Source organism: Chironomus tepperi, unplaced genomic scaffold (assembly GCF_022539635.2).
Source record: "Chironomus tepperi strain 1889 unplaced genomic scaffold, CSIRO-AGI_Ctep_v1 contig_261, whole genome shotgun sequence".
Classification (NCBI taxonomy): domain Eukaryota; kingdom Metazoa; phylum Arthropoda; class Insecta; order Diptera; family Chironomidae; genus Chironomus; species Chironomus tepperi.
In genome coordinates this window covers 12,077-156,255 of record NW_027226383.1, presented here as the reverse complement: position 1 = coordinate 156,255, position 144,179 = coordinate 12,077, and the positions used below count along the sequence as shown (strand labels likewise).

The following is a 144,179-nucleotide window of genomic DNA, read 5'->3' as shown; positions in this document are numbered from 1 at the left end:
TATATTATGAAAATATCTTTAAAATGAACTTTAAAAATTGCATGAATTTTTCATCTATGAATGAATATTGAAATATCTTATTTTTATTTCATATTTCAATACCACATGTATCGATTGGAAAAAGTGGAACTAATTCATGTCATTTTCAAGTGACTTTTAAAAAAAGTCTCTTTTTTTTGCCAAATTTTATAAATTCATCGATCATCTTCCTTAAAATCTATCAATGTTGAATAAAATTTTTATTTGAAATTTAGATCAAACACTTGAAAATATGTGTATGTACTTGAGAATCTGATTAATAACTTAAGTACACACCTATTGTGATGTCGACAGTACTTGTAAGTCAATGAGATCACTTATTCGTAGACATAAGATGATGATGACGAGATGAAAATTGATGAATATTTGTTTGTTAGATGTATCAATGATCGTTACTAGGAATTTTTTGTGATATTGTCATATCCGCTTGACATGAGTAAATAATTTGGAAAGTGGTTGTGCTTTAAATTATGAATATTATTTAATTTTTGACTATAAATGAATTTGACTGATTTAAAACACAAAATCATCAGAAAATGAAGAGTTCTTACTTGAAAAACACAAAATTCCACATCAAAATCCGCAAACTTTTCATCCAAAAGATCCAATCTGACTCAATCATTTATATTTTCCATAAAAAACTTTTTTTTATTGCCATTTAACAACATTTGACATAAAAAATTCCTTCTGATTTAACTTCAACTCTGTAAATAAAATATATATGCTACGTCAATTAACTGCAGATTCATTCATGCTTGCTTCCTTCTTGTTTTTCTCATTTATTATAACAATTTACTTTTTTTTTTAAATATCAATGCGCACACAAGCTATCCAATTTAAGTTAAATTTCCATTTTATTTTAGTAGTTTTAATGAAATAGGCAATTGCTTATTATTATTGCGTAATTTCCATGCTAGATTGAAATTACCTTTTGTACTTAGTTTGTATCTAGTCAAAGCTATTGCTCGTGTATTCAAATAAGGCATATCGCAATAATGTCACAAATGATGCTGCATTTAAAAGGCTGAAGTGTATCAATAACTTTTTTCATGCTTTAAACTTTTTCTGTTGTGTATTATTATTGCAAATATGAATAAGGTTATGGACGGTTTGAATTGAAGTTTTTACTTTGCATGAAGATATTTGTAATTTAAGAATGTCTATGATACTTTTGCCACTTTTTTAAGCATATTAAGCTTAAGAACTTCAGAAATTAATGAACATTCAGCTTTAAATTTGCAAAAAACTTTTTGAAGTGAGAAAAAATTTGAAGTTTTTAAATTCAAAAAACCGTTAGAAAGTCTCTTACAATTTTGATAATTTTCAAAACTTTTTTATTAATTTCACCTCTAAATCTTCTTCAACAACCACAAAACGCTCTAAAACATCATTTTAAAGACTCATCTTTACTCACTTTACCTCTTCAATATCGCTAGAAGGAATAGACTTATGTACTTGTATAACATTTTTTATTCATAACATGATTCCATCAAAGATAAATTTATAAAATAGCGCAAAATGAGAAAGATCGAACAAAAAATAAAATAGCATTTGAAGGAGGTCCAATAATTTAATTGAATTTATTTGAAATGATATTTTAAATTTTTATATTCATAAAAACTCATCAAATAAATTGAATTAATTTTTTTTTACTTCTTGTGTGTGATGAAATGAAAAAAAAAAAAAGAAATCTGAAGTAAAAAGTCATTCGTCATTGATAGATGAAATAACAATAACATATTTTTTGGAGTACGTTGCTTATTCATTCAGAAAGTTATTTCCATTCAAGTATATTACTTGTATCTTGTTGATAAGCATAAATAATTTTGCATGATTCGTTTGAGTTTTTTTTTGATTCAATGATGAAATTTGTATGTGAATTGAAGAATGAAATTGGGTAGCAGAGGTGGAATTGGAGTTGGTTTTTGGGATGAATTTGGTTGAATTTTAATGAAATTTAATTAAAATGTTAAGAAATTTTGAGCTTTAATTACTTCTGGTCTTGTTTAAATTAAGTGAAATATTAAAAAAATCCAAAAATTTGTTAAAATTTAATTTTTCTGATGAGATTTAAGCTTTAGATCGATGAATGTAAGGATGACAATATTCAATTCAATTGTCAAGCTATCTAGCCACCCAGCCAGGCAAAAAGGACCTCTAAACGCTTCACACAAGAACAAATCTGCAAAAAATCTTATAAAAATTCACATTTCTGCTGATTGTTAAACTCCACAGCCACAAAAAAAATCCACAATCAATTATATTTCAACATGAAATTCGCTCTTTATTAATCCACGAGTCGCATTTTCATCTTCATTAGTTGAAGATTCCATATCGAATTTACAATATGAATGTATTATGATTATTATTATGACTACAATATGGCACAAGCATTATATCCGAATATAGTCAGAAGAATTATTATCGGAGACACTTAATTAATGTTTGAGATCATTAACCCACGTGTATATTCAATTTTCTCTTAAATTTTTTTTATACTTTTACTTCTTTTACTTCATTTCCCATAAAGGTTATCCAACCGATATCGCCGCGTGTCTCATGATTCTTTAATCTTCTTTTATTTGTTCTTCTTTACACTTCTCTTCTTCCTTTTTATTATCTTCCCTTTCTTTCGTCATCTTCTTATTATTACACTTATTTCCGAACTGGAATTCTTGAAGAATGAGTTGTTGGGACATTTGGGCAGTTTTGAAATGTTTCAAAAAAATTCAATTAGGCATTTGATATTTTTAAGAAATTTGACATTTTTAAGAAATAAAATTCGAAATGACATTAAAGTTTATAAATTTTAAAATTGAAGAAAAATATTTTCAAAGTGTGAAAACCTAAAAAATTTTAAAATTTAATATTTAAAAACTCAAATTAAAAACTTTAAAAGTTTAAAATTTAAAAGACTGAAGTTTAGAACACTTAAAAGTTTGAATATTTTATAAATTTGAAAGTTTGAAATTTAAAACGTTTAAAAATTTGAACATTAAATTAATACTGAAATAAAGAAATTTAAAGTTTTAAAATTTAAACAATTTGATAATTTGAAATTTGAACAATTTGAAACTAGCTTTTTAGAACTTAAATTTAAATTTTGAAATAATAAATTTTTAAATTAAATTTCAAATTAAACTTAAGATTTTAAAAGCTTAAAAAAATTTAAATCTCCTAAAAATCAAAAATTTTCAAAAACTTAAATTTCAATAATTTCTGCGCTCCATCGCGAGTCCTCAAGTCTCCAAAATCACTTTCCTCCATCTGCTGTATTACTTTTTCTTTCTTATGAACACAACAAAAAAAACCAGCAAAATCAGAAAGAAATTCTTTTTTAATATGAACATATGAGCCAGTGACTATGAGTATAAGCAAAAAGATACGACACACTAAATAAACCGCCTACGATTCTTTTTTTTGATTCTCTTCAACTTTTTTATTACATTTTCTACATATGTGACTCTCTTTCGTTTTTAACACTCTGCTGTAGATGTTTACTGTTGATGAACAAACGCTGTTTGCGACAATAAAAAATAATGTTCATGAATGATTTCATGTTTTTTGAAAAAGAATTTTGATATTTTTTTATGGTCGAGTTGAAAATTTCTGTTGTTTAAAAAAAAAATAGTTGATTTTTAAGATTGTTAACTTAAAAAGAGATGCAGCTCGATATATAAAATATCTCTTTTATTAAATATAAGGATTTGAACCTTTAGCAACATTTAACATTTTTTATAATTTCAGTTCTTTCACAATTTCTGGAGATAATTTGTGCAATTTTTGATTAAAATTTAAATTTTTTTTTTTATTTCTTAATTCAAAATGATTCGAAACTTGTTGAAATTATCTGATAGTTTCTGACAATTTCTTGACAATTTCTAAAGCTATAAAATTTTTAATATTAATTCATAATAATATTTTCTTGCAATTTGTTCAACCATAAAATCTATAATCATAAATAAATAATCTACACAGACCATCCTTTTACAACTCACTCATTTCATATCCACCAACTCATCTAATTTCATCTCCATTCAATTTTCAATCATCCTCATAAATTTAAAAATAGAAGCCTGAAAGAATAATAAAGGAAATTAAAATCATAAAGTCACCGCATTATAATTAAGAATTGAAAGTGCATTTATACGCATATATATAATATATGCGCGCTGCATGTTACGCCTATAAAAGTCATCATAATAAATTTAATTAAATAGCGTTAAAGTTATAATCTTTAATAATGCACATTTTTATGAAATCAGCAAATTGCAATCGTAATTAAAAGATCGATTTTTTGTGATATCAATTTTATGTGTGTTTTTATATCTATAAATTGTGGCATTATAAGACATGGCATCTTAAAGAAGGCATGAGAGTGATTTCAAATGAAATGAAATGTAATTTAAGCTTTGGTGACTGCAAAAATGAAAAAAAGTGGGTGTTTTTCTGTTAATCATCACAACCATTTCACAGATCACATGATATTATTAACTGATATTATTTTTGCACTACTGCTGTTTTGTGATGCTTGCTGGCTGCTGCTTTTGCTGGTACTGCAACATATAAAAATACATAATTGCATTTAATATAAGTGATAAATCTTGCTGTTTCATTTACAATCGAGTAAGTGAGTGCATTTTTTTTTTATATTTTATACTTTAATAAAAAGAAGAAAATAAAAATTAATAAAGAAGAAGAATGGAATTAAATAAATGTGGGAAAATCTGTAAGAATTTTAGAATTTTAACTAAGAATCTTTTAAATTTTAAATGTTAACTTTAAAAGTTCAAGATTTAGAATTCTAATTTTAAAAGCAAAGTTTTAAATCATATTCACACAAATATTTTAAAAACTATTTTTATTTTTTTAAAATTCAAATTCAATTTTGTAAATAAATTTTAAAATTTAAAAACAAAACTTCAAATTTAAAATCAAAATTTTACATTCTAAAAGGAAATTTTAAACTTTAAAATTAAAATTCTAATTTTAAAAGAAAAGTTTAAAATTTCAAAAGATAATTTTATATTTTAAAGTTCAAATTCAAATTTTGAAACACATTTTATAATTTAAAACAGTTTTTCAAATTTAAAATCAAATTTTCAAATGTTTAAAACTAAAATTTCAAACTTTGAACATAAAAATTCAAGTTTTGAAAACAAATTTTTAAATTTTTTAAATAAAAATTTCAAATTTTAGAAACAAATTTTAAAAAGAAAACTTCAAATTTGAAAAACAAAATTTCAAATTTCAAATGCAAAAAATCCTCAAAAATCTTAAAATTTACTTCTAAATCTCCAAACTTTCCATCTACAGACTCACCCATCCCTAAGAAAATAGATCTTAATAGGAATAAAATGTGAAATGATAATTGGATGAAGTTTCAAATCAGAAGATGTATACATATACATTTACTATGCTACTGCTGCAAAATGTAGTATTAAAAGAGAGAAAAAAAAAGCATTTTTACCGTAAAGTTAAAAACATGGAAAAAACTAGCTGCAGCACAGCATCCGATCCATAATTTATTAATTATTAATAATGAAGCATTTGAAATTTAAAGAAATGAAAAAAAAAAAATCCTCTTAAATTGAATGAATAAATGCAAGAGTCGTTGCTTTATTATGGACATGACTTACTATTGACTTTAAATAGTTGTCTTACATATTTATCATATCTGGCAAATCTTCACGTTCCGCTTTACTGAATTTGTCAGAATATCAACTATCATGTCCCTCTGTTTTATGCGTTCGGTAACCCTAATTAAACCTTTTTCTCATTGTTCTTTGTTTATTATTCCCACTGTACAGCATGTTGTAAGGGGGAACAAAATAATTTGTTGGTTGAACGGTAATCGATTTGCATGGCTTCTTACCTGGCAATTATCATCTAAACGGGCGATAAATTTTAAATTATTCGGTCATTACTTCTCAGTTCAGTCATTCATTGTCAAATTGTTATGCAATTCCGATTCACTTTTTGGGCTTCCTTGCGCGAGGGTTCGAATTATTTTTGTAAATCGATTAAATTATTAAACTTTATTTGAGTAGAAGGAAGTGGAAGTGCTTGTTGCGTGGGAAAGTCATTGAACCATAACCGTTCAGTTACATTCAGTTCTGTTTAATTTGAGGATGAGTACAAGGACATGACCGTCAATGATTGATTTGAGACAGACAAGAAATTAATTTTTTTAGCCTACATTCAACACTTTTGTGATGAAAAATGAAGTAAAAATTGCAGCAGAAGCTCATCATTGCCTTTCAGTCCCACACTCGTGCGTAGTTCAGTTTCAATCATTCATGCTGTTACATGCAATAATTCAACAGCTACCATAGCTATAAAAATGATCATGATTTGAACAAATTTTGTCATTTGTTTTGTTAGTCAATCGACAGCGACAGCAATGGGAAAATAAGAAGTAGAAATTGAGGAAAGAAGCGACTGCATGGATGGATTTTGATGATGTTGATGATGACTGAGTGATTAATTGATGTGCAAAATGGTTTATCTGAGGCTTTTATGGATAGAAAAGTTAGACTAAGTTTAAGATGACAAGGCTCGTCAGAGTTAGAGCCGGAATTGTGAATTTTAAATGAGGTGATTCAAAAATTTCAAGCAAAACTCAAGTTTGAATGCAGTACTGACCCAAATTCCTTGAAAAAGTCATCAAATTTATCAAGAATCAACAGAAAATTCCATTCAAATCAACTTCGAACAAAAGATGAGCAAACTGTCACCGACACTAACTGATGCTGCACATTGACGAGACATTTGAATGAAATTTTTCATCTTTGTCAATTTTTCATTTCCATTTACTTAATTTTTTGCCTATTTCTTCTTTCCCTTTCATCAACAGACGAGTTGGTGTCTTTCTTATGCAAATTTATTGCACAATTTTCTCATCTTTTTCTTTGTCATCGCTTGCAACTTGCAGAAATCTTCATGACAATCCCAAAAACAGACATAATTAATATGTACAGCTAGACTTCATATTCCATTTATCATAAAATTGAGTAGAAAATTGCATTTATGACATTTTCTATGAATTTTAATTCCTGTGACTGCAAAAGCTTTTGTCATCACTTGCTGTGCTGCTCTATGCAGTAATTTGCCTTCATTTTGAATAAATTTAAACAAAAATTTTCATTTGAATGAGCTTGGAAACTTTTTTTTGTGGCACTAGCGATGTGCTGAACAGAAAAGAAGCAACAAAATGAAATAAAATCACAAAAATGAGCAGAAGAAGTTCGTCATGCGCAGTTCAGCGTGTCGAAAAAAAATGAGAAATCAAGTCGTATGGAAATGAACAAGAGAGTTTTAGTTCCATTTGATAAAATCGCGAGCACCATTAAAAATTTGTTGCTGAATATGGAAAATGAATGAAAAATTGAGTGAGAGAAAAGTTGTCAGCGGGTGCAGCCATTTTGAATATTTTCCGGCATTGGAAATTTTTATTGCTGCTGGATTGACGTAATTTGTGTCTTTTAATAGATTTTCTAGATTATAAGTCAATTTTTCAATCAAATCAAATAAAAACTTAGTTTTAAAATTGCAATAATTCAGAAAATCATTTGTAAAATCAAACAAAAAAGCTAGTTCCTTAATGGAAGCACCTCATGCGGCCTAACCATTCAATAAATCTCTTTAATTCCAAATAACATTTACAAAAAAGCAATGAAAATGAACAGAAAAAATTAAAGCTCAATAAATTTTCAAAATGAGACATCAATGTTAGTTTTAATTTATGCTGCACGAGTCTTTTTTGATTCACAATGAGCAACAAATCATGTTAAATGCTTGGCATAATTAGTTTAATTATTTCACTTACTTTTTACCGATTTGATCTTGGATTGGTATGAATTAATGAAGTACTGCAGAGGATTCTGGATGTTGTGCACTATTAGAATGCATTGCTAGTTACAATGCAGCTTCTAATTTATTTGTGGATTTGTGTAAAACATGCTTAAATCATCCATAAATTCAACAAAAACCTATAAAATACTTAACGCGTTGCCAAATCTCATCGGAATCAATGCATCAACACCAAGAGCATCAAACAAAAGCACAGCAATTTCCAAAACAAACATCAACTACGTCTTACTTCTTGTCCATGTGTGGATGCAAAAGTACAGAACTAAAGAACAAAATAAAAATGTTTTCGGAACCATAAAGAGCTGTAAATTGATCAATAATTGATGTATGGATAGAATGTAGGCACTGCGAGGTGTCTGAAATGATTTTCTATTGATTTATTTATTTTCGGTGTTTCTTTCTTTGTTTTATGGCTGACATCGCAAGTCCTTGACCCAATCAGCTCTGCCCTTTGTTGTTGTCGATGAAAAAATGTTGCAAAAACATTCCACTCAGCTGCTGCTGTTGCTCTTGTCATTAAATTCTCTCATTCAAATAATTTGAATTGCTATTCATGTAAATTTAAGTCACACATATGCAGTCATTTAGCTCGATAGAAATAACATTATTATTGAGAGTTGAGGTGAGGTGATGGAGATTTATTGGACGATATTAAAAAACAATTTAAAGAAGGCGATTGAGAGACGGAGATGGAGACATATTGTGGCTTGTTGAGAGAAAATCTTTTGCCAATGACTCAACATGCTGAAGAAAAAATTCTTTTTAATGACTCATTTTCATGATTTGCTGCTGCTCCTGTTATTGGCGTTGATTTTTATACTTCTTAATGATCGAAAATGTTGTCAAAAAACATAAAAATTAATAATTGATTGAAAATGTTTTTTGTATGGATAGGAGATTGACGGAGAGTTAATTAATTAATTGACTTATTTGGGTACATTAAGTAAGAAATGTTGTGACTGACTAAAGCGCATTTTGTGATAATAATGGGGATTTTCAACTGAATATGGATGAATAGAGACTCCAATCAAATTATCTAGTTTCACAAACATAAACTCCTAAACTTAGTGTCAGCTATATCGCCTTCAACTTAATCCCACGGAATAAACTTCATCCAGCCAACCACAAAATGCTTCAATAATCCAACTAACCACTTAATAAATTAAACCTGTCAATTAGCAATAAATCTATTCACATTACTACCTAGTTAATATTTTTTTTTACAAGATATCCAGTTAATAAGCAGGTCATATTAAAGCAAAAATTCATTCACAATCCACAATCCACCTTATCAGCCGTACTTAATTAATTAAACTGAACAAAAAAGCTCATTTGTTGCGATAAATTAAAAAATGTGCTAAAAAGTTCAATGAGGTTAAAATTTCACATGAGATTTTATGTAAAAGATTAGCAAGTCCAATAATTAAAAATATTGTTCCTATATACAATCAGCGATAATTTTATGCAAGACTAGCGTTAAGAGTAATAAAAGCAATAGTTGAATAGTCGAATGGCAGCCAATGGCGATTTAATAGTAATCTACGAGTGTAATTAAAAATTGTATTCGAAGAGAAAATAAAATGACTTCGATAAAAAAGAAGTTTGTGTGTTACTGTATGGCACAAAATTGCACATAAAAATCGTTAATAAACATCATAAATATCACGTGCGTATTAGAGTCCATAAAAAATTCTATTTATGTCATAGATGACTTTATTTGAGTCATTTTTATATCTTGTTGTATATTCCATTTTTATTTCAATCTTTTAATTCTACAATATTAAAAAAATGTGAAAAATTTCGCATTTTACTCGCAATAATTGTATAAAAGAGTTACAGCTCACAACAAACTATTTTTCACTCGACATGAAAAAAAGTCATTTTTTTTTCGTGCATCTATATTATTATTATGTATAAGAAATGAACACCTTAATGGAACATAATGAAAATCGAATTTAGACACGCAATGCTCGTATTTATTTGGTGTTTTATTTCCACACATTTTTATTTTATATACCTTTTTGCTGCCCCGTTATGAAGCACTTTCCATTATTTATGTTATTCCACTCTGGTTTATATGGGTATAGATATAGCTTCAGCTCTTCTTGCGCCTTTTTCATGATAAATGCGATGAATTATTGATTTTTTTTTTCCTTTTCTTCTTTTTGCTGTTCTGTTCTTTATTCTATTTTGTGGACGGTGCTGGACTATGTACATGCAAAATTAGTTTCAGGTGTAAGAGTTGATGGACTGTGTTTTAATTGAGGTATAAGGAAGGTGGACGGGATTTGAAGATGGGGTTGATAGGGGGATATAGTAGACTAGGATAATGATTGATTCTTAGACTGTGCTTGACTTTTGGAGTCATGGAAAAGGACTCGAACTCACACTTTTGAAGGTAGAACCTTAAATTGCAATCTATAACAGAATATCCATTCAATTTTGTAGTTAAGTGAAGTATATTAACTATATATTGACTTTGGTTACACTGTTGCACTTGCAATATCAGCAACAAAGAGAATTCATACCAAAAATCACGTCTAAGTCCATAAAAATACATTGTAGTCCAAAGAAGAACAAAACTGTAAATAGGTACAGTGTAATCCTACTCACATACGATTCACAGGAACTACAATCATTAACAATCACAATAAACATTAAATTCCGAAGAATTTCACATAAAAAAGTCACAAACTATTCAAAAAAGTCGTAAAATAATCAACAGCGAGTATAAATTGACTCGTAATTGGCATTTAATACCAAAACCACCCATTAATACGCTGGATTACCGAAGCCTCATCGCGTATCAATGAATTTGCATATTGATTGTTCAACTAATCAATATCATTAAAGAAGAGAGACAAAATTCAACCATAAACTTCCTTTTGCATTAATCGACTTTATCAAATTCTTAATTTTATTAAACATTTTCTTTTAAAGCGTTCATTCATTTAATTAGTGAAGGAAAGAGAGTCTCTGTAAGTTGTTCAATTAATCTTCACGACATCATTGACAGTAGTTATAACTAATAAGATCAAGACGATTAAATCCAATTAAATGATAAGTGGCTCTTGTAAGTAGCTGTAGTTATAAGGATGATGAAAAAAAAGAGTTAAATTGTTGTGGAAATAAGATTTTTTTTGGCCCTTGCGGGGATTTTGTGGGGAAAATTTAGGATTTGTTCATATTAATTTTGAGATTTAAAATTTTCAGTTCATTTTAAAAAGCGAGATTTCAATTCGAGATTTCGAGTTTCGAAATTTCAATTCGAGATTTCGAGTTTCGAAACTTCAAAAAATTTAAAATCTAAAAAAACTTTTTCAAAAAATTTAATACTTTGAAAGATTTAACAATTTGAATCAATTTAAAATAATTTCAAAAGTCTTTAAAATTGTAAGTTTGGAAATTTGAAATTGGAAAGTGGAAATTGGAAATTGGAAAAAAATGAAACTTTTGAAAACTTTAAGAATTTTGAAAAATTTAGAAATTTGAAAAACAATGAAAATTTAAAAAAAAATCAAAATTCCAAAAAAAAATTGAAAGTATAGAAAAATTTGAAAATTCAAAAATTAGAAGACTAAAACACTTTTAAACTAGATTTTAAATAATTTTTTTTTAAGACATATTTTAGATAATTTAGAAAGATTTGAAAATTTGGAAAATTTTAAGAATTAAGATTTGAAATTCAAATAAACAATGAAATTTTTGAAAAATTTGGAATTTATAAAAATTGAAAATTTAAAAAATTCAGAAGATTTAAAAAAATTTAAAAATTTAAAAAAATTAGGAAATGTAAAACAATTTGAAAACTTAAATAAATTTGAAAATAGAGAAAAATTTAGAAAGAATTAAGAATTTTAAAAATTGAAAATTTAGAAAAATTTTAAAAAATTCAAAAAATTTAAGAAATGTTTCCAAAAAATTCTAACAAAATAACTACAATACAGAATTCATCTTATGAATCAACAATCTTTCCTTTCCATTGCAGTGAATTATAAGAGCTTTTTCTTCTCTCTTTACTGCTTTTTTACACACGAATGTTATTGTTAAGTAAATTGACTTGATAGGAGACATGACATTTTCCTGTTTAACTTTTTTCTCTGTCTCTCCATCTCACTTTTCAGCTCTTTAATGAACTGTAACAGCAACGTGTTTCTCTTTTTTTTTCATCCATGAATGGCCAATTTATATCACATTTATGTATTTAGATAGTGATGCCATGAGGACTGAAGAAGAAATATACATAAAATATATTGTATTAAACTTTTTTTTTGCGGATATTTGAATTCCTGTTTATGTAATTTTATTTTATTTAAATAAATATTTTTTTTTTCTTTTTCTTTCCATTTGTGTGTTTAACATCGCTGATTTGTCGTTTCTCTGATTCTATACACAAAATAATATTTTTATAAAAGAGAACGGAAAGATGATTTTTTGTGGACACAATAAAGAATTTTGGAATGCTGTTGCGACCAACAGGAAGTTTTATGTGTTAAAAATTTAAATTTTATTTGATAATACTATTATTTGTGGGAAATTAGGTGACATTTTGGCATGCTGTCGTGTTCTAAGCAATAATGTTCACGCTGTGTATTAGAATATGAAATTTGAGATGAGATTTGGCGAGTTTTGGTTGTGTTGAATTTATTTTGTGGATTTTTGGCATTTTTACAAATTTAGAATCGATTTGAGTAAGAATTTAAGTAGAATTAGAATAAAATCTGGCAACATGCCAGAATGACACCAACCTGAAGCTGAATTTTTGATCGATTGGCTGACTTGCGCTATTTAGGTTGGCACTGGATGAATATGGGAATTCCAATTTTGTAATTTATGTCATTTGGGAATTTAGGAAGGAATTTAGTCAAAACAAGACTTATCACCTTAAACCTTTCCATCAAATAACTAGAATTTTTGACAATATTCTCGGAATTTCCTCCTTTTTTCCAAAATCCAGTCAAAACGTCATATTAAATTCCCAAAAAAATCCCGAAGAATTCCCAAAAATTTTAATATTCTTTAATAGTCAAAGACAATGACTTGCAGGAGATTCTCATTTTTTTGTCTCTTCTGATTCATCTAAGCCAGTGTCTAAAAAATGTTAAAAATTAAAAAAAAATTCCATAAGCCATCAAATTAAAAATGAATGCTCAATGACAGTTCCGCAAATAAATGGCACTTTTGGTGTTTATTTAGTGATTAAATACTTGATTTTATTATTGAATGAAGCAATTAGCAGCATGTGGTGCGCATCATGAAGATTTTTGTTTGTTTGTAAATTTTCTGCAGGTTGTGGACTTGCCAGAGTGTCCATTTTGATTAAGATTAGAGTTCAAGCTATGGCGTTGTCTTATAATTGATGGTCATGTGGGGTTAAATCAAGGATTATTTATGACTTTGACTGGGGAAATTTATTTTTTTCGTGTGCCTATGTTAGTCAGTGAACGGCATACTTAGCATCAATAGCTACATTGAACTTATTTTATTGAAGTAAAATATTCTTTGTAATTCGAATTCTTGCCTATATTAACTGCATATAACTTAGTAGATTGCAGACAGATGGTGTCTCGGCCTAGCTATAAATTGTCCATCTCTTAACTATTAATAGTCCACATTTCTCGAGGATTAAAGCAGCTTATTAACATCTCATTACAAAAATTATGTATTTTAAGTTCAAAGTAGCAGATTGTAGAGTCTTAAAATGTATTTCTAAAGGATTTTTTTTTCTTTTTAGAATCTTCAATAACTTGCAACAGTTTTAAAAGACGCCAATATAATAAAAGATTCTTTTTTTAATGTCATTTGCGCATCTGAGGAAGTTTTTTTTTTGTTGTGATAAAAATCCAATAAAATGTGAATTTCATTAAAAGAAGCTTATATTTTATGATTATAGCTATAAAATTAATAAATAATCAATTAATTGTTTAAAAAGTATTTGAATAGATTTTTTTTTAATCTTTCAAAGTCTCAAAGCACGACGGTGTTGGGAATTTTGTGGATGATGACTAGTTGGTGATGATGGGAAGTAATGTCATGAGTTTTTGGATAATTTTGTTAAGTTATTGAGTCTTTGATGGAGTATTGAGACTGTATGGACTTAACTTTTGAGTCTCCTTGTAAGTTTCAAATGGATGTCACATGTAGGCGGCTTAGTGAAGCCTTCTTCGCTTGTGCTACTCGGGCATGCCAATTCTTAATTAACCAAACATGCACAAAACTCTATTAGACATCATTGATGGAATTTCAACTTTATAATAAACTTCAAATGCGCAGAAATAATCCAAAACCACACACAATGATCAACTCGACGTCGCAAAAAAGCTAGTCAAAAAATTAATTACAACTAATCCTTAATTTCATAGTCACAATGTATGACTCATGCTCAAAAAAAAAAATCTTTTAGAGATTATTAATTCCATTAAGCCCCTGACTGCATAAATAAAAACATGAAAAGGAATTTAGAAACAAAACAAAACAAAATGAAAAGACCATTATAGACGCGATAAAAAGGCATTAAGTGTTAAATTCAATTAAACATCAAAATGAGATTAATTAATTTATTGACTTTTATATTCGCAAATCCTAATTTGATTTTTTAAACAAAAATCTCGTTTGATTAATTTACTGAAATTATTGCTTGGTTTATGAATTGGCAAGCTATATTGGCAATGAATATGCAAGAAATTACGGTGCTTATTCAAGATAATCAAAAAAGCTGGTTGAATTACAATTTACATGGAAATTAATAGGGTTTGGAGCTTGATTTAAGTCAGTATATTAAATTCAAATTGAGGCTGAAAAGTGATACGAAATTAATGCGAAAAATAAAAATATTTCTTAAGTCTCATAAATATCGATTTGTATGGACATGCCTTAGCCATATATGCCTGAATAACTTGATGATTTACTAATTTTTGATACCTTATTAATTATTATTTGTATATTTTTTGTGGACTTTTCTAACCCTACACATGCTGATAACTAGCATGATTTATTGCACTTAATAACGTCTTAAATATTTTTTAATGTAAATTAGTCTCGATTTCGGATCCACTTGCACATCTCTAGGTTATCAAAGCTTACAAATTTCAAAATCATAAATCCACTCATGACATCTTTTATTGTAAATGGGGCTTTTGTTTGCTTTGTTGGTGTTATTTAGGTGATGAAGGCAAATAGGAATATTTGCTGCTTCTTTTGTCTTCTTGTCTTTAATTTGATTAAGACAAAGTTGATGCATACATCAACTGAGGCGAAAAATTCAAAGTTCGTCATGGAAAGTCAAAGTCAAGGATTTTAAAATGATGCAGAAAACTCGAAAACGATACAAAACATTTAAAAATGATACAAAACATTTAAAAATGATACAAAACATTCAAAAATGATAAAAAATTTTAAAAATTGATTCCAAACATTGAAAAGAGATGCAAAACATTCTGAAACAATGCTTAGTGTTCTAAAATTTTGCAAAACAATCAAATTATGAAGCAAAACATTCAAAAAAGATACAAAACATTCAAAAATGATACAATACATTCAAAATTGATACAAAATTGACGCGAATCAATCAAAAATTATGGAAAATATTTAAAAGTGATGCAAAAACATTCAACTGTGAAATTGCGTTTCATGTCTCCAAATAAGTAATTTTCATTTACTTATTAATTTTCTTAATAACCATCCGAAATAAAAATCTTAAAAATATTTTCAATAAAAAACCAGCAATTTCTTATTCATCTCTGTGTTTTGTCATCTGACGCCAATAAAGCATCTTAAATAACCCGAACAAAAGCCTATCAATGTTCGAATAATCATTTATTTCTCATATATTCCAATACAGCATTCAAATAAAGCAAAAAAGTAACCAAGCGTGTGACAAAAAAAAAGAAACGACAATCGCATTTAAATTCTTTATTTCGGCGAGCATTTTATATACATATATTTTAATTTGTGAGTTTTAAAAATAGACAAATAATTTTTTTTTTCTTGTGATATCTCTTCCATCTCATTCATTCTTGTTGTCAAACGTAGCAACAACATATGCTGTGTGGTCCATTCAAGAGTTGTTTATTTTTATTACATTTTATGACACACAAATTGACCGAAGGTGTTTTTATGATGAATAAATTATTGATTTAGCGATAACAGAATGAGAAATGTTTGGAAGATTAAGGTTCTTTTATTCTCACTTTCTCACTGTGTGTGACATTTTTTTTGTTGTCGGCATGTTCTAGGCATTTTTGGGGTTCAAAAGGAATTTTTTGAATTTCTAGCAATTTATTACGCAAAATTTAGCCTTGATTGATTCAATAATGCAAATAAATCTCAATTTTTACGTCAATTACTCACTGTGCATTAACAAATGACATCCACCCATAATTTATCCAATCTACTTTGCATCAATAACGCATATAAAGCAAATATTTATTGACTTTTTTCAACAAAAAAAAAAAAACGACCATAAACAAAAACTTCTTTTTATTTATAAAGGAACTGACTAAGTCACATAAGCACAAGCTGGTTTTGTCTCTTTTAACTCTTTCCGTCTTCGTCTCTCGCTGATTTAGAAGTTGAAATGAATTTTTATTACGATCAACATGTAAATATAAATAAAATGTATATAAATGGTAATATAAGGAATATTAATATTATTAAGAAAATGAATTATGGTGCTAAAAAATTCAAATTAGGCTGTTTTTAGTATTATTTATTGATGGTTTGGAAATATTTATGCGAAAAAAAAAATATGTGACTCAGCATCTAGCGTGCGGCAATAATATTCAATAAATAGACGAAAAAAAGGGAGTTTAAAAGTTCAATGACAAGAAATTAGTGAGTACACAGCGTCTAATAACATTGAGATGATTTTTTTTTTATATCATTGTAGACTGAAATGGTAACAGTTCAATGTTAAAGCTCTTTTCATTCTTAAATTGAATCGACAAAAGATCCATTTGCTATTTAATTTTTTTCCATCAAATTGAATACAATTGAAAAAAGCTTAATTTAATGAGGCACTGCATCAATGCTTGTGTAGATTTTGATATTTATCGATCTTTTTTTTTCGGAGTGCATTTGTGGATTGACATTGTGCTGTATAAATTGTACGTGGAATGGCTGGCTAACACTTTGATTTTTGAATTCCGCTCTACTTTTGAGCTGAGCTTGAATTTTTAGATCCGCTCAACTCAAGAGTTCCGCTCGACTCAAGAGTTCCGCTCGACTCAAGAGTTCCGCTCGACTCAAGAGTCCCGCTCTACTCAAGAGTCCCATTCGATTCAAGAATCCCGCTCGATTCAAGACTCCCGCTCGACCCAGGTGTCCCGCTCGACTCAAGAGTCTCGCCCGACTCAAAAGTGTTTAACAATTTTAATGCTCTCGAGAGATAAATAGACTTCGGCATCGTGCTTCTAACAACCTCTCAAATAGATGCAATTGTAATAAAGTCTAGTTCGATCAGCCAAAGCCAAACAAAAAAAGAATTCATATAAATTATCCAATTTCAATTAAAATAAGAGAGAACTAATTTTTATTGCTCCATTGTGCTGAGTTTTAAAATATACGATTTAGGAAGCGAAAGCAATTACATTGTAAATCGTGGCTGATCTTATTGACTTTATATCATGTTTTAACGTCTTTCTAAAAAATAAGAATAAGAGTTACTATAGTGTGTCCGTTGATGTAGTTAGGCAACAGAAGTCATGTTTTAATGTAAATAAATTAATCAATTTGAGCTACCAAAACACAGAATTTGTTACTTTGTGGCATGAATGATAAGAAAAGTCAACAAATTTCGAAGCACGGTTAAAAAAGTAATGAGGAAAAGTGAGAAATTGAGGGGAATTTTGAACTTCCGTGCTGGAATTTAAATTCAATGCACAAAAGCTGATCCAGGATCAAAATCATTAAATTAATTTCAATAAATCACTCTGAAAAATCATTAAAAATCTCTAAAGTCCTCCTTGAAAAATGATAATCCATTTCCACACGGAAGTTAATCCCCCATCACAAAACAGAAATCTCCTTAAAGTCAATTAAGAGGCTCTATCATGAAATAGAGTCAGGCGTACGGTGAGCATTACTAATGGAAGCGATGAATGGTATCGCTAACAAGCCTAGCCAAACAATAGCAGCTACAAATTGTTCAATTATCTTACTGCCATGTCTCGATCTCTCTTCTCATTGACTGCGCATGCTATTTTATTTTTTTATACATTGCCAACTTCAGTGAGTCTCTTTTTTTTATTATTATTAAGGCTCATATAATAATAATAGCAATAATAATAACAATATTGAAATATCTACATAACTCTTTTTCTTCTCTTACACAAGAGCGGACCTTACTTTTTGTGGTATATACGGAGTGTGCTTATCTGATATAATTCACAATCAGTGTTCTTCCTTGTTTTTATATATTGTGGAAAATATCTTTAAAGGTATTTTAAAATGAATAAAACTGGATAAATTTATTTGAAATATTTAAAAGTTAAATTAAACTTGAAAAAAAATCAATTTAATTATTAAATTTAAAATTTTATTATAAAAATTTGAAATTATAAAAGTTAAAAATATTGAAACTTTAATCATTAATTTAAAAAATTAACTCAAAATTTAATTCTAAATTAAATTTAATTTTAAATCAAATTTAAATTTAACTTTAAATCAAATTTAAATTTTGATTTTTGATTAAAAGAATTTGAAAATTAAAAATAAATTTATAAAAATTTAAAAGTTGATTCAAAATTTAACAAAATTAAGAAATTTAAGAAATCTTAGAAATTTAAGAAATTTAAGAAATTAGAAAAATTTAAAAAGTTTATAAATTTTAAAAAAATTATTTTAAAATTCTTAAAATCTAGTTTTTTAATAAAAAATATTAAATTTTCAAAAAATCTACAATTTTCAAACCTTTTATTAATAAATTCAGATTAATTTTCAACAATCCATTCACCACACCGCACCATAAATTCTAGTATTATTATGATATTCGTGTATAAAGTCGTGAGAAATATGACCCAATGAACTATCGTCCATAACTCGAGCTATATTTGCACTAAAGAGAGTAAATGAAAGAGAAATGAAAAAATAAATCTTTTTACTTCTCGTGCCTTTTTTTTTTCGTAAAATGATGACGGCGGTATATTGCAATTTGAGTTAAATTATAATTTTGCTTTGTAAGTAAGAAGTCTAAATGGAATTGAATTGAATTGAATGTGAAAAGAATAAATTCAGAAGTTAAAGACTTATTTTTTTTGAGTCAGCTGACGGCTTTGAAGTTATGAAATTTTTACCATTTTTGTTGACTTAAAATGGATGAATGGAACAGATAGTTTATGGATGCTGGTCGTGCTTTATGGTTAATTGGTGCAGGATTGTTGTTGTATGCTGAGAAAATTGCGATTATGGTATGGGATTTGTCATGAGAATATTTATGGATACAGTTAGAATGGTTGGTGTCTATGAAGAATTTTAGGAAGGCATACACAGCAAATTAGACTCAAAAATCAAGTCAGACATCAAATACCCCGGAATGACTCACTCTACTAATCCAAATTCCATAAATCAATTACAAAAACAATTTCAAACTCTGCACTTAATTTGAACCATATTCACATCAGCAGCCTGCATCAATAATTATCCTTAGTCATTAAATCATGAATTTTTAAATTACATTGAAATTCCTTTAAAATAATGAATTATATATTTTTTTTTCCTCTGCTGGCTGGAGCATTTTTTACGTTAAATTATTGACTGTAAATAACAAAATACTTTGTAGCTTGTCGCTGATTTTTTATTTCTATTAAGGAGGGCATCGCTGATTGACTGTGAAGTTGTGTATGGATTGATTTTGATTGAAATAAACTTTTTTTGTTTCCTTTTTCGATGTTGAGTTTGGATAATTTGAAGTTTTATGCAGAATTCTTGAGATAATTAGTTTTGATGCTTATGAAGTTTAGTTTGAGGTATTTGTGGATTGTTTCAACACATTCAGGTTTAAACAAGCTTAAAATTGATTTTTAATATTGCAGTTGTAAAATTTAAAATAATTCAATAATTCTCAAATTAACCTCAAAATTGTGTTACATAACCTCAAAATTATTCACCAAATCTTGACATATTAACCTCAAAATTAGACCAAATTCGTACATTCTAAACTCAAATTTAAGTTACTTCTAATTTCTAAATTAAAAATAAAACTTAAAACCACAACATTGTATTCCATACCAAAGCCACAACCATTCCAATCCATAAATAAAAGTGATCAGATCAAAAAAGGATAAATTAGCATGAAACTGTCCATTAAAAGAATTTAAATTAATTACAAAGTAGCAATGATATCTGAAAAATATGATCAATATTTTTTTATAATTTATGAATTATTTCTGTTGTTCTCAAAGAAATTCTCGTCCAACAATGTTGCATAGACGGTCGCATTGACCATCGCCGATTCAATTACAATCAACAATTTAATTAATATTTGCAAGTAATTAATATAAAGCTATTGGACATACAGAACATGTAGCATATGCGCACTGAATTCTTAAAAAAATATATTTATCCATAAACTCACTGCATGGATGGCATAGAACGCGAGGAGAGAGAATTCCTACCGTAATTTATATATTTTTTATGCCTTATGTCGTTGAATATTGCCTCATTTAATTAAAATAATTAATTAATGTAAATGGATTGTTGTCATGAATAAACGACATCGTGTATGAAGAATGCATGTAGATACATTATAGGCATACTGTCTGTTCTGTGCTCTAGAATGTGTCATATGTGTACTTTTCTCATTTTTTATTAGAATAAATACAGTATGTACGTACAATATACATTACATGCGATGATGCAAATAAGGTACTAAAATTGAATATGAATTTAATAATGTAAGGAGTACGGGTGATTTATGGGTGGATGCATTCAAGCGCATTCAAATGGGGAGGATTGAAAAAAAAATAAAAGGAAGCTTACAAAATAAAAAAAATTACAAAGGTCCTCGAGTTATTGATCGAGGGACTAAAGCGCATTTTTGTTCCAGCGATTAGTAATTGATTAGTAAGTCACTCCCAGACCTAAATAACAAGATCCAGTAGGATCCAAATCACTCCCAAACCTAAAAAAACAAGATCCAGTAGGATCCAAATCACGAAAAAAAAGTTTCATATAAGATATTAATAATTATAAACTAATATTTTTGAGATTTGAACTCACGACTTAGCAGTTCTTAATTTGTTCTTCATTTCTACTTGATTCGTATGGAAATAAACTGTAGCAAAACGAATATTTAAGTTTCTGGATTCTTTTGAGGGCTGGACAGATCAATCTGTAACATTCATTTCCCTAAAATACAAAGAGAATGCATTCAAGATACAGAAAGACCACTGAGGTACCTAAAAGCGGTTACTTTGTCTGTAGGATTTGCTATAATTTAGTTGGGGATTATAACAAATGCTACAGACACTGAGATCACTTTTAGATCCCTCAATGGTCTTGCAACTCAAATTATCAATTTCTAAAATCACCAGAAATATTCATTCAATCTTCCTGTACACTATGATTTTAAATACAACATCTAATTCTAACCACACAACCGTTTTTAAAGGACATACATAAACATTTTCCTATTCCATACCTAATCAATCATACCTTGTTCATTCTTACAACAATAAAAAACTCTAAATCAAATTAATTTTAATCGAAAGCTTTCCAAAATACCTAAAAAGCACACCTCAACAAAAGAAAATTCCACAACATATTGATACATGGTCTCTAATTCCATATGATCCAAGCTAATCAATTTTCAACGAAACAATTCACATGTGCTCCACACCTTCCGTTCGAAAAAATAAAAATATTGAATGAAAATATTCTAAAAATGGTGTGAATTATGATCCAATAGAACATTTATCCTCAGTCTTTGAAGTCTGAAAGTTTCTAATCCATATTAAATGTTATTTGTATGCATTCTTAACATTAATTTTTATTTTTTTGTCGAGCTAATCTATGACAATAATAAAAGGCAATCATGCAGTCAGTCAAGCATGCAGATAGAGAAAATTGATTTGTGATTTACAATTAAATATATCGTGAGTGTTAAAGGTATTATGCGATAGATCTTTATAATAAAAAATAAAATGAAACGAGTTTAAATTTATCTCAAAAAGTTTTGACATTGAAGTTTAATAAAGCACAGAAACAGAGAGAAGTGAAATCATTAATTCAATAGATTCTATGCTATTATTTCTATTATTCTTTATTATTATTATTGTGAGTATGCGCACAACTTGAGTCATTCCAAACAAGCAAAAATATGAAATTAAATATTTTTAATAAATTAATCTAGAACATTCTTATCTCAATTACGATTTGGTCGCGACTACACAATTTGTGAGGCATTTAGAATAGTGAGCATTAAAGAAAATAATAAATTATTCTACACACTCCAAGGATTTATTTGCTTTTGAGTCCGTGTTTAAGGCACACTTTACATGCATACATCACACTCCCGAAAGCTAAATGCTTACCGACTGTGATTCGAAAATGAGAATTGAGAATAATATGTCCAATGAGTAAGGAATTAAATGGAAAAAAATATAAAGTTGTGACTAGCATAGAAAAGAATTTTTTAGCATTTAAGCTCCATCAAGGTTTAGAATTGGAGCTGCTTTGTCTTTGCAACTGTTCTGGACATAGGACGACCAAAAATGGTTGTTTTGAGGCTTGCTACAGGGTTTAGATTGAGGATATAAAGAGTTTAGGTAGACAAAACATGCAAAAATCGTTGAAAATCGAATTTACATCATAAAATTGGTACTGAGTGGAATTTGGATTCACTTTATTGAATTACTTACTTCCTTGGCTGGGACGCACATGGAATAATTTATGTTGCTTTATTTTCTCTCTTCTATCAAGTCGTACAAGGTCAGGAACCTTCAAAATACATTATTAATCAAACCTGCAACATACTTACTTCCTTCGATGACCGTACAGATCAGCTGCGATCCATGGTTTCTCTCAGTTAACGTCTAAAACTAGCTCTATCAATGACTACCCTTTGCAAATTGCCAATACCAACCTCCAGCATATCCAACAGCATATGCGCTTTAATGCTTCATTCTACCAGAACAATTACCTCACAAAACTCCAATATATCTCCTATTATAAGTAATAGTTTGCATGATTCGCATTTTACAAGCTGTGAATAACAACAAGTAATGTTCACATTTTGCGAAGCAAAAAAACAACAGAGTTATAAATTATTTTTGCACTCCTTTGAGTTCCTCGCCATCAATAATGTTATATTGTATATAGTAACATGCATCTATCTATCTATCGATACCAATATGTAATGTTCATAACATGAATGAATGGGAGAAGAAATGTAAAGAAACAAAATCAGTTATTGATATTTAATTAAATGTATGGATTTGTATTTCTACATCTATTAGACTTCTGTTAACAAATAGCACTTAAACATGACATTTCCATTAAATGATTTTTATTTTTCCTTCTACTCTTTGCCTGTATTTAATACATTTTATATAAAGCAACTTTAAAGAGATAAATTCATGCATCACTCGTGAAATGGAAATGAAATTGGAAATAATAAAGTAAAAGTGCTGGAAAAAATTATGATTGAAATGCATTTTCTATTAAATAAATTCAATTCGATTGATTTCTTTCAATTTCTATTTTATTTAAATGGATTTTCATCTCTGTGTCTGGCGCTACTGGAATTTATTCGTGAGAATTTATGCAGACTTTGTTGAATTGGTTCGAAGAATTTGTTGAGAGCTTAATGAGTTTTCATATAATCAAATTTAAGATCCAGGAAAGGTGTTTTGAGGCTTTCTTGAGAGACTTACCCGACAGACACAAATGAAGAAGTCTCTGGTATGGAGCTGACTCATTTCGACAGCCATATGGACGTCAAAGTAAGCGGTTTCTATTTGGAATTGATAAAAGAGGTTTGGCGGAACCTTTGAGGCTCCTTGGCAAAGCCTTCTTTATTTGTGCCGCTTGGGATAACATTTATTGATTTAAAAATGAATTTGGTCTCTTCAAGCAACGCTCCTTCTTATATTAATGCTCAAAACTAGTGTTCAAGACATATTTTGACCTGATATTCATCCTAAAACTTCCTCAAGCACCAATAAATTTAAAATCTTATTTTGTTTCAAATTTAAAGCCTTTAATTAACAAGATTCGCAATTTATTTCATATATCTCCTCTTCCTACTCTTAAAGCATGTCATTAAAATTTACTGAAGTAAACAAATACTGCAATTTGCCATTATTATTTCTTTAAGACAATGAAGTTTGAAGTCTAAATTAAAATTGAAGACATAATTTTAGATTTAATGCAAAAAAGACCTGCTTCTATATTTGGTAGTCAAATTATATAGTTTGCTTGACATCTTAATGAGAATTTAAATTGTAATTTGTAATAAGATCATCAAAAAAATATATTTAATGATGACTTTATGCTTGTGATGAAGGATTTGAAGCTTTGTGATCATTTACAGTTTCTATAAAATTTTACTTGCTGGACTAATTTGGAATTTTCAACAATTTAGCAAATTTATAAATTTTTTCAATACTAAAATGTCAAAAAATTGTCAGATTTGAGGTCAATGGCAACTGCTTTCAAAACTATGACATAAAAATCAGTCAATAAACGCACAAATGCTAAAACATCAGAAAAATTCAATCAAATCAAAATAACTTGTCAATTTAAATTTTCATCAAAATCCAGCAAATTCTAAATTGACATATTTGATTCAATATTTATCATAAATATTAAATATTCTACATCCGCATACTCTCAAACATACGAATCGTTAGCCAATCAGATAAAAGCAAATGCCTTCATGTCTATTGATTTAATAGTTCTAACAAATTGAGAGAATTAAAAATTAATTAATTATTTAATAGGAAAGATTGAAATCTAGACAAAATAAATGAAAATCGTGAGTGAATGTTTACGAATGTCTGGGCTATCTGGTGATCTAGAACAGTTGTTTTGCTCAAAGGGACCTATCACCTTTAAATTAAATTCTGACAAATTTTCATGGAAATGTTTTGCATATTTTGTAATGATATAAGTTGTGGAAATGGGCGGAAATTGAGGAATTGTGGGTTTACTGTTGGAAATTTGATAGAATTTTTGGAAATTAGTGGCTTGATTTGTTGAAGATTTACAATTTTGATGGAAATTGAGTTTGGCATCTTATAATTTTTGTTTGACAAATTACCTGAGTATTTTTGTGTATAGCAAGCATGTTAAACCTAATCTCAGGACCTAGTCAGTCATAAGTACGCAGCTAGTAGCTCTCAAGTCCATAACTGCATCAATAGACCACGATTCAATTACAATTGAGGGTTACCACACAGTGAAAGGATCTTGACAGCTTAATTTGCTCCAATTTTAATTTGATAATTAAAAAACCCACAAAAAAAATCTCAAAATTGCAGCAAAAAATCATAAATCTCCAAATAAGCACATAAGGAACAGCAAAATTCGTTAATTAAAATCTCAAACATAAAAATTTATTCCATCAAACTTTTACGCCTCTCATTTAAATCCTTGAATCTTTCGTAATTAGAAATGACAAGTCTTGTGAAACATGAGATTTTTATATATTTTTTTTTGTTACATTCATACATGAAATGCTTCTGGCAATTCCGATGATTTTTAAATTGCCACCTTTCAAAACACAAACAAGCCTGAAACATTATTAATTGCAAATAAAATTCATATTTTTCAAAAATACAAAAAAATTGGCATAAAAAGCCTCAAATTCAATATCATGACATGAACTTTTCAGTCTCGCACTCTCTCGGGCTATTTGCTACAATTGTGATAGAGATTATATAAAAAAAATCTGCTAACTGTTACTCGTTCATTATAAAATGAAAATTTTGCCATGGAATGTCGTCGTAAAAATGCTTAAATTGAATTTATAATTTACTTCTGTTATATTATCGCGGTTCACATTTCTATGTATATTATTTTATTTTTTTAAATTAAGAGTATCTCCACTTCGATATTATTGCAGCAATAAGTATGGTATAAGCATATAGCATAAGTTCACTATTAGTGATGCTGATGATGTAACAGTTGAACTTTTTCCAATCTGCATCACACAAAAATATTTAATATTGTAATATTTGTGTACTGTAATAGCACAAATGTTATAGCAGTAGCAGAAATGATAATGTAATGATCGCCTAAACAATATTTTAATATACACATGCATGCATATCTTTGATTCGGAGGCATACTTTGTGCTGTATTGGATGGTGAAAGAGTTGATGCTGTTGGTTTGTCTGGTGGATGATGTTGAGTTGCTTTTGTGTCTTATGAGACTCCTGTAAGCCTTGACAGACTCCTGAGAGCCTTGACAGACTCCTTAGAGCCTTGACAGACTCCTGAGAGCCTTGACAGACTCCTTAGAGCCTTGACAGACTCCTTAGAGCCTTGACAGACTCCTTAGAGCCTTGACAGACTCCTTAGAGCCTTGACAGACTCCTTAGAGCCTTGACAGACTCCTTAGAGCCTTGACAGACTCCTTAGAGCCTTGACAGACTCCTTAGAGCCTTGACAGACTCCTTAGAGCCTTGACAGACTCCTTAGAGCCTTGACAAACTCCTTAGAGCCTTGACAGACTCCTTAGAGCCTTGACAGACTCCTGAGAGCCTTGACAGACTCCTCAGAGCCTTGACAGACCCCAGAGAGCCTTGGCAGACTCCTGAGAGCCTTGTCAGACTCCTGAGAGCTTTGACAGACTCCTGAGAGCCTAGACAGACTCCTGAGAGCCTTGAAGTCTTCAGAAACGCCTAATCCATCACATAAATTTAAACCTTATTTCCTTACTTCCCTCAATTTTTGTGCAACATTTATTTCTTCTCTAAATTACAATTTGCCCTCGCGATGCAACCGCATTTTGCTGCTGATTATTATTTTTTTCTCCTTCAATACCAGATGGCTGAAAAAAAGCAACAAAAAATGTAAATTTAAGAAGCAATGAAGAAAAAATGCTTCATTCAAATTGAAAATGTTGTAGGTAATTTAGAGGAGGCACAAAGTGAATCGAAAAATATCAAAATCGTGACCACAATTTTTTGCACTAAAGACAAGTCAAGTTTCACTTACAAATTTTTGTTAAATATGTTTTTTAAAGAAAAAGATTTTGTTTAAAACCGATTAAATTGAAAAGAAGTGAATATAAAGTTAAATAGAAATGAGGGAATTGGTTAACATGACAGAATCAATTTTAAATGTGTAAACAAATAAAAATTTGAAAAAAGTTTAAAATTTGATTGAAAATTAAAATTTAAGAATTATTTAAAATTAATTCAAATTTAAAATTTAATGCAAACTTAAAAATTAATTCAAGTTAAAATATGAATTCAACTTTAAAATTTCATTCAACTTTAAAATTTGATTAAAATTTTAAATTTATATGAATTTAAAAAAAAAATTAAAAAGTGTTTTAAACTTTAATTTCTTTCAAAAAACTGTAAATGTTTAAAAAATTTAAATTTCAAAATTCAAAAACTTCAAAAATTAAAACAAAAAATTCAAAATTAAAAAAAATTTAAAATTTAAAAATCATCGACATGAGAACTTTAAAACTCCATACTTATCCACATATATGTATCATCTAATGAACAAGCACATGCAGTCAGCACAAGTTATATTGCACCAATCAACATGTTATTTAAAATGTGAAAATTAAACTCATTTATAAGCCACAGTAGCAAAAAAATCAAATGGAGATGAAAATTAAGTTTTACCATGGGTAACTAACACATCATAAAACAATAAAATTAAGCATTTAAGTGTTAAATTATTCATGAGATGCCAAACAGAAGAGAAAAAAAAAACAGTAGCTAGTTCTAATTTTCATCTCAATGAGATGTCAGTGTTTAAGAAGATTAGGAACAAAGTGGAATGTCATGAAAATTATTTAAAGCTGTTAAAGTTGATTTTTGTTTTTTTTTCGGATGGCTAATGTACCGTAAAATTAGACATGACTGATAATTACTCATTTGAACCTTTTAATAAATTAAGTAAAAATTCAAACTCTTTAACAATTTTTAACAATTTCTAAACTAATTATATTTCAATTAATAAAATTCAAATTTTTTGCTCTATTTCCACAGTCAACTGACATTGAATTTCGGCATGAACTGATGAATCGATTGAACAAACTGGATACGGATGTTGAATTGGAAATTCTTCCAAGTCAGCAAGACACATCGGTATCACCATCAACAGCTGTTTATGGAGGAAGTTACGAAAGTTACGGAAATGTCAAAGAGTATTATTGCGGTAATAAACATTTTTAATTGATGATTTAATTAAGAAATTGGAATTTTTGAGACATAAGGAGTCGGTTGGTGATGATGTCATGCATTAGCTGTGCGATACCTCAAACACAGCACTAAAACTCTCAAATTCTGATGCACAATCATTGCCAAATGTCTTCTTAATCTTCAAATATCCTCAAAATTCCATTTTATATCACAAATCCCATGCAAATTCCAGTTACGATCAATAAAATCTAATATCCATTTATTATTGCAGGTGCGAAGAGAGAGCCGTCATCATGTTCGACGGAAAATGAAATCGATCCATTTTTAAGGCCGCCACTGTGGGAAGATATAACGAGTTCAATACAGAATATAGATCCGGAGAATGCCATAATGTTAAGTGCATTGACTGGTGCAACACAAGTGAAACTTGAATCTTCTGATGATACATTTCTTGAGTCTCTATCATCTCCTCTCCTTAGTCCGTTAGAGATTAAGACCGAGAAGGGATATTATAATCATCATCATCATCATCAACATCAGCTGCAGGCCCATAATAACAATAATAGTAATATAAATAATAATAATGTTAATGTAATTCAACTGAGTCATCTAGGTCATAATCATAGTAGTAATAATAATAATAATAATAATAATAATAATATTAGCAACAACAACAACAACAATTCATATTCAGTACAATCACATTATAACAATCCACAAGCTCATCCGAACCATCAACAGTTAAACGGCTATCATCATCAAGATTTTAACATACATCATGGACACGTGCCGCAACAGCAGTATTCAAACAACTACTATAATTGGCAGCAAAACAATCATCATCATCATCATCATGCAACAGTGCCTGTAAATCAGCAAGCGACTGTATATGGAAATAACAAATATTCGTCTGCATCTCAAAGCAATTTATGTGCTCCAATTAGTCGATTGATGTATGTACCGCCCTTGACGCCGCCAAGTTCGGATCCTGGTAGTCCTGGTAATTCCATTCAAGTGAGTATTATGTGATGAATTACTATTGTAATGAGATATAATAATGGGAGGTGATTATGACTTGTTATGTGTGTGATTTATAAGGAAATTGATACTTTGGATAAAATTATTGAATTATTTTTAACAGCTTTTTGAGATGCAATTTAGGTTAAGATCAAAATTTGAACGATTAGATCAAAAATTGAGAATTTTGATCAAAGTTTGAACTTCAGGATCAAAATTTGAGCTATAGAATTAAAATTTGAACTTTAGAATCGAAATTTGAACTTTAGAATCAAAATTTGAACATTAGAATCAGAATTTGAACACGAAAAATCAAATGAACTACTCAAAATCCGTATTAACTTCTTTTTAATGAAATTACATCACACAATTAACAGTTTCTCAATGCATCAATCCCTAAATGATTAATTGTTCATTCACGTCAATCTCTTTTTGTTTTATTCGATTTCTCAGGGTCCCCTAAGACGAACACCACCTCCGCCTTATCACATTCAACAACAACAGCAACATCTCATGCAAAATTTAGCTATAAATAATAATAATAACAATCAATCATCACCTCAGCTCTCTTCACATCATTTACATCATCAACATAATCCAAATCAACAGCCTTCGAATGCTCCAAGTCTTACAATATTAAACAATGGTAATTCGAATGACAACAACAATAACTTGAGCAGCATAAAAAGTGAAAATACAAATAACAACAGCAATGTCAATAGTAACAATAGGAATAATAGTAATAATAAGATAATTATAAAGAAAACATCAACTACAACTATTACCACAAATCATTCATCAATAATATTAACTAGTTCGGGTGTAAAGACAATTGTTGGAAAATATAATCGAAGAAATAATCCTGAATTGGAAAAGAGACGCATTCATCATTGTGATTTTATGGGTAAGTTGATTATTAATAAATACTTTTCACTTTATGTAAGACTTCTTTTTTTGAGGTTATGTAATGGGGATCGAGGTTATGTGGGCTTTGTTAATGGATGGATCTCAATATTAAGTTGGATTTGTTAATTCTTAAGATATAACATGGAGATATAAGTTTTTAAAATTTGTTTGCAAATTAAAACTTAAAGTTCAAATTGAAAATCTATATTTGAACTTAAAATTCAAAATATGAAGTCAAATCTGAATTAAAAGCTTAGAATTTGAACAAAACGATTAAAATTTGAACTAAATGATCAAAATTTGAACTAAACGATCAAATCTTAAACTCAAATTTGAACTAAAATCTGAGAATTTGAACTAAATGATCAAAATTTGAACTAAATGATCAAATCTTGAACTAAAATCTTAGAATTTGAACTAAATGATCAAAATTTGAACTAAATGATCAAAATTTGAACTCAAATGTGAATTTAATGATCAAAATTTGAACATAAAGGTCAAAAACTGAACTTAAATTCAAACTAAAAGCTCAAAATATGAACTTAAAGTTCAATAATTGAATTATTGCATTTAAATCTATATTTCCAATTCAAAACAACATTGAACTGCACATTTAATTTATAAAATCAATACTTTTTGACTTCGATTTAAAATCACCCATAATCTTCAACAAACATTTCAATTATCTCCCCAAACCAATTTTAAATTCAATTCCACAAATCTCACAAATCGCCTCAATTATTTTAATCTCCATTTACATTATCTTCAGCTTTAAAATTCATTACATTCATACATAATACACAATAAGACATTTCTACACATGTTTTATCAGCTCAAGCTCTAAGATATGCAGCATATCTCCCCATTCAACCTGCCATCCTTTGCGTAATACGAGAATGAATTATATTGCAATTAATTGCAATGCACATGAATGAATGCATCTCGTGCTGTGCTAAGGCACAAAAGCAGAATTAAAGAGTGAGAGATAAAGGAGAAATAAAAAAAAAGAAAATTTTCACACAATTAAATGCCATACAAGCTAATAGCTGACATTAATACAGCGGCACATACACACAATTATTACGAGATGCTATCGAATTGCAATTATATCGATAAAATTATCGAAATATTTTTGTGTTACTTATTGCCATTTATGTATCGTGAGGAGATTTTTTATACTCTTTACTATGTAATGTTTGTTTGGTATTTTAAAAACTGTATGTGACTAAATGTGACACAACGATCCGTGCTAAAAAGGCCATTTTAACATGGGAAAAAATTGCAATGTAATGTGCATTAAATATCTTAATATCAAGTCTATTCTTTTAGTCTTATTCACAACCTAACTCAATCATATAAGTAGTTAATTTATTGGTAAAAAATAAAAGATCGAAGGAGATTTTTTTATGCAGCATCACGCTATATATCTTGAAAGAATATTGTTGCAATGAGGCTATGAATGGCAGATTGAATGGATTTGAGAGGATTTAAGTAGAATTGAAGCAAAAAGATACTTAACTGAAGCTCATAGAGCTAAATTGAAGCTCATAGTGCTGAATTGAAGCTCATAGTACTGAATAAGATGCTAAAAGTTTTGGATTGAATCAAAAAATGCTAAATTGAAACAAAAAATGCTATATTAAAGCTCATTGCGCTGAATTGAAGCTCATAAAGCTGAATTGAAACTCATAGAGCTGAATTGAAGCTCATAGAGCTGAATTCAAGCTCAGAGAGCTGAATTAAAGCTCATATAGCTAAATTGAAGCTCATAGAGTTGAAATGAAGCTCATTAAGCTGAATTGAACCTGATAAAGCTGCATTGAAACTGATAGAGCTGAATTAGAGCAAAAAACTGCCAAATTGACCCAATAAAAACCAATTTTCGCTAATATCCCTCAATATAATCCAAAAATTAATCCGATTATCGCGATCAGCCAGATCACTATTTCATCATTAAAGCTTATAACTCATAATATCCTCTAAAGGCCTCACGTCAACTTTCAAATCAGACATTAATGAGAAAAATTACTTCTTTTCATCGAATAAATTCTCTTCATCTGCTTTATAACAAGCACCTTACATATATGATATGCCGCAGTCAGTCAAAGACAGTAATGAGAACTGATTTGTTTCGTATATTTAATTTAAGCTTTTTTCACATTTACAATTGTCTAATCATAAAAATAAATATTTAGTTAAACGAAAGCGCCAAAGAGAAACAAAAAAAAAAGCTAAATTAAGCATACGTTAAAAGGTATATAATGCGTTTCCATTCATACATAGCCAAGGAATACTTATTGTATAGATGTAATACTTACTGTACTATAGAAGTTAAGTATAGAAAAATGAGAAGAAAAGAAAGAGAAATGTTTAGTAGCAATAAACATAAAACGTGCTCAGCATTTTGTGGCTGATTATTTTTTCAGCATTTTTTTTTTCTGTTTTGTTTCAATATTCAATAATCATATGTGAGGCTCTTTTTAGTTCTGCTTTTGAAAATAGATTTTTATGATCATTTATTTTATTTCTCATGAGTTTTTGCTTAGAGATTTTGTTTTTAAAAAGGCCTTTTATCGCTAGATATATGTAACGAATTGTGGATTTACAGGAAATAATATTTGAATGATATTATTGTTACTTATGTAAAAGCTTGTGGGACTTATGGGAAATTGAATGGAATTTTATGCAAATTTTTGATGAAAAAAAATGAATGAAATACATACCCTAAGGACCTAGTCAATATATCCTTCCAGATCCTTCCTGATACTCCCTAATAACCACATTTCAAAACTTCCTCAAACTATCCATTCCTGACTTAATATATCAAGCTTGAAAAAATTCCTTCACATATCGCAATAATAAATGCTCATGTCTTATTTTTATCTCCTTATTTTTATCGACAACGTTCATTAAAATTTTTATTTGCAAATTATCCATACTTAATTTCATACCTCTAACCCCAAAATTAATATTCCATACATACAAGAAATAAATATTCCTGGACCAGCCCAATAAAATAAAACTAATAAATGTTAACATGTAATTCTAACTGTGAATAAAAACACCAACTGGATTATTAGCTGTGTCAGAATAAGGAAAAAATAATAAAAATATTTGAGATTATTTCTTGAAGATTAGAAGATCAACAGGTCTTATGACTAATTTTTGGACTCTAATAAAAATTCATTTTCTCATATTTCTGACATATATTTATCATATTTGATTTGATTTGGGACCTAACGCGTAAAACTATACACAGCTGTGTATCAATTGTAATTACATTTATGTCAATCAATTAAATCGAACAATTTTTTTTCCGCATTTGTAATTTTGGATTTTGTTTATATATTATTTATAGGGCAATTGTTTGTATATTAATCAAATCAGATTAATCCAATGTAATAGCAGGAATCGATTGTGTAAGCGGAATTTAAATTGAAATCATTTTGTTTTTTTTTGATGATTCATAAAAAAGTTGAGTGGATTTTAATGCGGATTTAATAATTTGAAGTAAAGTTGCAAGCCCTGGATGCGCAGAACAGCAATTTTTGGCTCAACAGTACTTGCTTGCTATCCAAAAACGGCTCTCGAACCTAAAATCATCAATTTCATATCAATAACCTTGCCTCAATTCATTCAAATCTATTTTAAAATCTGCATCTGCAATTGACCTCAAACTGGTAGTTTTTCAGTAGTCTGCATCCATTATTCTGATTACTCCCCTTCTTGAAAAATGCAGTAATTTACATTGATTTAATAATAATTTTAATCATCATGCCAATCACAATTTTTTCAATGTTTCAAAGGAATTGAATGCGCTTTTGTGTGTTATGTGACCTATGGCATTGCGAAAAGATAATAAGGCAGTAAGCTCGAAGAGAAAAAAATTTACGAGAGCAATCATTAATCCAAAATTAAATCCCATTACAGAACGATTTATCAAACCTGACCTCGACTGTAATATTCAGTCGTTTGTTTGAGATATTTTTCAACTTTTTTTTTTTTGAAAGCATAATAGAGAATAAGAAGTAAATGAGAGACACAAAAGCCCTTTCTATTCAAAAAAAATTGAGTCAAATTTATATGTCACAGATGTGTGTATGACTTTACATTGTTGAAGAAAACTGGAATTTTTTTTTATTTTATTCACTTCACTTCTGACTGAATCATAAACAACATTGCGCACGGCCGATTAGTCACAGTCAATGTTAATTAAAATTGAGTCTCTTTTTGCCTTTACCTTTGTGTTCGGATTTGTGTGTGCATTACTGTATGTTTGTGATACAGATTATGTCAGGGGTGGATGGATAAAAATGAGGTTATGGTTGGGAATATTCAGCAATGTGACTTAATGTAGGTGCTTGGAGATTCCCAAGTAATGATGCAATAATGCTAAGGTTAAGCTCGGAAGGAAGAAATTGAAAATGACGAGTTAAATTGCCCTGGTCTGTCCAAAATAGCAGATCTGCAGCATGCAACCGAAAACTGGAGGTCTGCGCATCAAAACCTAGAAAATACAGGCCTGTAGTTTTTGGTCGAGCCCCATTTAACATACTCCCTAACCTCATTTCCCCTAAACAAACCTAATCCACTCCAAATCCCCTAATCTACCATATAACCTCTCCATAACCCCCTTAAACTGCTCCAGTTTATCCATTCTAATTGAACAAATTTACAACTCACATTTCCATGTTATCCATCATTAAAAGCATAGCGATATGATAGTAGCTTTAGGCTAATAAGTGACATGACATTCAATGTGATTAATTTCATTGAACATAATTTTTTTTTAAACTGCTGAGAAATTAACAGCAGATTATTTCATTATAAATTACTTACTTTGCGGCTGATCATTTGCTTACTTGCTGTAACTTCTTATTAAAACCAAAACGCGTGTCTCTTTTTTGCCTTCTTTCTCTCCTTTACGATCATTTTCATTTCGTTAATTTCGTCAGTGTCTCGGTCAACTTATATTATTTTTGGTGGATATCCAATGCATATTTAGGCTCATATGTGGAGTACATAAAATTGATCACTTGGGAACATAAGCGATTATTAACTTCTTATTTAATGACTGACTTACATGTGTCATGTCTTCGACTTTATAATCCATTTACTCGATGACAAATGAACTGGTCGATTAATTTTGAATTGATTTTTGGTGGTCAGTTTCGGTGGACGGTTTTTGATGTGTGGGAATATTTTGGTTGATGGAGATTTATGGCGTTTAAGCAGCAAGTAGGTCAAAAATTGACAAAAATACATGAAAATTTTCAAAGCTAATTCGATCCAAAAATCCACTTTCAATTTCAGTCATTCATTAATTTTTATCAAACTTCATCTAATTCATCTCAATTTCTTCTTCCAATCTCATTACAGGTTGTAACAAAGTCTACACAAAGAGCTCTCATTTGAAAGCACATCAAAGAATTCATACTGGTAAGTTCGCAATAATTTTATTAAATTAAGATCGCATGCACATGCTTCATGACAAATTTCGATCATAACTGATATTAATCTATGGCAATATACATGAGAAGTCTTGTGCTGTGTCTATTGTGAATTATTATTTCTCAATCAATTTATGTCTTTTTTGCGATCTTTTTATCGCATTTTGTTCCATTTTATAAAAAAAGTCTATTTGAAAATAGTTTAAATAATGGCAAGAAATGAAATCAGGCAGCAGTGCCAGCAGGTCGGTTTGGAACGAGTCTATTATACATGAAGACAGATACTAGCAGCAACAGCAACAACAACAATTGAGTTATGAAATTGTTTCTCTTAAAATTTACGGCTCATTTTAAGTATGGCACACGCATTTCATTCTCTTTTGTTCAGGCACAAATTCAATGGAATGGAAATAAGATATGAACGATATGAGCATATTCAGCCACTGCCGTTCAGATCTCAATTGCGATTGTTTCATTTAATAAAATTCCAACATCAAATTGTGCTCGTATCGTGCTGACCATTAAGCGCCTCACATTCCGTGTACAAGTCATGCCTTTTAGCAGTTTGCTGCTTATTTTATTTTTTCGTTCATTCAGTTGGCTCGCTTAACTCTTGACATGATATTTAACTTCCTCATCTCATTCACTTTCAATTTCGCTGTTTCTTTTCTCGTTTTTATCTTCAGCTGTGCTTCTTTTTCATGCTTAACAAAAAAAATACTTTTTTGAATCTCGATATTCAGTGCATAGACATTCATTACATTGAGATTTATTTGCGGTACAATTTTATATCAATTTTGATATCACATTTGACTTTATGTATTACTGAATGGACTCTGTAATGGAACTAAAATGAACGGCAAAATGTGCAGCAAGTTGAATTAAAAATTGCATTTGAACTCGGATTTTTAATTAGGTTTTGAAGTTGTTTGTGTTGATAATTTTAGATGCAGTTTGACTGCTGGATTAAACTAGAGTTATCAACTGTGAGTATTAACCACAAGTATGCGCTCTATCCGTTCCCAACTCAACCAAAAATTCAATTTCTTCTTTTCCTTTTTAAATTTCTTCAAGTTGATTTGTGATAATTAATTAATATTGTTAAATGTCAAATGTGAACTATTGCCAGAGCATTTTCATGTTGTTTTCCTTGCACAATCACAACATTAATTAAAAATAAATCTCGAATTTACTTTTTCTTCTCTCTCTTTCTTCCTCATTCTCGTTATGTCCAACAAGCAAATGAAATTTGAAATCGAACTGAATTGCTTGCTGCTGATTTTAATTTGATTTTTGTCATAAATTAATTCAATCATTCAAATCAATCATGTTATTCGTGTACTTATGTCACTATGATTTCTTTCATCTATTTCTCTTGATCATTGCTTCTTATTAGTTCTGTGAGACTGGAAAGCTATTTGGTTCAGTAGCAGCGGTAATGGTTGAAATATGAAAGGAATTTTTCATTAGTTTTATGAGCTTTTTGGAATTTTGAGACTCGATTTTGAATGATTTTAGTAGAATTGACGGAAATTGAAGGTTTGGAAGATGACATGCACTTGGAGAAGACTAACTGACAAGGGTAGCTTGTTATAAGCTACTCACTGATTAATCTCACAATTCGCACCTCAAATCCATTTATTCAACATATAAAATCCAGCAATTTGATCCAATTTCCAATAATATGTTCAACATCTCACAACATGAAGATAAAGAGCAACAGAAAGTGAACATAATTATGTCTTTATTTGAACATGAAAAGTCTTTCAAATGGATTAAAATGTTCATAGACAAAAACAGCCAATTATTAGTCAGCAAAAGTGTACAAAGCCTAATAATAATTAATAGTTCTTGGCAAATACAGCTTGTTTGAGTGATAAAAATCACTCGTACGCCTTATTGAGAGATAAATTTGCAGCTTTTTTTGCTTCCTTTTTATTTGCAATTTTTCTTGCACTTTTCATGACTTTTTATCAATGCCGGCTGACTTGAGTTGACTTGGTTCGGTTGTTGATTGGGTGCGAGAAGAAAATATCAAAGGAATAATTAGTATTCTGTTAATGTTTTACACTTTGCAGCTACAGATTAAAATTCATTTCTTATTTTTTATTTAATTTCTACTCTGATAATAATTAATTTTATTTTTAATTCGAGTACTAGAGATGAGGATCCTTACTGCATTTTTCTTAATTTTGGGATGTTCCTTCATTGTTTATGTATTTGACAAAATGTTGATTTCTTTGAATTTAAAGGATTTTTTCCTGGATTTTTTGAGACATTCTTGAAATTAATTTTTCTAATTTTAATCAAAACTCAAACTCATTTTCATGAAAAAATACAACCCTTAGTAATGTCTACAATCAACAAATGATGAAAATTCTATAAAGTTAATGCTCTGAATTCAAGCTACATGAATAGTTATGGAACAACTTTTATCACTTTTAATTGCAAATAATAAAATAAATGAAAAGTAATAAAAATTTTAAAGTCGATTTTAACGCATGTAAAATGATAAGCGAATGAATTAATTATCGCGACTTATGTCTTAGTTTCTCACTGAGCTGCTCATAGATTCATTTTGTCTTTAAAATTCTCTGGCAGTTTTTCAATAATTCTATTGAAATTCCGATCTAAAATGCACTCAAGTCACAATTTCCAATACCTTTCCAACTTGATTCCATATTTTTATAACTGAATAATTCAAAGCAGCGTCAATAAAAAGGCATTTAACATCACTTGGTGTAAACAAACATTGCAGTCACTTCAGCATCTCTTGAGACATCAAATTATGTCCATAAGTGTGAAAATCTTGTCCATTAAATCGAAAAGCAAACGTAAGTCATAAGAAGGAAATGGCAGAAGCAGAAGCAAGCAGTAGAAAATGAGCTTAATTAGATTGGACATTGATGATAATTTAAATTAAGAAATTTGCATATTTTAACACCTCTGCAATGACGATAAACATAAAGCCGATAACTAATTAAGTTCCAACTTGCCATCAAAATGAGACAAAATATTGACTTGACTAATTTGTTGACTATCGAGCATGTCCAAAAATATTTAAATTAATTCCATTTCAAATTAGATGAGAATCTAAATAAGATGAGAAATGGAAATGAAGAAATGACCACAAAAAAATTTGTGAATGAATTTCGATGAATGAACTTGTGCCTGAATATTTCAAACCTAACAATGGTCATAGAAAAAAATATATTTTGACATTTTTATCGCATTCAAAAAATAAATAACAAAAAAATAAAGAATTTTTAATGCTGATTAAAAGCCAATCGAAAAAGTAAATGAGAATGAGACACACAGAGAATTCGATGACGGTGACACTGTCCATCCATTGAACAAACACACCGAAATGGAATGAGAGAGAGAGAAAAAATTATCCCAAAATTTACGATCTTTTCATTCACACTTGTTCTTCTTTGTTGTTTGGTTTATATTAGGAAATGTGGTCATAACTTGTGGACTTAATAAGGTTGAATATTGAGGATATGGAATATTAAAGAATATTTTAAAGGAATTTTTGGGAATTTATTTTTTTAATTAATTAGATTCAATAATATAGCGCTGTTTGATCTAATTTCTGTTTCTTATGCCAGTTCTAGTCAAAATTCAAAAGAATGTTCCAAAAAATCAATTTTTAAGCTTCAAAAAATTCTTAACTCTTGAGTTCAAAATGCCACTCATCCTTAACACCACTCAAACCTTCTTCATTACATCTCATCTCATTAACTACTCTTAAATTCAAAAGTGTGCTGCACAGCATCGCGTACAGGTTAAGTGGAATTTCATTTACACTTAATAATGTTCGACAGTCTCGCACATGCTATACATCTATACTCATTATTAATACTCGACACTTGACTTGTTGGATAAAAAAAACTCGATCAATATAGAAACAAGACAGTGAGAAGAATAAGAAGCAAAAAGAGGCATTAAGCGAATCTCAAATGAGCTCAAAAGAAATTCACATAAAGGAAGTCATAAAAATACTAAAAAGTTAATAAATTTTCAGTTTCAATCATAAACATTTTCATTTAAATGTGCAAAAATTGATGACACTTGAGGACACCCAAAGCGTTTTTTTGCTACTAAAGTAAAAGAAAGGCGTTTACGTTAAAAAAAATAACATTAATTCAGTAGCGCAAAAACCGCAAATATTAAATGAAGTTTTTTTTCACATTGTTCGTTACGATTTGATGAAGATGAGTAAATGAAAGGCAAATAATGAATGGATGAGATTAGTAATGAATGACAAAAATGATGAAAGAAAAGAAGAAAAGAAGCTTCATTCATAAAAAGTTGAAGTAACGGAACACTAATGTGTAAAAAATAGTTGTGGATTGTTAGGCTAATGAGAGGTATTAGACGCAGAATATTTTTGTAATTTAGGGATTTATTTTGGATTGATGGGTGAGTGGCTTACGACTGTAAATATGGAAATTGAGGGATATCTGCTTGATGGTGATCTATTGACTGATATCTTACTTACTTACTTACTGGCACCATGCTCCGACTTGGAGCCTAGATTGCTACAAAATGCCTTCCATCTGACTCTGTTGCTGGCTGTATCACAAAGCTTGTACAAATTCTCAGTTTTGACATCTAACTGGCATTCCTTCATTACCGTCCTAAGCCATGTTGCTAGACTGATATCTTGGTATAGTTCAATTAATATGGTCCATATGTACAGCATAAAGATTGCAGTTGCTCAAAGATTGCATTTAAAAAAACATATTCAAGTCATTAGTCAACTCAGCTGCCGTTTGCATCACATCAGAAGATTTCATAATCCTCTCTAGCTGCGCCTCAAATTGATAAGATCTCAGCTGACGCTAAATTCCATAGCTCCATACTTGAGCATCCCTACCATCTCACTCAGTCCGACAAAACTCCATACAACCCAATCACCTCAATTGCCACCTAGAAATCACCATAAAAAAAATTGAATGAGACATTCCTGTGGTTTTGTGTATTAAAATATTTACTTCTATTGCCATTTATTCATTTGTAGGCTACAAATTTTAGTTGAATACACACAATCGAGTCATATGAAGTTGATTTTGTCATGAAACTTAAAAATATATATTATTTACATTGTTGCCGTCTTGATGACTACAAATAAATTATTTATTTTCTTATATTTTACAGGTGAAAAGCCGTATTCTTGTCAATGGCCGGAATGTGAATGGAGATTTGCACGTAGCGATGAATTAACACGCCATTATCGAAAACATACGGGTGCAAAGCCATTCAAGTGCGTCGTATGTGAGAGATCATTTGCCCGTAGTGATCATTTAGCACTGCACATGAAACGTCATCTGCCGAAAAATAAATGAGATCGAATTAAAAGGAAAAACTTGATGAGTTAATAATATAAAAAAAAGATTACTTTGTGAAAGAGACACGACACAAGAGTCAATAAACCTTAATGAAGAAGAAAATTCCAAAGCATAAATATATAAATAAAAAAATACATATTTAAATTCCCATCATATTGCCGCGCTTGAATATGTGCCCGAAATATAAATTATCATATAAGAGCAGAGTCAGCCTACATAACTGTTTGTATTACCAAATGCATATCCAATAATATTCCAATTGATGTTTATTTTTATCATTCAATCACAAATGCATACCAAATGAATCTGTATTACTGCCTCTGTAAAAATAATAAAAGATTTTTTTTTTTAATATTAAAGTTTGAGAATTATCAAGAAGCATAAATGCAAAATGTACACATCCAATCGAGTAGTTTCTCTTGAGTAAATATATAATGAACTGCACAACAGTAGCTAGAGCTGCTGCAGCACTAGAAAAAAAATTAATTTCATGCGCATTATATTGTTTCAGTTATGGAGTGTATTTTTACGGAGTGCGGTAGAATGCGATGAATTTAATGGAAAATATGTTGAAGTGCTTAAGTTTGGTCACTTTGGGGTGAACTGGAGATGAAGTCTGAATGCTATATCATTCAAGAGGATGAATCTTTCCTTGAAGAAGTCGTGGCAAAGGTCAAAAAACTGAACTCAGAATCAACTGCCTGCAGCCGACTGCAACACTAAATTAGACTCACATTAGATGTACCAGCCCAGTTTTTATAATGTCTTTAGTGACACTTACACAAATTATTCCCATAATTTACAGTAAAAATGCACTTCATGTCCACCATATAATGCCAACTCAACCATCTCACCAAACTCGTTTCCATATTAATTTTTTTTTTCTTTTTAAATGCAGGTAGCAATATATCTTGAATGTGTCAATATTTGTGTTAAATAAAACTTTTTTTTATGTTTCTCATTTGAATTTTTAATTTAAAAACTATGAAGAAAAAAAATTATTTTGCTCATGGAAAAAATTGAAGAAGTTAAAAAAATTTATAGAAATAAATTAATGATGATGATGACGTTGTTGACGTGTCTTATTAGAGTAGATGAGACAAATATTTTGTGCTTAGAACAAAAAAATTTAATAAAATTAAAAAATGTTTTTTGTGTAGAAAATGGAAATCACCAAAGAATTAAATGTTCAATCTTAAAAGGAGACTTTTCTTCGGTTTGTGAAAAAATATAATGAATTTTTATAAAAAATAAATTGGAATTTTGGGGAAAATTTGGTTGAGAATTTGAAAATCTTTATTTAAAAAATTAAATTTAAATTTTTAAAAATGTCAAATTTCAACAAAATTTTCCCAAACAATCCAACAATTAAAACTGCTTCATGAACTTAAAAACTACATAACTTAACTTATAAACAAATAAATTGATGTTAGTTAATGTTTATAATGTGTGTGATGAACTTTTTCAATTTCATTCTTTTACAAATTAAATTTTAAATCATCCATAAATTCTGAAAATTTATCAATTTTAAAGAATTTTACAATCAAACCTAAATATTTACTTCCTGGTGACCAAAAAAAAGTCAAACTAATTAATTTCATGTTTTTAAATTCATTGACAAGTTGAAAGCAAGGAAGAAGCCAAAATTAAAGCGCAAAAATTGCAAAAATCTTCGACTCAGCACGACTCGACTAGCTTTGACGTAATCCTGTTTAGTTAATGAGCTAAGCTGCATGAATATGCTTTGAATGTCAAAATATTTGAATTCCTATCACTCAATAAACGAATGAGGGTCAATTAGTATCGAAATTAGCAAATTAATGCAGTATAAAATCAAAATTGTTTATGTTTAGAAAATTTAATAAAATAATTTGATCCCTTGAAATGATTTTGAGAGAATTTGATGCTAAATTTGAAAATTTTAAAGTTTTTCGTCAAATTTCACAATTTTGAATTTGAACTTTTAATTGAATTTTAATTAAAATATTCAAAAAAATTAAAAACTGAAATTAATTCTCACAAAATCATCATAAGGATTTTGATTCCAAAGATAAATTTTGATGCCTTCATGTTGATCATGATACAATTAACAATTAAATTTGTTTGAAAAGTTCAAACATTTCAAATATATTTTAATGGTAATTAAAATCTAAACAGACTTCAGACATGATTTTGAACTTATTAATGAGCTTTTCATGATTTACAAAATGCAATGAGTTTTGATACATTAATAAAATTGGTTGTTTTTTTCGGGACTAGGAAGTAAATTGCTAATGTGTGATTGAATATTTTAAATGAAGTTTTGAGTTTGATGTTAAATGGTCATGTGAGTTGTGAATAAGATTAAATGAATTTTAGTTAATCATGATCTAAAAATGAGCAGGTACTTGATGAACTTTATTGGATATTTTTATTGCTGCTTAATACTACTACATGACTCATTTGATTAAATCAATGACTTAAAAACCATAAAATTCTATAAAATTGATGAATTCTTCAGCTACTTATTTTTTATTGCTACATAAATAACTCAATGTAAAATGCACAAACATTTAAAATTAATAATGGACTATGCGAGATTTTGATAATTTTTTGAATTTTTAAACTTATTTAATTTTCAAAATTTGTTAACAATTTAGTTTTGAAATTTGAACTTTCATAATTCTTAAAATTTAAATTTTCAAATTTTTAAAACAAAAATCTCAAAAGAAACAATAATTCTTGATTAAGAATTCAAATTAAATTTTATTTCTGTTCAAAATTATTAATTTGAACATTAATAAAAATATTAAGAAATCTTTAAAAATTCAAAAAATTTATCAAACCCCCAGAAGTCCCATTAAAGCATTAAAAAAGACACCACAAACAAAAAAATAAAACAATGATTCATTCCAAATCACTCTCCAAACATATATCCATTAATGTAATTGATAAAATTTAAATATAGCAACAAAAAAACAAAAAATAGAAAATGTTCATGAAAAAAAATGATGTTACCATGTGTTGTGTAAAGAATTTTTTTTAATTAATTAAGTTTTAATTTTAGGTTTTACAAACATCTCGCACCTATTGCAAAATTTATGAAAAAAAAGTTTAAAAATAATTTTTGTGTCTATTATTTAAAAAATTAATATTTAAATTTAGAGCAAATTAAGAATAATCGTGTTCTTTAGTTGCCATGAAAATCATATACGTACTTCCTATTTTTTTGCACATATTTCTACTGTTATTGATTTTTTAATTCGAAAATAGTTTAAAATACAATTTAAAAAGAATTTTAATGTGAAGAATCTTGATGTTCTGACTACTTTAAATATTCTGTTTAGTCAATATGAAAGCATTCAGAATAATAAGGACTAGATAATTGAGGCAGCACCTAAGGGGGACCTCAAATCCACTCCAACATACAAGAATTCAACGTTAGGTCACCTTAAATTATGAGTTATGATTAAATGATCTCTATAAAATATAGAAAATCGGTTTCAAGTACAAAAAAAATGGAATTAAACTATTTCAACAATGTCTCTATTCAGAAAATTTACTTCAAATTTTAAAGATCCTTCAAATAATTATGAATCCTTAAAAAGTAAAGAAAATTAGATGAAAGGGCTCTAAAAATTCACTTTTGAATCTGAAAAAAACTTAATTTGAAAAATTTTAATTCACAGAAATCAAATTTAATTTAAATGATATATTCGTTATTTTATGTTCCTTCCTTATGTCTTCTAAATCGAACAAAATTTATTTAATTTTAAAAAAATTATTTTTACATAAATTTTTATTTTTATATTTTCTTAGTCGTTTATAAATCAATCACGGATTTTACACAGTTTTTTTAATTTTTTAAATAAATTTACTTTTTATTTCCATAAAGATTAAGCTTTAGAAATTTATGAATAATTCGCACATTAAAATAAATAAAAAAATATATTCACAAAAAATAAATGAAAAAAAAGCCATGAGTGTGCGAATCAAAAAAAAAAGTTCTTAGTGGACAAACTTGATAGTAGAATTAGTGAAAAAAAAAATATTTTGAATTAAGCTCTCCTCAGATTTTTCTTAAATAAATTCATTTTCGTGTAATTTTAAAAAGCTTTTTTAATTATAATTATGTATTTTTTTTTCTTTTTTGTATTAAATAGACATGTAATGAATGAAAAAGGAATTCGAAAGAATTTGCTTTTTTGATAATTAATAAAAAATTTATTCAATGAAAAATTAATGTTTTATTTAAAATTTAAATTAATGACTTTTTTAAGATTTTCAGGTTTTAATGAATTTGAATTCAATAAATATAATAAAAATTATTTTAAATTAAAAAATTGTAATTTTAAAATTTCACAACTAAACTCGATTCATAACCAATAAACTGCAAATATTTCCTGTTCTTCTGAATGGATTTAGCTTGTTTCTTAAATTTAAAAGTAAGTCAAATCAAATCGATTTCCGTGTTATGATGATTATGTTAATTATGACTAACAATTCTAAATTTTGATTAATTTTTATTTCTGCAAAATAAGCAAAAAGGTCGAAAGTTTGCATAATTAAGCAATTCTTTATCAGAAATTAATTTTCTAAAATATTTGTTAAATAAATATTTTTTGGAAATTAATTATCATTTTAAAAATAGATTTTTGAATTTGAATTTCAAATTGTTTAAGAATTGAATTTCAATTTAAAACGTCAATTCATTTAAAAATTAATTTTCAATCAAAAATTTTTAAATTTTAATTTTTAATTTTTATTAACAGTTTAAAGAATTTATCAAAACTGAAAAAAAAATTTGTTTAAATTTTTAAAAAATTTAAATGAATTTTGAAAATTTCTGATTCAAAACTGTAAAAATCAGTTTTTAAAAATCCATTAAATCAACATCACAAGAAAACCAGATGCTTAAGCTCAAAATTATAACAAATGTGACCTTTATGACCATCCAATATCCAATTCATTGATAAATTCCATCTAATCCAACAATAGACTCACTCCATCTCATTCACACATGTCATTTTTAGAGAATAGATTTATGAAATTTTTTAAAAGTTACAACAAATGTTGATTTTTATGCAAATCGTCTCTTGTATAACAAATTTATTGAACACGATATGCCGATTTTATCGTTTTCTAATTTATTTAAATGGACGCCATAAGATTAAATTTAATCTTTATAAATTGCTGTTGATAAAAATTCTTGCCATAAAGATAATATTTTTTTTTTTTATTTTTTTTTTTGTGCGCATCAATCTTTCTCTCTCACTCAATACTCGAGACACTTGAATGAAACCAATACTTATCATGTTTGAGAGTCCTCAACTTCTTCTTTATCTGTCACCTTTGTAGATGAGTCTATTGGTATTGAAATTTTATATTATAAATCTGTAAATATTGAAAACTCAAAAAAATAGATAAAGAATGCGATTAACGATTTTGAATTAAAAACTTCTTGGTGGAATTAAATTTGAAAATTTAAAAGCGATGCATTTTTGAGAAATTTAAGAAAATTAAAAATTTAAAACAAAAATTTACAAAATTTCGATATTTAATTTTTAAAAAATTAGATTTTTCAATCAAAAAATTTGAATTTTTATGTCAAAATTTCAAAAAAATATTCAAAAAAATATTCAAAATCAACCATCAATTCCCACCACGAAGTTCAACCACAAAAAATCTCGATGAATCACCAAAATTTGATTATGATAATTCTTCCTCTTGATGATGTTCCATTTTAATACACAACAAGAAAACCAACACGCACGTAGACGCGAGAAACGAATTAATAAAATAAATCATAAGCTGATAAATAAATAAATAATAATTACTATAAATCGATTCAGGAGTTAAAGCAATAAAAATATTTTTATTGGAAAATTTTCATCTTAAAATGTAAATCAGGTGTGGATTATTGAGGGGGGCTAAATAGATTAATTTTGGGGGGAATTAGAGCGCATTTTGGGTTGGATGTTGAATTATTTGATTTAGTTGTGCTTTGAAATTATTTTAATTAACAAAAAGTCGGTTAATACATTCAAAATACAGCACTAGGACAAATTTAAACCGAATCCGTCACCAAGTCAGAATCATTCTGGGGCCAGCAATTTGGTGAATTAAAATATTTGCTCTATTCGGATATGTTAGTCAAAATATTCATTCAATTCCACGATTTCCATCATTTAACTCCCGATAGAGACAGTATCGCACCTGGCATTGGTAATTGGCAGATAGGCTGTACAAGCAAGCGACAGATGCAACTGTAGGCACCATCTGAGAGTATCCATGAATCATAATTGGTCAGTAGAGCCAACTAAGTGAGTAGCACAGACAAACTGCTCATAATATTACATCTCCCTATCATAACATCCACAAACTAAAGCTCCAAATTAATTCAATCACATATTTTGATGATAAATATGAATTTTATGACCAAACAGCATGCATCAATTGAAAGAAATTAAAATAAAATGTTCTTATTGCCTTTATGCTCGAATAACAAAACTCGTCTTAAACCTGACACAAAAAAATGCGATTCTTGTACCTTTCATGTTGCTTACACGCTACGTCAAAATACTGTCAATTCATCTTTATATCCACCATACATATTTTAATTTCGATTTAAATTAACTAAAGATAAAGAAGAAATTTTCATTTTAATGTCAAACAAAGAAACAAGAAAAAAATGAAGGAAGAAGTTTTAAAGTAAAAAAATCTGCTATCGTGTAAAATTTCCATAAATTTAAATAATTTCGACATGTGTTAAAAATGGAATTCATTCATTTCATTTCTCTTTCTGTTTCACACTTTGGTTGCTTGTATACATAATACCATTCGTGTTTGCTTTCAAAAAATAACAGAGACTCTCTGGAGAGATCTATCTATTTCTATTACTATAACTAATTTAAATTTTTTGGACGCGTTAGGTATGACAGGAGTGAGGATTGACTTACTTAAAGTGTTCATTTTGAGGGAAACAGGCTACGAACAGTCGGTCTTGTATTTAATTATATACAGGACATTTATGGTTATGTTCGATCCGAATTCCGGTACCAAACTGACTTGACTAAGACATGGTATTGGATTTGAACCGTATTTAGTGCCAAATGAAAAAGCTGAGCTAAGCAACAGTCAATGACAGCTCTAACAGTAATTGCACGTAATCCACATTTAATAACCAATCTTATTGTTGGGATAATCATCAAATCACAATAAAAGAGGATAAATAGGATAAAAAGCCAGACATACCACCAACCAAAACTATAAAATCACCAATAACTCACTTCTTAATCGACCCATATGGAAATCTCAATCAATAAATTATAACGAAATATTGATTTAACATTAATTTGTTAACTGTCATATTTATTTTTTTCTATTTTATTACTAAATATTAAAGATATTCTTTCCATTCTTTTCTCCTACTTTTATTTGGCGTAAGTTTAGCACACGCGCTTACTCATCATCTAGCACCTGAGTTGATGAACTTTTACGGATGAAATAAAAGGACTTGTTCCTTATTGCAAAGTGCTAATTTTATCGTTGTAAATTTTATAGATGAATAAATTATTTGTTATTAAAAATTGTTGATTCTTGATGATATTCTTGGAAAAATTAAAGGATTTGACCAAGAATCGCAAGTTTGCAGTTTTCTGCTGTACCTTCTGCAGTTCATCCATATCAGGATCCATAGTTACAGTAAAATATGCTAAACTATCAACGTATATGTAAATTATCGAATTGTATCCTCATAATCTTATCTTCTAATTCGATCAGGTATGACATCGAAAACCACTTTATCTCAATCTTGTTCAAAAAAATCTCAAAAAGCCAATAAAATTAGCAAATCAAAATCTCGTTGAAAAAAATATGATAGGTCATTAATCATCACAACACTTGGAATCAATAATGATAATCTTAATTGTTCGTATAAAATAGCTTCTTATCTTTATTGTTTATTATAATGTGCAATATTATAGCATAGAAGTAGTTAGGTGATATGACTGAGAATTGAATTCTAGAATGTAAGTATTTCATCAGATATTGCTGTTTCTGGAATTTTAGCAATTTAAAAAGGAACTTAGAATGATTATTGGGCTAGATTGTACCAAATATTGCATCAAAATTTACTAATGTGTTACTAACTCAACAATATACAGTGCGATTCCAAAATAAACGTAATTTGATATCAACACAGTAATCATGGTTGATTATATGGCTTAATGCTATCTTTCTATAGATTATAAAATTAAGACTCGTTCATATTCCTCAAAACTTGTTAAAAATCTGATAAAATTCTCTCAAAACGGACCTCACAACCACTTCAATCTATATATAACACGATATCTCAGCAAATCTGTTGATTATATTAAGAAGCATTCTATAAAATCGGTATGATTGGCTGATATATGCAATTTATTGTATATATTCAAATTAAAATATCAATATCTACGTGCAAACAGCAACACACATATCTGTGTTCATTTCTAGTTTTAGTCAGCAACAAAATATTATTGGGCAATCCCCAGGCACACTTGATTCTGTTTAGCATTTTATTTTCATAATCATAAATCACATGGTTGTCTCATGTCGTATCGCATGTAGTCTTTTCGAAAATTTAAAAATAATTTCAGAGTTAAATATCAAAATTTCAGGAATGTTGTGACAAATTGATGTCAAACAACGCCGCAAAACAGACATAATGAACTACGTGCATCGTAAATGAAGTAATTTTATTCCCTAAATCTTCAGTATCCATGCGGTATTAACAACTTAATTTATTGCAATTCGATGCGGTATGAATTGTTCTTGAGTGCTTAAATTGTCGTAATCATTATTGCATCTCTATTATGGCTTTCTAGTCCTAGCCACATAAATGAATTGACTATGATGGAAAGGAGAAAATGAAGGAGAAAGATTGAGATGAAATGTGACAGGTTGAATGGATTGAAAGAAAGAAATTTTGAAAAGATTCTAGCAAAGTTGCTCAATTATTTAAGAAAGTTGCTAAATGTCTAACCAAATATCTCGGATTTATTGTAAAATTGCTCAATTCCTCAACCTAGTTGCTCATTTTTCTAGTAAAATTGCTCAAATTTTTAAGAAAGTTGCTGAAATTCCTAGCAAAATTGTTCAAACTTTTAATTAAGTTGCAGAGTTGTTCATTTATCTTGAAAAGTTGCTCAATTTTCTAGTAAAGTTGCTCATTTTTCTAGAAAAATTGCTTATTTTCTGAGCAAAATTGCTCAATTTTCTAGGAAGTTTGCTAAATTTTTAAAATAAGTTGGTAAATTTTCCAGCATAGTTGCTCAATTTTTCAGTGAAATTGCTGGACAATATTGCAATATTTTTACAATTTCACTCAATTTTCTAGCAAAGTTTCTGAATCTAGAAGCAAAATTTGATTATGTTTCTCATTTAAATCTATCAATCGATACCATCTACCTCAAAATCAAGCATAAATACTCATTGTAAATAACCACACATTAAAAAATAATTTTTTTTCTCATTCATTTCTCTCCTTACATTAGAATAGAACCATAAAAAATGTATATAAAATATAAATATATAGCAATAACAATTTTCGTTGTTTAGCAAGAACTTTAACATGCAATTATAATAGGCATGAAGAGAATGAAAATTGATCGACTCTCATCAGTGCCGTATTTGAATTGCCTTTCTTCCATCTACATCTCTTTCTCGTGGGCGATTCAATTCATTGTTCTTCATTTTCTCCTCTCGTCTTGTCTTAAAACAAAACACATACAAAATTATTGTACAAAAAAAAATTTAATTCTGCATGAAAAGAAAGAAAGGAAATCAATTGTTTTTGATGCTTCATGCGTGTATGATTGCAGATATTTTCACATTTATTTATTATTAAAGTAGAAAATGAGGTAAAATAAATAATGAGTTAATGTTGATTTCTTAGCCACAGTATGACGATGAAATAGACATTAAATGACGATCATGATGATCAAGATGAGGAATTATGGTTGAAAGGTTTGTGAATTGGATGGAGAATTAGGAAATTTATGAGAATTTAGTGGCTTCTAGCTGTGAAAAAGGGCTATGACATCGTAAAAGAGGGTTTAGGGGTCAATAATCGAAAATATTCAAGAAAAAATCCAAAATTGCTTCAAAATTGTCCATTTAATTGCAAATACCTTCCAATCCTTTCAAGGTATGAGTATATTAATCCCCCTGACCCTAGTACAGCAATTATAAATTACTAGAAATTAAACAGATCACTTATAGTCTGCTCTATTTACTCTATAGCCCATTTACTTTATATCTTAATACACCATGCACTTTAATCATTATCAACAGCATCAATCTACAAATACCATATCAATTAAAGTAATTATTTATCAGCAACATAATCATCCAAAAAAATTTCATTATCAATCATGATGAACCTCAACAATGACTTTCAATTTAAAATAAAATGAAATATGTTTAAAAAAAAAAGTTTATTTTGATATAAATTTTAATGTAAATTCACTCCATCAGTCATTAAATCGTCCATGCCTTGAAAAGCGATCATACCAAAGTCATTAATGTGATGTATATGATCGCGATGACGAAGATCACCTCATTGTCTGTTTTATGTTTGTTATTCATGTGCATGTAAATATGAAGAAAATATTTTAATATATCGGACAAAAGGAGAACTACAATGAATAATGATGATAATTACATCTCTTATGCATTTATGTCGCAATTTTGAAGACAGCAGAAAGAAGAAAAAAAAAATAAAAACATCAACATAATATAAATAAAGCATAAGCATAAGAGGATGAGGAGGGAGAATGTCTATATGACAGGTAATATCTTTATTTAACAGAGAGAAAAAAAAGATAAATTTATGCCAATATTCAATATTTATATCATGTAGTTTGTGTATGCATTATATTGCTAAACGGACATGTGGGTGACATATAAGTATGACATTAATCTTTTCACATTATTCACTTACTATTTTTTAAAAGTCTAGTTATGGCCACTTTAATGTTTTAGTTAACTTTTGCATCATACTTTATATACCCGAATAGACACCTTGTTAATGTCTGGTTAATAACTAGATCTGGAAAGACCTGGAGGTCTAGTCAACCGTAATTTCGTGGACATCCAAAGAACTCTTGGAAGATAGAGATTGTATTGTGCTTGATATCGGAAATTGAAAGGTGGAAGCCAGCGATAGAGCAAGCTTCAGGCGACTCCTGTGGAAGGTCATGGATCACAACTGATCTGTACAACCAGCTAAGTAAGTAAGTAAATTATGTCAAGTTGTCCATCCCATTCTTAGTGAATTTACATTAGAGTCACCTCTCAAATCTTTGATGACATTACTATACTTACTCTATAAAGGAAGGCTGATGAGTCTCAAACCGAAAGATGCAGAGTCGGTCTTGTAGTCATGCTTTAGATACCGAAGTCCTGAACTGTTCTACCAGAAGTTCGACGATTGTATGCAAGTGTGCGCATTATGTTCTCAAGTCTTGCAAACTTACAAGTGCTAGAATTTAAATGAAATTAAATCAAATGCTAGAATCATTTGCATTTATTATCCTTAAATTTCAAAATAAGTTACTATAAAAGGTAACCAACAAATCTGTTCATCAAGTCTCCACCCCTTGCATTTTAACATCTCAATAGATGCATTAACAAGTCAAAATGTGGCGGTGGAGCTAAAAAAAAAAAAAAACAACCATGTGCGTTAAAATTCAATGCAAATTTTATTCACAATTAAAGGACGTCTCTCATAGAAACTTTAGAGATACATTTTAAAGCGTTGTAATTAACAATGCAAGAAAAATTCATTAAATATGAAATTTTTAATTATATTGTCACGACACTAAACACATTCTATAGTTTTAAAAGTAGGCAGTTTTGCGTTTTTTCAAGTAATGCGACTATGCTAATTTTTATTTTTCTCCTCAGCTCTCATTAAAAAAAATTGAAATGCTAAAAATAAGAAGGAATTTGCAACGCGTTGAATGCTTTTTAAAGATATACAAACTGAATTATTGCATTTTCATGAGCGTTAAAAAGGAAAGTAGAAAAAAAAGTCTGTATTAATTAATTTGCTTCCTATTTCAGTAACTTATTGTTGTGTTGTACGTACAATAACAAAACAAACCAGTGCTTCGAAATGTCTGTATTTAGAGCTGAAGCTTGTTTGGCACATGCTATAGTAAAAGATTTATATCTCACCTGTCAGGCCTGTCAATCGCCCGCTTTTCTTACCTGTCTTGCCGTATCTATCTCTTTCTTTCTCACTCAATTCTTTTACTTCATGAAAAATCATAATCACAAATCACATTAATGTGATCAACAAGTCAAAATATATGTTTTCTTTCAATTTAATAAATATTGAAAAAGTGCAAGTTTGAAAGGCATGGGGGAATGGTGTTTAAGGCGCATTTTTGGTGAGCTGATTTTTCAAATTTCAATTAAATGTAAAAGTTTTTACCTTGAAATACATTTTTAAGATAAATTGCATTGAACATCCAAAATTCAACGATTTTCCCAAATTTGAAAAAAATATTGAATTTTTCCTCCACTTCAAAAAGTTTTTTAGTTTTTTAGTCTTAAAATTAAGTAATTTATTAAATTTACTAATAATATTGCAGAAAAAAATGGCAAGATCCATCTTGATGAGTTATCTTGTGGAGAAAATATTCAAAATTAAATTTTTTGAACAATTTTCAAAATTTAACCTACAAATTTTTGAAAACAAAACCAATCTGTATAGAATTGACAACATTACCTTTAAAATCACCAATCCGTCAATCCCAAACCGCCTCATTCTTCTCAAAAACTCTGCTAATAGAAGAAAAATAAAATGCACAATCAACTTTAAGTTTAATATTTATAAAGATACAAGTCAAGAAATCATCGAATGTTAATTGGCTCGTTGAAGCGCATACTTTTGCTGTCAATGCTCTTTTATGGCTAAATAAATTCACTCTTTATACGAACAGAGTGTGGAATTTTTCAAGCAATAAAATCAACCTGATATTTAGTTCACTACTGTTTAAGAAAAAAAGTTAAGGAACTGATCAAAGACAAGTGAGTTAGTTAGTTGAAAAGTGTGTCTGAAATGTTAGGTATGAGTTTGAAGATTTTGAGAGTTTTTGGACAAGATTTATAAAAAATCAATTTAAATTTACAACAAAAATATGAAAAAAGACAACTTCTGAGAAAACTGTTGAACTAAAACATTTAAAATCCATGCACAAAGTCAAAATCATGTACCGTACAGTAATTTTACATGCATATCCATGTTCATTCATCTACACTTAAAACGCACAATCAGTATTCCACGTAAAAAATCATCGAATTAAATTTATTTTTAATCGTTTGTTGAATCAGAAGTCAAATGGCTGTCAAACCTGAATTGGTAATGAATCATGGTATTAAAAAAATTATTTGATTCTTACTTAAGAACAGTAAAGTCGTGATTCTTATTTGTCTATGATGATTGTTGGTGATCTTATGTGCTTATGAGATTTATTTGATGAAAATCTACTTGAAAATGTCAAAATATGAAATTAAGTCTAAGAGGATTCGGATGGTTTGTGACTCTAAGGTTATTAATTTTGTGAATTTTGTTGGAATAAATTTGAAATTTTCCAAAAGTTGGACTCAATTTTTCAAATTAATTGCAATAAATTTCTACAATTTCGCACTTAACTTTACAAATTAAATTCAATATTTTATCATTTAAATCTATTAAATAAGAATAAATTGTCGACAACATCATAAATATTCGCGCACATTTATTTATTCAGTCAACCCATGAGATGTAATAATTCATCCAAGCGGTTATGTGTGGCAATGCGTAAATAATTTAATTATAAATTCATATTAATAACATTGATTCTGGAGATTGATCATGTGATTTATTAATATAAATTGTAATGGAGAATTTATAGATGTTGAATTGAAGCTGCTTGAGAGTTTTTAGATAGAATTTAGAATTTATTTTGAAATTTAATGTTTTTGTTTAATTTTTGCTTCAATATTTGTTGATTTTTGAGTTTTAATTTGAACAATTTGAAGATTTTTTAGCAATTTAATCAATTTTTGAACTATTTTTCTAAGTTTTAGAACAATTTCAATAATTTTCGATGATTTTGTAAAGTTTTAAACTTTTGAACATCAATACAATTCAAGTCAAAATGTATTTTTAACTATATTCAATTCCAGCCTCTTCGTTCATTCAAAAAAGCTCAAATCTTCATTTAAAATCACGAATAAAGAATGAAAATAATCATCCTTTGTCTTCATTGAGAGGAACATCTTCTCTGATTTTATTAATTAAATTAATAGCATTAAAAAGTAACAACAATGTTGTATAAAAGAAAGAATTATGAATGAAAAAAAAAAAATAAGAGGAGAATTAAACGAGTAAGAATAAAAAAAATTCATTGTTATTGGGCAGATACGAGAGGTGTCTAGACATCGAGAATATACACACGATACAACAAGTACAATAGAAAGAGCAAACGAGGAACTTTCAATGAACTTCATGGGAGATCATTCTGTTTTACAAGTTACATTCTTCTTATTCTTTTTACACTGATTTTTTTCCCTTTCTTTTACATTATACATTACATTTACGGGATAAATTTTGTTGTTTTTTTGTGCTCTGTGTGCTCAAAACAATTATTAATAAATCTCAATGAATGAAAATGAATGAATAATAAATAATAATAAATAAAAATAAATACATAGTAATAATGATTCACTTATTGTTGACTTGTTTTTATTGTTTTCGGGAGAAGAATAGCTAAAGTATGGTTCATAATCCTTTAAATAGTTGTAATGTGGTGTTGGCGCATATGGTTTTAAATTTAAAGTTGTTAAGTCGAAATTGAACATAAAATTCATCGTTAAAATTCAAAAAATTCAAAGCTCAGATGCAAAAGTCAAAAGAGAACCAAAAAAATCAAAATTTAAGCAAAATGACTGAAAAATAAGCTTAAGTTCAAAAACTGAGCAACATCATTCAAAAACTGAAAAACAAGATTCAATAACTGAGCAAAAAAGGCAAAAACTGAACAAAAAACTCAAAACCTAAATTCAAAATTTTTGAAAGGCGTCAAAACTCACTGAAAGCTCAGTCAAAACTGAGCAACAAAGATCAAAACTGAGCAACAAAGATCAAAACTGAGCAACGAAGTTCAAAAACTGAACAAAAGAGCAAAAAAACTTAAAACTGAAACTTAAAAGTACCAAAAACTGAAAAAAAATCAAAAAACTGAGCAAAAAATCAAAACTGAAGCTCAAAATGATTGCCTTTGTCAATAATGTAAAATTGAGCAACAAAATTCAAAATTTTAATCCAAAGATTAGCTAAAAATACTCTAATCTTTAAGAATAAAACCGTTAAGCCCAAACCTGCCATTTCATCTACAATATAACTTCAACTCATCAATTCCAGCTCACCAGAAGAGCTTTGAATCTTGTTCTCTCTCTTGTGAATTATGAATAAATCATTTGATGTTAATCTTCAATATTTTCTTACTCTTCTCCTCCATACAATTGATCATCATCATCGTCCTGATCTCCATACTTCTCTTTTTTTTTGTTTAAAAATAACAACTATCTTTCTGAAAGTCATTTCCGCTCGACTTTAGCTTATGTCTTATTGTACGAATGAAAAGATAGATAATGAATTATTAAAGTTTTTTTATTTCTTTGGATTTTGTTGACTTCTATGTTGATTTATTATAATCACGATAAATTGTAAACTTGTTCAATTGTAAAAGTTTTGAGCGTATCTCTCACTTCTTCATCAACATAGAAGAAAAATCATTCAATTTCTTAGTAAGAAGTTGATCGAATTCATAGAGTATCAATTAAATACAGCAGGTGCGTTTGGAGTTTGAAATGAAAATGTGTATCATGGGATGGAATTGGGAGGAGAAATTTAGATTGAATGTGGACAGATGTGAAATTTAATTATATATTGAGAGAGGTTGTATGGTTTTGTGATTTATTGAAAAAGTGTCAGATGATAAAGTCTCAAATATTATAATAGAATCCGGATTTGAGGTTTTAAAAAGACTAAAAAAACCACAGGTTTGTTGATCGATCCAAAATCAGGCACCAGGCCATTGTGACTCGAAAATGGTGCCAAATTTAAACTGGATCCGTCGCTAAGTCAGAGTCACGTTGGTCAATGGTCGAATTTTTGATCGATTAACCAACTTTTAAGCAAAGGTTTTAGTTTGCAATATTTAGGGAATCATATCCTTCAAAATGAGACAGTTGACACACTCAGCCTCATACTCATAATCATCGTACTCATTCTTAAAGACCTTTGTCCCAATAACCAATATCCTAACAATAAGAATATAGGCAAATCACTCATCCATCGAGACACATGTCTTGTTTTAAATTTCATAATCACTCCTCAATTCAACTTGACCCATAAATCAATAAAATTCAAAAAATCTCAAATTTTGATATTCATGTGATGGGATTTTCAAATTCTGTATTATTTACGATTGTTTTGACAAACATTGCAGGTAATTGAGACTGTCCTCACCCTACTTATAAAAAATCCACAGATCATAAGTCATGTGATGCAATAGAATTACGGAATTTGAGCCTTGTTATGATTGATTTATTATGTGCTATAACATATCAATGGAAAATCCTGATTATTGAAAAATAAATCAATAAATCCTTTAAAGAACTACCAAAGCTTATGTCATATATTAAAAATAATAATGTTTAGAAAACAGCCATAAATAATATTTTAAGCACCCTGAAATTAACTCCCGGATCTTTTGACCTATTGTCAAATTTTCTTCATAATATTGAGTCATTTGAACAACCGCATTGAACCATCAACCCACCTCAACTCTCACATCTATTTCCATTAAAAAGCAATCAGAAAATACTCTACATACTTCATCTCTAAATGCTTCAAATCTCATTTATTTTTCAGCTTTTCAGAAAGGTTCATTATTGTTATTATTTCAACAGTTCATTATTACATATTGATGCAATAATTGAAACATTACTTACTAACTCTATAAAGATACAATTGTAAACATGTCTAAGCTTTTGACTCTTGTTCCAATATCGAAAAAAAAATGAATTCAGATAGTGAAATACTTCTGTGTGTGCTTTGTTATGTTGTGAAAACAAAAAAATAAAATCATGAAAACAAAAACAAAAAAATCACAACGAAATGAGTTGGGTGATGACTTAAAGGTTGGACTTGTTAGAGCGAATTTGGTAAATAATTTGAAAAATTTTAAAAATTTAAAATCTTAAATTTTGAAAAAATTTTGAAAATAAAATTTAATTTTTGCTAAAAAGCTAAAAAGCAATTACAAAACTTTGATTTTTAATGGAAATTTAAAAAATTTCAAATTTACATTTTGAGATGAAATTTTGAAAAATACAAAATATTCTAGATTTTAAAAATTAAAATTTTAAAAGTTTTTAGAAATACAATTTCATACTGTTTAAAAATGAAAATTTGAAAACTTTAAATTAAAAATTAATTTTGCAAAATTTCACAACTTAAAGTAAAAAGGATTTAAATCATGAATAAAAACTTAAAAAGCGCAAATTTATAAAATTGAAATATGAAAAATTAATAAATTGTAAATCTTGTAAACCAGCCAAAAGACCCCCAAAGCATCTCACCAACCTTCAAAATTAATGCTTAGCAGCAAAAAATAAAAATGTAACTTTTATTGCTCAACATATTGCGCCCAAATAAAGACTCTTAATATAGTGGTCAAAGTATATGATTTATTTTCTGCATTCTGTATATTAATGGACTTATAGATACCCTCTAAGCCTAGTTCAATAGGTCATATGCCTCACGATTTTTAATGCACATTTTACTTTTCTGAGTCGTTCTTTTATTATTTTTCGTGTGCATGGCATGCAATGAAAATGAAAATATAATGGCTGTAATGAATCTATAAACGTCTACCGAATGAATGAATGAAGTCACCAACATAAAAATAAAAATGCAGCAAGAGATGGATAAAGTCAGGCATTGTGAACTAAATTTAGTGACTAACTACTAAATTACAATTCAGTTTATTGATGTAATAATTGAAAAATTGAAGGAGAAGCAGAATGGAAGTACAAAATAGCAATTAAAATATCGTTTGCAAGCTTAAATAAAATGTTGGCATGCAATGAGCATTAAAGACAGCTAATGAGATGAGCACGATTATTGTCAAGCTGAATTTATGGCGCACACGTCAAGCATGATGGGTAAAAATGGCAAAAAAAACTTTTTTACGGGTTTTTGAATTTATTTAATAGTTTTGAGAAGAAATTAAATTTTACAATTTTTTAAAATACTTAAATTTTTTAATATTCTAAAATTTTCAAAAAAATTCTAAAATTTTTTAAAATTCTAAAATTTAAAAAAAAAATTTAAAATTCTAAAATTCTAAAAAAAATTTTAAAATTTTTTAACTTTTAAAATATTTTAAATTTTTAAGTTTTAGAATTTTAAATTTTTTTAAAATTTGAAAAATTCTAAAAATTTCTGAAAAAAAATATGTTTAAAAATACTAAATTAAAATAAATTTGTTTTTTAAATAAAATTTTATCAAACTTTTTAAATTTTAATTTTCAACATTTAATCAAAATTCTCAACAAATTCCAGTCTTTTTTATCTTCTGTAATGTAGCTGTAAATGTCAGAAAACCCTATTTGACTTTGATTGAACTTTTTACTATAGATTTTGTTTTTTTTTGTGTCGTGAATCGTCTGAAAAATTATTGAATTTAATGTTTAAAAAATTATTTTTTTATGGTACAATTATGAATTTGAATTTAATGGATTTGTCATGATGATTGAATTAATGGTTAGGCATTATATTTCATTGAAGATTTGTTAATAATTTGTGAGGATAAGATTTAAAATTTAATATACTGAACTACAATTAGTTAAAAAAATTAAAAATGTGAAGAGTTCGATTCTCTAAATTTAAAATAGTCACAAAGTGTTAACGGGTTCGGATTCGGATGGAATATTTTTCAATAATTTTTTTGTAGCATTATTAATCTTTTTTTTTTAACAACCATTAACAGTAAATTTTAAAAACTCAAAAATATTTTCCCATACTCAACAATCCATTTCTTTCCACAATTTATATACACTTTGTTTTATCAACCTTCATATTTCATTGAATCACTCTAAAAGATATCATCGACAAAAGAAAATTGAATATCAAGAGTGAAAAAAAGCCTCTAAAAATAATGAATAGATATTTGTCATCAGAGTGCTGCAGTTGAGAAAAATCATTTGAATATAGAAGTTTGAAATTTATGGTAGATGAATAAAAGCGCATTTTTTAAAAATATTATAATTGACTATAGAAATTTAATTTATTTTGGTAGTTTAAATTATTTAAAATCAAGTTTATTTTTATTTTTAAATTTTTAAAATATTAAAAAAGTTTTTAAATTTTAAAAATATTAAATATTTTAATGAAAATATATTTTTAAAAAAGAAAAGTTATAAATTTTGAAATATCGTTTAAAAAATTTTAAAAGTTAATTTTAGTTTTTTTAACAATTGAAGTTTAATCATTTTAAATTGTGATTTTTAATATTTTTAAATTTTAAAATAAAAACTTTTAATATTTTAAATGTTAATTTATTTTTTAATTTAAAAAAATTGTTATAAAATAGTTTAAAATCAATCAATTTGTAGCAAATGTGTCCAAAATGCTCATTAACACCAAATAATATTTTATAAAATCTACCAAAAAAAGCTCAATCGTTGACATTCAACCTTTTAGTTTCAATCAAAAGAAGTGAAATAAAAAACCCCGTAGTGAATATCATTCGCCATTTCTCATTCTATTATCGCTTAAATATCAATAAATTATTTATCATAAAAACACATTTGGTCAATTTAAATATATATCTTGTGCATATATATAAAAAGAATCAAAGTAATAAACATAAACAAAACTTACCATGGACCACACACGCGCGAAAAAAAAATGTCGATTGTGTGTATTAATAAAAATAATAAGAATTGAGAGAAACAATTTTAGATAAAGCGAAATAAACATGGTCACAAACAGAAAGCTCACACACGAATGGATACTTATTGATGACAAAAAAATACAATAAAAATAAATTAAATGAAATGTTTCGTGGAATTTCGATAAATCAACACTGCATAACTCGCTATTCATTTTCTCATATCTTATATCTCTTGTGTCTCATTCCCTGACTCTATCCGTATAAAAATGGTCTTATCGACGTGTATATCATATTTAATTATAACTCTTCAGCTTAATGTTTATTAAAATAAGAGAATTGTTATAAATTGGATGAATATTTTTCTTTGACAAGGGTGGGAAACTAAGCGGACTTATTTCAAAATTTAGTGTATAACCTCAAAATTCAGATCATAACCTCAAAATTTTATCTCAAATTTCAAAAACTAACCTCAAAATCAAAAACTAACCTCAAAGTTTAGAATCTAACCTGAAAAACTTACTTGAAAGTTAAAAACACAACCTTAACATTTTGAATCTTATCTTATTGTTCAAGAACTGACCTCAAACTTCACTGTTTAACCTCAAATTTCAGTGTTTAACCTCAAAATTAAAGATTTAATTTTAATACTTAAAATAAGATTACTAAGATTCTAAAACTAACCCCCAAATTCAAAAAATTACTAATAAACTTAATAACTAACCTAATCATTTAAAAAATATCTTAAAATTTTGAAAACTAACCTCAAAATTCAAAAACTACATAGAATATTCAAGAACTTGAATCAAAAAATTTCAGCTTTAACTCAAAATGTTCCAACTAACCTCAAAATTTTTTCACTTAACCACAAAATTCTAAACTTAACCTCAAAAATTCTCAACATAACCTCAAAATCAGAACTTCTTATCAAACCTCCTTAACTAATACACACTAAATAACTTAATTAAACAAACAAATACCCATCATCACACAAATCCACCCCCTGAAATACCAAATATTCATCGCAATATTGCGTGTCAAAAGTCAATTTTCATTATTATCCATTAAAGAGTGTTAAACTTTTTGCTGTACATGAAGGGAAACAATAACAACAACAGCACCATCAACGTAATTATGAAGGGAAGAAATGAAGCAGATTGAAATGAAATTCCAAAAAATTTTTTACCTCGCAGATGGTTATTTTTTTAAGGTTAATGAACGTCCGCATGAAAAAATTAAATGAATTGAGTATCGTCTTCTTTTGGGAAGAATGTAAAAAGGATTTACATGGAGAACTATATGTGTGCATGGTATGGTGAGTCATCCCTTTGTGAAAAGGTGGTTTTTGAGGTTATATTGGTTAAAATTGGGGAGATTTTAAGGTGATTGATATTTTTTAAAACATAATAGTCCCTAATTGAAGTTTAAATTGAGGTGATGATGGCTATTTTTGGAATTGAAGAGTCTAGTTCAGTGGTGGACAATATGGGTGCCGCGGTTCTCTAGTGTGTCGTCAAAAATGTTAGAAAATGCCATGAACCTTATGTAATGTAGGGCTTCGATTGAGGCTTACCACGAAGGTATGTGGTCCCCTTCACTAGTCTAGTTGCAGCTCTTATTCCTTACTATTGTTCAAACAATATCAAAAATTCGTTCCTTTATTCCAACATTGCAAACTCAAATAGGTATCAAACCTCACTAATTTATTAAACTACATGTTAAAAAAACTGATGGGTCATCAGCTGTTTGTTCTAAATGCATACATAATGTCTACATGACACGCTCACATTTTCAAATAATAAAAAAATAATTCTAAGGTAAACATGACTTCATGAAATATTAAAATAAAGCATAATAGTATCGACAGATCCTTAAAATAAGCAAATATGCCACGTGCCTTACAGCTAAATGTATTCAATAAAATGAGATACATTGACAGCTTGGAAGGAGGAAAGATAATTAAATTGTTGGAATGTAAAAAAAAAACTACAAACTAAATAAAAATAAATTCAATGACTTTAATCTACATGAAAATGTTTATATATCGAAATGATTGGCGGCAGCAACTCATAAATTAATAGACAGAAATTACGCATGGAATATTTATGATATTTGCTTACAATTTTTATATTTTATGACTCTTTACATGTTATAGTCGCATATAGGCACACATATACCCTCACTTCATTTTTAATTACGTTCATAGATTATTAAATCGCCATTGGCTGCCACTCTAGTCGACTATTTGAATATTGTTTTAATTACTTTTTTTTTCTTTTCTTCACTCAATGCATACAATTATCGCAGATAATAATAGTAAATAGGAATGAAAATGAATATAAAATTAAATTACTGCAATGTTAATCTGAGACATAAAATCTCATGTGAAATTCAACCTCATTGATCTTATTTTATCTAATTTAATTCTGCAGAAATTAAAGCATTTTGACTGACAATTTCAATCCAATAAAATTATTTAAAATCCGCCTATAGCCATGTATAGCTGATTACTAAAATCATTCATTTTCATAATCCGAAATTAAGCAATTAATTAATTAATTAAGTCTCAGCCAATCTCCGTCTATAAAAAAAAAACAATTTCAATCAATTATTAATTTTTATGATTTTTACATTTTCGATCATTAAGAAGTAAAAGAAATCAACGCCAATAACAGGAGCAGCAGCAAATCATGAAAATGAGTCATTAAAAAGAATTTTTCTTCAGCATGTTGAGTCATTGGCAAAAGATTTTCTCTCAACAAGCCACAATATGTCTCCATCTCCGTCTCTCAATCGCCTTCTTTAAATTGTTTTTTAATATCGTCCAATAAATCTCCATCACCTCACCTCAACTCTCAATAATAATGTTATTTCTATCGAGTTAAATGACTGCATATGTGTGACTTAAATTTACATGAATAGCAATTCAAATAATTTGAATGAGAGAATTTAATGACAAGAGCAGCAACAACAGCAGCAGCAGCAGCTGAGTGGAATGTTTTTGCAACATTTTTTTCATCGACAACAACAAAAGGCAGAGCTGATTGGGTCAAGGACTTGCCATGTCAGCCATAAAACAAAGAAAGAAACACCGAAAATAAATAAATCAATAGAAAATCATTTCAGACACCTCGCAGTGCCTACATTCTATCCATACATCAATTATTGATCAATTTACAGCTCTTTATGGTTCCGAAAACATTTTTATTTTGTTCATTAGTTCTGTACTTTTGCATCCACACATGGACAAGACGTAAGACGTAGTTGATGTTTGTTTAGGAAATTGCTGTGCTTTTGTTTGATGCTCTTGGTGTTGATGCATTGATTCCGATGAGATTTGGAATCGCGTGAAGTATTTTAAAGGTTTTGTTGAATTTATGGACGATGTAATGATTTATTTTTGAAGCAATTGTATTTAAATATCTTCCATACAGTTCCATAGAGAAATTAGAAACTGCACTGTAACTAGCAATGCATTCTAATAGTGCACAACATCCAGAATCCTCTGCAGTACTTCATTCAATTTCCAAATCCAAGATCAAATCGGCAAAAGCTAAGTGAAATAATTAAACTAATTATGCCAAGCATTTAACATGATTTGTTGCTCATTGTGAGTCAAAAAAGACTCGTGCAGCATAAATTAAAACTGACATTGATGTCTCATTTTGAAAATTTATTGAGCTTTAATTTTTTCTGTTCATTTTCATTGCTTTTTGTAAATGTTATTTGGAATTAAAGAGATTTATTGAATGTTTAGGCCGCATGGGGTGCTTCCATTAAGGAACTAGCTTTTTGTTTGATTTTTAAATGATTTTCTGAATTATTGCAATTTTAAAACTAAGTTTTTATTTGATTTGATTGAAAAATTGACTTATAATCTAGAAAATCTTTAAAAGACACAAATTACGTCAATCCGAGTGTAATAAAAATTTCCAATGCCGGAAAATATTCAAAATGGCTGCACCCGCTGACAACTTTTCTCTCACACAATTTTTCATTCATTTTCCATATTCAGCAACAAATTTTTAGTGGTGCTCGCGATTTTATCAAATGGAACTAAAACTCTCTTGTTCATTTCCATGCGAGTTGATTTCTCATTTTTTTCGACACGCTGAACTGCGCATGACGAAATTCTTCTGCTCATTTTTGTGATTTTATTTCATTTTGTTGCTTCTTTTCTGTTCAGCACATCGCGAGTGGCACAAAAAAAAGTTTCCGAGCTCATTCAAATGAAAATTTTTGTTTAAATTTATTCAAAATAAGGCAAATTACTGCATAGAGCAGCACATCAAGTGATGACAGTCACAGAAATTAAAATTCATAGAAAATGTCATAAATGCAATTTTCTACTCAATTTTATGATAAATGGAATATGAAGTCTAGCTGTACATATTAATTATGTCTGTTTTTGGGATTGTCATGAAGATTTCTGCAAAGTTGCAAGCGATGACAAAGAAAAAGATGAGAAAATTGTGCAATAAATTTGCATAAGAAAGACACCAACTCGGTGTTTTGATGAAAGGGAAAGAAGAAATAGGCAAAAATAAAGTAAATGGAAATGAAAAATTGACAAAGATGAAAAATTTCATTCAAATGTCTCGTCAATGTGCAGCATCAGTTAGTGTCGGTGACAGTTTGCTCATCTTTTGTTTGAAGTTGGTTTGAATGGACTTTTTTGTTGATTCTTGATAAATTTGATGAATTTTTCAAAGAATTTGAGTCAATACAGCATTCAAATTTGAGTTTTTCTTGAAATTTTCGAATCTACTCATAAGAAATTGACAATTCCGACTCTAACTCTTATGAGCCTTGTTGCCCTAACCTTAGTCTAACTTTTATATCCATAAAAGCCTCAGATAAACCATTTTGCACATCAATTAATCACTCAGTCATCACCAACATCATCAAAATCCATCCATGCAGTCGCTTCTTTCCTCAATTTCTTCTTCTTATTTTCTCATTGCTGTCGCTGTCGATTGACTAACAAAACAAATGACTAAATTTGTTCAAATCATGATCATTTTTATAGCTATGGTAGCTGTTGAATTATTGCATGTAACAGCATGAATGATTGAAACTGAACTACGCACGAGTGTGGGACTGAAAGGCAATGATGAGCTTCTGCTGCAATTTTTACTTCATTTTTCATCACAAAAGTGTTGAATGTAGGCTAAAAAAATTAATTTCTTGTCTGTCTTAAATCAATCATTGACGGTCATGTCCTTGTACTCATCCTTAAATAAAAAAGAACTGAATGTAACTGAACATAATAAAAACGGTTATGGTTCAATGACTTTCCCACGCAACAAGCACTTCCACTTCCTTCTACTCAAATAAAATTTAATAATTTAATCGATTTCCAAAAAAATATAATTCGAACCCTCGCGCAAGGAAGCCCAAAAAGTGAATCGGAATTGCATAACATTTGACAATGAATGACTGAGTTGAGAAGTAATGACCGAATAATTTAAAATTTATCGCCCGTTTAGACGATAATTACCGGGTAAGGAGCACTGTCGATTATTCCGAATTGGGCATGTAAATCGATTGCCGTTCAGCCAACAAATTAGTTCTCATTTTCGTCTCCCTTTTATGAACTTTCATAATTTTTTATGTTGTTAATGTTAGGTTCAACGCAATAATCGTATATTAGAAATTTCTCAAGTATTTTGTGACTGTTTGAATTATTGAAGCAAGGTTAAGAGTTTAAGTTGATTTTAGTTTGAGTATGTAGGCTTTGTTGATGATATTGATTTAATTTAGCTGAGTTTTGGATCAATTTAGCACAAAAACGCTTCAATATAGCTCGATTTTGCATCAAATCAGCACAATTTAGCTCAGTTTTGATACAAACAGGACAAATTTGAGTAAATTCAGGTCTAACTTGATACATTGTATGCGCCTTATCCACAATCTCCCCTCGAAATTCCATCGTTTTTTTTTAATTAGGGTCGCAAATAGCAACAAATTAAACAGAGACACACAAGAGGGATATTTGAGTACTGTAAATGCTCATGCATTGTGTTTATATGTCTACATCAAAAGGTTAAAATATTACGTTCGAATATTCTGATGATCAGTAAAGCATGAAAAAGATCATTTAACAAACAATCGAAGCATCGAGTCGTGAATTTAAAAAATAAAATAAAACTCGATCAAGGCACTTCCGTTGCTAGATTTATTGCTATTGAAATGAAAAAAAACTCTGTAATTTATAGATCGAATTTAAATGCTACAAAAATGTTTTTTTTTTCTAATATTCGTGATAAAAAATTTTTCTGCTTCTTTTCTGTTATTAGAATTTCTTTTTCGAAATGAATTTCTGCTTTAATTAATTGAAATTAAATCGCCCCAGCAATGCCGTCTCACAACTTTTACTTTTATTAAGTGATTTTTATAAAGAGATTTTATACTTTTCTCATTAAAATCCAGAGCTACCTGAAAAATTTATTTAATGCATGATTTGACAAGGGATGGTAATGTTGGGTCAATTTTTTCAGTAACGCTCAGCTTTTGAGATGAGCTCGATTCTCTAATTCAGCTCGATTCACTAGTTCAGCTCGATTCACTAGTAACTTTTGAGTTACGCTTAACATTTGTGTTGCGCTCAACTTTTGAATTCTGCTCAACTTTTGGCATTTGAGTAACGCTCAACTTTTGAATTCCGTACAACTTTTGCGTTACGTTCAACTTTTTAATTACGCTCAATTATTGAGTAACGGTCAACATTTGAGTTACGCTCAACTTTTGAGTTACGCTCAACTTTTGAGTTACGCTCAACTTTTGAGTTACGCTCAACTTTTGAGTTACGCTCAACTTTTAAGCTACCACTAAAATCATGATTAGAACCCAACCTAGTTACTCCACAAAGTATCCATCACTTGAACATTTTTCCTTCTCATTCACTTTGCTCATTTGAAATATCAAGTGATTATCATTTCTCATTTTTTTTTCTCATTTCTTATTTTTTCTGCCTTAACTCTTCATGTATATCCACAATGCTCTCGTATATAAAACGACTACTTTTAATGCACTTTTATTATTGTATACTTACTTTAATGCTGAAATGTGACGATGAAATTGCCGAGATTTATCGCAATGAGGAAAAAAAAATAAGCAGAATTAAATGCAATATTTTCAACTTTATTTTTCACTTCATCCAACTTACATCTTATTCTCATATCAATTGAATGTCATGTGTAGTGAGCCAGTGTGTGCACACATTGGTTGCTGATCGACTTGGGATGAAAAAGTAAAGAAAATTGCTTAAAACACCTACTGACGAATGACGGTAAATTACATTAAATCGCACTGCACAAAATGTTTCAATCGTTGAAAATTAATCTTGCTGGTTGAGGATAGAAGCGTGTTGGATTGAAGTTAGCGCGGATTTTATGGAAAGTTTATCAGCAATGTTGAGTCGAGTTAGAATAAATTTTAGAACTTTAATTAAATTTATGGACATTTTTGCATTTTTCTATTACTTTTTTGGATCAAAATGTGCAATTTTCAATGACTTTTCCTTAATTCAACCTCAAGTCAATCCCAACTCCCCAACTCTTATCATAAAATTCCATTCCAATTATCCCCCATATACCACCACGACTACCACTTCCTCCATCATCATCAATGAAAGATTTTTAATGTCTGATGAAATATCATAGATGATTTGTTGAGCATTAAAGTCACATGAGTGAGCTATACACCATGATGGTGTGTCTTATATGTTTATTGTGTAAATTGTTGAATTTATGTGTCGTATAATATATCATATTAATAATGTTAAGATTGCTAATAGATTATATCCATCGCTTATTTGACTTTAATTTTTTTTAAAAGCGATAGTTTTGTAGAGATTAGTTTTGGCAGAGTTGGAATTTTGGGGATTTTGGATTGTAATTTTTGAAGAGAATTTTTGAACAGATTAGGATACCTTAATCAACAATTGTCATCAACAGGCCTGTCAGGAACTAGATTTTGAGACTTGAGGTTCTTAAATTTTGAAATTGCAAATAGGAATCGAACTTTCGTTCCTACAAAATCAAGCTTCATTTTGCCACAAATCGTCTATCTTAAGAATACCAAAAACATTAACAGAATCTCTAATTAAACTGTAAATCTACTCCAAATCCTACACATTACCTTATCATAGATCCAAATTTATTTAAGTGCATCCATTAAGACCACCAACTCTTCATCCACCACTTCCAACCAATTGCAGTTTATTAAGGAAGGTAAGCGCAATTTTATTTCATTTTAATCTCTTCTTATTAATCATCATGCATCATCATTAGAGGAAGTTGGTAGGTGGGTGGAAATTACTATTTTTTTCTCATTCTCGCAGCTATTGTCACATAATAATAGTAATAGTCATGAAGATTATATTGTTTTATACGGTTACTTAATGCAATTATTCTTCTAGCAATTGCAGAATTTCTTTTATGTCTGCTTTTTTCAAAAAGAAATTAATGGAAAGTCTTCAATTACAGAAATTAAGGTTTTTTATTTTTCAATTAAATTTAAATTGCTTCAAGACATTTTTTTTCGTTGGTTGTGTCAATAAATTCAGTAGCTTTCAATATGCATGTTCGTTAATTGAAATCCTAGCCAATTATAAACAATTTTTTCTTTATTTTTGTGGGTGTTAAATTACTTATAATAATACCTGTTGACGCACATAATGACATATTGTGACTAAAATATTAATTGATTTGAATGTTGAAAATATGAAAATATTTATTTATGACTACTGTAATTGGATGCAGTTTCTATATTCTTAATATGCTATTAATTTTTAAATAATTAACTAAATGGTTATAATTGGGTGCTATTTCTTGTTAATTTTATTGTTTTAACATTATTGATGTAATTATTTTATTATTTAAAAAGCTTTAAAACTATTAAAATTTAACATACTTCACTGATCATTATGCACAGTAATTAGGTATTTATTACTATTGGAGGTCAAACCTTCAATTTGCTTGAGAAATTACGGTTAAATAGGACATATACTTAGAAAGAAGAATGCCAGTGAAAATGTCATTGCTTAGACAGAATCACAAGTTTGTTACATGACCCTTGGTTGAATTCTGCAAGAGGAACCATGACCAAGAGCTTCAAAAGCTACTTGACGCAGTACAATGATTTAAGAAGGTCTGTCCAACATGCAGACAGAGAATTTACACAAACAAAGTGACCTAGCCAGCAACCGAGTCGGATAGAAAGCCATTTGTTGTTACCAAAGCTCTACATGGTTACAGTAAGTAAGAAAGGGGTCAAACCTATCCTTTTGGACATAAAAAACATTATTTGAATAACATTCTTAGCAAGGAGAAGAAATAGAACTAAGAATAGCCTTGGATAACTCATGCACTCAAGGATGTAGTCTAATTGACAGTTCTTGCTTTAATAAGGTTTGAAAATTGAACAATTTTTGCAATTTTAGATGAATGCCTAAGTCTTGAGTAATCCCCAACTAAATCTATCCACAACATTAACCATCCAAATTTTCACAGAGTTAACCTTAATAATTCAATCATATATTATGATTTAAAGATATTATGAAAGCTTAAATATGATGAAATTGATTAACAAAGTAACATTCAACTGGATTATCTACATATCAAAGCGCCTCACCTCTTCGAACTTACAATGTTGTAGTTTTATTTTTTTGTTCAAAAATATGATCTATGATATAGCTTTCTATCGTTTGCAAATTATGAAATATCACTGATTTCTGGGATTATGTAAAGTAGGTATCCCATGTTAGACTAATCAGGCACGCCAAAAAAAATGGTATATCTACACTTTAGGGTGGGCCAATATATTAATTTTCATATGTACCAAAATCACTCCAAAATCACTTAATATAACGTTTAATCGTAGTTTTAGTAGTTTTTAGGTAAGTTTTAACAATTTTGGCGAGTTTTGGGTCAAAAAATTTGATTTTAAAATTTCAATATTTTTTGTCGTTTTGGGCTAAATATTTTGAGCATATTACAAATAATAAAAATTTCAGTTTATGGATCTATTAATTTTTAAATAAAATGAAAACTGATCTGGCCAGATAAACCTAAACCAGATCAGTATTCACGGACTTTTGTAAAAGGGATCAGTATTACCCTATGCTGGATCAGTATTCACGGACATTTTGTAAAAGGGATCATTATTACCCTATGCTGGATCAGTATTACCCTATGCTGGATCATTATTACGGACATTTTGTAAAAGGGATCATTATTACCCTATGCTGGATCAGTATTACCCTATGCTGGATCATTATTACGGACATTTTGTAAAAGGGATCATTATTACCCTATGCTGGATCAGTAATTACGGACATTTTGTAAAAGGGATCATTATTTCCCTATGCTGGATCAGTATTACCCTATGCTGGATCAGTATTACGGACATTTTGTAAAAGGGATCATTATTACCCTATGCTGGATCAGTATTACCCTATGCTGGATCAGTATTACGGACATTTTGTAAAAGGGATCATTATTACCCTATGCTGGATCAGTAATTACGGACATTTTGTAAAAAATGATCATTGTTATCAATTATGTTACAAAAAATATTAAAACCATACCAAAAATAAGGAAAAAAGTTTAAATTAAAATTAAATTTTTTGACTCAAAACTACCCAAAACTGTTAAAACTTACCTAAAAACTACTAAAACTACGATTAAACGTTATATTAAGTGTTTTTGGAGTGATTTTGGTACATATGAAAATTAATATATTGGCCCACCCTAAAGTGTAGTTTAGCCAAAAAAATTACCTATGATTAAAAATTTTGATGAAAAAAGTTGAGTTTATTAAAAAAGTTGTTTTAATAAATTTAATCATTTAATAACAAATTAACTCAAGACACACTTTAACTAATAATGTGGCAAAAATCACACCTTTTAACACTTATAAAATTACTTAATATTCTGTCGGTACTGTGAAATTGATGTCTCTGATTGATTTCTCGACTAATTTAAATGCACATATCATAAATCTCTCAAAAAATTCCAGACAATCCTAGAGAAAGCATTTAAAGATATTTATACCAACTACTAAAGTTTAATAGCTGCAATGTCGTTATCAAGTTTCAGTCATTAAAAATCGCAATTAGTTACATAGTAATACAAAGAAATTTCTCGCATAAAGTCTACAATTTTTTCCATCTTAATATTATTCTATCGTGTAACTTACTGCTATAATTATTTGATTATGAAATGTTCAGCTTGTAAATCTGATTTTGATTCTATTTAATGAGCATATTTTTCACAACAAAAACACGTGGTGTTAAAAAGTTCATTTTTATGCTTCATGATCTACTATTATTCAATTATTAAAGCAACATGATTTTACTTCTTATCCTGATCTTGCAGCTTAAAGTCATGTAAGCAGATAAAGGATCAGTAAGCAATAATTCTATTGTGTTCGTGATTTAACATCGATTAAGCAAATTCAGAACATAAAAAACAATCTCAATTAAAAAAGTTATTTTTTTTAAATCTTATTTGAATAATAAATAAAAAAGCTATAAGCATAAAGTAATTATTCACAATTTTATATTTAGTTTTCTAATGTACAGGGCTTTTAATGACACGAGGTAATAAAAAGAGTCGAGAGTCTGCTTTGAAAAGAAATCGAGCAAATTGAAGGCTACATTAATTAAAATAAAGACGATGATTTTACATTAATACATTAAATTTATTTACTATTTTGAACTTAACATGTAACTTATTTTATTTTACAATAGCTGTGAGCATTTAGAGAGGTTGATATTGAAATTAAAGCTGAAGCGCATATTAATAGATTTGGTGAAGGATGCAATAAAAGATTTAACGGACTTTATGATTTTAAATTGAATAATTCTCATAAAGATTCGAAAATGAACTTCAAAATGGCATGCAAAATTAAATTGATGCAAAAATACAGAAGCAGTGCAATAGAAGCAAAGGAATTGAGGCAGAGAAATCGATGAGACAAGCAAAAGCATAAAAATTGATGCAAAAATGGCAAAGAAAATAAAATGAAGCAAAAACATTTGAAGCAGAGCAACTAAAATTAAGAAACTGAAGAAGAAAAATCGAGGCAAAAAGCTGAAGCATCAAATTGGATGCAAATATCATGAAGAAGAGCAAGTGAAGCAAAAATGATTGAACCATAGCAATTGAAGCTAAGAAAGTGAAGCAGAGAGCTCGATGCGAAAAGCTGAAGCTTGAAAATTGATGCAAAAATGCTGAAGAAGAAGAAATGAAGCAAAAATTATTGAAACAGCAAAATTGAAGCAAAAAAATCTAAAGCAAATTGAACGAACCACAAAACTCTAAAACTAAAACTCCAAATAAACATTTAAAGCGGAAATCAAAACAAAAATATAAAATCTTCAAATATAAATTAAATAAATCTACAATAGTCATCAATCTAAACTGAATCAGTCGACTCATTCTTCTCACAAAAACTGCAATTTAAAGACGTAAAAAAAGCTTAAATGACTTAGATTCATGTAAAATGATACAATAACATTTTTACAGCACTTCATCAATATTGAACTTAAAGAATAGGAAAATCTCGACTCGTAAAGTGCTTTTTAAAAGTCATGAGAGCCCTTGACTTTTTTTTGGCAAAAGACTATATATTTTTAAAAGGCACTTGAAATTGAATTCAAAATGACATGCATTAGTTCCACTTTTTCCAATCGATACATGTGGTATTGAAATATGAAATAAAAATAAGATATTTCAATATTCATTCATAGATGAAAAATTCATGCAATTTTTAAAGTTCATTTTAAAGATATTTTCATAATATATGATGACTGTATTCAGCATGAAATATGAATAGTAAAATTTCTACAGGAAAAAAAAATAAAAAACCAATGCGAATTGAACCTCACGATTTGAGTTGTTCAGTTGTCTGTAAGCCAAATGCATTATTATTTCATTGAACATTAATGTTTCATCACTTTGATCGCTTTCATATGATTATTCAATCAGTCAGTCTCCTGCCGCTATGCTAAATAATTTTAATACCTATCTCATAAGACCTAATCATATAGATGTGAGTCTATTACGATCAATATTCCAAATGATAATTACAAACTCCTTGCTATTATTGCTACTGCTTTTAATACATCCCATGAGGCATAAGAATATGTAAAAATATTCAAGTTTACCTCCGTCCATGAATCCATAAAGTCAATGAATTCATTAAAATAAAATTAAATACAAGAAGTTCACCTAAAATTCTATTCCAAACCCTCAACTTATTTCCTTCTGCAGAAAATAGCTCGCGAGAAAAAATAAAAAATATGAAAAATGTTGTAAGTGATTAACTATAAATGGCTACACATGTAAGCTCATTCGATATGAATTGTCGTCATTAAGAAAAATTTAAATATTTCACATGAACAAAACAAAAAAAAAAAAATATGGAAATAAATTCAATAAGTATGCAAAAATGTTGCAACAATCGTATTATATCAATGAAAGCTGTAAAAAGGATTAACTGTTAACAAGTCTCAAGTTCTACTTCACATTTATATTTTTTTTTATTTTTTCGTCTGTTTGTAAATGAACAAATGAATCACATTATTTACGATGGTATTCAATTGCGCTTAAGATATATGCATGATAAAATACTTTAATTAATATTTTTCGTTTTGCTTGTCCTTGCTGGGATTTTGTCTGAATTTGTGAGCATATTGATCGATTTTGTGATGGATCCTCACTTAATATAGAACAATTTTTAAAGTAATTTCCTAAAACATCCCAAAAAAGCCTCCAAATTCCACACAAGGGACCCTCACCATCAAAAGCCTTTTATTTCAAGCGCAACAAAATTGAAAATTCCTTATTTTTTCTCTTTAATAAAAAGGCGCAAAATCCATTAGTGAGAATACATAATTATTGAAATGTCTGTTATTAAATGGGTGAAACTGCTTGCTTGATATATTTTTCCTCATTCATCAATTTCTAATGCATGTGTATGGAATTGTAATTGCATTAATTGAAATTGTTTGAATAGAATCATCTATCTCAATTTTTAATTCCTTTTCTTTAACGTTTTTTTTTTGCCTCCACGTGAATAACATAAATAAATTTATTTTCAATTAACCTAAACGTCATATATTGAATGAGTGTCATTGCCGAGATTGGAAGGATTTGAGGGGGATTTTGGAGGCGCATAAAATTAGTTTTTAATTTTTTTTTTGCATTTTTGAGGTAGAAATCTAGCTTTTTTGCATCCTAATGGCCATCGTTTGAGTTATTCTAACGATTGAGGCAATCATCTGGCTCCTTTGCATCTCCTAGGCCATAATTAGAAATATTTCGCATCTGTGTGCATCTTTGTGTCAGGTCATATTTAAGATTTGTTGCATCTCTGAGGCTATAGTTAGAGTTGTATGCATCTTTGAAGCAATAATTTGGCTGATTTGCATCTTTAAAGCAATATTTTGCCTCTTTTGCATCACTAAGACATTGCCTTGGCTTCTTTGCATTAATAAGGCAACGATTTAGCTTCTTTGCATCTCTGAGGCAATAAACTAGCATGTTTGCATCTCTCAAACATGAAATCCTTCTTCTAGACCCCAAAATGTCACTTTATTCCTAATCTTTACTGTTTTCTGTATGCAAATAAGTCAAATCAAAGCAACACTAAACCTAAAAGAAACAGCAAGACGAAAAAAAATCTAATAAAGGCTTTAATTCATGTTTAATAATTTGTCATGAAAAAATAGCGAGCAGAAAAGCCACAACAACAACAAAAAAATCATGAATCATCAATATTTTTTTTTTTTTTCATTTCAAATCGACAAATTATTTATTAGAAAAAGCATAAAAATGTCATCGAAATTTATGTGCATAATATGGCACTGTAGTGCAAATATTATCTGTCATTGTCTAACATGCTAAATTGCATAATAATATAATAGCATATAGCAGCATTTGCAATGGTTATTGGTGTTAATATTTTCGCGCGCATGCACATTGTGCCTGTGCCATTTTACAAATGTTTAACATAATTTTCCTACAAGAGCCATTAAAATTGTTATTTGAGTTGTTATTTATGGCAATTATACATGTAAATTTAAATTTATGTGAAAAAGGATTCCCTTTATAACTTTCTTGTTCTCTTTTTTTATGCATTTCTTTTATTTTTTTTCTTTTCTTTGGCTTTAAAGCCATTTAAATAATCGATATATAATTGAGCAGCGAGCATCCAATGAATATTTACATTTCGACACTCGCCGTTGAGCATAGAAAGTGGCTCGCTTCAATTTAACTATCAGATTTCACAGTTAAAGACTGAGGTGGAATGGATTGAGGGACGGGAATGAATGACAAAGTTGCTATTTGCATGAATCAATTTTTAGGAACATAAAATCGAAAAACTCAGTCAATTAAGGAGTAAAAATCCGAAACCAGCAACATTTTAAGCTTAATCCCCCAAAACAAAATCCACAGCCAGACAATCTTTCACTCACACAATAATGAGCACAGATAGGAGATAGCATGTCTCCGCACCATTCATTCATGAATGAATAAGGTTTTAAAAGCCTAAACGTGCAATATGTGCGTAAATTACATTGAGGTTAAATTCTTTTCGTTCTTTTTTAGCACACAATCTGCATGCCTTCATTTGGATTACTCACTTTTTGACCTCGTATATATGAAATAAGAAAATAACCAGCCGTGGCATTCTAGGTATCATTTTTATTTTATTTTGTGAAGGCAATATGTGGAATTATTCTATGTTGTAGGTTTGAGTGTTGTATGAACATTCAATTAGCATATTAATGGATTGAAAATATATGTAATAAAAGCTTGCAGGATATCAGATAGTGCAATAAGTTTTTTTTACATATTTATAGGGAAGTAAGCGGCCTTTTTTGTGTATTTGAAGTTGAGTTATGGGCTGTACTTAATTAGATTAATAACTTGTTGGCATTTGTAATTAGTTATAGTTTAACTTTGTAATTTGTACTTTGAAGTAGTAAAAAAAATTCTTTAAGTATGTTTATGCTATTCTGATTTTGTGTAAATTGATTTATTGCTTATTAATATTTGATTGATGGATTTTGAGTTTGATTACAGTGATAAAAATATGATTTATGATAGGTTAGGCTTCTAGATATCTGGACTAGTTGGATTTGTGATAAATAGCTAATCATCAAACTTCAATTATCGTTTAGAATTTTTTACAATATTTTACTTTTTGGGATATAGTTTTGGATTACTTAGGCAATTTACATACCATTTAAGCTAGTGGTTCTCAACTTTCTTAGCAGATTACACAACAAACAATACTTAATCGATTCAAAAACTGACATCAGTCAAGCGTGACTTTGACTTTAACTTGCAGCCGGATTAAATAAACAAATCATGACAACCTAGAACCGGATTTTCGCTTGGTTAACAGATGTGTGGTATTCGGGATGATGACCTTTTAATGTTTCGTATGTTTAGGACATCGATAAGCCATTTTGTGACACATTTGAGGTTGTACCGCAACATTGTACTATGACCAACACTAAAAGACGGCGTTAGATGCTGTCTGGACTTTGAAAATCTGAACAATTGCTCTAATTTAGTCCAACCTAGACTTCCCTACATTCTGAAATATCAAACTTGAACTTAACACCCGGAAAAGCCATTAAAAAGAATTTTTACAAAGTAACTGAATTTTTCAGAAAAATTACACGACAATTTAATGGTTTTTCATAAATTCCCAGTAACATCCTCCACACGGTTGACATCTCACGAACAACTCAAACTCAAGAGAACAAAAAACCTGTTTAAAAATACAATATTTATACATTCATCCCTATATAATTTTCAAAATGTGTGATAAAAATTTTATTTTACGATTTTTATAATACTTTATATTATCTTACGAGATAAAATGAGTTGATCTTTTTCGTATAAAAAATATGTGTTCATAAAGAATGCACTAAAGTGGTGTCAAAAGACTATTATCCGCAACACTTTGTGATATTGGTGGCATACTGAATTCTCATGAACGTCAATGCAATTAAAGATTTTTTTTTTATTTTATTTTAAACTTCCTCCTTATCTTTATGGACGGGTGATTCTGGTTAAGAAGAAAAAATTGGAAATAAAATGTTTAACAAAAGTCTTTCTAGGTTGAATTAGAGTTGGTAATTTAGTCAATGAGTTGATGGTTTTATAGCTGATAGGACTGTCATTTTGGTGACGATTTGATTTATGTGAATTGATGTCAAATGGTGGTTTAGTGTCGGATAAGCTTTGGAGTTTATGGATTTTTTTAGAAAATGTTTTAAAAATTTGATAAAATTCCTTTCAATTTCACATAAATCAAATCTATCCAAATATAGAAAATACTCCAAAAAACAGCACATTTGTCACCATGCATCCAACCCTGGATCAATAATATCTACTCTTAGAACAATTACCACAAAGCCGCAAATTCCAATAATTCTTAAACAATAAAAATAATAGTTATATTGCAAAAGAATAAAAAATCATCTTATTAATTGACATTCTAGCTTGACGATATAAAAATTACATTTTAAAGAGATTCTTAATTTAAAAAACCTCAACGGATAGCTTGCGCGAGAATTTTTTCTTATGGAATATTGCAATAAGTGTACATAATAATTAATGTACCATTGACGACATGGCGTTAATATTGGCATTTATTGACTTCACTCCATCAGATTGTTTATCTTTATGTAGTCATGGTGTGATGTTTGATAGTGTGAGACGACGTATGTGCAAGAAATGTGGATTTAAATTGGTACAGATTGTCCATTTAGTTGAAAATTCTGGAATTTATTTGAAAATTATGCAATTCTTGAGATATTTTGGAACGAGGTTGTTGATAGAGACAAAGTAGCACTTGATATTGGTCATTGGCAAAGGACAGCCAGCTAAAGAACCAGTTTCAGATGCCAGCTGAGAGGGACCATGACTCAGAGTTCATCTATACGGCTAGCGAAGCAATTTACTAAGCAATAACTCTCAAGAAGTAGGAATCAGACTTCTGTTATGTAAGAAGCACATCTTCGTAACATCACACCCCAATTATGCGCTTCCAATCACTAAAACCAACAACTTCTCTTACTCCCTTCTTCTTATTTTTCTACATTTCTTATATTGTCACCCAGTATGAAAGTAAGTAACGTTGGATATTCGATGAATGTCATAAAATGAAGTTTTTATTGCGCAATGTCAAAAGGTCATTATTTGCAGTAGTAACAGAAACAATAAAAATAATAATGGCAGCAAGTTTGGTCAGCTGAATGAATGAATGAGTTGTGTACTTTTTGGAAATATTTTTAAAAAGAGGAATTTATCATGAAACTTGATAATGACATGCATCAACGACATCAATATTTGGACATGCATCGAAAAATCTTGATTGCAGCAACTTTCTTTCAGACATTTCCAATCTTAATAATTAATTCGTTAATTTTCAAATTAATTTCAACAATTTTTAATCATCATAAAAATTCATTGAATTATTTTGAGCTTTGATGGTCGTAAAAAAGAAGATCAAATAACACAAAACAAGTCACAAAAGAACAAGAATCACAAATGCCGCAATTTTTATAGCTTTTTCAATAGAATCTAGTCATAAAACCGTCGGAAAATTTATTTCACGCGAGCATTAGAACAAAAAATAAATCGAATTTGATTATTTTTCGTTTTAGATTATGTAAGGTGTTGAGTTGGGTGACTTGATATGTAACAATATGAATAAATTACAATTTGACTGTCCGGGAAGTTAAAAATTAAATTTTTTGAAATTTGAAATTTGATTTTTCTGACTAATTCTCAAAATCTGCGCTGTCACTCAAACTGAAATCTAGTCACTCAAACTTCATATTTTACATTTCTTATCACAAACGACGCTATATTTTGTAAGTCTTTAATGACAAAATTTTTGTTTAAAGACGATATCGGAAATGATTTATGTATTCATAAATTAAAATGACTTTTATTTATTGTCTTTTAAGATATGAGACATGAAGACACCACGAAAATTCGTCATCAAAAAAATAAACTTTATTATTCATTAAATAAATTGCAATAAAAATTCTTTTATTTTTGGAAGATAAAGCAGCGACACAAGCACGACTAGTGTCAAACTATCTCATGTACATGTGAATTCTGTATTATTCATTGTTGCTTGCTTTCTTGTTTATTTTAACTCTATTTTATCTCAAAATAATAAAAAAGTTGTGCTTTACTTTTTTAAAGTTTCCACGGAAGTGACATGGATTGACATGTTCAAAGCGAATGTGCCGAGAAGTAAACAGATATAAAATAAAATTGTAATATATACAAAAAAAAGAATCGAGCTTTGACGTGAAATTCAATAGAAATAGAAATTCCTGATATATGGAACTGAGAATGTTGAAATGATTTTGTCAGTGATTGTTGAAAGGTTGGCTGGAAAGGTCATTGGATATGGTTAATATTTTGTTGATATGGAATTTGTTTTGGGATTGTTTTAGGATTGGAGGCGTAGGGTGCATGTTGAGTCATGCAAAAATATTATTGACATTAATTAGTAGCTGTACACAAATGACATCTATGATTAATGGGGTTTCGATGTATAAATTGAGGTATTACCCTTAAAAAGATGCCGAAAGACAAAAATTTGCAACAGACACGGAATCGACTCAGATTTTGTAATGGAAAATCACTCAACTTCATAAAAAATTTAAGTCAATTTCGAGCTCTGATTTCCAAAATCAATAATCTGCTGACTTTCAGAATACATCAACAAAACTAGAGATACCACCTCAAAGACTGTTACCATGATTTTTGCATACCAATTTCCTATCCTATCAACAAGAACTTAAACCAATTTTCAAACCCAAAAATCCAACTCTATTCCTCTTCCCAACTCTAAACTGCCTCATAAAGTCAAGCAAACTTTCCTTCTAAATTCATTTTCATTCATCTCAGTTCACTTCTGTGTGACTTATCATTTTTCGTTCCGTCGTTTCTCTTTGAGCGCGCACACGTTTGAAATTTATTCCTGCTGTGCTTCTAAAATCGTATAAAAATTTATTTTACCTTTATAACTCACTCTCTTTGTTGATTTTGTTTTCGTTTCTCATTCGTTTTTCGTAGTTGAGTTTTTAGTCAAGTTGACGATTGTTTGCTGTGGCTGGACACTGACTTGATGTGAGCAATTTTAATTATTTTACTTTGAAGAAGTAAATAATATTGAGATTTTTATTGAAATCGATGATTAATTTGCGAAAAAAAAGGATTCGGTTTCAAATTCGAAAGGGATACGACAAATAAAAGGCGAAAAAGTGTTTACTCAGCCCAACGCGACTCTAGTATGTAGCCGAATTCAAGTGGATCCAACTTCAAGTTAAAGTCATGCCGGCACAGGAAAACAATTTTTCACATTTTCTTAGTTGTGTCAAATCTTAAGACTGGTCTAGACCTTTAAGTCCACATCCTTACAAATATTTAAGTCCAAAATATTTAATTTTCTCCAAAATTTTTTAATTTTTTTTTCAGAAGACCGTGAGGATTTACAAGTATAAGGCAATTGTCTATATGATTTAAAGTTCATATTAAAAGTATTATTACAGACAACATTTTTCAATCAAGCTGTTAAAAATGAAATATATTCAAACAAAAGTTTCTCTTCAAACTACATTAGATGGAGTTACTTGCTAATCAGCATGTATGCAACCAGAAGTACTTTAAAATTTTATTTTGAATTTTCATAAATAATTTTTAATGTCAATTCACGTGTTTCAAAATTACGGAAGGAAATGTCACAAAAATATGTTTTACAATTTTACTACATCCAGTTTTGTGTATAAACATTTCAATAAAGTCAAAAACTCGATAATAATTTTAGTGAAAATTTCAAGTTTATCAAATTCACACCAAAAATGCTGCTAGTTCTATTAATAATTCAACTCTTCAACCCAATATTAAGTCAAAGAAATGTGAATTTTAATCAAACCGCAAATGCATTTGTTCAACAATTTTATGCACAGTTTGACTTGCCGTATTTACGGTCGAGTCTCAAAGTCTACTATGATATAAATGATTCAACTTATTCGCTTAATGGAGAAGTTACTTATGGTTCAAACAGCATCTTTGACAAGCTCAATTTCATACCAAAAATCAACAATCGAACAATCATGATAATCGATAATCAGCCAAAAGTTGACGGCGGTACAATTTCACAAATTCAAGGAAGATTTCAATATGACAATGGAACAGTTGTTTGGTTCACAGAAATGATTGTGATTGGATTAAAAGGAACAACATTTTATATACAAAATCAAATTATGAGGTTATCAACAGGAAATCCAATTCAAGGATCATCAGGTTCAGGAGGTTCATTTGTGTTTTCAAATGTTGCAAGCACGCCAACTGCTGCACCAACAATTGCTGGAAATACTGCTGCACCTGCTCCTGGATTGAAGTTTTCTGGTTAAAATATTCAGTTAAATAATAAAATATTTTTTTAAAAAAATTAAATTGTTGTTTTGATGAATTTAAGTATTGTCTGAATATTCCCCTGTGGATAAATATACGGTAGAACTAGACATGGACCAGTATCACTTATTTTTGTCGAATTGAGTTCTATTTTAAGAGATCATAGCCTAACCTAAGTTCTAATTTAAATCCAAATTTTCATATATTATTTTGTTATAAATTAGCACAAATTAATACAATCAAGACGAATTAATAACAATATTGTAAATACATGAGCAATCACACAACTCCAAAGATGTGTCTGACAAGAAAATTTGAGTGTTAAAAATATGTGAGTTAGTTTGCATCATGATGTTCGTTGCTTAAGACTGTTTTTGCGTTTATTCTTAGAATAATTAAATTCTATAATTTAAATTGTGATTTTCGGTGTTAAATGGTAAGTAAAATTTTAAGTTTTCAAACTTTTTAAGTGATTTAAAACAAACTTTAATAAAAGTAAAGTAAATTCAAACAAATTCAGTTTTGTTGACAATTTCATTTGAATTTTCAAATAGTAAACAAAATCATTCAATATTTTATTCGAATGTCTTAGTAAAATTTTAACTTGTCAATATTGTTTATCATTCTGATTGTCAACAAATTTTATTATTTTTCCTTTTATCTCTTTTAAAACTTTATAGAAAAATGGAAACAAATCATCGTGAAATCACAAATCTTTTAAATTCCCAATTAAGCAATATCAGCACAGCTAGTAATACAGCCAATGAAAATAATGTTATCGAGCATCATGTTATAGAGCTTAATGAATCATCTAAAAATAATGACATCATAAAAACCGAAGATATTCTATTGAATTTGAGACTATTTGAAGCTGAATCCAATAAAGTCAGACATGAAGATGGTCAAAATAAAATTTTGACATTTTTAATGCATCAAAATAATGAAAAATTTCCTAGAGAAAAATTCTTGAATGAATTGTTTGGATACACTGGAAATTCTTACAAAATCCAACCAGAATTATTTCAAAAATTATTCAACATATTAAACGATAATTCAAAGACAGAATACCATGAAATCTGTTTAGAAGCTGTTTATCTTCATTTTCATGATATAAACATTGATTTTGATAACGAAGATATCGAAAATTTGATTGAACGAGCATTAAGGATTAAAAATCAGGAATATGGAATAGAAATCCTCAAAATTTTGTTTGTCTTTCTTAGAGCTTCAAACAGCCAAAGCTATAAGGACTTGAAACAAAAAACATTAGCAAATATCAAACGCAGCATCTTCTCTGCATCCTCAGATTCATGCGGATCCGGATCAACATGCAAATCGTCCTACAAAGAAATGAAAAAAGTTTGCAACCATCAATTTTTCAATCTTCTTTTCCTTTTAAAGGAAAATTATGTACAGAAATTCAAAGTTGAATATAAAAAGTTTGTAAAATATTACAAGCAATGTTTTGGTGAATATTGGATATACGAAATCAAGAGAAATGGACAAATTCTTTGTTTGGTAGCCGACTTCCAGAACTTATATGAGTCGAAAGAATTTTTAATCTTAAAAACTAAGGAATCTGATTTGAAAGCCAGCATTATGTCATCTTTTACACGAGTCGCTGAATTTCAGGCTGTGTTTAGAAGACCATTAAAGAATAATGACAAAAAGTTATTGGTAAGTAAATTTTATTTGGCCCTAAAAGCTACCCCTGACGCCTTCACATTAGCTTAGCGCATTACACAGGTTGCCAACCACTATTCTCGAGTATAAACTAGTAATGAAGCGGATCACGCTTCATGAGAATATTCACACAATACGAAGATCAGAAACTGTACAGAAAAGTAAAAAATAAAAATAAAACAACTTGAACAAAATAAGAGATTTATGAAATAAAAAATGATAATGTGCAAGTAATTAACTAAAATTATTTACATGGAGAATAACATGTACAGTTACTACTTTCAAACTTTTAAAGTTCGAGCTTCGCTCGAACTGTTTTTCTCCTCACGGCAACATATTTTCATAGATATGCAGTTTCTAATGTTTGAGAAAATTTTCACGCCTTCACTCGCTTCGCTCCGTTCAGGTCGCAAAAATTTGTGAGCTTCGCTCAACCAAGTCCGAACTGCGTTCGAACTATTAATGTTCAAGCTTCGCTCGAACTGTTTTTCTTCTCACGGCGACTTATTTTCATAGGTATGCAGTTTTTAGTGTTTGAGAAAATTTTCACGCCTTCACTCGCTTCGCTCCGTTCAGGTCGCAAAAATTTGTGAGCTTCGCTCAACCAAGTCCGAACTGCGTTCGAACTATTAATGTTCGAGCTTCGCTCGAACTGTTTTTCTTCTCACGGCAACATATTTTCATAGATATGCAGTTTCTAATGTTTGAGAAAATTTTCACGCCTTCACTCGCTTCGCTCCGTTCAGGTCGCAAAAATTTGTGAGCTTCGCTCGAACTGTTTCTCTTCTCACGGCGACTTATTTTCATAGATATGCAGTTTTTAATGTTTGAGAAAATTTTCACGCCTTCACTCGCTTCGCTCCGTTCAGGTCGCAAAAATTTGTGAGCTTCGCTCAACCAAGTCCGAACTGCGTTCGAACTATTAATGTTCGAGCTTCGCTCGAACTGTTTTTCTTCTCACGGCAACATATTTTCATAGATATGCAGTTTCTAATGTTTGAGAAAATACAGTATTTATATAGATCACTATACGAGCCGGGCTGAGCTTCGCTCGCCCGACTTGGGTAGATTACAGTACTTATATAGATCACTATATGAGCCGGGCTGAGCTTCGCTCGCCCGACTTGGGTAGATTACAGTACTTATATAGATCACTATACGAGCCGGGCTGAGCTTCGCTCGCCCGACTTGGGTAGATTACAGTATTTATATAGATCACTATACGAGCCGGGCTGAGCTTCGCTCGCCCGACTTGGGTAGATTACAGTACTTATATAGATCACTATATGAGCCGGGCTGAGCTTCGCTCGCCCGACTTGGGTAGATTACAGTACTTATATAGATCACTATACGAGCCGGGCTGAGCTTCGCTCGCCCGACTTGGGTAGATTACAGTACTTATATAGATCACTATACGAGCCGGGCTGAGCTTCGCTCGCCCGACTTGGGTAGATTACAGTACTTATATAGATCACTATACGAGCCGGGCTGAGCTTCGCTCGCCCGACTTGGGTAGATTACAGTGCTTATATAGATCACTATACGAGCTCGGCTGAGTACTTATATTCGTATTGTGTATATACGAACTAGGCTAAATGTATTGATTCTTAAGAAGTATTTTGATTTAACCTTGTTAACTTCGCTTTTGTTTTCTAAAAATTAAGCACATTAATGGATAGATATTTCTAATATCTACATTTAATATTTACATTTTTTTTTTGTATACTTCAAGTATTCAAAAAAAAACTCAAAAAAAATGGAAAAAAAAATTTCACAATTTCATAGGATTCGATCTAACGACCTGAAGATTTCAATTATTTGTAACCAAATGCAATCAGCCAAATCTCTATAAAAATTATTATGAATAATTTGGATAAAACATGTATATAAATTAATTAATTTTAGATCATGAAAAATATAGAAGAAATACTTTTAATTGTCTGCGGCCGAGCGAAGCGAGGCCAGCATTATTTTAAAACACGTGTTTTGGAATAAGCGGCTAATATTTAGGGAAAAAATTTCAGTTTTTTGCATTTTGTGCCTCAGTGGATGCATCTCATGACCCCAAAAACTATACAGCTCGTGTGATAACCAATATCTATCGATAGAAAAAACCGGAAGTCTTAACTTTGTGTTAAAATTGAGTTTTCGCGGAAACTAACTAACTTGCTAAAGGACAGAACGTGATTTTTTGCGATTTCTCGGCACTGGAAGCACCAATCATGAAGGAGTTTTTACCATTTGATAGGTAATACGAAGCACAAACTTTGAATGACCGAACTTTTTTTATAATTCGGCAAGGCTGAGGCAGTAAATCGAAAAAAGTAGATTTCTGTAAAACAAAAAACAATATATTCACACAATTTTGTGTGAATATGATACCTAGAAACTAACCCTAAAAACATTTAAATTCCATTTCATTTTAGGATAAAATATCAAATATCGTGGAATCTAATTTTTCCGGTGAAGGAAATGACATCGATTCTGATAATTTCAAGAATATTTTTAGAAACACTCCAGAAATAAGAAAACTTCTCTTTGGTCGACCAAATCTCAAGGCTAAAAGTCTTTTTGAAGAAATCTTATCAAAATTTGATTCTAAGCAGAGTTTTTGGAATGAAAACTTTTTTGCAGTTTTAAATTACATTTGGAATGAATTTAGATTGTGGATAGTACCTGAAATATGGACAATGGTATGTAAATAGTGGATATGTAAATCATAGTTGGAGGGACTTCATTGTGGAGTCCTGCCAACTCTTGGTCTACACACTGGATTCTGAAATGTCAGTCAGTAGCCAGAGCTCAATTTTAATGCCTAAAACTTGTTTTTTTTTTTTTTAATTGTAGAAAAATCCAAGCCAAAAACGTCTTCTTGATTATGTTCTTGATACAGATAATGACTCTTATATCATTGCTTTCTTAATGTTAAAAGAATCAGATAAATATGAAGAACTTCATGAGCCAAATCACTTTATGATGCTCAAAAACTCATTACTTCGTGAATACCAAAACGATAATTCATCGAATAGCGTCAGAAAAGGCTTGATAGAGTATCATTTGAGTTTGATTGACAAAAATGAAAGAAATGACTACGAAAATACAAAAAATTTATTTTATTTCTTTGAGGAAATTAATCAATTTTCCAAAAATCAAAATGGAAATGCTGATTTTTTCATTGGTGTATTTAAGAGAATCTTAACAGAAGAACCTGAAATATTTGATGGTGATCATGAGCCTAAACTACCTCGAAAACATTTCTGGATAGGTATATTGATGATATATTTAGGATATTTTGTAGAGTTTGAATCCATTGATGAAAATGGTACAAAAAACACATTAATTGTTCTCAAAAATTTGAAAAATCAAGAAGAAGTTCTAAAATTTGAAGCTGAATTCATTCCGTATTTGCATCTTTTATCATTAATTCTAAACAAAAAGGTAAAAGAATTCGCAAAGCAGTTCCCGAAAGAGATCGTCCAGATGGAAGAATCATACAAAAATATATATCAGCTACCAAATACATACGATAATCAGCATCAAAAATATAATGAAATTGAAATTTTTAATTTTTATGAAAAATATTCAACAAATTTTTCATTCATCCTTCTCTATGCAGCTATAAAAACCGACCAGAAGAAGATTGTGAATATTATTTTTGACTACAACAATTTCCTAATTTGTTGTCCAGAATTTCCACAAAATATGATTGTTAGTGACATTCATCATTATACAGCCCAAATGTTTCTTGAAAATAAGTACGAATTAGGCAGAGGAGAACTACCAAAAAATTGGATGAATCGTAAAACATTAGAAGACTTTTTGGACTCCAGAATTACATGCCAAAACAACTTTTACAAAATTGATTGTCAATTTATGCTTCCATACTTCAATCATGATGAAAAACCAGAAGTTATTGATGATGGTGTGATTGCCAATGAAGATTATGAGACAATGGATTACATCCTTAATGATCATGACTTAAGATCACTTGTGACACATCCGGTAATGGAAACGATCATAAGAACAAAGATACAAAAATATGCGAGAATTTTCTTTTGGAATTTAATTGGATTTATTTTATTTTATGTCATTCCAACAATTTGGTTGGTATCGTTAATCCATTCTAAGGATAATTCAGAATCAAAATCTGAAGATGAGATTGACAGGCAGACAGATCTGGAGTTACTCCGAGATAATTTACTTGTTGGCTCTGGAGATTTTTCAGAAAAGTTAAGCGACGCATCTTCATATGAATATTCGACAGAATATCTTGATGAAAATGTATTCAATAACGAAAGAAAAGATGCCGTACTTCCAACTAACATATCTGGAAAGAATGACATACCAAAAAATTGGGATTGGATAGTTATGATAACCGTAGTTAGACTTTTATTCCTAGTACCTAGAGAATGGATACAATTTGCTAAAGTATATAAACAAAAGTATTATTCAAAATTATCAAATTGGCTAGAAACTGGATTAATAATTTTACCTCTTATACTACTGATGTTGATCTGGATTTTCAAGCTGTATAAAGATGTTGATCCTGATTTGATGACAAAAACAAATAATAATACGACAGACACTGATGAAGAAGATAATTTAAAATATTTAAACTTTACAATTATTCTTGTAGAGGCACTGAATGTCCTGCTTATGATAATCGCATCATTTTCTTTGTATCCAGCATTAAAATTTTCAATTTACATGAAGTGCTTGCAGACTATATTTTGCACTTATTTAATGGCATTTATTTTATTCCTACCATTATTTTTCGGATGTATTGCATTAGCTTACATTCTTTTTGACCAAAATGTTGGTGGACAAATTGACGAGTTTCGTGACTTTGGGAATGCATCAACAAAATACTTAATAATGTATGCTGGTGAAATTGATATGAAATCGGAAAATTTATCAGGAATTATTCAAGTCTTTGCAATGACAATCATCATCATTCTTATTATCAATAAAGCAAATTTGATTCTATCAGTGGTAGTGAATGATGTGCAAAATATCATGGATAAATCTAAGGAATATAGCTTGAGATTGTATGCTGCTAGATATGTTGAGTTTGCTGAGAAAATATTTTATGCAACAGAAATTGAGTAAGTTTATAAGAGCCACTGGCCTGCAATTCTAGCATTTTAGATACGCTGGCCTGCAGTTCTGTGCTGTTGTCTAGTTCATCCAAGGTTGCAAAAAATTTAATTTCAATCTTTACAGAAGTCAAAATAACATCAGTTGGATGACAAGATTTTTATTTGAAATTGTAAAATTATTCACCAAAAAATATCCTCATTTACATCAAGTCCATAAGCTGTATGTTGACAAAAAATTTGGATATGTTCACATTGATGATCGAAGACCTCTTTTTGAAGCAAGCGTCTTTTGTCCAAATTTCATACGAAAAAGTCGAAATTCAGTTGTAAGATTTTTCCTAAAATATTGGGATCAATTTTTTTCACATTTAGAATTAGACAGCGATACTATGGAAAAGATACAAAAAATAATAAAGAAGAGATATGAGAATAAAAGTCGTGATGATGATGCTAGTGGTCAAGAAGATGATGATGATGATGAATGAATGAAGGAAGGAAGGAAATTTATGATAAAAATGCCTTTCTACAATCTGTTTTAAAATACTGAACTCTTAAGTTTTAACTGATTAATTTAAATATCAACTAAAACTAGATAAATAAAAAATTATTTGTCATACTTTATATCTGACTAATTTATCACTCATATTTAATAAAAATTTTGATTTCAGTAAATTTGTAATTTTTTTTTCAATTGAAATATTATAAAAATCATCCAGATAGAGCAAAGTTTTTATATCTCTCAAAATATTTTCTCTCTTTATTCAAATTTTTCATTTGACAGGAATTTTTCTAAGTAACAGACAGCAAAAGCAAAACAGTGAAAATATTAAAATTCATCTAAGCTTCTAAATTGAATTTATTTCGATATTAAATGGTTTTTAAATTCAAGTTTGATTTTGAAAAGTCAAAAATAATTATTTAACAAAAATTTGACAAAATTCTTATCAAGATTCTAATTTTTATCTCAAATCTTTGACTCAATTCACTATGGAAAAAATGGATTCAGAAAAAGACATCCCAAAAGATCAGGCTGATCAAGAACAAGAGAACATTAGGTATGAAAACAATAAAATATCAAACTAGTTTGAATCAATTCGTAAAAAAATGTTAATTTTATCATGATTTTCAGATATTCGCGTTGTAACACACAGACAAGTTGTCAAAAAAAGAATGAGTTACTCAGAAATCAAACTCATCCACAGAATCAACCACGAACATCACTTATTTCAAAGATTTCTCAAAATTCAAATCATTGATTCTATTTTGATTTTATAAATGATGAAATAAATATAAATGTTTATTCACATTAATTCTGCAAAATGACTAATTATTTTAATTTCAGATAAAAATAATAATATATAAACGATGCAATTGTAAGGCGATAAAAATTTCGTAAATCATGAACGAATTAATATTGTCAAATATTCACACACGAATACAAAAAAATCATGTTATGATGATGAAAATCTATTTAAGAATATGTGCGTATAAATTTGTCTAATACGAAAAATTTCGTAACAAGATTAGCAATACTAATATACTTTTCCGCTCAATTTATTCTCTCACAAATTTTTTTCTATTTTTTGTCTGTAATATTTTGAAATTTTAGTCAGAATTTGTTTCTACCAAATAAATTATTAATTGTGCAATTTAAAAAGGTTTACTTAACTTAATTATTTGTTAACATCAATCTTATTGTTCAGTATTAGTAAAATAAATTGAAATTTTCTTTAGTTTTGTGAAAATTGTTATAAAGCTTAGTAAAATTTCATCAAATATATTAAAATCTTATCAAAAATATATTAACATTCTTTCTTTGTTTCAATTTCTCAGCACAATTAAAAACACGACAGAAAAATGGATAAAAAACCAAAACCTAATGAAAGAAGAAATTCAACAGATGAACAACAACAAAATATAAGGTAAACCTAAATAATATAAATAATTAAAAAATTAACCGGCATTGTATTTTGACATTAAATTCATTTTGACAATTAAGCTCATCTGGCCGAAAGGTTTAATATATCATTAAAATTCTGGCAAGAAAGCCGAAAATCAATTTTTTTGATTAATTTAATGTTTACTTTTAGACAAGCCAAAGGTTGTCCTTCTAAACCATGCGACGAATGGAAAAATAATACATGCACAAATCCAAGCGCTAAGAATCAAAGTCTTGTAGACAAAGCTTCTCAAGAAAAGCCAAGACCATCAAAACCACCATCTAAAAACTAAGACAAATAATAATTAAACTTTTAAATCAAAATTTTACATTTCAAAAGTTTTAAAAAAATTTTAACGCAAATGATCAAAATTAATGTTAAATTAATAATCATTTTTAAATTTTTACTTCAATTAAGTATTTTCTGGATCATTTGAGGATTAATAGTTCAGACGGCGTCTGCACTAGATGAGGAATAATTTCTGGATTTAAGAGCTGCTTAAAATGTATAGCTGTAAATAAATTCAGTTTTTAATTGAAAAATTCAATAATGAAATTTGGTTATTCAATTAAATATTCCGAAATACTCAAAATTTCAATGTTTAATAATTTGTACATTCTAATAAAATAATTTCTCTCAAACAAACATCATCAAAAAAATATTTATTAGTATTTGTTATTGAGCTTATTTTGCTATAACATAGTTATACATTTATATGAAATTTTAAGTTTGTTCAATTTTTTAATTTTTATTTTTAAGTTTTTTTTTTTTTGATTTATATTTTTATTCAAGACGATGCATTGTAAGAGTGAACTTGGTTCAGTTATTTAATCAGTTAGGTTCAATTTGAACTATGTTATATCAAGATCAGTATAACATTGGTTATATCAAGAAGAAATTGAAAAAGAGAATATTTGCATACATTCTCATATATAAGTTGTATTTATTGCGGTGTATCAAAATTTTATTGCTCATTTCTTTAGTTCCTGTCCACTAGCAAGGTAAAAATAATTTAGTTAACATTTTAAAATTTGAAAAAATCCATTTAGAGTTTAAGGCATAGCAATTTAATTTACTAAAAAAAGTGAAAAATTTTGATTCTTAAAAATTTTGTAACTAAATAAGAATTTATTTTTCCTGTTCTGAATTAATTTAGCATTACAAAAAAAGAACATGAACGATCCAAAGTTGCCTGAACCGAAGACCCCTGAACTAAAGGAAGAAGAGGAGATTGATAAAATAAGGTTAACAGCAAAATTTAATAGAAACTAGTAATGAAGCGGATCACGCTTCATGGGAATATTCACACCATACATAGATCAAAAAACTGTACAGAAAAGTAAGAACTAAAAACACAACTTGAACAAAATAATTGATTTATGAGATAAATGTGATAAAAAATGATTATTTACACGTTAACTAAAATTATTTAAATGAATGAAATGCATCCGAACAATTAAAGTTCGAGCTTCGCTCGAACCATTTTTCTACTCACAGCAACATATTTTCATAGATATGCAGCTTCTAGTGCTTGCCGTTCAAGTCGCAAAAATTTGTGAGCTTTGCTCGCCCGACTTGGGCAGATTACAGTACTTTTATAGATCACTATACGAGCCGGGCTGAGCTTCGCTCGCCCGACTTGGGCAGATTACAGTACTTTTATAGAACACTATACGAGCCGGGCTGAGCTTCGCTCGCCCGACTTGGGTAGATTACAGTACTTTTATAAATCACTAAGCCTTATAGTCCAGTAGGATCCGTATAATTTCCAGAAACATAAAAACAAGATTCAGTTGGATCCAGTTCAATTCTAGACCATTAAAATAAGATCCAGTAGGATCCATACAACTTCCAGATGCATAAAAACAAGATCCAGTAGGATCCAGTTCACTTCTAGACTATTAAAATGAGATCCAGTAGGATCCATATAACTCCAAGACACATAAAAACAAGATCCAGTAGGATCCAGTTCACTTCTAGACCATTAAAACAAGATCCAGTAGGATCCAGTTCACTTCTAGACCATTCAAATAAGATCCAGTAAGATCCAGTTCACTTCTAGACCATTAAAATGAGATCCAGTAGGATCCATATAACTCCCAGACACATAAAAACAAGATCCAGTAGGATCCATACAACTTCCAGATGCATAAAAACAAGATCCAGTAAGATCCAGTTCACTTCTAGACCATTAAAATAAGATCCAGTAGAATCCATATAACTCCCAGACACATAAAAACAAGATCCAGTTGGATCCATATAACTCCCAAACACATAAAAACAAGATCCAGTAGGATCCAGTTTACTTCTAGACCATTAAAATAAGATCCAGTAGGATCCATACAACTTTCAGATGCATAAAAACAAGATCCAGTAGGATCCAGTTCACTTCTAGACCATTAGAACGAGATCCAGTAGGATCCATATAACTCCCAGACACATAAAAACAAGATCCAGTAGGATCCAGTTCACTTCTAGACCATTAAAATAAGATCCAGTAGGATCCATACAACGTCCAGATGCATAAAAACAAGATCATGTAGGATCCAGTTCACTTCTAGACCATTTTAATGAGATCCAGTAAGATTCAGTTCAATTTATTTTTTTGTTTGTTTACAAAAATGTATTTTGCAATAATCGACTATAATTTGGACCAAAAAAAGACAGTTTTTTACATCTTGTGCCTTAATGGAAGCATCTTATGGCTCCAAAAACAATACAGTTCTTGCCATACCCATTCCCTACCAGAAGCAAAAAACCCGAAGTCTTAGTATTGAGTTTGAAGAGAGATATCGTGCTGATTAACTAACTAACTAACTAACTAACTAACTAACTAACTAACTAACTAACTAACTAACTAACTAACTAAATAACAGAAAGTGTTTTTTTGCGATTTCTCTGCACTGGAAGCACCAATCAAGATGCGGTTTTCACTGTTGGATTGGTATTTTCAGGCACAGACTTTCCACCATTGGAAATATTTGTCAATTCTGTAAGTCTGATGCAGGAAATTAAAAAAACTGAAATTTCAAAATACCAAAAGCAATATATTCACCCAAATTGAAAATTTGGTGTGAATATGATTAATACAAATTAAATTAATTTGCTTTATGTTTATAAAATGATTGCAGGGAAACTAAGAATAACAATATTATTGATGCCGCTGCAAAACTCGAAGAGATTAAAAAGAAACATTTAAGAAATCATCCAGAGGATAGGATAAAGAAAAAGAAAACTCCCCAAAATGGTGCAGAGAGTGCTATAAATAACCAATCAAATAATCCTCATAGAAACGCTCCAATTCAAGGAACAAACAATCCTGGTGGATCAGCTAATTATGGATTAAATTATAATAGTAATCGAACAAAACAAGTTAAAAAATAGAACAATAAATAATTCTAGAGGCTCTGGAATTACAAATTTAAGAATTTTGTGAATAAAGACAATTTTTAAAAAAGAAACAAAAAATTCTGTGTAAAATTATTTTTAGGAGATTAAAAAGCAATAAATTGTATTAAATTTAGAATATAAAAGAAATACAATAACAAAAATGAAAATTGCAGAGATAAAGTATAATATTCGTTGATTTTCTTCACTTGTACACGCAAGCATTTGACAATACTTCTTTTTGGAAACTTAGTCATAGATTATTTATAAATATTTTAATCACAATATAGACTGTATTTCACCATCATTGCATAAAACTAAAATATGTTCCTATTTTCAATGCAATCACCTCTTTTGGTATTTTTGAGTTTTTGTCGGAAATTAAATGACTCAAAAAATAGTTTTCTTCAGTCCATCCTACTTATGCAGGAATGCTTTGTAGTAACAACTATGTCCGCCGTTTTTGTGCAATGTAATGTTTTTTATGTATATCTTTAAGTTGCAAAGATAATCACTGTGCATTTCATTAAATAACGATAAGACTCCGATAAGACATGAAAGATTTAATCCTTAAATTCCGCGTAAATCGTGATAATTCACCAAAAATATCCAACATTGAAAATAAATAAATAAAATATTTAAAAAAAAAATAGCATTCAAAATATTACAATTTAAAATTCTACAAGAATTAACCAAGTTATCGCAATATCTCAGTAATTAGATCTACACCCAAACCAGCTCTATTGAATAATTGTAAAAATATTATCACAAAATTTTATCAGTTCTATATCAGTTCTATGTGACATCAACGAAACAGTTGCGACGGTTATAAAAACAGAAAACAGATGTTATCGCAAGTCAGTATAAATTTTATATTTCGATCAAGTATTTAAAGCTTTTAAGGTAAACTTAAGTGTTGGAATGCCATTAATTGGCAGTGCTTCTTTGAAAAATTGACTATCTGAAAAATTGATAGTTAAAGAAAAATTTATCAATAGTTAAATCCCAAAATTAAAGTCAAATTAATGTCCACTAGTTGTAGTGACACTAGTGCACTGATTGTGGTACTATGACTGGCACACTATTGAATTAAGAATTATTTCTGTCATATTTTTGTCCGTTTTTGAATAATATTTAATTTGGTAGATATATCTATTGACTAATAACGCTAAAAAAATTAATTTTACAGTTAAATAAAATCATAATTCAAAAATGGATCCAGGTAATAACAAGAAATTTAAAAATTAAATCTAAACACCTAATCTAATAAACTAATTTATCAATAATTTAGAGCCAGTAACAGCAACAACTGAAGTTGAAGCAACCACTGAAGTTGAGGCTACAGAGTAAGTAATGAAATAATCAAAATTTTATTGATATTTACACGACATTTTTTATTTTAAAACATTTAAGACCAGAAAATCCAGGTAAGAAATTAATCATACATACGAACATATATTATAATTAAATTCTAATGTCAAAATAATTATTTTTATAGAGCCAATTCAGCCAATCATGGGAATTGAACCAGCAATTATGTAAGTTCAAATAATGCACTAAGAATTTGTTTTTACTAAGAAATTGATCATTAATTCATTAATACCTTAAGGATTATAAATTTTTAATATAATTCTAAAATTATTCTAATTTGATATTTCAGAACTGAGGAGAACACCGAAGCTAGTTCATAAACAATTAAATAATCATCAAATTCATTGAAAAATGAACACACATAAATGAAGCGGAAAGATCAAGTTTGAAATTTTTTCAATTTTTATGTGATTTTAAAATAAAGTTTTCTAAGAAAAATTTGAGCTGTTCTTAATCATGTCAGCGAGCTATGATCACACTAAATTCCTTCAAGAAAAAAATGTGACATCCAAAAATTAATCACGCCACTTTTAAATTTAATGCAATGATAAGATTTCTTCCAAATAACTATATTTTATCTATGCATTAGCCACAACGGGAAATTGATAAACATTCTTTTTTAATTAGTCACAAACATATCTTTCAATGAGAAAGTAAAAATAAAACGCAAAAAAATTGCAAGATATGAAATTAATACGACGTAGATATAAATTTATAACATACCACATGAAGGATAGGCTGAGATGCAGAAAGATAAGAATGTAGAATCCTTATCAACTAATGAGATCATAAATTGATTAAAAATTTTCTTCTTTCCATGTCAATATTTTTGGTGGTCTTGAAAAAGACCGTTCAATTGTAAATAATTCCTTGCTATGAGAATTTAAGCACGTTCACCACGGATACGACGGGCAAGTTGGATGTCCTTTGGCATGATTGTGACACGCTTGGCATGGATGGCGCACAAGTTTGTGTCTTCGAATAATCCGACGAGATAAGCTTCAGATGCTTCTTGTAAAGCCATGACTGCTGATGATTGGAAACGCAAGTCAGTCTTGAAATCTTGAGCGATTTCACGGACAAGACGTTGGAATGGCAATTTGCGGATCAACAATTCAGTCGATTTCTGATAACGACGGATTTCACGAAGAGCAACTGTACCTGGACGATAACGATGTGGCTTCTTAACTCCTCCGGTTGCTGGTGCTGATTTACGGGCAGCTTTTGTTGCCAATTGTTTACGTGGTGCTTTTCCACCAGTTGATTTACGAGCTGTTTGCTTTGTACGGGCCATTTTTTTAGTTTTGAGTTTTCGATTTGAAATTCAAATGAGAAATAATACAAAAGTAAGAAATGCGTCCCCTATTTATATTATTTTTATGGCGCGAAGATATGAATGTGTGGTAGGGAGAGTAAGAATGAGGGGAAATGAGAGAATTTCGATGAATTCTTGAAATTTCTTTAATTAACTTAGGTAAAAGTTTCTGAATTATTTTCAAAATTATTAATTCTCTTCCAAAGTATGGATTTAGGTAAATTAATTGTAAGCAACTTTACGGAATCGACAGAAATTCAAATCGAAATTATAAGAGAGGGGAAGGTGAGAGAATGTATATAAAGAGAGTGAATTTCATGAATCAGCATCATTCAAGTTTTACATTTTCTCGTGTAAAGAAGTAAAAAATAAATTGAAAATACAAAATGACTGGACGAGGTAAAGGAGGCAAAGGTTTAGGAAAAGGAGGCGCAAAGCGTCATCGTAAAGTTCTTCGTGATAACATCCAAGGAATCACAAAGCCAGCAATCCGTCGTTTGGCTCGTCGTGGTGGTGTCAAGCGTATCTCAGGCTTGATCTACGAAGAAACTCGTGGTGTCTTGAAAGTTTTCTTGGAAAATGTCATCCGTGATGCAGTCACATACACTGAACACGCCAAGAGAAAGACAGTCACAGCTATGGATGTCGTCTATGCATTGAAACGCCAAGGACGTACTCTCTACGGTTTCGGAGGTTAAATTTCTTTCTACATCATCATCAACTTACATTAAATGGTCTTTTTCAAGACCGCAAATTTATTTATGAAGAAAATTATTTTTGATTATTATTCTTAATTTCTTAAAATCTCTTAAAATTTCGTATACTTGAAGTAAAATAATAAAATGAATCAATAAAGCATATTAATTTTAGTAAATTCTAAGCTATTCTCTTTGTTCTCAAACAACTACGAAAATTATGTACCCAAGAGGACAAAAATTACGTTAAAAATTGTTAAAGGCAAATAGGCCCAAGTTGAGTTAAAATCCACTCGGAGTGTATGTGTGATATGAAATAGAGATGTTATATTCATTTTCAAGTATTTCAGCCCAGTTTGGCTACAAATACAACGCACTAAAATCTCCCTAATAGAAAAGGAACATGATTTTATTGAACAGTAATAAATGGTATAAGGTTGTTTGTTAGGTCTCTGAATGGTGATTTTAAATCTATTTCATTCAAATTCAAGAATTTCCAAAATAATAATGTTTTCAATAAAATGGAGTTTTTGAACAGGAAAGCATAATTTTCATTTGGCAAATCTAATATTGGATGAAATTTCATAAAAATATCTGAAATTTTAACCAAGTTTGCATTAATTCTAAAGCATAGGGTAGACCAAATAAGACAAAAATCAGACGAATCTAAACCTAAAATAAGTTTAACTAAAATATAATCATTAATAAGAATTGTTTAGGTAATTTAATAAAATAAAAATTAGTTTTTCTTTAAGAATTTAAATTTGTCGCCCTGAAAAGGACGGTTTTAGGATGTTTGAAGTCACATTATTGATGAATTTATGCTTTCGTTTTTGATTCTGTCTTCTTTGGCAACAAGACAGCTTGGATGTTTGGTAAGACACCACCTTGTGCAATTGTGACTCCAGATAAAAGTTTGTTCAATTCTTCGTCATTACGGATGGCCAATTGCAAGTGACGTGGAATGATTCTTGTCTTTTTGTTGTCACGAGCTGCATTTCCTGCCAATTCAAGAACTTCAGCAGCCAAGTATTCCATAACGGCAGCTAAATATACTGGAGCTCCAGCACCAACACGTTCACCATAGTTTCCTTTACGGAGAAGACGATGGATACGACCGACTGGGAATTGTAATCCAGCACGGCTTGAACGTGACTTTGCTTTTGCCTTAACTTTGCCTCCTTTACCACGGCCTGACATTTTTCAATATGTTATTTGATTTGACTTGTAGGAGAAAGTTTACAAACGAATGATGATTCGATACTGAGTTGAATGTTCACAAATGTTCAGGTATATATACTAAAATTGAAAGCGGGAAAAAGAGAGAGGCGTGGTCTATGCTACATGGAGAGAGAAATTGTATATAAAGAGAGCGAAAAGTGTGTAGAGACAACAGTTGTATTCTGAACTTTATTCAAAACACATCATAAAAAATGGCACCACCAAAAACAAGCGGAAAAGCAGCAAAGAAAGCCGGTAAGGCACAAAAAGCAATCTCAAAGGATGACAAGAAGAAGAGACGTCATAAGCGTAAGGAATCATACGCAATCTACATCTTCAAAGTCTTGAAACAAGTTCACCCAGACACTGGTGTTTCATCAAAGGCAATGAGCATCATGAACAGTTTCGTCAATGATATCTTCGAACGTATTGCTGCTGAAGCCTCACGATTGGCTCACTACAATAAACGATCAACAATCACAAGTCGCGAGATCCAAACTGCTGTTCGTTTACTCTTGCCTGGTGAATTGGCTAAGCACGCTGTCTCAGAAGGTACAAAAGCTGTCACCAAATACACATCATCCAAGTAAATTGCTATTTTTATGCTGCATCGCAAAACTCAAATGATCTTTTTCAAGACCGCAAAATGATTTTATGAAAAGAGAAAGATTTTAATCAAATGAGTCATATAATATCATTCCCATAGTACAAATGAATCTATCTACATTAATAATTATTATATAGTTAGTCATATTAAAGTAAAATATTTAAGATAAAATTACATTAAAAATAAATTTGTATTATTGTTAATAATTTTAAACACTTAAATTTAGTTTATTTAAAATGAAATAAACAAAATTTTCGAAAATAAAATATAATTCTGAATCTTATTCTATTCTTTTCTTGAAACTCTTGAGTGAGACGATTTTTCTTGTTTTTGGCATTTCTGATAACACATTTTGATAACCTAGATAAGTCTTAAAGTTGTCAAATGTAAAAAATATTTGTGATAATATAGTTATATTAATAAAAATGTTCTTTTCTGGTATTAAACTATAAACTCAGTCTTACTCCATATAATTTCATTTACAGTTATCTTATAGTCTATATACTGAGTCATTGAAAGTGGCTTTCGGTATGAAGAATTTTAAAAATTAATTTAACTTAAATTGAATTATTAATTTGGCAAAATTTAACACAATTGAACTTTAATGACAAATTTCTGCATTTTACCACTTAATTGAGTTCCATGAGACATGAGAAAGTTAAAGTAAATTTCATTAAAATTTATTTACAAAATTTTCAAGCACTGAGTATCAAACATTATTTTTTGAGCACGTCCCTGTAGTTAAGTTAATTAATATTTTGAGAATTTTTCCTTCATTTCGTGATTTTATATTAAATTAACTATCTTTAGATGTGAAGATTTCAACAAATTATTCCATTCGGTTCAAAAGTTATTCAAATTTAATTAAGATAATTTCAATATTTTTTCATAAATTTCAACTTTAACTTAATTTTTTTGCAATTTGCAAATTAAATTTAATATTTTCAAATTAAAATCTCAATTAACATTTCAATTTAAAACAACATTCAAAAACTATTTTGAATCACACAATTAAAGTTCATGCAATAATTAACAAAATTTGAGATTGACACCGAAGTTTATGAAGGAAATTTTTACAACAAAAATTGAGTGCGAGGCTTCGTTTCCATTCACATCTCATAGTTAAGGGACCCACAAAACTTGTAATTTCTCATAATATTTTCAATTTGAAAATTCTTTTAATACAAGAAAAATTAAGAAATAAATCAAAAATGTCTGATCCAGCAGTAGAAGTCGCACCATCACCAGTTGCCTCACCAGCAAAGGCCAAGAAAGAGAAGAAACCAAAATCTGACAAGCCAAAGAAACCAAAGGCACCAAGAACTCATCCACCAGTCAGTGAAATGGTTGTCAATGCAGTTAAGACATTAAAGGAACGAGGTGGTTCATCATTACAAGCCATCAAGAAGTTCCTTGTAGCTCAATACAAAGTTGATGTTGATAAGTTGGCTCCATTTATCAAGAAATTCTTGAAATCAGCAGTTGAAAAGGGACAATTGTTACAAGTTAAAGGTAAAGGAGCATCAGGATCATTCAAATTGCCAGCAGCAGCCAAGAAAGAAAAGGTTGTAAAGAAGGCTGTTGAAAAGAAGCCAAAGAAGGCCGCTGCTGCTAAGCCAATGAAGGCTGGTGAGAAAAAAGTCAAGAAAACAATTGCCAAGAAGCCAAAAGCAGCTGCAGCCACAAAAGTAAAGAAGCCAGTTGCAAAGACCACAAAGAAACCAGCAGCAGCAAAGCCAGCCGTCAAAAAGGCAGCACCAAAACCAAAAGCTGCAGCAAAACCAAAAGCAGCACCAAAAGCTATAGTTGCTGCCAAACCAAAAAAGGCAGCAGCACCAAAAGCAAAGAAGCCAGCTGCAGAGAAGAAGCCAAAAGCCGCCAAAAAACCAGCAGCAAAGAAAGCTTAAATCAGACAAGCAAACACAATTGATATTCTAAACTAAGAAACTTATCGTATAAGCACAATTCATGGCTGATAATCAGCAACCATTACAAATAGTCCTTTTCAGGACTACAAAATTCATTCGAAAAAGAAAAACTAATTTTTGATTACAATTTGAGTCTATTTTATATAAAATTAATAAAAATTCTGTGATATTTACAACATATGTACATTTTGTACAGGTTTTATACTAAATAATATGGATATCTATCGTTTAGTGACTAGAATTGCAAGAACCATTCAATCGCCGGCTTTTCAAATCAATTGTGATTCATAGTCTCTCGCAGATATCATCAGAAACTTTTCCTATCACTGAATAAAACTTGACAATGTCTCATACCAAATGCCCGTTCAATCATTAATACTATACAACAAAAGTATTAAATATTCTATAATAATATCTCTTATGAATAATCATATTATTAAACTTATATTCTTAGTTCTCCTGTAAAAAGATATATCCTAGTATGTTTATTTATCAATGTCCTAATAATAAATTGAAAATGTCCTAACTTTAAATTGAGATCATAAAATTGATTAAAATTTTCTTCTTTTCATGTCAATATTTTTGGTGGTCTTGAAAAAGACCGTTCAATTGTAAATAATTCTTTGCTATGAGAATTTAAGCACGTTCACCACGGATACGACGGGCAAGTTGGATGTCCTTTGGCATGATTGTGACACGCTTGGCATGGATGGCGCACAAGTTTGTGTCTTCGAATAATCCGACGAGATAAGCTTCAGATGCTTCTTGTAAAGCCATGACTGCTGATGATTGGAAACGCAAGTCAGTCTTGAAATCTTGAGCGATTTCACGGACAAGACGTTGGAATGGCAATTTGCGGATCAACAATTCAGTCGATTTCTGATAACGACGGATTTCACGAAGAGCAACTGTACCTGGACGATAACGATGTGGCTTCTTAACTCCTCCGGTTGCTGGTGCTGATTTACGGGCAGCTTTTGTTGCCAATTGTTTACGTGGTGCTTTTCCACCAGTTGATTTACGAGCGGTTTGCTTTGTACGGGCCATTTTTTTAGTTTTGAGTTTTCGATTTGAAATTCAAATGAGAAATAATACAAAAGTAAGAAATGCGTCCCCTATTTATATTATTTTTATGGCGCGAAGATATGAATGTGTGGTAGGGAGAGTAAGAATGAGGGGAAATGAGAGACTTTTGATAATTTCTTGAAAATTCTTTAATTAATTTAGGTAAAAGTTTCCAAAATATTTTGAAAATTATTAATTCTCATCCAGAGTATGGATTTAGTTAAATTAATTTTAGGTAACTTTTCGGAATCGACAGAAATTCAAATCGAAATTGAGAGAGAGGGGAAGGTGAGAGAATGTATATAAAGAGAGTGAATTTCATGAATCAGCATCATTCAAGTTTTACATTTTCTTGTGTAAAGAAGTAAAAAATAATTGAAAATACAAAATGACTGGACGAGGTAAAGGAGGCAAAGGTTTAGGAAAAGGAGGCGCAAAGCGTCATCGTAAAGTTCTTCGTGATAACATCCAAGGAATCACAAAGCCAGCAATCCGTCGTTTGGCTCGTCGTGGTGGTGTCAAGCGTATCTCAGGCTTGATCTACGAAGAAACTCGTGGTGTCTTGAAAGTTTTCTTGGAAAATGTCATCCGTGATGCAGTCACATACACTGAACACGCCAAGAGAAAGACAGTCACAGCTATGGATGTCGTCTATGCATTGAAACGCCAAGGACGTACTCTCTACGGTTTCGGAGGTTAAATTACTTTCTACATCATCAGCAACTTACATTAAATGGTCTTTTTCAAGACCGCAAATTTATTTATGAAGAAAATTATTTTTGATTTTTATTCTTAATTCCATAAAGTACCTTAAATACTCGTGTACCTGAAGTAAAAGAATCAATAAAGTATATTAAATATACTATATTTATGTTTGTAAATCCTAAGCACCTCTCTTTTGTGCTCAAACTACGAAAATTATGTGCATAAGAGATCAAAAATTAAGTTGGTCACAAGCTGTTGATTAGTTTTAACAGATTTCAATCCATTCGTAGTGTGTATGTGATCTTTCATAATATTTCAGCCCAGTTTGGTTACAAATACAACGCACTAAAATCTCCCCAACAGATAAAGAACATAAATTCATGATACAGTATACACATATTACTAAGGATAAATGTTAATCTGAATACTAATTTTAAATCTATTTCATTAGCTCAAGAATTTTAAAAGAAAGACTGTTTTTTATAAAATGGGGTTTTTGTTAACAGGATAGCATAATGTTTAAATGGCAAAATATATGTTGGATGCAAATATCATAAAAATATCTGAAACTAACTGACTTTTCATTAATTTTAGCATCGCCATTAAACTTAATCCAAATGTAAAAAGCGTATAACGAATGAGAACTATTAAGGAAATTTAATAAAATAAAAATTTGTTTTTCTTTGTGAATTTAAATTTGTCGCCCTGAAAAGGACGGTTTTAAGATGCTTGAAGGCATATTATTGATGAATTTATGCTTTCGTTTTTGATTCTGTCTTCTTTGGCAACAAGACGGCTTGGATGTTTGGTAAGACACCACCTTGTGCAATTGTGACTCCAGATAAAAGTTTGTTCAATTCTTCGTCATTACGGATGGCCAATTGCAAGTGACGTGGAATGATTCTTGTCTTTTTGTTGTCACGAGCAGCATTTCCTGCCAATTCAAGAACTTCAGCAGCCAAGTATTCCATGACGGCAGCTAAATATACTGGAGCTCCAGCACCAACACGTTCACCATAGTTTCCTTTACGGAGAAGACGATGGATACGACCGACTGGGAATTGTAATCCAGCACGGCTTGAACGTGACTTTGCCTTTGCCTTAACTTTGCCTCCTTTACCACGGCCTGACATTTTTCAATATGTTATTTGATTTGACTTGTACGAGAAAGTTTACAAACGAATGATGATTCGATACTGAGTTGAATGTTCACAAATGTTCAGGTATTTATACTAAAATTGAGAGCGGGAAAAAGAGAGAGGCGTGGTCTATGCTACATGGTGAGAGAAATTGTATATAAAGAGAGCGAAAAGTGTGAATAGACAACAGTTGTATTCTGAACTTTATTCAAAACACATCATAAAAAATGGCACCACCAAAAACAAGCGGAAAAGCTGCAAAGAAAGCCGGTAAGGCACAAAAAGCAATCTCAAAGGATGACAAGAAGAAGAGACGTCATAAGCGTAAGGAATCATACGCAATCTACATCTTCAAAGTCTTGAAACAAGTTCACCCAGACACTGGTGTTTCATCAAAGGCAATGAGCATCATGAACAGTTTCGTCAATGATATCTTCGAACGTATTGCTGCTGAAGCCTCACGATTGGCTCACTACAATAAACGATCAACAATCACAAGTCGCGAGATCCAAACTGCTGTTCGTTTACTCTTGCCTGGTGAATTGGCTAAGCACGCTGTCTCAGAAGGAACAAAGGCTGTCACCAAATACACGTCATCCAAGTAAATTGCTATTACTGTGCTGCATCGCAAATCTCAAATGGTCTTTTTCAAGACCGCAAAATGATTTTATGAAAAAGAGAAAAATTTTAATTAAATGAGTCATATAATATCATTCCCATAGTACAAATGAAGGCTACATTAATAATAATTCTATAGTTAGTCATATTAAAGTAAAATATTTATGATAAAATTACTTTAAAAATGAATTTATATTTTTGTAAATAATTTTAACAATTTAAATTAGTTTAATTAAAATTAATAAAATAAACAAAATTTTGCAAATGAAATATAATTCTGAATCTTATTCAATTTTTTCTGCTCTTAAAAATTCTGAATGAGTCAATTTTTCTTGTTTTTAGCATTTCTAATAACACACAATGATAACCTAGAAAAGTCTTAAATTTGTCAAATGTAAAAAATATTTGTGATAAAATAGTTATATTAATAAAAAATGATATGTTTCGGCCATACAATTTCTAAACTCAGTCTTACTATACATTTCATTTACAGTTATCATATAGTCTATATACTGAGTCATTGAAGGCTACATTCAGTATGAAGAATTTTAAAAATTAATTTAACTTAGATTATAATTATTAATTTGGCAAAATTTATCTAAATTGAACATTTTTACAAATTTCTGCATTTTTACACTTAATTGAGTTTCATGAGACACGAATAAGTTAAAGTTAATTTCATTAAAATTTATTTACAAAATTTTCAAGCACTGAGTATCAAACATTATTTTTTGAGTACGTCCCTGTAGTTAAGTTAATTAATATTTTAAAAATTTTTATTTCATTTCTTGATTTTATATTAAATTAACTATCTTTAGATGTAAATTTCTTCACATTATCTCATTCGGTTCAAAAGTTATTCAAATTTAATTAAGATAATTTCAATATTTTTTCATAAATTTCAACTTTAACTTAATTTTTTTGCAATTTGCAAATTAAATTTAATATTTTCAAATTAAAACCTCAATTAACATTTCAATTTAAAATAACATTCAAAAACTATTTTGAATCACACAATTAAAGTTCATGCAATAATTAACAAAATTTGAGATTGACACCGAAGTTTATGAAGGAAATTTTTACAACAAAAATTGAGTGCGAGGCTTCGTTTCCATTCACATCTCATAGTTAAGGGACCCACAAAACTTGTAATTTCTCATAATATTTTCAATTTGAAAATTCTTTTAATACAAGAAAAATTAAGAAATAAATCAAAAATGTCTGATCCAGCAGTAGAAGTCGCACCATCACCAGTTGCCTCACCAGCAAAAGCCAAGAAAGAGAAGAAACCAAAATCTGACAAGCCAAAGAAACCAAAGGCACCAAGAACTCATCCACCAGTCAGTGAAATGGTTGTCAATGCAGTTAAGACATTAAAGGAACGAGGTGGTTCATCATTACAAGCCATCAAGAAGTTCCTTGTAGCTCAATACAAAGTTGATGTTGATAAGTTGGCTCCATTTATCAAGAAATTCTTGAAATCAGCTGTTGAAAAGGGACAATTGTTACAAGTTAAAGGTAAAGGAGCATCAGGATCATTCAAATTGCCAGCAGCAGCCAAGAAAGAAAAGGTTGTAAAGAAGGCTGCTGAAAAGAAGCCAAAGAAAGCCGCTGCTGCTAAGCCAAAGAAAACTGGTGAGAAAAAAGTCAAGAAAACAATTGCCAAGAAGCCAAAAGCAGCTGCAGCCACAAAAGTAAAGAAGCCAGTTGCAAAGACCACAAAGAAACCAGCAGCAGCAAAGCCAGCCGCCAAAAAGGCAGCACCAAAACCAAAAGCTGCAGCAAAACCAAAAGCAGCACCAAAAGCTAAAGTTGCCGCTAAGCCAAAAAAAGCAGCAGCACCAAAAGCAAAGAAGCCAGCTGCAGAGAAGAAGCCAAAAGCCGCCAAAAAACCAGCAGCAAAGAAAGCTTAAATCAGACAAGCAAAAAAATTGATATTCTAAACTAAGAAACTTATCGTATAAGCACAAATCATAGCTGATAATCAGCTATCATTACAAATAGTCTTTTTCAAGACTACAAAATCTCATTCGAAAAAGAAAAATTAATTTTTGATTATAAGTTGAGTCTATTTTATATAAAATTAATAAAAATTCTGTGATATTTACAATATTTGAACATTTTATACTAAATAATATAGATGTCAATCGTTTAGTGACTAGAACCAAAATCCAGTTATTCGCTGGACTTGCAGATCAATTGTGATCCATAGCCTCTCCTAGATATCATCAGAAATTTTTTCTATCGCTTGCTACCACTTGTCAATCTCCAATACCAAATGCGATATACCTTCTATCAACAGCTTCCTTCCATTAGTTATTTCGCCATCCTCGTGACTAACTGATACAACAAACTTTTCAGTTCAATCATTGATACTATACACAAAATTGTTGAATATTATATGAAAATAAGCTAAACTCATATTAAAAATCATAATATAAGAATATTTTTAGTTCTTTTGTAAATAATATATCCTAGACCAATTTTCCAATAATAAATTAATAACGTCCTAAATTAAATTGAGATCATAAAATTGATTAAAATTTTCTTCTTTTCATGTTAATATTTTTGGTGGTCTTGAAAAAGACCGTTAAATTTGGAAATAATTCTTTGCTATGAGAATTTAAGCACGTTCACCACGGATACGACGGGCAAGTTGGATGTCCTTTGGCATGATTGTGACACGCTTGGCATGGATGGCGCACAAGTTTGTGTCTTCGAATAATCCGACGAGATAAGCTTCAGATGCTTCTTGTAAAGCCATGACTGCTGATGATTGGAAACGCAAGTCAGTCTTGAAATCTTGAGCGATTTCACGGACAAGACGTTGGAATGGCAATTTGCGGATCAACAATTCAGTCGATTTCTGATAACGACGGATTTCACGAAGAGCAACTGTACCTGGACGATAACGATGTGGCTTCTTAACTCCTCCGGTTGCTGGTGCTGATTTACGGGCAGCTTTTGTTGCCAATTGTTTACGTGGTGCTTTTCCACCAGTTGATTTACGAGCTGTTTGCTTTGTACGGGCCATTTTGTTTTTTAGTTTTAAGTTTTCGATTTGAAATTCAAATGAGAAATAATGCTAAAGTAAGAAATGCGTCCCCTATTTATATTATTTTTATGGCGCGAAGATACGAATGTGTGGTAGGGAGAGTAAAAATGAGGGGAAATGAGAGAATTTCTGATAATTTCTTGAAAATTCTTTAATTAACTACCTCAAAAGTTTCAGAAATCTTTTCAAAATTATTAATTCTCTTCCAGAGTATGAATTTAGTCAGTTCACATCGGTCCGCCAAAGGGAACAGACGTGTTTTTAATTCGCTCCGCAATTAATTCAAAATTCTCAAAAGCTCCAGATAACAACAACAGAGATTAAAGTTTCGAATCTCAGTTCAACTTGTTCAAACGTGTTTTGACTTGTTCGGCAAAATGGTAGAAACGAACGAGGAAAGTAACCAAAAACTTTCGGAAAAACAACCTGAATCTCAACAACATTGCACCCGTGACAACTCTCATCACCGAGGATATAAACAACGAAAAGCAACATGACATTGAGATGAAAATCTCAAAACAAAACAGACATTAATGGATAATTCGTCCAACCATTAAGGGCAGAAAAACGTCGCAGCCAACTTGATGAGCCAAAAAGAATCTAGTGCTAGCAAAAAGAAAGATGATACTTCTCAAATGCCAGGATGAATCTGTACGATGACAGATTTTTCAACTTCAGCGGAGATAACAGCAAAGCACCAGAACAACCAAAACAAAGTTAATCATTCATCGAAAGACAACAACGTAACATCACAGCAGAAACCAAAACCACCACCGATCCATATAACTAGTGGTGGAGGACAGGAGATCAGAAGGTTGATAACAACCAACCCAGGAGTTTTATGATCAATTAAACTCAAAACAAAAGTTGTATCAACGGAGAGTTGGGACGACTACGACAATTCATCAAACTCCTCAGAGAAAAACAACACCACTTTCACACCTATGCAAACCAGGAATTAATTTGCTCTACGGACTTCCAATGATGGAGATCGTTGACTTGGAAAAGGAGTTGAAAACGGAAAACATATCACCAGTTAAAATTGTCAAAATGACAGGAGAACGAAAACGACGACGACCAGAACTACCTTCTGTATTTTAATAAAGTACAGGAAGGTAACATTTTGGAAAACCTTCGAAAGGTTAACTGTGTCTACGGCTTCAAAGTAAAATGGGCTAAATACAACAACAGGCGTAACGGACCTTCTTTCTGTTCGAAATGTTTGCAGTTTGGTCATGGAGTGGTTGTAACAAACCACTAATCTGTTTCAGATGCTCTGAACAGCATGATTCAAAAACCTGTCCTTACATTTCGATTGAAACCAACAAGGTCCCAATCGAAAAACTAAAGTGTCACTTCTGCGGCGAGAAACATACAGCAATCTCACAAGAATGCAACATCAGGAAACAAATAATCGAGAAGTGGAAAGCTAAATCAACGAACGACAACAACCGAAATCAAAACAGACTATCAGGTGAACAACGAAGGATTCCACGAAATCCTGCTGGACAAAGGAATGCTCCACCAACATCAAAAGCAGGTGAACGATCAGGCGGATCTGATCAATTTACATCACAAAGACCAGCTAGGAGTATCCCAGAACCGGTACCAACAACATCTAGAAAACCAGCTTCTGAAACCTCCGCACCAGTCACCATAAAATCGCAAAATAATCATCCACAACAGAAACCCTCAAATCAGGAAATCAAAACAAAACACGAAGAAACAGGAGAAGGGGAAGGAATGGAAATAACAACAGGTCAAAGCCAAAGACCAATAACAATCTAGAAATTATGGACCTAGACTTCAATTCACTAACCTTGGAAACAAACAAGGTCGATCCTGAACCTTCATCCAGTGGTAATACAAAGGAACCAATTTCACCAGCCCAAGGCACAATCGATGAAATGAGCACAGAGACAGATTTATCAAAATGCACGTACTGCCTCAACACATTCATCGAAATCACCACCAAAAATCCAGAGTGCCTAAAACAGGTACAACAAACCATCGGCCCAAAAGTTGCCAAAATCCTCATGAGTCAACATGGATTGTAATCATCAAAAAATCAACGTAATTTACTGGAATGCTAACAGCCTTGCAGATAAGATGTTAGCGTTTCTCGACTACCTCAGCATGCAAAACGTTGATGTTGCGTGCATATCGGAAACATTCCTAAAACCAAACTCCAAAGTAGACTCGCATCCTGACTACGTAATTCATCGATTTGATCGCATTGATAGACCAAAAGGTGGTGTTGCGATCATTGTCAAAAGAAATCTAAAACATCAGCTTCAACCAAGTTACAACACAAAGCTAATAGAATGCATCGGAATAAAAGTCTTCATCAACGAATCAATAAGCTGCCACATCCTCTCCGTCTATCTTCCAGGAGGAAGCAAAGGAAGGAAATAGACGATCATCTAAGAGATGACATCAACAAAATAACAAACATCAGAGGAGACTACTACATCTGCGGAGACTTCAATGCAAAACATCGAGAGTGGAATTGCAACGTAGCAAACAAAGCCGGGACAATACTACAGGATATGTCCGGGGAGTTCATGATCTACTACCCCGATTCACCAACGTATTATCCAGAAGATCCGACGAAATCTGTATCAACAATCGACCTGATGCTCTCAAATTCCAGTCTGAACACTACAGAACTAAAATGCACAGAGGCAATGAGTGACCATTGCGCTGTGTATTTTCAAATCAGGACATCCAAAGTTGACAGAACAGACAACACAGTTTACAGATATGACTACAGAAATGCCAACTGGAAAAAATTCAAATCGTATATAACTCGTCGCATCGAAGACAGCACTCTGGAAAACCCATGCAACACCGTAGAGGAGATAGAACATCATATCGAAGTATTCTCAGAACTCATCATGGATTCCAGAAACAAAACTGTGAAGAAGAAAAGATCAACTTTGAATCGACAAAGCTCACACCAGAAATCAAAGACTTAATCAGGACGAAAAGAAGTCTTCGACGAAGATGGCAACGTAGCAGAGATAATCAAATCAAAACTGAATTAAACATTCTACAGAAAGTCATCAAAGACAAAATTAAGGAACTCAAAAATACAAACTGGAATAAGCGGCTTTCAGAAATCCAACCATCAAACCAAACAGTCTGGAGGATTGCAAAGCATTGCAAGAAAGGTTCAAAATCGATGCCACCGTTGATTGATGCAGATAGAACGTTCATCACTAATAAGGAAAAAGCCAGCGTTCTCAGTGACTATTTTCGTAAAGCACACGAAAATCCACTTGAGGACAACAACCCAGTACATACCCAGGAAGTAGACAACGCAGTGAAGGAAACATTGGAAGGAGAAAATAGTGACTGCACAGAACTTACAAATGTAGAGGAAATCTCATACATTGTAAGAATCTGAAAAATCCTAAAGCACCAGGATTAGACGATGTCAACAACATACTCCTCAAAAATCTTCCACCAAAAGGCTTCGAATATTTGAAGTTCATCATCAACACGTGTCTCAAACTTAACTATTTTCCGAAAGTTTGGAAAAAAGCTAAAGTAATCCCGATCCCAAAACCTGGCAAACCAGCAAACGAAGTGAGCAGCTATAGGCCAATAAGCTTGCTTAGTTCCCTAAGCAAAATATTGGAGAGAGTTTTGCTGAATAGAATAAACGAGCATCTGGAGGATAACAACATCATTCCGACTCAGCAGTGTGGCTTTCGCACAGGACGATCAACATCTCACCAACTCATCAAAGTAATGTTTATAAGCAGGAAGAAATCAACAGGAATGATCTTCCTAGATGTGGAGAAAGCATTTGACAGAGTCTGGCATAACGGACTCTTGTTTAAAATGATCAAATTAGGGTTTCCACTACCACTTATAAAAACTGTAAGATCTTTCCTAAGTGAAAGAACTTTCTCAGTTTTTATTAAAGGTCAGTTCTCAGAAACCAATGAAATCAAATTCGAGTACCACAAGGAGCAGTGCTTTCACCAACTCTCTACAACATCTACACATATGATATTGTAAGAGAAACAACCAACAATATCGCACTCTTCGCAGATGATTGCATTGTATCATTCTGCAGAAAACTCAGCCGATATTGTAACACATACAACACACTGGAAGAAAAGTACAACAATACATGAACAAATGGAAAATAAATCTCAACAAACAGAAGACTAAGCCTTATTCATCACAAGTAGGTACTCCAGGCAACTTCCTAGAGACAACATCAAATTCCTCAACGAAAACATCAAATGGGAAACCGAAGCTAAATATCTGGGAATGATAATCGACAAGAGAGTGACATTAAAGCAGCATGTAGAATATGTGACCAACAGAGCTCACACTGCACTAAGACTACTTTATCCCCTCATCAGCAGGAACTCAATCTCGACGTTCGAAACAAACTTCTCATCTACAAGTTAGCCGTGAGACCCATCTTCACATCCGGCTGTCCAGCATTTGAACGGATGGCAAAAACACATCTACAAAAACTACAAGTACTACAAAACAAATAGAATTGTTCTCAACAAAACAAGATATGAAAGGATATCAGATCTACATACTGAAGCAAAAATACCCTCTATTGAGGACTACGTCGGAAAGTTGCAAGCGAATTTCAACACTCGTCTTGCGTCGCGAAACACCGAATAAACCACAACATAAATTAAAGCAAAACAATTTCAAAATAAAATCAAAAACTTTTGATGAATGCGATAAGAGAATCCTTTAAAAATTTAAATACAAATAAAATGTATCCAAACTTTGTACATAATTAAGTTAAAAATTTAATGAATAAAAAGTTTATTTTAAAAAAAAAAAAAAGTATGAATTTAGGTAAATTAATTTCAGGTAACTTTACGGAATCGACAGAAATTCAAATCGAAATTGTGAGAGAGGGTAAGGTGAGAGAATGTATATAAAGAGAGTGAATTTCATGAATCAGAATCATTCAAGTTTTACATTTTCTTGTGTAAAGAAGTAAAAAATAAATTGAAAATACAAAATGACTGGACGAGGTAAAGGAGGCAAAGGTTTAGGAAAAGGAGGCGCAAAGCGTCATCGTAAAGTTCTTCGTGATAACATCCAAGGAATCACAAAGCCAGCAATCCGTCGTTTGGCTCGTCGTGGTGGTGTCAAGCGTATCTCAGGCTTGATCTACGAAGAAACTCGTGGTGTCTTGAAAGTTTTCTTGGAAAATGTCATCCGTGATGCAGTCACATACACTGAACACGCCAAGAGAAAGACAGTCACAGCTATGGATGTCGTCTATGCATTGAAACGCCAAGGACGTACTCTCTACGGTTTCGGAGGTTAAATTTCTTTCTACATCATCATCAACTTACATCAAATGGTCTTTTTCAAGACCGCAAATTTATTTATGAAGAAAATTATTTTCAATTATTATTCTTAATAATTCTTCTCAGAAATCTTAAAGTATCTTGTACCTGAAATAAAAGAATCAATAAAGTATGTTTATGTTTGTAAATCCTAAGATAATGTCTTTTGTGCTCAAACTACGAAAATTATGCGCCCAAGAGATCAAAAAATACGTTAAAAATTGTTAAACGCAGATTGGTTTCAAGCTAATGACTAGTTCTAACAGATTTTTGATCCACTCGGAGTGTATATGTGATGTAAAATAGAGATGTTATACTCATTCGCTAGTTTTTCAGCCTTTCTAGTTTAATTTTGAATACTACGCACTAAAATCTTCCTAATTGAGCATAAGTAAAAATGTTAATCGCTAGGTCTTTAAATCTACTTAATTCAAATTCAAGAATTTTAAAGGAAAAACTGTTCAATAAAATGGAGTTATTGTTAACAGGAGAGCATAATGTTTAAATGGCAAAATATATGTTGGATGCGAATATCATAAAAACATCTAAAAATAAATGACTTTTCATTAATTTTAGCATAGCTTAGATCATATGAAATAGAAATCAGACTGGCTTATGACTAAAAAAAACTTAATTCAAATATAAAATCGTGTAACGAATGAGAATTATTTTGGTAATTTAATAAAATAAAAATTAGTTTTTCTTTGTGAATTTAAATTTGTCGCCCTGAAAAGGACGGTTTTTAAGATGTTTGAAGGCATATTATTGATGAATTTATGCTTTCGTTTTTGATTCTGTCTTCTTTGGCAACAAGACGGCTTGGATGTTTGGTAAGACACCACCTTGTGCAATTGTGACTCCTGATAAGAGTTTGTTCAATTCTTCGTCATTACGGATGGCCAATTGCAAGTGACGGGGAATGATTCTTGTCTTTTTGTTGTCACGAGCAGCATTTCCTGCCAATTCAAGAACTTCAGCAGCCAAGTATTCCATGACGGCAGCTAAATATACTGGAGCTCCAGCACCAACACGTTCACCATAGTTTCCTTTACGGAGAAGACGATGGATACGACCGACTGGGAATTGTAATCCAGCACGGCTTGAACGTGACTTTGCCTTTGCCTTAACTTTGCCTCCTTTACCACGGCCTGACATTTTTCAATATGTTATTTGATTTGACTTGTACGAGAAAGTTTACAAACGAATGATTATTCGATACTGAGTTGAATGTTCACAAATGTTCAGGTATTTATACTAAAATTGAGAGCGGGAAAAAGAGAGAGGCGTGGCCTATGCTAGATGGTGAGAGAAATTGTATATAAAGAGAGCGAAAAGTGTGAACAGACAACAGTTGTATTCTGAACTTTATTCATAACACATCATAAAAAATGGCACCACCAAAAACAAGCGGAAAAGCTGCAAAGAAAGCCGGTAAGGCACAAAAAGCAATCTCAAAGGATGACAAGAAGAAGAGACGTCATAAGCGTAAGGAATCATACGCAATCTACATCTTCAAAGTCTTGAAACAAGTTCACCCAGACACTGGTGTTTCATCAAAGGCAATGAGCATCATGAACAGTTTCGTCAATGATATCTTCGAACGTATTGCTGCTGAAGCCTCACGATTGGCTCACTACAATAAACGATCAACAATCACAAGTCGCGAGATCCAAACTGCTGTTCGTTTACTCTTGCCTGGTGAATTGGCTAAGCACGCTGTCTCAGAAGGTACAAAGGCTGTCACCAAATACACATCATCCAAGTAAATTGCTATTTCTGTGCTGCATCGCAAAACTCAAATGGTCTTTTTCAAGACCGCAAAATATTTTAAGAAAAAGAGAAAGATTTTAATTAAACAAGACTGAATTTAGGTATTAACATTGTATGTTTTAGTTTTATTAGAGATTGTTCTGAATACATATAAGCTCATAATTTTTATGAACATAAAAACTAAAAATTATTAATTATTTTAGTTATTTATATCACTATGGCTGTGACATGTGGTGTCCATTTAATATTTTCAGCACTTTTTGATATCACTTGAGTAAGGCACATGTGATTATTTGCTCCAAATTTTTCAAAATATTCACTAATATCCCATTCGGTAGGTTTTATTTTCTCTTTTAAAAAAGAGTCCAGTAAATTTTCATTTGAAGCAAAAATATTTCTAAGATACATTAGAAACTGATTACAAGTTAGCTCATCAGTATATTGCACAACATAGAGCATGAAGTCAACAGAATTCAGAAGGATTTTTTTCATTTCAATTTCATTAAAATATTTGCTGTATAATTCTCGTGCAAAATTAAATGAATTAAGCTTTGTTTTGTAAGAATAAATCAGACTTAAATGAAAAATATTAAGTTTAGGCGAGTCATAGATGAAGCTTAAATATCCTTTTTCATTATAGAAATGAAACAGACCAGATTGGTCATATATCAATAATAAATCCTTTTGTTGGTCAAATGTTGAATGGTTTTTGAAGAAATTCCACATATTTTCTAATGTAAATTTATGAAATGCAGCACGATGAAGTAGATTTTCATTTATTATCATGTAATGAATTTCAGAACTATTTAAAAAATTCTCCGATATTTTAATCAAATTAATTAAAAAGTTTTCAATTTCAATTGAATGAGAAAAATAATAAGAATTTAAATATTTTGCAAATGCATTTCCTAGAGCTTTTGTTGCATTTTCTTTTGATAACAAATGTTTATATTTTGTCCAAATAATCTCATAGTTTTGGGTAGACAATGAATAAAGTTCAGGATTTGTTAGTGTAATTAAGAGTTCAGTTTTTTCAAGTTTTGTCAAAATACTTCCATTTTCTTTTAAAAATTCAGATACAAATGTTTCATTGAACTGTAAGTTTTTAATTGAATATTCATCGTGTGGCTTTGAAATATTCAATTGACTGTAGTAAATCATGCCAAAATAAATGACTCCTTTTTGATTCGTGCCTTTGACAAATCCTTTAAATTCCTGGTCTGAAAGATATTCTTTAACTGCTTTACTAATTTGATCACAATGAATATAATTTGAATGATAAAAAGGATTGAAAGTAGCTGTACAGACAGTTTCAGATTCATTTACATGAAGCATTTCAGTAAAGACTTCGTGATCCTTACTAAAGAATTTCAAAAGAAATTCAAAAATTTCTGGATTTTGTGAATTTAAGAAATGAAAGAAAATTTTCTTAAATTTTGTTCTTAAAAGATCAGAAAATAGCGGATGGAATTTGCTTGTTTTGGAACTACTTGGGTCATCTATGTACTCAATTATAAAATTCGAAACATTTTCCATATTTTTACCATTCAAAAATGCATTGAAAAATGTCTGAAGTCTCAAAACTGCTTCATCATAATTTAATTCTTTATTTACTTCGTAAATATTGTCAATAAAATATTTTGCAAGGAAGTAATCCATAAAAATTCTATGAGTAAATTTGATTTTGTTATCCTTTTTACTTTTATAAACTATATTATTTTTGAGAATTGTTTCATACTCAGCAGGACTTAATGGTGTTTCTCGCATTATACTCAATTTTGGGATATTAATGAAATTAAGAGCAATTATTGCACTTTTCTGATAAAATTTTAAACTATTTTTATTCCTATCCCAATCATAGATTCTTAAATTAACTAATTCGTCATTATATTTATACGAGGTAGATAAGTTGGAGTTGAATGAAATAATATCGGCTGTTGTGTTCAATTTTTGAGGAGATATAGTGTCAATTAAAACTTTACCGAATTGTGACTTTAAAATTGGAAATTTAGAACCAATAAAACTTAAAGATAAAATAATAATAATGATATTCAAAATAGTCAAATATTTTTTTGGCTTTTGTTTTTTATGACAATTTTCAGTGTTTTCTAAATAATTCTTCATATTTTCAATCATTTTTCCAAAATAATCAAATAATTCTGGAAAATGATTCTGTATTTCTTTAAGCTTATCTGGCTGATGTGAATACATTCCAATTAAATGTGGTGGACGAACAATCACCTCACTGTGATGTTGACTAACTGGATATTTCTTAAAAACTACATCTATAATATTTTCTTTTCCATTAGAAGCTTTGCATTTTTGAACGATTTGTTCAAATTCTTGCATTGCCTTTTTATCTTTGCTTGTGTACGGTTTTGATTGGTTGGAATAGACTAAGTACACTGCATAATGACAAAGCTCATGTATTAAAGTTCCAATTGCAAAATGTTTTCTTGATTCATCAAGAAGCTGCTTTGCTCCAATGTAAATAGTTCCTTCGAAATAAAATACACCTAATGTACTGTCTGATGATGTAGGATCGGTTATATTAACAGCATTACGATTAAAGTCAAAAATGATTGTAAAATTCTTCTTTGATGCGACAATTTTGAGAATTATATTAAGCTGTGGATCTCGAGATAAATATTTGTAAGCTTCAGCTACAAGCTTTTGCTTCTCCTGTATCCCAGTTACGTCATGAGCGATTGATGAGTTTTGCATAAGGGTGTAGATGTGCTTGTCAACCAGTTCTTTTGAGTGCTTTTTATGGATTTGTCTGATCACTTCTTGCTCCATATAACTTAATTCATCAAAAACTCCTTTTTGGCATTCATGTGGAGCTAGGTAAATCTCATTCATCAAAAGAATTTCATAAATATTGAAAGCTTTTGCTTCCACTGCGGCATTTGCTGCTGACTTGTTAGTCAAATCAAAGTAAAACTCTAAACGATTTGAACAATTTAGAATTTTTTTCACTTTTTCTTCATTTTTGTCAGTAATCGCTGCATGTAGTTGACTAGTTGTATTGTAAAATCTCTTGAAGTTATCTGAAAGCTCATTAATGTCAATTCCTTTAGGATACGTCAAGTTCGCTTGAGCTAAGATGAGAAGAACCTCAGAATGGTGATTTTTCCAAGCTAAATCTTGAGCGCTAACTCCATCATAAGCTGTGGATTTAGTGCCAAAATTCAAAAATGTTTTGACCATCTCCGCATTTCCAGCTTCAGCAGCAATCATCAGTAAATTATGATCTTGTGAGTCAGCAATTAAATCAACCCAAATTACATTATCACTCGAATATAATTTCCAATTTTTGCATAATCCTGCGTGAAAAAATGTTATATTATCATCCGTTTTTAGTGTAACTTATGACTTACGTACCTAACCTTCCTTTACTTAAAGATTTTGCCAGAAAATCGACAAGAAAATTAAAAATATTTTCATTTATGTCATTTGAAATCTCGTAAAAGTAGAAATCAAGAAATAAGAAATTTGGAATGTCTTTTGACTTCCAGTAAATTAAAAAATTGTTATTTCTCTTGGATGCCAAAAATATAATAACACTTGTGTCAACAAATTTGCTGCTTAGTTTTTCAAGGTTGTCTGCATCGAAAGCTTCAAAAGAATTCTCAATTCTAATTTTGATGACTAAAACTGTTTCTTTATTCTGAATTTCTTTGTTGATTTCTTGTAGGTTCAACAATGCCATAAAGGTCTGAATATTATTAATGCTGAATTCAGTTTGTTTGATCTCCTTTGGTACCTCCTCCATTTCAATAGTTACATGATTGTTGTCTAGCTTTGACTGCTGTTCTTGTCGAAATTCTAAGAATTAATTAATTTAAATTTGAGTAATTTTGATTTTTTTGCGAATCTACAAAATTTTACAATTTTTCATGTCTAATGTCTAATATAATAAGCAACTCATTAGTATTCTAAATGCTCTCCACAGACCCAAAACTCCAAGAAAATCGAAATTACATTACTGGCCAGACCAATGTCCAATACAGTATCTTTAGATAAAAACATTCAAATCAGAAGAAATAAGAACAATTACCGGAAACAAGTGAGAGAATTCGCAGCTTAAAATTATCATGTGCTGCCGAAGAAGCACAGACACAATTTCCGGAAATACCTATTGAATAAGTCAACATGAATAATAAACTTTTTCTGCCGTGGTATCGACATGAGAATTAAGATGAAAAGAAAATCAGCAAACAAAAGAAGTGAAACCGGTTTTTGAAGACGAATTTTCGCAAAATAAATATTCGTCATAGCTTTACGTCGTCATATTATCAGTATGACGCTAAGTTACCCTGATAACACCTCGAGGACTGAATTAGAATCATTTTTACAGCCAAAAAGTCAGTTTGCTGCATTGAGCCACTCAGAATTTTGAATAAATGTTTCCCAAAGAAATTGATTTGCATTAAATGAATGCTTAATTTCTTATGAACCTTACCATCATTTAAATCACCTTCATTACGACAATATGGTAATTTTAAAATTTTTTCAATTATTTTTTGAAAATTTCCTTTGTTTAAGAACATTGCACAAAACAATTAACACTGATCTTGACAATTTGAAAGATAAACCAAGACTAATAAAAAATTGGGGAAGCATATAAAAATGATTCTCAATGTATCTTTAAAAGTAATAAGAAGCAAGAAGGTAGGAACGAAAACGGAAAAAATAAAATCTGCAAACAAAGTTTGTGTGATTCTATGGATTTTAAAGCGCATTTCTGGTGCACAAAAGACAACTTCAGTGAATCCCGCTAAAATGGTTACTTTTGAATGATCACCTAATGATAAGGATTGAAACTGAGTACAAGATAGTTGTGAATTTAACTAAAAATTCCAACAGTTCAAAGCAGCAACCATAAAGTTAGTGACAAACAGACAATTGTAAATTAATAAAACAATGACGCTGTTAATTTAAACGCGGTCTGCAAAAAACGTGAACAACACAGGAAAGAATAGGAAATGTTTATATGTGTTTTGAACTCTCTCCAAAATATATGACCTGAAAGCATAATATGTATTTTACTTAAATATTTTAAGCACGTTAATATACAAATTGCTTCGCAAAATGTTAACACAAGCGCATGATAAATAAATATTAATGAAATATTAATGCTCAGCATAACTTGATGAATATTTGAATAATTTAATTGAATATTATTTAATTTTGAACATAGCTTTTGCTTAAATCTATATAAAACCCTGTAAAACAATAAATAAAAATAATTTTCTTCATAAATAAATTGGCGGTCTTGAAAAAGACCATTTAATGTAAGTTGATGATGATGTAGAAAGAAATTTAACCTCCGAAACCGTAGAGAGTACGTCCTTGGCGTTTCAATGCATAGACGACATCCATAGCTGTGACTGTCTTTCTCTTGGCGTGTTCAGTGTATGTGACTGCATCACGGATGACATTTTCCAAGAAAACTTTCAAGACACCACGAGTTTCTTCATAGATCAAGCCTGAGATACGCTTGACACCACCACGACGAGCCAAACGACGGATTGCTGGCTTTGTGATTCCTTGGATGTTATCACGAAGAACTTTACGATGACGCTTTGCGCCTCCTTTTCCTAAACCTTTGCCTCCTTTACCTCGTCCAGTCATTTTGTATTTTCAATATATTTTTTACTTCTTAACACGAGAAAATGTAAAACTTGAATGATGCTGATTCTTGAAATTCACTCTCTTTATATACATTCTCTCACATTCCCCTCTCTCACAATTTTGATTTGAATTTCTGTTGATTTAATAAAGTTACCTGAAATTAATTTACCTAAATTCATACTCTGGAAGAGAATTAATAATTTTGAAAATATTTTAGAAACTTTTACCTAAATTAATTAAAATTTTTTAAGAAATTATCAAAAGTCTCTCATTTCCCCTCATTCTTGCTCTCCCTACCACACATTCTTCTCTTCGCGCCATAAACATAATATAAATAGGGGACGCATTTCTTACTTTAGCATTATTTCTCATTTGTATTTCAAATCGAATACTCGAAAACTAAAAAATGGCCCGTACAAAGCAAACAGCTCGTAAATCAACTGGTGGAAAAGCACCACGTAAACAATTGGCAACAAAAGCTGCCCGTAAATCAGCACCAGCAACTGGAGGAGTTAAGAAGCCACATCGTTATCGTCCAGGTACAGTTGCTCTTCGTGAAATCCGTCGTTATCAGAAATCGACTGAATTGTTGATCCGCAAATTGCCATTCCAACGTCTTGTCCGTGAAATCGCTCAAGATTTCAAGACTGACTTGCGTTTCCAATCATCAGCAGTCATGGCTTTACAAGAAGCATCTGAAGCTTATCTCGTCGGATTATTCGAAGACACAAACTTGTGCGCCATCCATGCCAAGCGTGTCACAATCATGCCAAAGGACATCCAACTTGCTCGTCGTATCCGTGGTGAACGTGCTTAAATTCTCATAGCAAAGAAATATTTACAACTGAACGGTCTTTTTCAAGACCACCAAAAATATTAACATGAAAAGAAGAAAATTTTAATCAATATTATGATCTCAATTTAAAATTAGGACATTTAATTTATTAAGGACATTGGGCATACTTTTTACAGTAGATTTATATTTTTACATGATTTTCATAAGAGTTTAGGTTATTATTAATAGAATATTCAACATTTTTGTGTTTTGTATCAATGATTGAACGGGTATGTGAGTAGTAACAATCACGATGACGACAAAATAACTAATGGAAGAAAGCTGTTGATATAAGATACATTGCATTTGGTATTGGTAGGTAGCAAGCGATAGAAAAAGTTAAGGGATATCTGAGAGAGGCTATGAATTACAATCGTTCTGTACAGCCAGCGAATAACTGGATTTTGGTTCTAATTACTTAACCATATATGTATATCCATATTATTTAGTATAAAATGTACATATGTTGTAAATATCACAGAATTTTTATTAATTTTATATAAAATAGACTAAAATTGTAATCAAAAATTTAATTTTTCTTTCTCGAATGAGATTTTGTAGTCTTGAAAAAGACTATTTATAATGATTGCTGATTATCAGCCATGATTTGTGCTTATACGATAAGTTTCTTAGCTTAGAATATTAATTTTGGTTGCTTGTCTGATTTAAGCTTTCTTTGCTGCTGGCTTCTTTGCGGCTTTTGGCTTCTTGTCCGCAGCTGGCTTCTTTGCTTTTGGTGCTGCTGCCTTTTTTGGTTTGGCAGCAACTATAGCTTTTGGTGCTGCTTTTGGTTTTGCTGCAGCTTTTGGTTTTGGTGCTGCCTTTTTGGCGGCTGGCTTTGCTGCTGCTGGTTTCTTTGTGGTCTTTGCAACTGGCTTCTTTACTTTTGTGGCTGCAGCTGCTTTTGGCTTCTTGGCAATTGTTTTCTTGACTTTTTTCTCACCAGCTTTCTTTGGCTTAGCGGCAGCGGCCTTCTTTGGCTTCTTTTCAACAGCCTTCTTTACAACTTTTTCTTTCTTGGCTGATGCTTTCAATTTGAATGATCCTGATGCTCCTTTACCTTTAACTTGTAACAATTGTCCCTTTTCAACAGCTGATTTCAAGAATTTCTTGATAAATGGAGCCAACTTATCAACATCAACTTTGTATTGAGCTACAAGGAACTTCTTGATGGCTTGTAATGATGAACCACCTCGTTCCTTTAATGTCTTAACTGCATTGACAACCATTTCACTGACTGGTGGATGAGTTCTTGGTGCCTTTGGTTTCTTTGGCTTGTCAGATTTTGGTTTCTTCTCTTTCTTGGCTTTTGCTGGTGAGGCAACTGGTGATGGTGCGACTTCTACTGCTGGATCAGACATTTTTGATTTATTTCTTAATTTTTCTTGTATTAAAAGAATTTTCAAATTGAAAATATTATGAGAAATTACAAGTTTTGTGGGTCCCTTAACTATGAGATGTGAATGGAAACGAAGCCTCGCACTCAATTTTTGTTGTAAAAATTTCCTTCATAAACTTCGGTGTCAATCTCAAAATTTGTTAATTATTGCAGAAACTTTAATTGTGCGATTCAAAATAGTTTTGCAATCTTATTTTAAATTGAAATGTTAATTCAGATTTTAATTTAAAAATATTAAATTAAATCTGCAAATTGCAAAAAAATTAAGTTAAAGTTGAAATTTATGAAAAAATATTGAAATTATCTTAATTAAATTTGAATAACTTTTGAACCGATTGACATAATTTGGTCAAATTTTCACTTAAGGATAGTTAATTTAATATAAAATTAGAAAATATAAGAGAAATTCTCAAATTATTAGTTAACTTAACTACAGGGACGTCCTCAAAAAATAATGTTTGACTCTCAGTGCTTGAAAATTTTGTAAATAAATTTTAATGAAATTAACTTTAACTTTCTCATGTCTCATGAAACTCAATTAAGTGGTAAAATGCAGAAATTTGTAAAAATGTTCAATTAAGTTAAATGTTGCCAAATTAATAATTATAATTTAAGTTAAATTAATTTTAAAAATTCTTCATATCGAAAACAACTTTCAATGACTCAGTACATAGACTATAAGATAACTGTAAATGAAATTATATGGAGTGAGACTGAGTTTATAGTTTAATGCCAGAAAAGAACATTTTTGTTAATTTAACTATTTTATCACAAATATTTTTTATTTGACATGCATTATTTAAGATTTTTCTAGGTAAAGTTAATGGCAAATAATGCAAACTGTGTTATCATTTGAAACAACGTAATAGTAATCGTGCTCATAAAGAGTTTTCAGTGAACAGAAAAGAATAAGTTTTATTCAGAATTATTTTATATTTTATTTTCAAAATTTTGTTGTATTTTACTTATTATTGTTTAACTAATTTAAGTGTTTAAAATGCCAGAAAAGAACATTTTTGTTAATTTAACTATTTTATCACAAATATTTTTTTGATTTGACTTATTTAAGATTTTTCTAGGTTATCAATGCGTGTTATCAGAATTGCCAAAAACAAGAAAAATCGTCTCATATAGAGTTTTCAGTCAAGAAAAGAATAATATTCAGAATTATATTTTATTTTCGAAGATTTTGTTTAATTTACTAAACTAATTTAGTGTTTAATTATTTACAATAATATTTAATATAATTTGTTATCAATATTTTATTAAGTGACTAAATATAGAATAATTATTAGTGAGATAGATTCATTTGTACTATGGGAATGATAATATATGACTCATTTGATTATTAAATCTTTCTCTTTTTCATAAAATCATTTTGCGGTCTTGAAAAAGACCATTTGAGATTTGCGATGCAGCACAGAAATAGCAATTTACTTGGATGATGTGTATTTGGTCACAGCTTTTGTTCCTTCTGAGACAGCGTGCTTAGCCAATTCACCAGGCAAGAGTAAACGAACAGCAGTTTGGATCTCGCGACTTGTGATTGTTGATCGTTTATTGTAGTGAGCCAATCGTGAGGCTTCAGCAGCAATACGTTCGAAGATATCATTGACGAAACTGTTCATGATGCTCATTGCCTTTGATGAAACACCAGTGTCTGGGTGAACTTGTTTCAAGACTTTGAAGATGTAGATTGCGTATGATTCCTTACGCTTATGACGTCTCTTCTTCTTGTCATCCTTTGAGATTGCTTTTTGTGCCTTACCGGCTTTCTTTGCAGCTTTTCCGCTTGTTTTTGGTGGTGCCATTTTTTATGATGTGTTTTGAATGATTTTCAGAATACAACTGTTGTCTCTTCACACTTTTCGTTCTCTTTATATACGTTTTCTCTCACCATGTAGCATAAGTCACGCCTCTCTCTTTTCCCGCTCTCAATTTTAGTATAAATACCTGAACATTTGTGAACATTCAACTCAGTATCGAATCATCATTCGTTTGTAAACTTTCTCGTACAAGTCAAATCAAATAACATATTGAAAAATGTCAGGCCGTGGTAAAGGAGGCAAAGTTAAGGCAAAGGCAAAGTCACGTTCAAGCCGTGCTGGATTACAATTCCCAGTCGGTCGTATCCATCGTCTTCTCCGTAAAGGAAACTATGGTGAACGTGTTGGTGCTGGAGCTCCAGTATATTTAGCTGCCGTCATGGAATACTTGGCTGCTGAAGTTCTTGAATTGGCAGGAAATGCAGCTCGTGACAACAAAAAGACAAGAATCATTCCACGTCACTTGCAATTGGCCATCCGTAATGACGAAGAATTGAACAAACTTTTATCAGGAGTCACAATTGCACAAGGTGGTGTCTTACCAAACATCCAAGCCGTCTTGTTGCCAAAGAAGACAGAATCAAAAACGAAAGCATAAATTCATCAATAATGTGCCTTCAAACATCTTAAAACCGTCCTTTTCAGGGCGACAAATTTAAATTCACAAAGAAAAACTAATTTTTACTTTATTAAATAACTCAAAATAATTCTTATTCGTTACACGCTTTTTACATTTGGATTAAGTTTAATTTTGCCATAATTCTGCCTGATTTCTACCTCATATGAACTAAGCTATGCTAAAATTAATGAAAAATCAGTTAGTACCAGATATTTTTATGATATTCGCATCCAACATATATTTTGTCATTTAAACATTATGCTCCCCTGTTAACAAAAACTCCATTTTATTGAACCTTTAAAATTCTTGAATTTAAATGAAATAGATTTAAAACAACATTTAGAGACCTAGCGATTAACCTTATTACACATATTACTATACCATAAAATTAAACTAGAAAGGCTGAAATCCTAGCGAATCTATAACAGGGAGATTATATCACATATGCACTCCGAGTGTATCATTAGAACTAGTCATTAACTTGTCTGCTTTTAACAATTTTTAACGTATTTTTTGTTCTCTTGGGCACATGGGCTGAAATATCAATATATTTCAGGTACACGAGCATTTAAGATACTTTATGGAATTAAGAATAATAATCAAAAATAATTTTCTTCATAAATAAATTGGCGGTCTTGAAAAAGACCATTTGATGTAAGTTGTTGATGATGTAGAAATAAATTTAACCTCCGAAACCGTAGAGAGTACGTCCTTGACGTTTCAATGCATAGACGACATCCATAGCTGTGACTGTCTTTCTCTTGGCGTGTTCAGTGTATGTGACTGCATCACGGATGACATTTTCCAAGAAAACTTTCAAGACACCACGAGTTTCTTCGTAGATCAAGCCTGAGATACGCTTGACACCACCACGACGAGCCAAACGACGGATTGCTGGCTTTGTGATTCCTTGGATGTTATCACGAAGAACTTTACGATGACGCTTTGCGCCTCCTTTTCCTAAACCTTTGCCTCCTTTACCTCGTCCAGTCATTTTGTATTTTCAATTTATTTTTTACTTCTTTACACAAGAAAATGTAAAACTTGAATGATGCTGAATCATGAAATTCGCTCTCTTTATATACATTCTCTCACCTTCCCTTCTCACTCAATTTCGATTTGAATTTCTGTCGATTCCGAAAAGTTACCTAAAATTAATTTAACTAAATCCATACTCTGGATGAGAATTAATAATTTTCAAAATATTTTGGAAACTTTTACCTAAATTAATTAAAGAATTTTCAAGAAATTATCAAAAGTCTCTCATTTCCCCTCATTCTTACTCTCCCTACCACACATCTATATCTTCGCGCCAAGAAAATAATATAAATAGGAGACGCATTTCTTACTTTAACATTATTTCTCATTTGTATTTCAAATCGAAAACTTAAAACTAAAAAAATGGCCCGTACAAAGCAAACAGCTCGTAAATCAACTGGTGGAAAAGCACCACGTAAACAATTGGCAACAAAAGCTGCCCGTAAATCAGCACCAGCAACCGGAGGAGTTAAGAAGCCACATCGTTATCGTCCAGGTACAGTTGCTCTTCGTGAAATCCGTCGTTATCAGAAATCGACTGAATTGTTGATCCGCAAATTGCCATTCCAACGTCTTGTTCGTGAAATCGCTCAAGATTTCAAGACTGACTTGCGTTTCCAATCATCAGCAGTCATGGCTTTACAAGAAGCATCTGAAGCTTATCTCGTCGGATTATTCGAAGACACAAACTTGTGCGCCATTCATGCCAAGCGTGTCACAATCATGCCAAAGGACATCCAACTTGCCCGTCGTATCCGTGGTGAACGTGCTTAAATTCTTATAGCGAAGAATTATTTACAACTGAACGGTCTTTTTCAAGACCACCAAAAATATTAACATGAAAAGAAGAAAATTTTAATTAATCTCTAGAACTTATACGAAAACTATGACGTTTTGAATGCTTATGCTGCTTTCATGTTTGAAGTAGGATAAAATATTGAATATTTATTTTCCGTTAAAGCTTGCATGTTTGTTTTATCATAAGAGAAAGAAATGAGAATATGTTGAAAATATCATCAGTCTCTTATTGCAATTTTTTCATGCAGAGATTCTCTTGATCTTCACCTTTATGCATTTCGTATGTTAAATGATCTTGAACATTGAATAATGTTTTGAAAGCATTGGAAAAAGAGAGGAGGAAAGCATCTTAAAAGGTGTATTGCATGCATTTTTCTTTGAGAATCATTAAGACATGCAAAATTTTTAATGCTCTTTTTGCAGTTTCCAGTTGTATTTTATGGAAATGAGATTTAAAGTTGATTCTCGCATGGGAAGAAAATAAGTTTACGCCTGAAAATTATACAAAATTTTGTAACAACCTTTAGTTTTTATGATTTCACTGATCTCAGTAACTTACTAGACTTAGTTCTGCAAACTTTTAATCTACAACTTAAAATTGGAAGACCACAAGTCAACTAATATGTCAAAAATGCGACATATTGCCTCTGCAACTCTGAATTAGTGCCAGATTCGATTTAAATCACGTCCGTAGTGGTATTTCTGTTCCATGAAAGCATACTCCTTGCCTGTTCAATCTAGTGTCGAATTTTGGTTCGATTTACAGATTTTTGTGCTATTAAATATTGAAATATATTTTGCAGCATATTTTACCAATTAGTTTGGAGTATGTAAACTCAAACATTATATAAGTAAGCTTGAAAACAATAATTTTTGAATGTGTGGATGGATATTACAAGCATAAATCTTAAAATGAACACATGATATATAATTAAAATTTCATCATTCCAGCATAATGAAATCTCATAAACTCAACACTTGAATGCCTTAAAAATTAATTAAAAATTTGCATTTACTAATTGATAATCTCCTTTTAATGTTCTTAGGGATGTTCTTACTGATGAAGAACTTTCCTTAGGTATTCTTTTCTTAATTAGCACCACTGTCTCGATAATTTTCATCACATGTCATATATCATAATTATTATAGCCATATTGCAAAAATGAAGAGTAAAGAAAAAATATGAAAATTTATTTATGCAAAGAATCTTATCATGAACTTAATGCCTCAAGCTATTTAAACGCAAAAAGAATAATTTTGCGTAATTATTAATTGCAAATTGCAAAACATGTTCGCACTGCTTGATTGTACTGCATTGATTAAAAAAGAACAGAAATTTACAAATAAAATGAAATTTAAATAATTTTTATAAAGCTTCAAGGCACGAATTCGATGAGCCAATAGTATGTATTTAATATGTGATATTGATGGTTATGATAATCTTTATGACAATGATATTGATATAATATTTATGCTGAAAACTAGCTTTGAATAAGATATGAGATTGAGATAATGGCTGAAATGGAGATTGAACGTGAATGTGAAAATTAAGTATTTAAAGTTGGAGCTGTTTACAATGTGATGTTGATAATGATATGATGGTTATTTTAAAAGAATGTGTAATTTTATGATTGAGATTATTAAATTTAAGAGACAACTGTTCATGTCCTTTTGAAGCCCTTCAATTTTGAAGCAAAAAAATTAAAAATGATACAATTTTAAATTGAATTTTAAGACAAAATTACCTGTGAATCTCCCCTAAATTCAGTATCATCATAAAGATTCTTCACAGCTGCCTTACAACTCACATCTGGTTTAAACCCCTAAAGTTGATTCAAAGGGAGCCAAACCCTTGTCTAATCAATATTTGAACTGAATTTCTCAGAGTCTGAAGTCGACTCGAATTTAATAATGGAAAGTCGAGTCGACTTTCTTTTTCATATAGAATCCGAACTCTAGAATTTCTCTAAATTGTTCCACTCCACAGGCTGTATACAATTCAATAATCATACAACCATGCCCATAGCTCTTAAAATTCACACTGAAATGCAGTATGATTAAAATGTTACAAACGCATCTGATATTATTCTTAATGAGACATCTCGAAAGGGTATTAAGCTCATTAAACGCTTAATAATCATATATAAAAATTTATAATGATAAGAATCAATGTGAATAATTATATTTTATGATATCCTACAGTAGCAAGTGTCATGAGAAGAAATAGAAAGGAATAAGATTGATGACAAACAATTATCCACATGTGTCACACGGCTAGAACATTATACAGTCGTTGTCAACTGAATTAATGCAATTAAAATGGTGTAATAAAACATAAGTGATCAAATGAATGCTAATTCATCAATATCATGAGTCACATTCATGAATAATATTAGAACCGGTAGCAGTGACTTGTAGAGATAACCTTTAACATCTTTAATTGTGCATTTGCATGCAATTGTTGAAGATTGAATTTCTTTCATGTTAGTCGCGTGATTTCACTTGCTGTTCTGGTTTGAATGTTGTCAGTTCCAACACACACGAAGAAGCTTCAAGACTAAAAGAATTTTAAAGATGTGTAAGGACCAACTTAACACTGTCTCAAATTTGCAAATGTATTAAACCACAATTGCTTATGCATGCATGCAACAGTTGTAATCAAAGAATCGTCATGGCAAGAAGAAGGCCAAAATTGCGCGTGCCTTCTTGATCTTATTTTTCTCATTTTCTTTACGGCTAAATCGCTAACTGCACCTCCAACATGATTAATTTCCCCTCACTAGAGTTGAATATTGCATCTTATGAATCTTATCTGTGCAACAACTTCTTTTGCATTTTTTGTTCGTGCTGCATTTATTAATGTATATATATTGTAGATTGAGATGAAAGGAAAAGTGAATAATAATTAAGTTGCAAGTTGAATTGTACCAACAACATAATTCTCCTTTCTCGATGTCTCCATCTCTTTACACTGAACTATTGCCTTAAAGAATATTCGCTTTAGTAGGAATTAATACGTTTAAGTCATTAAAGGGGCCGTTCACTTATTACGTTACGCAAAAAAACGAATTTCTAGACCCCCCTTCGTTACAAAATTTCGTTACAAAAAAAATTTTTTGGTTGAGACTGTTACAAAATCCTAGACCCCCCCCCCCCTTAATAAGTCATTAAAAAACTGTTTGTCTAACTTATTAAGTTACAGACAATGTCGACTAGAAAATTATCACTTCAATAGAAAAAAATTTGTTTATTTTTTTTTCTTTTCTTGAGAATTTTTTTAATTTTCCATATAATTGATGGCAAGTCAAGAGAGCGATGATTGAGTTGTGTCTACAATAGTGATGGACAACCTGTAAGCCGCGGCGAGGAAACAGATTTATTTGACTGGTGTGCCATGTGTAAACAGGAATTCATTAATGTTCTGTGCATTGGGGACATTGCTGAGTCGTTTCACAAAAAAGGTTGTCCTCCACTGGCATGCCATTTAGATTTATCAACTTTTTTACGTTTTTATATAATTCCTGAATATCACATGATTACTTTTCGCATTTTCTACGTCATGTGTCTTGCTTACTTACTTACTTCGATGTGCAAACATGTGCCTTACGGTCTCGTATTATTTGGTTAGCCATATCCTGCAATCCTGACCGTATTACATGACACTAACTTCATGACATGATTTACGAAATTTCATTCAATATATCAACGCTAATTTTGTTTGAATATTGAAAGAAATTTCAGAAATCATGCCATGGAATTATTGAATTTTTGGGTATATTTTGGCATTTAGGGGAGTTTCCAACCGTTAATTCAAACTATATTGTCTAATCCAGAGTTGGCAGCACATTGAAAATCAAATCCCACTGAATTACAAAGTTCGGCTCCAACGTAGTACGACCCCAAAAAAATAGAATCTTTTTACAGATTTCCACACAGGTCAATTTATTTTAACGGTCAGAAAAAATTTAAAATGTGTCTATACTGACATTTTGAGCCTCCGCTATCCAGCCGCATTCACATTTCCCACTTTAAAACAGTCAGTGTACGGCAATTTTTTTACCGCATTAATGTTTTTAAAATAAGAATCAAATTTTACTTCAAATTTCGAATAATTTAAATTGGAAATTGAAATTTTACCGAACTTTATATCACATCAGACCCAATAAAACTTAAATTATCATTAAAATGGCATAAAATTGATCATTTTGTCCACCTACAACCTGCCGTTAAAAAAACAAGTCTCATTTCCCACGCATGACAAAATTCAGTCGCATGCACACCAAGACAGAATAATCGAAATAAAACTTTCTTCCTTGATGTCTCATTATATCAGTTTTATTCGCGGAATGAAGTGCTATTTAATCAATTAAAGAAACTACAAAGTGAAATAACGTGATAATAAAGAGATTAAAAATAATAACACATTGATAACATTGTGCAAAGTGCTAAAATAATTGAAAATAAATCATTTGTTTCTATTTATCAAAAGGAAAAAAAGAGAAGAAAAAAAAATATTGAGAGTAAAGTTTTTGTATGTGAAGTGTTCGGAAGGAAGCAGAACGAAGAGAAAAATTCTAAGAATTGGAAAATTAAAAATAAGGAATAAAATAACATCAAATAGGATTATCATAAGTCAGTGACAGTGATCAGTGCATGATATATTAAGAATAACAGCTATTAATACCGTAAGTTATTTGCCGAATTTTTTTTCCCAATTTTCTTTCATCAACAAATAATATTTCGCACAAAACAATCGCAATCGTCAAGTCAAAAATGACAAAATTAACTTCTAAATTGTCATAATATCCTTTTTAAATTTCATGTGTGGATCTCCAATCCAGGTGAAATTTTCTTTTTATTGTTATTATTTAAATTGAACGATCCATTAGAAACATTCATTTATTTTTCGCGTGGGCACACAAGATTTTATATATATATTTTATGTTTTCATGTCTTATGATCGAAAAAAAAAATAAAAAAATAAAAAAATCGCTGCGAACAACAGCACAGAGGAGAGCAGAGCAGAGTGTGTATAGTTTGTATATTATTATTTTTCTTCATCCTCTTCTTCTTCATCATATTATTCGTAACATAACACAACAGATATGAAAGAAGAAGGTCTGTGATGTGGGAAGAAGAAGAAGTAACATAAGAATTAAAGAAGAAGCAAGGGAATGCGTAAGAAATGCCTAAAAAACATTTCAGAACAGGAGAGAACAAGCAACAGAATTTTTTGCCCATTGTTTGACTCCAATTCCAATTCCATAGATTTTATAAGATTATTATTGCCTCTGACTTACTGTAACTTTGCAGAACTATGACAAAATAGCAATTTTAACAATATGAAATATTACCCACCAGCGTAAACGGATCGAGAATTCGTTTTAGCATTCAAGAATTCGTTTTAGCACTTATGTTTGAAATTTAGAAAACCGTTAAAAATTATTACAAAAATATAACTTTTTCTTGAATTTAAAACATAAATTTTGAATTTTACTGTTAATTAGTTGATAATTTGCAGAAATTATGCTATATACATGGTTAATTCAGTAATATCAATTGATAATAACACTTAAAATTTCGTGTTTTTTACCGTTAATTTTTTATTCAAATTTTTGGTGCTAAAAACCTTACAAATTCTTGCAAAACCGTACAAAATTAACGGTCAGTTTTTCTATTCGTTTACGCTGGATTACCCATTGTTGTCATTGCTATGTTGCGTAGTTTTTCGGCTTGGTTGATAAGGAAACACGTACAAAAAAAGCGCACACATATTCACGCAAAAAAATCGTTTATGCCACCAAAAAAAAAAAGAATATCCAATTGATTCCATTTAAAAAAAAGAAAAGGAAGAAGGGGAAAAAAAAACATTTTATTGACAAAAATATGCAAATAAATCAATCATTTCAATCTCTTTGTAAATACCAATGAAGCTTTTATTACTTTTAAAAAGAGAATGGGGATATAAATGTTAAAGTTACAGGCTAAAAGGCAAAGTATAGCAAAAAAATAATAATTCGTGTGTGTGTCAAGCACTTTACATTTTTTTACTGTTATTTCTGTACATATATCAAGCATCAAAGTCAACCATCGTGTGTGAGGGTGGAAAATGATAAAAGATAGCAATTTACCGATTCAATTTAAGCATTCTCTCTCACTTTTTTCACGGGTAATTCCATGTACATTTATGTGCACATAGGTAAAGTGCTAAAGCTACATATGCTGAAACAAAATGAAAGAAGAATTATGGTGACGATGATTGAGTACTGTGCTGTGTATTGACAGACTAATAAAAAACAAATTTTTTATGTATTTATCATGTGGGTGTAACTTCTTTCTAAAACCTGTCAATAATTGTGAAAAATCATGATTGATTTTTATTTTTTTACGGAGCTTAAATTGCATGCAGATGATTTTGGATGTCTATCTGATTCTTGTCGTTTTTATGTGTCATTTGAAATTGGGTTAGTGTGTGGGACATTTGACTATTTTGGGAATATTTGCATTGAATGGATGTTCAGTTGGGCAAGCGAAACCGATCAGCCAAAGAGACGGCTTTTAGGCACCGTAGTGGCCTTCCTGTCGCATGAAAGCACATTTTACTTCTTAAGTAACAAAGAAAGTCCTTAAAATGATGAAAATTGCTAACCTAAGATCTAGTTCTTGATAGATTAATGTAATTTGGTACTTTTACAGAGCATGAAGTCGACTAGTATTTCAGAAGGAACCTAGTCAATTTTTCCTCACAAAACTTGAGTCAACCTCGAACTCTGTATTTCGAAAACACCAAACATATGGACATCCTGCACCGAAAACACTCCAATAAATTGACAAACTTCCCCATAAAAAAATTCCACCTCATTTACAAGATTGAAACCCCACACTGCCTGATATTTGTCAACATCAATATTTTTTTTATCTCAGCTGCAAATGAAAACGTGAAGACAGTGTTGATGACGATGATTATGAATTATCATGCTGTAGGCTTTAATATAGCATGTTATGTTGAATGAGGCTGTGGTGCATTGAAGGGAAAATTGTTTAGTTTTCAAAATTGTGTTTTAGCGTTTAATCTTAAAAGAAAAAAATGGTGTAGAATGGATGGAAAATATTGTTTTTTGGTTGGTGTGAGTCAGGTGTCTAATTTTAATCGAATTCAATTGCATCCCAGAGTCAAGCTGGTCTAATGACAATATAATTTGCTTTTTTTATGTTTTGATCCTTATAGGAATGTTTAAAACTAGTGTATTATAGTAGAATCAGCCAGAATATTTAAGTAGAGCAAGCTTTCGAGAGTATAATCTTCGTTAGAGTTCCCTGTTATTGAAAGCGAGTAATTCAACAATATTAAAAGGACTGATAGTTGCAATAAGGCGTTCCACAGTCCAATTTGTATCATCAAACCACCAAACTAAATTCAGACCATAAAACAATATTTCAAAAACTAAAAAACTCCACTAAAAATATAACTGAAATTTATGACAATTTGTTTTCTTTCCTCCTTCATTCCATCCAATAATTTATTCCTCGTTCAATTGCACAATATCCGTAGAATCTTATACTTTCCTTTCCGTTTGGCTATCGAAAAAGCATATTGATTGATTCGATTTCATTGTGCTTTTATTTGTGTAACAGCACATAATATATAACAATTTCTGTTTATTTCCTTTTACCCCATTTGTCTTCATAAGGAATTATTCATGAGTAGTCTATATAAGAGTAGTAAAAAGAAAGAAAAACATTATCAAGTTTATAATTGAAGTCATACAAAAAACATATCGATGTTTATTTATTACTTCCACGAAAAGATAATAGAAATAATACATAGGCATTATAACGACATCCAATAAGGCGTCGATAAAAATATCTAAGTAAATAAATTGAATTTAAAAAGGGGCAAAGTAAAGGTGATGTTAATGCTTTTAAGTCTTTACCGTAGGCACTACCTTCAATTGATTTATTGGCATGGGTTTTCATTCATATCTGAATATACAAATTGTGTCGTTTGTTGAGTTGGATGTTAAGGAGCTGATGATTTATTTTAAAAAAAAATAAGTAAAATATCCATGGAAATTCAGATCGTTTATTGAACTAAAGTTTGTGAATATGCTGCTTCATATCCCACATACTTAAAAAGGTTGAAAATTGGCAAGATATATTACACTCATGTAATGCATCAATACACTTGACATTTTCATGAACAGTACTTGAGATTTTCTACTATTGAGTAGAATTATTGAAGATTTATATAGCTTTGAAGGTAATATTATAATGTATGATGAATTTATTTTATCTACGTGCTCTAGTTTCTGATATGTCATAATTTTGCTTCAGTTTATAATGTCGATTGGAAGTTTAATGTTAACAGACAGTCTTACCGAGCAACTCAAGTGAGAATGGCACTTAATTGGGTCTTTGTCTGAATTTGAAGTCGACTCTAAGCTTGTCGGGCTTCATACCTGCAAATAGAGCCGTGTATAGCTCAGGATCTCAAAATCCATGCAATCTAGAGCTCAATTAAACTCAACTTACAAAGATTTCCAGCATAACCACGAATACTAACCAGATACCAGCAGCATAACTGCCTTACAAGCATGTAAAAAACAACACACTTAAGTTCTAATGACCTAGAAAATTTCATTCTCACATTACAAAATTCACATTGCTCTCAAGCCCACTAAATATTTACTTAATCATCTAGAACCATACTCTACTCATGATGCCAAAATAATCTAAACATTCCATGAGTCAGAACATTAATATGTACCAATAACCAAGCAGTAAATTTAGTGCTGAAATGATTTTTCAAATTTCAAAACTTTTTCTGACACATAAATGACAGCTATAACTAAACATTTGGATGTGAGAAAATCCAAATGGGTAGCATAAAGTTTAACCTAAAAAAAAAAGTATTTTTTTGAAAAAATAATAGACTTAACTATTTACTGATTGACAAGTGATTTTACCGATAATATATTTTCAACTTTGACGTTTTCTTCGTTGAGCATTTCCTTAGAAATGAAAAAAGATTAAAAAGATATTTTTCGGATATCCGGTCAGTTTTTTAAGTAATCGGATGTTGCCTTTCCCAAATCATTTTGTATACAAATATGAGAGCAAATGGATGAAAAAGTCCTGTAATTCTGATATTTTTTTAAAATATAGAGCAACATGTCTTGTATACAATTGAAATATTTTCAAGAATTTGGGATGATGGAGAGAACAACTGTTGTACATGCTCTCGATTATCACTCCCAACAAAAAAGGGCAGGAAGGATGTTAACAAATGTAGCTTGTTGAAGAGCCAAGATTTTTGTTTTCTTGGAAATTGTGTAAAACGATAGAGACAGGACTGGAAGGAAAATTACTGTTTTTGAATTGTTTTGGGATGCTCGTTCTTTGGAAGCTGTTTTGATGATTATTATGTTAATTGATAAAGCTGTGAAGTGCTTTGTTAATGGCTTTTGTGTAAATCCTTGACAAAAAGCTTGAAAATTTGAAATTAAATTAATATTTGCGCTGAACTTGAGCTGATTTAGATTTTTGTGGCAATTCTGGGTCAAACACCAGCTTAAGGAAGTCTATTTGAGATAGTCAATAGACTACAAGGCTACTGTAGCTTTCCTAGCATCTATAGTGAAAAGTGGTCGAGATTCTTGAATACTTTATGCAATAAATTAGTTGAATGAAGATAATTGCTCCTAAAATCTATTTGTTCTCCTTAATAATTAGCTGCAATTCAATCATGAAGCACAAATACCCCAAAAAATTCACAAAATGCACTCATTACAATCATAAACCCACAACTTCCCTTTACCATCTTCAAACCCAAAAATAGCAACCAAAAGACACAATAAAATGAAGTAATTTGATCAATCAGATTGGAAATTCCATGAAACGTAAAAATTTTAAACAAAAGAATTCTAAAGACGAAAAAAGTTGTGCCAAAATGAAGTAATTTTAACTACCAATCAGACTTTTATTCCATTCTACAATCATTCGCGACATCAGTTCAAAAGAGAATTCCATTGACTGTGTCTGAAAAAGATTGATAAAAAAAAGAGAAATAAGTTCATCGTTCCTTACATTCCATCGTTTAAGAGATGATTGGCGGCAGTCGACGAATGTTAACAAATCCGTCTTCATTTCATGAGGAATTTATATATATGACTGTCTACATCCCCATACATGTGTACATTCACACATGCTTTACAAAACATCTGTTATGGGAATGGTTATAAAAATTGAGATATAATTTAACATATAAATAGATCCTCTTACAAATCCTCTTTAAAATTTGCTCTTGCTACTCGAAACGGAAGAATGAAAATGTTAAAAAGTAAAAATAAACTCGCGAGATTGTTTGCACAAATGAAATTCCATTAATTACTGATTCTTATTCTCAAAAAAAAGCGGAATTAAATTTCATTCATACATGGAAATGAATCTGCTGTATATAGAACTTCCGAGTGACACAAATGAAGAATGCTCAACTTTGGAGCATTTTAGGCTCTCTCAAACCTCTTTTACTGATACCAAATGACCATATAGCCATATGACGTCCATAACGCTGTTAAACGGAGATGGTATCAATTTGGAACTATTAAAAAAGGCTTTGCGGAGCCTTAAAAGCTCCATGCCGGACCCTTCTTCATTTGTGTCACTCGGGATCACATGCAAAACTCAAAATAAAACAGTATGAAAATTTGCATACATCTTCATATGATGAAATGAAGTGAGAGCCAAGAACATCCTTCTAATGTCCATTAAATATTTTATTTATGACTCTTAATGCAATAAATATCTCACTAAATTCCCTATCTTCTGTATTTTTTTTTTATTCCTTCTCGTTTTCTTTCTAATTTAATGCTCATGATGTAATGTTCATCGCATCTCATCTCTTTTTAGATTTGGGGATGGATATATTCTTTCCTTTCCTTTGGATGCTCTGCTTACAAATTTTTTCAAGTGTTTGTTGTTGCTTTTTAGTACTCTGTCCACTCAATGTGCTATAATTTATGTTATTCAACTTCATCTTTATCCACTTCATCCTCTTCTACATATTCTTATTCTCATTCCAAATTCTGTTTCATTCTCGCCGATAACTGTCGCCCGTTGGCTTCAACAAAGAAGAAATAAAATAGCAACAAATAAGCACAAAAATACAATAACAACAAAAAGTATAAATCGAAATGAGAAAAGATATTTGAAAATTTTAAACGAAATTTATGTGTTTTGAAAATGATTGCAAAGATTTTTCTTGATGACTTCAAGAATTTTTCAAGTCAATGGCATCTTTTTGGTGTCACAAAATAAATTTTTATCAACAAATTGCGAGCATCTTAAGTACTTTTTATTCAGTGAATTTTCCCGCCATTTTTTTGACCTAAAAAAGTTTTAAAATAACTTTTCATTACAAAAGAAATTCTAAATTTACTTCTACAGAAAAAAGTCACTGCTTTAACTGTCACTGTGCAGTAAAATATGGAGGGATGAGCGATTTGGAAACTTTTTATTGAGAGTTTGAAGAATAAAGCTTTTGCAACAGATTCGTGAAGCAATGTGAGTGTTGGTCACTTGCAGTCACTAGCTTGCAGAGCAAGAATGCAGTTAGTGTCTGTGTTCAAGGGCGTAAACAGAGCAAAGACGGGGTTGAGGGTGGAGAACGCGCCCAATTTTTTTTAAAAAAATTCTTCATTTTGTTAGGGGTTTTTTAGGCAAATTCTCAATTTTTGCAGTTAAATCATCCTTTTCCGAAATGTTTCTTAATTATATAGTATATTCGCGATTGGTCCAAGAGTCTATTTTATGGTGGACAACCTGACTGTCACGCCACACCAGTGTGTCATCAAATATTCTTGTAAATGGCGTTTGCGGTTTTGGTCAAAGGTTACTCAACACTGGTCTCATTGGTCCTAATTCTACTCCTTTTTCAATAAATTAGAGAACCCATCTGATGATCTCGTCATTCTTATTAAAACACCCAAAATGTCATCAAGAATAAAATTAAAAATTTTCATTCAAAAACTTCTCTTAACAAGCTTCTTAAAATCCCCAAAAGCAGACGCCAAGTAGCATCATTTGTTAAATTACTTATGATATTTTAAGCATGTTAAAATGACAAATTAAGTCAATAAAATATTCATAAATTAACATATGCAGTTCGGGAGGTGCTCTAAGTAATATAATTTATTGTATGATGCTTGGTAAAAGATTAAGCATATCTTGACATCATTTTCACACCAACAGGCGAATGACAAAGAAGAATCTTTTTTTTTATTTCTCTTCGTTGTCATTCTTAAAAGGAGAACTAAGCACAAAAAAGAGCAGAGAATAAGAAGAAATATAAAAAAAAAAAAATCATTCAAATGAGATTATAAAATCGTCCATCATTTGTTAACTAGCTTGAATATACTTTTGTCGTCATTCGTCGTTGTTTACTTTACTGTTTTCTCTTACTCATACACAAAACTCTATTACTTTTTGTTTACACAATATGTTCTTGTGATATTTGAGCAACGTGTTTGAGTTTCTAGCTCTGCGAAACATTATTTTGCTGTTTGATCAAAGGGATCATGACTTTGAATTCGATGATAAGAATGGAATGTAAATTGGACTTGTTGGGAGATGAAAATTGCTTTGTGATGGGCAATTGGGAAAAGGAAAAATTCTTGTAAACAACAATTCAAGATTTTCTTTGATAACATTTTCCACTTGAAAAATTCTTTTTTAAAGACCCCCTCGGAAAAATATTCAAGTAAATATTTTTCACAAAAAAATTGTGTGAGATAACCAAAAAAACATTGGTTAAGGCAAAGATATACATAGATTCCGTAGGCTGAACAAAGTGACACTCCTAAAGCCATTTTATGAAATATTTATACGACCGTATTCATACCCTTTCAATTATGGCAACAAAAAAGCTATATTTAGTGCTTTTTTCATTTCAAAAAATTATTTCTTGTTTCTGTGACTATAATTATAACTTGAGGCTGTGGTTGGGGTGCTAAATCTATTATTTTATATTGACTACAGATATCAGGAAAACTTTTTGTGTGTGAACCCAAAATAATATCATTTCTGTTTTTAAAAAAACACTTTCAATCATTGTTTCTGATAAGGTTTTTAAAGTGAAATTTTACCTTTTTCTTATTTTATCATATCTTATCGGAAATGTCTTTAATTATTTGTGCTGTTTTTTAGGGTGATTTTTTGAAATTTTCTATATTTTGTTATTTCGTATTCGAATAGCAACTATTATTGGGCTTTTAATATTAAGGATAATAAAAATGTGGATAATAAAAGCCACACGAAGGGTCCCCTGGGGACTCATATAAATTATTACACAGTTTCATATAATTGGACGTAAATCTGTCATAAATGTACGGTTGATTTGTTACAAGTAGGTTCAAAATATTTGATTCTGTCTTAGCATTGACAACCTCTTGCACATTACTACATCTATGAGCGTGATACTTACGTTGTGGACCTCAATTACGTCACTGACTTTTGCAACTGGGTGTCAGAGTCAATATAATTAGAATTCTTGTAAAGAAAATCTATAGGCGAGAATAATATTTGAAAACCAGACATTAACTCTCATTAATCAGCTCGAGTTGCACAGATCAGCATGTCGGTCCAAAATCCCACATCAGGCTGGCGTGATTTTGACTTGGCTCCTGAATTTGAATTGAATCAGACACCATGCTTGAGCCACGGCATCCTGATGCAGTACTTTTGATGATTAACTGATTTGTGCTATTCAGATAGTTAAATCGTACTTTTGTCCATTCAAATTCGCTATTTCAAACCCCTAACATTGTGAATATACTCAATTGCTTCATCTGAATCAACCATATCTCTCTTAAATCAGGTACTTAATTGAAACAAAATTCATTCGCATGTAAACTATCACTATGTATCTACAGAATATTGATTTTTTACTAAATATAAATTGGTACAAACGGAAACGATGTTATGATGTAAATGTCCAGAAATGTTCGATACAGTCTGAGTCACACAATATAGATTCAAAATTCTGATAATTATTAAAATACGCAGAATTTCCCACATATATTGAAAGTTAATACATTTTACTTTGACAGGAAATTCACTTAAAATCAATGAATAGTGTACGGTAATTAAAAAAAAATTAAATCAACACCTACTAATATGTTAGTAATTACCCCACTACTGTTGGACTTATCAATTCAATAAATTATTCACATAAAAAAGTTTAAGTCAGAAAGAGATTCAATTAGTGTTCTGTGAAATGTCATAACAAATTGAAAGGTATTTTTTGAAAATTAAAAAGGGTCTCTGTCGACTGAGGCTGACAAGTTCAATCAAAAATAATGAATGGTTAGTTTTAATTACGCTCTGTGCTGAAATTTTAATGAGGTCTTAAATGAGAAATTAATACTGACAGTTTCTTTGAATTCATTATTAAATGACTTGATTTATTTATTGGATTTTGTATCATCGTTAGATTGTTGATTTAAGGATGGAAAAAATTGCTACATTTTGATACAATATTGTCGATATAAATTCTTTTGTTTCAAGCTATTTGATGTCGAGAATTTTTTATTATCTTGTCTACAAATAATTTTAAAGAAAATCCAATAAAACTTTCACATAAAAGTAAAGAAAAGCATGCACGACGTTCACATAATGTTGAACATAACCTTGAAGTAGAAAATAATGTCCATAGAAAAAGTATCAAATTATCAAAGTTATTGTCCATTCATGAACTTTCCATCTGTATAAAATCAATATTTGGCAGCAAAAAAAGAGCTTTTTAATTAAAAAGTTGTCTAATTAAGAATTCTTCTCAGATACAAAACAATTCACAAAAACTTTGTGATATTTACAACATTTTTTTCATTGTAAAACCAGCAATTTTGGTTTGTTGTTGATTATGTACTAATTGTAAGTCTGGTTGCATGTGTGTTTAAAAGTCCTGTTAAAGCTTTTACATTTAGTTTTGTATATTTTGAGGTATTTTAAGGGGTTTTGAATATTTCTGTAATTTTTTTCGAAAGGTAGATTGACTTTAATTTATGTTACGGTGCTTTTTGCAGTTTATTTATTGCAAAATTTAGAATTCTGAACGAAGATGGATCGGTAAATTTGAAAAAATGGACTATAATCAGCCTTTACAATAGTTAAAAGGGAATTTTACATTTTTCTGGCAATAAGGCTTTGAACAGTGCCATATGAACTAAGTTGTGTTGTTCGGGATTTAGTTTTTAAGTTTGTAGATTATCCAAACCCACAATAACGAGAATATTGTGTTATAGTGGCACCGAGACGGCTGTCTGACGGTCATAAAATGAGTAATAAGCTGAAGCTTCTCAATTGAACATCAATCAAGGCATTAATTCACTTTTAATACAAATATTCATTATCCCGAACAGAAACCGTGTTCTCTAGGGCACCGTTTAAGTCGCCTTACTAAGGGTAAGACGCGGAGTTGTCCTGACGCCCCTGACATTTTTACAATGAAAAATGCAGTTTGTAAATTTTATAACTCGGGTAAATTTGAAAGATCAAAATCTAACGAAAAACTAACCAATTCCAATAACCAACCATCCAAAAGCTCAAAAATTTCACAAGCTCCACAAAAATCCTAGCTCAAAGAACAATCATTCTTAATTTCCTCTTAATAAAGATTTAAATTAAAATACCGAAAATCTTAGATTAGAAAAATGTCAAACAAACAAAATGACCGAGACTAAACTGATGAGCTTCTAAATTAAATCTTGTCAACTGTACAACATTCCCTCCTAAGATCCATTAATAAATTGAGAAAGGCAAGCAGCAGCAAGAGAAAAGCAGAAAAAAAGGCAAATGAGATTCCTCCCAGTTGACATTGACAAAGTTGAGCATCCCTAGCATTTTAAATCTTAATAATAGATTTTACTCATTCCATTCTCGTCGATTCATTTTAAAAGCAATCTCAACGCTTCATCATCATCATCCCTGTAATTTTAATTGCGTTAATATTTACAACAAATAGTTTCTTCATTCCATTAGCATTACCATAAAAACATGTCATCAGTAATAATGAATAGAAAACGATTGTAATACTATTTGTACGTCACTTTGTGCTTCAACAAACTTTAGCACTTCAAGATTTATTCTTCTATATTTGCAAAAGAAACGACTTTTTTTTTAATTCTACAAAAATACGAGAGTGAGAGAAAAAAGAAGAGCATGCGTTTGTTACCATAGGATATATCTGTAAGAATGAAATTGAAAAAAAAAATGCTAAAACTCCGTGAGGATCTACATGACATTGGTATCATGTCTCTCAAGCTCCACCATGATTGATGGCAATTTTAAATGTCATTTAAAACTAAATAGCAGAAATGAAAGCATCTCTATGTGGATTGTATCATGTATAATATGACTGTCTGTAATTGCTAGATGGGTATTAAGGAGGATATATAAATAATATCTGTGAGTTGTAAATGTGACATACTTTTCGTTCTGAGAATCGAGGCGCAATTCGCTCTAAGGTGTATGAATGGAAGAATTTGCCATTTGTTGGAATTAAAAGAGCAGCTATCGAGTAGGAATTAAAGTAAACTTTGTGTATGAAACTCATATGATATCAATTTTTGGATATGACATGAACCCTTGTCAAATTGATAATATATTTTGTACATGACTGG

At 30.2% G+C, this 144,179-nt stretch overlaps 22 protein-coding genes and 3 long non-coding RNA genes across 26 annotated transcripts in view; 15 read left to right on the top strand and 10 right to left on the bottom strand.

Moving 5' to 3' along the window:
• dar1 (dendritic arbor reduction 1) overlaps window positions 1-42,188 on the top strand; it is a 54,784-nt gene extending 12,596 nt beyond the window's left edge. The window contains exons 2-6 of the mRNA XM_070642008.1: window positions 28,083-28,251; window positions 28,507-29,249; window positions 29,706-30,156; window positions 35,538-35,597; window positions 40,772-42,188. Coding sequence (XP_070498109.1) covers window positions 28,083-28,251; window positions 28,507-29,249; window positions 29,706-30,156; window positions 35,538-35,597; window positions 40,772-40,959 — 1,611 coding nt within the window. The 3' untranslated portion in view covers window positions 40,960-42,188. The remainder of the gene's footprint in view (window positions 1-28,082; window positions 28,252-28,506; window positions 29,250-29,705; window positions 30,157-35,537; window positions 35,598-40,771) is intronic.
• Window positions 42,189-82,757: 40,569 nt separating this feature from the next.
• On the top strand, window positions 82,758-89,811 carry LOC139091776 (uncharacterized). Its single transcript, XM_070641982.1, has 5 exons — window positions 82,758-82,844; window positions 83,089-84,085; window positions 86,518-86,784; window positions 86,939-89,196; window positions 89,315-89,811. Exons 2-5 carry the CDS (start codon window positions 83,093-83,095, stop codon window positions 89,673-89,675), a joined length of 3,879 nt encoding a protein of 1,292 aa, XP_070498083.1. The 5' UTR covers window positions 82,758-82,844; window positions 83,089-83,092; the 3' UTR covers window positions 89,676-89,811.
• A 188-nt stretch (window positions 89,812-89,999) lies between these two features.
• Window positions 90,000-90,500, top strand: LOC139091822 (uncharacterized). Its single transcript, XR_011544545.1, has 2 exons — window positions 90,000-90,245; window positions 90,320-90,500. It is a non-coding gene; the product is annotated as an uncharacterized lncRNA (long non-coding RNA).
• A 266-nt stretch (window positions 90,501-90,766) lies between these two features.
• Window positions 90,767-91,735, top strand: LOC139091812 (uncharacterized). Its single transcript, XR_011544543.1, has 3 exons — window positions 90,767-90,848; window positions 91,024-91,112; window positions 91,281-91,735. It is a non-coding gene; the product is annotated as an uncharacterized lncRNA (long non-coding RNA).
• Window positions 91,736-91,901: 166 nt separating this feature from the next.
• On the top strand, window positions 91,902-94,549 carry LOC139091814 (uncharacterized). Of its 2 annotated transcripts, none has more exons than XR_011544544.1 (3): window positions 91,902-92,131; window positions 92,287-92,469; window positions 94,262-94,549. XR_011544544.1 is itself a non-coding variant. In XM_070642025.1 (3 exons), exons 2-3 carry the CDS (start codon window positions 92,304-92,306, stop codon window positions 94,512-94,514), a joined length of 324 nt encoding a protein of 107 aa, XP_070498126.1. In that variant the 5' UTR covers window positions 91,902-92,131; window positions 92,287-92,303; the 3' UTR covers window positions 94,515-94,549. The 2 variants fall into 2 exon arrangements, 1 of the variants encoding a protein (XP_070498126.1); XM_070642025.1 differs by having other exon boundaries at window positions 92,287-92,374.
• Window positions 94,550-95,344: 795 nt separating this feature from the next.
• Window positions 95,345-96,326, top strand: LOC139091762 (uncharacterized). Its single transcript, XR_011544541.1, has 6 exons — window positions 95,345-95,420; window positions 95,707-95,739; window positions 95,809-95,863; window positions 95,931-95,944; window positions 96,016-96,055; window positions 96,178-96,326. It is a non-coding gene; the product is annotated as an uncharacterized lncRNA (long non-coding RNA).
• A 314-nt stretch (window positions 96,327-96,640) lies between these two features.
• LOC139091761 (histone H3) lies at window positions 96,641-97,204 on the bottom strand. The gene has a single exon (XM_070641940.1). The coding sequence runs from the start codon at window positions 97,180-97,182 to the stop codon at window positions 96,772-96,774; it is 411 nt and encodes a 136-aa protein (XP_070498041.1). The 5' UTR covers window positions 97,183-97,204; the 3' UTR covers window positions 96,641-96,771.
• A 265-nt stretch (window positions 97,205-97,469) lies between these two features.
• Window positions 97,470-101,728, top strand: LOC139091781 (histone H1B-like). The gene is made up of 2 exons (XM_070641987.1): window positions 97,470-97,896; window positions 100,849-101,728. The coding sequence occupies exons 1-2, from the start codon at window positions 97,590-97,592 to the stop codon at window positions 101,631-101,633; spliced, it is 1,092 nt and encodes a 363-aa protein (XP_070498088.1). The 5' UTR covers window positions 97,470-97,589; the 3' UTR covers window positions 101,634-101,728.
• On the bottom strand, window positions 98,692-99,098 carry LOC139091807 (histone H2A-like). Its single transcript, XM_070642017.1, has one exon. It carries the CDS (start codon window positions 99,096-99,098, stop codon window positions 98,718-98,720), a length of 381 nt encoding a protein of 126 aa, XP_070498118.1. The 3' UTR covers window positions 98,692-98,717.
• LOC139091808 (histone H2B) lies at window positions 99,307-99,837 on the top strand. The gene has a single exon (XM_070642018.1). The coding sequence runs from the start codon at window positions 99,332-99,334 to the stop codon at window positions 99,707-99,709; it is 378 nt and encodes a 125-aa protein (XP_070498119.1). The 5' UTR covers window positions 99,307-99,331; the 3' UTR covers window positions 99,710-99,837.
• Window positions 101,729-102,237: 509 nt separating the features above from the next.
• Window positions 102,238-102,720, bottom strand: LOC139091769 (histone H3). Its single transcript, XM_070641972.1, has one exon. It carries the CDS (start codon window positions 102,699-102,701, stop codon window positions 102,291-102,293), a length of 411 nt encoding a protein of 136 aa, XP_070498073.1. The 5' UTR covers window positions 102,702-102,720; the 3' UTR covers window positions 102,238-102,290.
• A 379-nt stretch (window positions 102,721-103,099) lies between these two features.
• Window positions 103,100-107,143, top strand: LOC139091780 (histone H1B-like). Its single transcript, XM_070641986.1, has 2 exons — window positions 103,100-103,414; window positions 106,310-107,143. Exons 1-2 carry the CDS (start codon window positions 103,108-103,110, stop codon window positions 107,092-107,094), a joined length of 1,092 nt encoding a protein of 363 aa, XP_070498087.1. The 5' UTR covers window positions 103,100-103,107; the 3' UTR covers window positions 107,095-107,143.
• On the bottom strand, window positions 104,157-104,605 carry LOC139091810 (histone H2A-like). Its single transcript, XM_070642019.1, has one exon. It carries the CDS (start codon window positions 104,555-104,557, stop codon window positions 104,177-104,179), a length of 381 nt encoding a protein of 126 aa, XP_070498120.1. The 5' UTR covers window positions 104,558-104,605; the 3' UTR covers window positions 104,157-104,176.
• Window positions 104,765-105,183, top strand: LOC139091811 (histone H2B). Its single transcript, XM_070642020.1, has one exon. The coding sequence runs from the start codon at window positions 104,791-104,793 to the stop codon at window positions 105,166-105,168; it is 378 nt and encodes a 125-aa protein (XP_070498121.1). The 5' UTR covers window positions 104,765-104,790; the 3' UTR covers window positions 105,169-105,183.
• Window positions 107,144-107,804: 661 nt separating the features above from the next.
• Window positions 107,805-108,215, bottom strand: LOC139091771 (histone H3). Its single transcript, XM_070641973.1, has one exon. It carries the CDS (start codon window positions 108,213-108,215, stop codon window positions 107,805-107,807), a length of 411 nt encoding a protein of 136 aa, XP_070498074.1.
• A 4,995-nt stretch (window positions 108,216-113,210) lies between these two features.
• On the top strand, window positions 113,211-113,588 carry LOC139091798 (histone H4). Its single transcript, XM_070642007.1, has one exon. The coding sequence runs from the start codon at window positions 113,248-113,250 to the stop codon at window positions 113,557-113,559; it is 312 nt and encodes a 103-aa protein (XP_070498108.1). The 5' UTR covers window positions 113,211-113,247; the 3' UTR covers window positions 113,560-113,588.
• Window positions 113,589-114,346: 758 nt separating this feature from the next.
• Window positions 114,347-114,778, bottom strand: LOC139091796 (histone H2A-like). The gene has a single exon (XM_070642004.1). It carries the CDS (start codon window positions 114,734-114,736, stop codon window positions 114,356-114,358), a length of 381 nt encoding a protein of 126 aa, XP_070498105.1. The 5' UTR covers window positions 114,737-114,778; the 3' UTR covers window positions 114,347-114,355.
• Window positions 114,779-114,946: 168 nt separating this feature from the next.
• Window positions 114,947-115,455, top strand: LOC139091795 (histone H2B). The gene has a single exon (XM_070642003.1). The coding sequence runs from the start codon at window positions 114,970-114,972 to the stop codon at window positions 115,345-115,347; it is 378 nt and encodes a 125-aa protein (XP_070498104.1). The 5' UTR covers window positions 114,947-114,969; the 3' UTR covers window positions 115,348-115,455.
• A 103-nt stretch (window positions 115,456-115,558) lies between these two features.
• LOC139091779 (uncharacterized) lies at window positions 115,559-119,943 on the bottom strand. The gene is made up of 4 exons (XM_070641985.1): window positions 119,817-119,943; window positions 118,736-119,179; window positions 116,005-118,677; window positions 115,559-115,701 (listed from the first exon to the last, which is right to left on the bottom strand). Exons 1-4 carry the CDS (start codon window positions 119,902-119,904, stop codon window positions 115,559-115,561), a joined length of 3,348 nt encoding a protein of 1,115 aa, XP_070498086.1. The 5' UTR covers window positions 119,905-119,943.
• Window positions 119,944-120,608: 665 nt separating this feature from the next.
• LOC139091803 (histone H4) lies at window positions 120,609-121,015 on the bottom strand. Its single transcript, XM_070642012.1, has one exon. It carries the CDS (start codon window positions 120,986-120,988, stop codon window positions 120,677-120,679), a length of 312 nt encoding a protein of 103 aa, XP_070498113.1. The 5' UTR covers window positions 120,989-121,015; the 3' UTR covers window positions 120,609-120,676.
• Window positions 121,016-121,394: 379 nt separating this feature from the next.
• Window positions 121,395-121,812, top strand: LOC139091774 (histone H3). The gene has a single exon (XM_070641980.1). It carries the CDS (start codon window positions 121,395-121,397, stop codon window positions 121,803-121,805), a length of 411 nt encoding a protein of 136 aa, XP_070498081.1. The 3' UTR covers window positions 121,806-121,812.
• A 676-nt stretch (window positions 121,813-122,488) lies between these two features.
• On the bottom strand, window positions 122,489-126,698 carry LOC139091757 (histone H1B-like). Its single transcript, XM_070641934.1, has 2 exons — window positions 126,352-126,698; window positions 122,489-123,273 (listed from the first exon to the last, which is right to left on the bottom strand). Exons 1-2 carry the CDS (start codon window positions 126,659-126,661, stop codon window positions 122,489-122,491), a joined length of 1,095 nt encoding a protein of 364 aa, XP_070498035.1. The 5' UTR covers window positions 126,662-126,698.
• On the bottom strand, window positions 124,623-125,056 carry LOC139091816 (histone H2B). Its single transcript, XM_070642027.1, has one exon. The coding sequence runs from the start codon at window positions 125,031-125,033 to the stop codon at window positions 124,656-124,658; it is 378 nt and encodes a 125-aa protein (XP_070498128.1). The 5' UTR covers window positions 125,034-125,056; the 3' UTR covers window positions 124,623-124,655.
• LOC139091815 (histone H2A-like) lies at window positions 125,220-125,702 on the top strand. Its single transcript, XM_070642026.1, has one exon. It carries the CDS (start codon window positions 125,266-125,268, stop codon window positions 125,644-125,646), a length of 381 nt encoding a protein of 126 aa, XP_070498127.1. The 5' UTR covers window positions 125,220-125,265; the 3' UTR covers window positions 125,647-125,702.
• A 364-nt stretch (window positions 126,699-127,062) lies between the features above and the next one.
• Window positions 127,063-127,479, top strand: LOC139091775 (histone H3). Its single transcript, XM_070641981.1, has one exon. It carries the CDS (start codon window positions 127,069-127,071, stop codon window positions 127,477-127,479), a length of 411 nt encoding a protein of 136 aa, XP_070498082.1. The 5' UTR covers window positions 127,063-127,068.
• Window positions 127,480-144,179: the final 16,700 nt, after the last annotated feature.

Bases quoted from the DNA above. Each gene is read 5' to 3' on its own strand.
- LOC139091776 (XM_070641982.1), top strand. From the start codon at position 83,093: ATGGAAACAAATCATCGTGAAATCACAAATCTTTTAAATTCCCAATTA. The intron at 84,086-86,517 runs GTAAGTAAATTT...ATTTCATTTTAG, and splicing joins ATAATGACAAAAAGTTATTG to GATAAAATATCAAATATCGT. The intron at 86,785-86,938 runs GTATGTAAATAG...TTTTAATTGTAG, and splicing joins TACCTGAAATATGGACAATG to AAAAATCCAAGCCAAAAACG.
- LOC139091814 (XM_070642025.1), top strand. From the start codon at position 92,304: ATGAACGATCCAAAGTTGCCTGAACCGAAGACCCCTGAACTAAAGGAA. The intron at 92,375-94,261 runs GTTAACAGCAAA...AAATGATTGCAG, and splicing joins GAGGAGATTGATAAAATAAG to GGAAACTAAGAATAACAATA.
- LOC139091761 (XM_070641940.1), bottom strand. From the start codon at position 97,182: ATGGCCCGTACAAAGCAAACAGCTCGTAAATCAACTGGTGGAAAAGCA.
- LOC139091781 (XM_070641987.1), top strand. From the start codon at position 97,590: ATGACTGGACGAGGTAAAGGAGGCAAAGGTTTAGGAAAAGGAGGCGCA. The intron at 97,897-100,848 runs GTTAAATTTCTT...CACATCTCATAG, and splicing joins TACTCTCTACGGTTTCGGAG to TTAAGGGACCCACAAAACTT.
- LOC139091807 (XM_070642017.1), bottom strand. From the start codon at position 99,098: ATGTCAGGCCGTGGTAAAGGAGGCAAAGTTAAGGCAAAAGCAAAGTCA.
- LOC139091808 (XM_070642018.1), top strand. From the start codon at position 99,332: ATGGCACCACCAAAAACAAGCGGAAAAGCAGCAAAGAAAGCCGGTAAG.
- LOC139091769 (XM_070641972.1), bottom strand. From the start codon at position 102,701: ATGGCCCGTACAAAGCAAACCGCTCGTAAATCAACTGGTGGAAAAGCA.
- LOC139091780 (XM_070641986.1), top strand. From the start codon at position 103,108: ATGACTGGACGAGGTAAAGGAGGCAAAGGTTTAGGAAAAGGAGGCGCA. The intron at 103,415-106,309 runs GTTAAATTACTT...CACATCTCATAG, and splicing joins TACTCTCTACGGTTTCGGAG to TTAAGGGACCCACAAAACTT.
- LOC139091810 (XM_070642019.1), bottom strand. From the start codon at position 104,557: ATGTCAGGCCGTGGTAAAGGAGGCAAAGTTAAGGCAAAGGCAAAGTCA.
- LOC139091811 (XM_070642020.1), top strand. From the start codon at position 104,791: ATGGCACCACCAAAAACAAGCGGAAAAGCTGCAAAGAAAGCCGGTAAG.
- LOC139091771 (XM_070641973.1), bottom strand. From the start codon at position 108,215: ATGGCCCGTACAAAGCAAACAGCTCGTAAATCAACTGGTGGAAAAGCA.
- LOC139091798 (XM_070642007.1), top strand. From the start codon at position 113,248: ATGACTGGACGAGGTAAAGGAGGCAAAGGTTTAGGAAAAGGAGGCGCA.
- LOC139091796 (XM_070642004.1), bottom strand. From the start codon at position 114,736: ATGTCAGGCCGTGGTAAAGGAGGCAAAGTTAAGGCAAAGGCAAAGTCA.
- LOC139091795 (XM_070642003.1), top strand. From the start codon at position 114,970: ATGGCACCACCAAAAACAAGCGGAAAAGCTGCAAAGAAAGCCGGTAAG.
- LOC139091779 (XM_070641985.1), bottom strand. From the start codon at position 119,904: ATGTTCTTAAACAAAGGAAATTTTCAAAAAATAATTGAAAAAATTTTA. The intron at 119,180-119,816 runs GTAAGGTTCATA...ATTAATTCTTAG, and splicing joins TGAAGGTGATTTAAATGATG to AATTTCGACAAGAACAGCAG. The intron at 118,678-118,735 runs GTACGTAAGTCA...TTTTTCACGCAG, and splicing joins TTTAAGTAAAGGAAGGTTAG to GATTATGCAAAAATTGGAAA.
- LOC139091803 (XM_070642012.1), bottom strand. From the start codon at position 120,988: ATGACTGGACGAGGTAAAGGAGGCAAAGGTTTAGGAAAAGGAGGCGCA.
- LOC139091774 (XM_070641980.1), top strand. From the start codon at position 121,395: ATGGCCCGTACAAAGCAAACAGCTCGTAAATCAACTGGTGGAAAAGCA.
- LOC139091816 (XM_070642027.1), bottom strand. From the start codon at position 125,033: ATGGCACCACCAAAAACAAGCGGAAAAGCTGCAAAGAAAGCCGGTAAG.
- LOC139091815 (XM_070642026.1), top strand. From the start codon at position 125,266: ATGTCAGGCCGTGGTAAAGGAGGCAAAGTTAAGGCAAAGGCAAAGTCA.
- LOC139091757 (XM_070641934.1), bottom strand. From the start codon at position 126,661: ATGACTGGACGAGGTAAAGGAGGCAAAGGTTTAGGAAAAGGAGGCGCA. The intron at 123,274-126,351 runs AAATTTATTTCT...CACATCTCATAG, and splicing joins TCTCTACGGTTTCGGAGGTT to TTAAGGGACCCACAAAACTT.
- LOC139091775 (XM_070641981.1), top strand. From the start codon at position 127,069: ATGGCCCGTACAAAGCAAACAGCTCGTAAATCAACTGGTGGAAAAGCA.